This window comes from Pavona decussata, unplaced genomic scaffold (genome assembly GCF_977016875.1).
Source record: "Pavona decussata unplaced genomic scaffold, jaPavDecu1.1 SCAFFOLD_164, whole genome shotgun sequence".
NCBI lineage: Eukaryota > Metazoa > Cnidaria > Anthozoa > Scleractinia > Agariciidae > Pavona > Pavona decussata.
Window position 1 is genome coordinate 858,850 of NW_028145575.1, and position 144,179 is coordinate 1,003,028.

General features: G+C 38.7%; 7 protein-coding genes, 1 long non-coding RNA gene and 1 pseudogene across 18 annotated transcripts in view; 5 read left to right on the top strand and 4 right to left on the bottom strand.

The window, feature by feature from the left end:
* Positions 1-1,653: 1,653 nt before the first annotated feature.
* On the top strand, positions 1,654-5,749 carry LOC146464383 (uncharacterized). Of its 3 annotated transcripts, none has more exons than XR_014868485.1 (3): positions 1,654-1,979; positions 2,260-2,394; positions 3,004-5,749. It is a non-coding gene; the product is annotated as an uncharacterized LOC146464383 (long non-coding RNA). The 3 variants fall into 3 exon arrangements; XR_014868486.1 differs by having other exon boundaries at positions 1,700-1,969; XR_014868487.1 differs by having other exon boundaries at positions 1,701-1,896.
* A 13,649-nt stretch (positions 5,750-19,398) lies between these two features.
* On the top strand, positions 19,399-26,647 carry LOC146464384 (uncharacterized). 4 transcript variants are annotated; one of them, XM_085129794.1, is made up of 3 exons: positions 19,399-19,654; positions 23,398-23,553; positions 24,603-26,647. In XM_085129794.1, exons 1-3 carry the CDS (start codon positions 19,598-19,600, stop codon positions 24,768-24,770), a joined length of 381 nt encoding a protein of 126 aa, XP_084985920.1. In that variant the 5' UTR covers positions 19,399-19,597; the 3' UTR covers positions 24,771-26,647. The 4 variants fall into 4 exon arrangements, 1 of the variants encoding a protein (XP_084985920.1); XR_014868484.1 differs by having other exon boundaries at positions 19,406-19,737; XR_014868482.1 differs by having other exon boundaries at positions 19,422-19,727.
* LOC146464385 (extracellular calcium-sensing receptor-like) lies at positions 26,645-46,925 on the top strand. Of its 3 annotated transcripts, none has more exons than XM_085129790.1 (2): positions 26,645-26,701; positions 43,505-46,925. In XM_085129790.1, the coding sequence occupies exon 2, from the start codon at positions 43,551-43,553 to the stop codon at positions 46,239-46,241; it is 2,691 nt and encodes an 896-aa protein (XP_084985916.1). In that variant the 5' UTR covers positions 26,645-26,701; positions 43,505-43,550; the 3' UTR covers positions 46,242-46,925. The 3 variants fall into 3 exon arrangements, with proteins under 3 accessions (XP_084985916.1, XP_084985915.1, XP_084985914.1); XM_085129789.1 differs by lacking the exon at positions 26,645-26,701 and adding an exon at positions 35,598-35,757; XM_085129788.1 differs by lacking the exon at positions 26,645-26,701 and adding an exon at positions 42,564-43,411.
* LOC146464386 (uncharacterized) lies at positions 29,022-31,169 on the bottom strand. Its single transcript, XM_085129840.1, has one exon. The coding sequence runs from the start codon at positions 30,916-30,918 to the stop codon at positions 29,518-29,520; it is 1,401 nt and encodes a 466-aa protein (XP_084985966.1). The 5' UTR covers positions 30,919-31,169; the 3' UTR covers positions 29,022-29,517.
* A 7,464-nt stretch (positions 46,926-54,389) lies between the features above and the next one.
* On the bottom strand, positions 54,390-106,267 carry LOC146464387 (epithelial sodium channel subunit alpha-like). 2 transcript variants are annotated; one of them, XM_085129793.1, is made up of 13 exons: positions 105,986-106,267; positions 105,528-105,905; positions 104,088-104,133; positions 102,972-103,107; positions 101,148-101,245; positions 100,156-100,319; positions 99,200-99,295; positions 98,330-98,435; positions 97,426-97,498; positions 86,879-86,936; positions 56,151-56,221; positions 55,905-55,980; positions 54,390-54,841 (listed from the first exon to the last, which is right to left on the bottom strand). In XM_085129793.1, exons 1-13 carry the CDS (start codon positions 106,025-106,027, stop codon positions 54,665-54,667), a joined length of 1,521 nt encoding a protein of 506 aa, XP_084985919.1. In that variant the 5' UTR covers positions 106,028-106,267; the 3' UTR covers positions 54,390-54,664. The 2 variants fall into 2 exon arrangements, with proteins under 2 accessions (XP_084985919.1, XP_084985917.1); XM_085129791.1 differs by lacking the exons at positions 54,390-54,841; positions 55,905-55,980; positions 56,151-56,221 and adding exons at positions 83,613-83,973; positions 86,016-86,091; positions 86,258-86,328.
* On the bottom strand, positions 66,141-74,140 carry LOC146464388 (neuronal pentraxin-2-like). Its single transcript, XM_085129858.1, has 5 exons — positions 74,025-74,140; positions 71,246-71,337; positions 70,671-70,799; positions 68,241-68,469; positions 66,141-66,692 (listed from the first exon to the last, which is right to left on the bottom strand). Exons 2-5 carry the CDS (start codon positions 71,328-71,330, stop codon positions 66,296-66,298), a joined length of 840 nt encoding a protein of 279 aa, XP_084985984.1. The 5' UTR covers positions 71,331-71,337; positions 74,025-74,140; the 3' UTR covers positions 66,141-66,295.
* On the top strand, positions 78,513-82,314 carry LOC146464389 (extracellular calcium-sensing receptor-like; annotated as a pseudogene). Its single transcript, XR_014868481.1, has 2 exons — positions 78,513-78,746; positions 78,841-82,314. The product of XR_014868481.1 is annotated as an extracellular calcium-sensing receptor-like (transcript).
* Positions 106,268-112,524: 6,257 nt separating the features above from the next.
* Positions 112,525-128,028, top strand: LOC146464390 (pre-B-cell leukemia transcription factor 1-like). Of its 2 annotated transcripts, XM_085129875.1 has the most exons (12): positions 112,525-112,665; positions 112,904-113,227; positions 113,390-113,463; positions 118,513-118,745; positions 119,488-119,678; positions 119,859-119,994; positions 120,914-121,067; positions 121,872-122,059; positions 122,424-122,546; positions 123,067-123,135; positions 123,255-123,297; positions 125,283-128,028. In XM_085129875.1, the coding sequence occupies exons 2-12, from the start codon at positions 113,049-113,051 to the stop codon at positions 125,462-125,464; spliced, it is 1,572 nt and encodes a 523-aa protein (XP_084986001.1). In that variant the 5' UTR covers positions 112,525-112,665; positions 112,904-113,048; the 3' UTR covers positions 125,465-128,028. The 2 variants fall into 2 exon arrangements, with proteins under 2 accessions (XP_084986001.1, XP_084986000.1); XM_085129874.1 differs by lacking the exon at positions 112,525-112,665 and having other exon boundaries at positions 112,790-113,227.
* A 1,107-nt stretch (positions 128,029-129,135) lies between these two features.
* Positions 129,136-144,179, bottom strand: part of LOC146464391 (GTPase-activating protein and VPS9 domain-containing protein 1-like) — a 16,627-nt gene continuing 1,583 nt past the window's right edge. The window contains exons 2-13 of the mRNA XM_085129809.1: positions 143,471-143,602; positions 141,477-141,938; positions 139,595-140,672; positions 137,877-138,129; positions 137,336-137,476; positions 135,989-136,123; positions 135,060-135,186; positions 134,667-134,733; positions 134,065-134,179; positions 133,383-133,455; positions 132,242-132,307; positions 129,136-131,058 (exon numbers count right to left, since the gene is read on the bottom strand). Of these exons, the coding sequence (XP_084985935.1) occupies positions 130,795-131,058; positions 132,242-132,307; positions 133,383-133,455; positions 134,065-134,179; positions 134,667-134,733; positions 135,060-135,186; positions 135,989-136,123; positions 137,336-137,476; positions 137,877-138,129; positions 139,595-140,672; positions 141,477-141,938; positions 143,471-143,602 (2,913 nt within the window). The 3' untranslated portion in view covers positions 129,136-130,794. The remainder of the gene's footprint in view (positions 131,059-132,241; positions 132,308-133,382; positions 133,456-134,064; positions 134,180-134,666; positions 134,734-135,059; positions 135,187-135,988; positions 136,124-137,335; positions 137,477-137,876; positions 138,130-139,594; positions 140,673-141,476; positions 141,939-143,470; positions 143,603-144,179) is intronic.

Genomic DNA, 144,179 nt, shown 5'->3' on the forward strand with positions numbered 1-144,179 from the left:
TTATTATATATCTATCCCTTGGCTATGCGGACGCCCTCAGTTTTTCCCAGCTCACAAGACTCGCAACGAGGAGGAATCAGTTAATATGCACTAAATAAAATACCATCCAAATCACTTTTTACTACCCAAAAGCAGAGGACACAACCACGGTTACAACCTTGCGTCAGAGACGCCCGGGGCCCCGGGCAGAGACGATCTGTAATACCAAAGCAAGTACAACAGTAACATGTGCCGCACAAAGCGTTCCGGCTCATTTATTACCTTTTATCAAGGGCACAGTGTGCAAATGTAGTTACTTCATACTATAGTAGTGTATGTAATTATAGTATTATTATAGTAGTGTTAACTTTTTAAGCTGGATTTTATCCCTGTAATTCAGTTTTTAACTGCAATGGTGAATAATAAGCGGTCATTATCATTATTATGAAAATCCCAAGTGTAAACTGCGGACGATTTCAATCCGATTTGGTCGTGATTTGTCGTCACGATATCACAGAGGTTTTGAACATGTTCGATCACGCAACTTGGGGGCGATTTGGGCTATAGTCTGACGGATTATGCTCGTAAAATCGAGTATTATGCTTTTCGGCGTCACCTATGAAACCAAGGTAAATATTATGCTCAAAATTACGCTCGTTTGGAGGTATTATGCTCATTATTATATTCCAGTCTATAATTACATTTTTCCCTTTGTACCTATTAAATAAACATTCATACAATATCAGACAAAACAGAATCAGTGCCTGGGAGCCTGGCATAATGAGGTAACCAGGCCTTTGATTATGCCAAAATGCCCTGGGTACGAGTCCCTAAGGGTCATCCTACAGTTCAGATTCAGTTCCTAAAATGCTCGCGCTTTTATCAACCTTATTTTAGATTTCTAGCGGGAGTTGCATCTGATTATGCCCCCCCCCCCCCAAAAGAAATGAGTATTTTATGCCAGCATTATGCCTGATGCTTCAGATATAGTATTATTCTCAAAATCATTTATGCAGGCATAATCCGTCAGACCCTATTTTTTGTAGGTGGGGGGGGGGGGGGGTGGGGGAGGAGGGGATTGAAGCAAATATCGCCCAAATGGCAGTGAAATCCCCGCTGGTTTCCGCTTCCTATTTTCATCGCGAACTCGACCGCGACTGAAGTGCAACAAAAATCTGGTTAAAAATTCGCCTGTGTACAATTGCCCTTTACACGTTCCCAAACAGGAGTCATCATGGTCGTTCCCATCCCAAATGAGAACGAGGGAAGGTGGGGTGGTAGAGAGAAACGTAGATCACCCTTCCTGCCCCCCCCCCTTTCTCACTCTTAAACATATAGTTCGTGACTCCGAAAATCTAAACCAAACAGAGGGTTTTGTGAATGGCAAATATAATTCCATGGCGCTTTATTGTTGACACAAGCAAGCGCTTTGCAGCCCAACGAAGAAATCAAGTGAAAATAATAATATTATGTAGAAACACAAGTAAAACGTTATCCTTTATTCAATTAACTCGTAATAAGAACGTGATTCTTTTATAAAATGTAGCTGACAATTCCTATTGTCTTGAAAGTAATGAATCACGCCTGTTTATTCAAACGTGTAAGACTAAAAAACCTAAATCGCGTTTGACGTCACAAACAAACTTTTTGACTGTTGGGGGCTAGTTAAGATTCATTCTTGTAAAGAACATTTTATTTCTAAGGCTACGGCAAAACAGTAGTCGATATATCTGACGAAAAATAATTGTTATTTCTTCAGTCAGTGTCCTGTTTGTAATGTATCGATAATGATTTGGCCATATCTCTGCCGGTAAAACTCGCCAAAATTTCTAGAGTTAAACTTCCGCGCTTCAAAAGCTGATTTGTTTGGCCGATCAAGAATCAAGACCGAACAATTTGTCACTCAGTTTTACTCAGGTAATCAACTGAAACATTATAGCGAAGTTTGAAAGCTGGATTTTCCGGTTCGTCAGTGCCACCAATAAAACAGGTGATTAAAGGTAACGAACATACAGACTTTTTATATAATAACGTTTATTTTGTTCGTAATAGATGGATAGACAGCTTTATTTCAACAGGGTAACTCTTTCAGCAAGAACTACTATCACTATTAGGCCCTAAATATAATAAACTGACATACTAGCAATGAAAGTACAACTAACAATGTACTATTATAGCAAAACAGAAATATACAGTTTAAAGCTAATAACTAAGACTATTTTCAGTCACCCATAACGAATATCAGCACAGATTTCGAAACTAAACGATCTTACTTTTCAGATAGTCGTTTTGGGCAAACTTCCTTTGAAAATGCATCGGACGTGGAAATGGGTCCTGGTGTTGATCCTGTACTTCTCCTTGCTAATGACACCATCTGGTTGCTGGCGCCGCCGACGTCAACGCTATGTTCGAAGGGTAAGGCAACGAATCATGAAGGCTTCCTACGTGGTGGGCTTTTGATCTCAGACATTTTGATTAATTTGTTTTTTTCAATAAAATTTATTTTAGTCTGTTGTTTCGGAGGACTACAACTGTTTTTTTTTTGAGTATCAAAGAAGACTAACGCGGAAATTTGTAAACCCTGAAATTTTCGACCGCTTAAATGTTCAACTAAACTACCAAAGAAAGGTTGACCTGGCAAAATTAAGGTCCTTAAATGGTCTGCCGGAACAGAAAATGGTATTTTAACAGTGGCTTGTAGATATCTTCCTTCATAGAACCCACATAGAGGCGAAATTTAGCAAGCCATGGCTTAGAATAAAGCTTCCTTTGGAATAAATGTGATAGTATATTTTTTAAGCCGGGTAAATAAATGAGAATGATGTATTATTCAGTCAGTGACCCAATTGAGTTCTCAGTCCAAACAGGAGTCGAACCTTTGACCTTTCGATTACTTCTTCGAATGCTCTACGGCTTTTACGTTCTATTCTTGTGAAAATAGAAAACCAGCCCCTGTGGTTGTTTTCACATTGCTTGATTTCCCTTAATTCAAACTCTAACTTTGCTGTGGTGATTTTATTGCAGTGTACCTGTTCAAAGCCAAGGCCTAATTCATGGTGTAAAATGGAAATGAGGGACGCGTCAGGCACAAAGCATACAGTGTTTGGTAAAGATTGCCGCTCGTACTGCTCACCACACGGCTGTGGTAATAAGCGCTGCCTATATTCCACTACACGAGGCTCGATATCTTATTATAAATGTTATTAAGGGAGGCGGCGTGGCCTTGTGGTTGGGGCGCTGGACATGTAATCTGGAGGCCCCGGGTTCAAGTCCCGCTCTGACCACTTGGATTTGTTTCACGGTAGCCCCGTTTTCAAATCCAAGGCCACGCTTTGAAAATACCTAACTGGTTTGCCCCCCACCAGTTGGAAATTTTAACAAATGTTATGTTCAGTTTGTATATTTATTTCAAGGATTTCATATAGTGTCCCCAGTGCGTTACAGTGCTTAATACTTCGACACTTACATAAAGTCATTTATTTATTTAAAAAGTATAGGAAACCGGTTGCAGATAGCATCACTCCTTAACTCTAATCGTTTAACCTTCAACTTCTTAGGATTGGCATTTAAAAGAATCGGGCCGGACCTTGAAAATTCTACAACTTGCTTGAAAATCAACCGAAAAAAAAAATTGAAATTAAAAAGTAAAGGAAAAACTTATACACATTATCCCTGGAAACCGGAGAGAGAGGGGAGGGGGGGGGGGGGGGGGGGAGTAGGAAGGCAGTGGAAACTCATTATAGAAGTGACAACAATGTTTTTAGTTTCAATTCATTGTTTGGTATCACTTGAATGTCTACTAAAACGACCACCATTAATTATCCCTAAAGGGGCAAGGAAAAGGTATTTTGGACCATCGTGTGCATTTTCGTTAATTACGAGTTCTCATCAAAACGATGCAAAATTCTTTTGTTGATAAAGTAACGGCCACAGAACAAATAAAGACGATTCTGAACATTATAGATCACACTTTAATACAAATTGTGCAAAATTTGAAAAAATTCGGGTCGCCGTTTTGCAAGTTTACCTAACTGCAATCTCTTTTAATCTTTTTTACGTTTGCCCATCCACTCTTCCCTTTTACTTCCCAGTTTTTCTTATGTGTTTTTCCATACCGAGGCTTAAGCGCTTATTTTAATTTTCATTCAATTTTATGGCCAGTTTCTGCAGTTTGACGTGTTTAAATATCCAGAAATTGCTTGACCTAGCCCCTTTAAGGGCTTTGTGGTGGATGTACTTGTGAATCGATACCTCTTACAGATGAAAATGACGGAATTAGAGCCACGCCTTCCCTTTAAGCCTGGTTTATACGTACGACGCAAGCATAAGGATAAGCACAAGCATAGGCACAAGGATGTTTACACGTGCGATAAGCATAAGCATAAGGTGACACACGTAAGTGCAGAAGTATAAAAATGTGGGATAATCGCGCGGCCGGACTGTCTTTTGGCGCGAGATTTGATTCCAACATGGCGGACTAGAATGTACCCTGACAGCTTGTCACTGTTTTTCAGTTTCCTTTCCTTGCGCTTGTGCTTATGCTTGCGTCGTCCCGGTTTACACGTACGACGCAACGACACAAGCACAAGCACAAGAGAATGGAACGATTTCCATTCTCTTGTGCTTGTGCTTATGCTTGCGTCTTACGTGTAAACCAGGCCTAACATCACCAATGATTAACCTATCACTTTTATTCAGTGGGATACCTTTCCCTCTCCTCCCTTCCTTTTCCAGCGAAGACTACAGAAAAACATAAGGATTTCATCCACAGACTCAAAAAGCAGAATCACCTTACATACATGGAAAGCTACAAAGCACAACAGCAAAGTACTTCCAACGGCTTTCGGTAATCATGACATCACGCTGCCGGTAGGATTTCATCTTCTGACCCAAAGCTGGAACTTAGTTGAACGGTGTAAATGACATCGCTATAGGGAAGTAACTACTCTATTTGTTTCCTTTGAATAATTCCACCTTACGATTTCATACACAGAGTAAAAACTTACAACCACCTCGTACAGCACAACAAACAGCAACGCAGGAACGCACTTCTCAATAACGTGTATTTGAATAACAACACTTGAGGATTTTATGCACAGGCGCAAAAACCTAGAACCACCTTGTACAGCATAATAAACAGCGCCACGGGATAGTACCGGTTACTGCAGCTTTCATTTGAATAATCACACTTAAGGATTTCATGCACAGACTCAAAAGTTAGAAAAGAGGTTACCTGACCCAAGATTTGATTCTAAAAGACAAAGGATTTGACGTGGAGTTTGGCGACGTTTGACTTCTGTTATCCGCAGTTGATCTTAGCATTAAGAATCTGCAAACGGCCTCAGGAACAGGTGGTTGTTCAAAGATTGATTACGCTCTTCCCGTATTACCGTCAACTTTGTTCCAGTCTTATAAGTCTGGGCGATAAAAATTTCTGTAAACTCGTCACGATCCCAGCCGCGTATTAACTTCGACTTGCCTCAAAAACTGCTATTAATAACTAAACACCCTCGCAACAACTGAAATAAAAAGATTATTCTTGGATTACAATTAATCGCACTTCGAACAACTGGAGTTGACTATAGAACAGAGGTGATAATTATAAGCAACTTATCAAGACCTGTACATGTGGGATTAAACTTGGAACCAATTAGTTACGTTGAAGCACCTAAACTGGCCGATTATATATTATTAATATTATGTGATAGGGATGATATTGTCTTAATTTAAAAGGCTTATGTAAATGAAATAAAATATAATTAAAATACGACTAGCGTTCCATTCCTTGAGCGGTTTTTAATCGGGGGTCGAAAGTAGTTCGCGTTTCCTTTAGTTTCGCTTTACTACGCTCTGTGTTTGGTTAGCAAAACTTGGATCACTTTTTCAACCAATAAGATTCATAACCAAAACCAATCGTGACTCACTCGCACGCTTTTTCCCGCGCTTGGCGCCAATTACGTGAATTTGCTTCGAATTCTGATTGGCTCATTGTGTCGTTTACTTCTGTTCTGATCGGCCCGACCTTGAATTGCAGTTGACACAACTGAAACCCGTCGACATAAAACTACTACTTCCTGGCGTAGGAAATATCACCCAAATGGCAGTGAAATCTCCGCTGGTTTACATGCACTTCCTATTTTCATCGCGATCTCGAGTGCAACAAAAATCTGGTTAAAAATTCGCCTGTGTAAAACTGCCCTTTACACGTTCCCAAATAGGGGCCATCAGGGCTATTCCCGTCCTGAATGAGAACGTTAAGAGGGTGGGGTGGCAGAGAGTGAAAGTAATTGCGTCGACGAAGGAGACATACAATCCTATCCGATACACAACCTTTTTTCTCGATTACTCGCGCTCAGGAACATGTACAATTGTAGGAACTGGGTACGAAACGCGCTGGGCATGATGGACTGTCCTATTCATAATGCTATTGTGCGGTTGCAAAATGGCACCGACATACAACCTCTTTTCTCGATTTCTCGCGCTAAGGAATGCGCGCGCTGGGCATGATGGACAGCATTGAGACGACTCGATAAGGGAGCGTCTCCTTCGTCGACGCAATTAATGTTTTGAAAAAAAAAAATACAACCACACACACAGACACACACACACGCGTTTCGGGTATATAACCCTTCCTCAGTGTGGAGAAAACCACGTTTCGTACCTAGAACCTACCTCTGTGCACGTGCATGTTTCTAAGCGCGAGAAACCGAGAAAAGAGGTTGTATATCGGATATGATTGATATAAAAATATATATCAAAAAGTGTCAAAAATGGTTTTAAAAAAACACAGACGTTTCTTCAGTGTGGTCATGTCATGCATCTCCGAGGAACTTTTCTTTCACCGTTCATTATAAAAACGTCACAATAGCATCTCACAGTTACAGTTTTTTTTTTTACATTCGATTTAGCTCATCACATTCAATTTGAAGAAGATTTTCAAAAATTGTAATCACGAAGGTCTGATTTGATAAGAGTTGCATAAAACATACAAATAAAGAAACAAATATACACACTTGTATGACTAATAACCTACCCTGGAAAAATAAAGAAGTAACTGGAGCAACACTATCTCCGCTGCATCCTTGGTAGGATGCCTTGTAGACACCTGGGACTGGTTGAATAAAACGTTTTTAAGATAACACGGCTGTTAGCAATTGTTCCCAGACAATAACCTAATGTTTTGCAACTATACTTACAGGTTCCTGTAATCTTAACATGATTTATGCAACCCAGTTAGGTGCCTAAGGGCCTAAGTCGACGCCCCATAATCTTTGATTACTGCTAGTAATATTATGTAGAAACACAACTAAAATATTATCCTTTATTCAATTACCTCGTTAAAAAGGATTTTTTTAAAAAAATGTTGCTGACAATTTCTATTGTCTTGAAAGTAATGAATTACGCCTATTTATTTAAACGTGTAAAAGTAAAAGATCTAAATCACGTTTGACGTCACAAACAAACTTTTTGACTGTTGGGGGCTAGTTGAGATTCATTCTTGTAAAGAACATTTTATTTCTAAGGCTACGGCAAAACAGTATTAATTGTTATTTAATCAGTTAGTGTTCCGTTTGTAATGTATCGCTAATGATTTGGCCATATCTCAGCCGGTAAAAGTCGCCAAAATTTCTAGAGTTAAACTTCCACGCTTCAAAAGCTGATTTCTAGTGGTTCTGTTTGGCCGATCAGGAATCAAGACCGAACAATTTGTCACTTAGTTTTACTCAGGTAATCAACTGAAACATTATAGCGAAGTTTGAAAGCTGGATTTTCCGGTTCGTCAGTGTTGCAAATAAAACAGGTGATTAAAGGTAACGAAAATGCAGAATGTTTATATAATAACGTTTATTTTGTTCGTAATAGGTGGATAGACAGCTCTATTTCAACAGGGTAACTCTTTCAGCAAAAACTACTACCATTAATATAGGCCCTAAATATAATAACCTGACATACTAGCAGTGAATAGAAAGAATAAAATAGAACAGAATAGATACTTTATTCAGACATTGCAGCCATAGGCTAAATTACATCTTGACTAACAATCATAAAAGTGAATAAAATAGAATTAAAAATATATCTCAAGATTAAAAAATTAACTAAAATGTTCATAAGCTGTATGCTTAGCTCCTAACAAAACTCTTCTTTCAACGAACGGTCTTACAAAGGGGGCGAACGAACTTCCTCGAGTTCCTGAGCAAGTAATCGCAATTGTTTGTAGCTGGGAGAAGCTTGTGGAGCCTATGCTGCGGATTTGAGAGGACAACTAATCGACCCGACGATTTTATACGCCTATCGCGGCGAATTTGATCGCCAGCGAAAATCGAATGATTGATGCCGACACACCTGGCAATGGTTTTCGCCGATCGCAGCGATGTGGCAGTTTTGTAAACTCATGTGATAAAATCTTCTAAGCTTATGGGTTGGCTTTACTGGCGATTCGCAGCAATAAACGTAGAAAATCGCGGGAACGGGCACACTTGGCGAATTTAATTTCCGATATCTGACATGCCAGATATCGGGCGATTTTATACCCGGGCGTATAAAATCGCCCATATCTGACACAAGCAAGCGCTTTGCAGCCCAGTGAAGAAATCAAGTGAAAATAATAATATTATATAGAAACACAAGTAAAACGTTATCCTTCATCCAATTAACTCGTTAAAAAGCGTGATTTTTTTTTTTTAAAAAAATGTCGCTGGCAATTCCTTTTGTCTTGAAAGTAATGAATTACGCCTGTTTATTCACAGGTGTAAAAAGAAAAAACCTAAATCACGTTTGATGTCACAAACAAACTTTTTTGACTGTTGGGAGTAGTTGAGATTAATTCTTGCAAAGAATATTCTATTTCTAAGGCTACGGCGAAACAGTAGTAATTGTTATTTAATCAGTTAGTGTCCTGTTTGTAATGTATCGCTAATGATTTGGCCATATCTCAGCCGGCAATAGTCGCCAAAATTTCTAGAGTTAAACTTCCACGCTTCAAAAGCTGATTTCTAGTGGTTCTGTTAGGCCGATCAGGAATCAAGACCGAACAATTTGTCACTTAGTTTTACTCAGGTAATCAACTGAAAAATTGTAGCGAAGTTTGAAAGCTGGATTTTCCGGTTCGTCAGTGCCAGCAATAAAACAGGTGATTAAAGGTAACGAACATACAGAATGTTTATATAATAACGTTTATTTTGTTCGTAATAGGTGGATAGACAGCTTTATTTCAACAGGGTAACTCTTTCAGCAAAAACTACTAACATTATTTGACCTCAAATATAATAACCTGACATACTAGCAATGAATAGAAAGAATAGAATAGAATAGATACTTTATTCAGACATTGCAGCCATAGGCTGAATTACATCTTGACTAACAATCAAAAAAGTGAAAAAATAGAATTAAAAATAGACCACAAGGTTAAAAAATTAATTAAAATGTTCATAAGCTGTATGCTTAGCTCCTAACAAAACTCTTCTTACAACGAACGGTCTTACAAAGGGGGCGAACGAACCCTCTCGAGTTTCTGAGCGACTAATCGCAATTGTTTGTAGCTGGGAGAAGCTTGTGGAGCCTATGCTGCGGATTTGAGAGGACAACTAATCCACCTGACGATTTTATACGCTTATCGCGGCGAATTTGATCGCCAGCGAAAATCGAATAATTGTTGCCGACACACCTGGCAATGGTTTTCACCGACAGTCGCAGCGATGTGGCAGTTTTGTAAACTCATGTGATAAAATCTCCCAAACTGATGGGTTGGCTTTACTGGCGATTCGCAGCAATAAACGTAGAAAATCGCAGGAACGGGCACACTTGGCGAATGCCGGTGAATTTAATTTCCGATATCTGACATTCCAGGTATCGTCATTGTTGACGCAAGCAAGCGCTTTGCAGCCCATCGGAAAAATCAAGTTAAAAATCATATTTTGTAGAAACACAAGTAAAACGTCATCCTTTATTCAATTAACTCGTTAAAAAGCGTGATTTATTTTAAAAAAAAATGTCACGGACAATTCCTTTTGTCTTGAAATTAATGAATAACGCTTGTTTATTCACAGGTGCAAAAAGAAAAAAGCTAAATCGCGTTTGACGTCACAAACAAACCTTTTAACTGTTGATGGGGGGGGGGGGGTGGGGGTAGTTGAGATTCATTCTTGTAAAGAACATTTTATTTCTAAGGCTACGGCAAAACAGTAATAATTATTATTTCTTCAGTTAGTGTCCTGTTTGTAATGTATCGATAATAATTTGGCCATATCTCTGCCCGTAAAAGTCGCCAAAATTTCTAGAGTTAAACTTCTGCGCTTGAAAAGCTGATTTCTAGTGGATGTGTTTGGCCGATCAAGAATCAAAAACGACAATTTGTCACTTAGTTTTACTCAGGTAATCAACTGAAAAATTGTAGCGAAGTTTGAAAGCTGGATTTTCCGGTTCGTCAGTGCCAGCAATAAAACAGGTGATTAAAGGTAACGAACATACAGAATGTTTATATAATAACGTTTATTTTGTTCGTAATAGGTGGATAGACAGCTTTATTTCAACAGGGTAACTCTTTCAGCAAAAACTACTAACATTATTTGACCTCAAATATAATAACCTGACATACTAGCAATGAATAGAAAGAATAGAATAGAATAGATACTTTATTCAGACATTGCAGCCATAGGCTGAATTACATCTTGACTAACAATCAAAAAAGTGAAAAAATAGAATTAAAAATAGACCACAAGGTTAAAAAATTAATTAAAATGTTCATAAGCTGTATGCTTAGCTCCTAACAAAACTCTTCTTACAACGAACGGTCTTACAAAGGGGGCGAACGAACCCTCTCGAGTTTCTGAGCGACTAATCGCAATTGTTTGTAGCTGGGAGAAGCTTGTGGAGCCTATGCTGCGGATTTGAGAGGACAACTAATCCACCTGACGATTTTATACGCTTATCGCGGCGAATTTGATCGCCAGCGAAAATCGAATAATTGTTGCCGACACACCTGGCAATGGTTTTCACCGACAGTCGCAGCGATGTGGCAGTTTTGTAAACTCATGTGATAAAATCTCCCAAACTGATGGGTTGGCTTTACTGGCGATTCGCAGCAATAAACGTAGAAAATCGCAGGAACGGGCACACTTGGCGAATGCCGGTGAATTTAATTTCCGATATCTGACATTCCAGGTATCGTCATTGTTGACGCAAGCAAGCGCTTTGCAGCCCATCGGAAAAATCAAGTTAAAAATCATATTTTGTAGAAACACAAGTAAAACGTCATCCTTTATTCAATTAACTCGTTAAAAAGCGTGATTTATTTTAAAAAAAAATGTCACGGACAATTCCTTTTGTCTTGAAATTAATGAATAACGCTTGTTTATTCACAGGTGCAAAAAGAAAAAAGCTAAATCGCGTTTGACGTCACAAACAAACCTTTTAACTGTTGATGGGGGGGGGGGGGTGGGGGTAGTTGAGATTCATTCTTGTAAAGAACATTTTATTTCTAAGGCTACGGCAAAACAGTAATAATTATTATTTCTTCAGTTAGTGTCCTGTTTGTAATGTATCGATAATAATTTGGCCATATCTCTGCCCGTAAAAGTCGCCAAAATTTCTAGAGTTAAACTTCTGCGCTTGAAAAGCTGATTTCTAGTGGATGTGTTTGGCCGATCAAGAATCAAAAACGACAATTTGTCACTTAGTTTTACTCAGGTAATCAACTGAAAAATTGTAGCGAAGTTTGAAAGCTGGATTTTCCGGTTCGTCAGTGCCAGCAATAAAACAGGTGATTAAAGGTAACGAACATACAGAATGTTTATATAATAACGTTTATTTTGTTCGTAATAGGTGGATAGACAACTTTATTTCAACAGGGTAACTCTTTCAGCAAAAACTACTAACATTATTTGACCTCAAATATAATAACCTGACATACTAGCAATGAATAGAAAGAATAGAATAGAATAGATACTTTATTCAGACATTGCAGCCATAGGCTGAATTACATCTTGACTAACAATCAAAAAAGTGAAAAAATAGAATTAAAAATAGACCACAAGGTTAAAAAATTAATTAAAATGTTCATAAGCTGTATGCTTAGCTCCTAACAAAACTCTTCTTACAACGAACGGTCTTACAAAGGGGGCGAACGAACCCTCTCGAGTTTCTGAGCGACTAATCGCAATTGTTTGTAGCTGGGAGAAGCTTGTGGAGCCTATGCTGCGGATTTGAGAGGACAACTAATCCACCTGACGATTTTATACGCTTATCGCGGCGAATTTGATCGCCAGCGAAAATCGAATAATTGTTGCCGACACACCTGGCAATGGTTTTCACCGACAGTCGCAGCGATGTGGCAGTTTTGTAAACTCATGTGATAAAATCTCCCAAACTGATGGGTTGGCTTTACTGGCGATTCGCAGCAATAAACGTAGAAAATCGCAGGAACGGGCACACTTGGCGAATGCCGGTGAATTTAATTTCCGATATCTGACATTCCAGGTATCGTCATTGTTGACGCAAGCAAGCGCTTTGCAGCCCATCGGAAAAATCAAGTTAAAAATCATATTTTGTAGAAACACAAGTAAAACGTCATCCTTTATTCAATTAACTCGTTAAAAAGCGTGATTTATTTTTAAAAAAAATGTCACGGACAATTCCTTTTGTCTTGAAATTAATGAATAACGCTTGTTTATTCACAGGTGCAAAAAGAAAAAAGCTAAATCGCGTTTGACGTCACAAACAAACCTTTTAACTGTTGATGGGGGGGGGGGTGGGGGTAGTTGAGATTCATTCTTGTAAAGAACATTTTATTTCTAAGGCTACGGCAAAACAGTAATAATTATTATTTCTTCAGTTAGTGTCCTGTTTGTAATGTATCGATAATAATTTGGCCATATCTCTGCCCGTAAAAGTCGCCAAAATTTCTAGAGTTAAACTTCTGCGCTTGAAAAGCTGATTTCTAGTGGATGTGTTTGGCCGATCAAGAATCAAAAACGACTATTTGTCACTCAGTTTTACTCAGGCAATCAAATGAAACATTATAGCGAAGTTTGAAAGCTGGATTTTCTGGTTCGTCAGTGTCGCAAATAAAACAGGTGATTAAAGGTAACGAACATACAGAATGTTTATATAATAACGTTTATTTTGTTCGTAATAGGTGGATAGAGCTTTATTTCAACAGGGTAACTCTTTCAGCAGAAACTACTACCATTATTAGGCCCTAAATACAATAACCTGAAATACTAGCAATGAATAGAAAGAATAAAATAGAATAGAATAGATACTTTATTCAGACATTGCAGCCATAGGCTGAATTAAATCTTGACTAACAATCATAAAAGTGAATAAAATAGAATTAAAAATATATCTCAAGGTTAAAAAATCAACTAAAATATTCATAACCTTTATGCTTAGCTCCTAACAAAACTCTTCTTACAACGAACGGTCTTACAAAGGGGGCGAACGAACTTCCTCGAGTTCCTGAGCGAGTAATCGCAATTGTTTGTAGCTGGGAGAAGCTTGTGGAGCCTATGCTGCGGATTTGAGAGGACAACTAATCGACCCGACGATTTTATACGCCTATCGCGGCGAATTTGATCGCCAGCGAAAATCGAATGATTGATGCCGACACACCTGGCAATGTTTTTCGCCGATCGCAGCAATGTGGCAGTTTTGGAAACTCATGTGATAAAATGTCCCAAACTGATGGGTTGGCTTTACTGGCGATTCGCAGCAATAAACGTAGAAAATCGCGGGAACGGGCACACTTGGCGAATGCCGGCGAATTTAATTTCCGATATCTGACATGCCAGATATCGGCGATTTTATACGCCGGGCGCATAAAATCGCCGATATCTGACACAAGCAAGTGCTTTGCAGCCCAGTGAAGAAATCAAGTGAAAATAATCATATTATGTAGAAAAACAAGTAAAACGTTATCCTTTATTCAATTAACTCGTAAAAAAGTGTGTGATTAAAAAAAGTGGCGCTGACAATTCCTTTTGTCTTGAAAGTAATGAATTACGCCTGTTTATTCGCAGGTGTAAAAAGAAGAAACCTAAATCGCGTTTGACGTCACAAACAAACTTTTTGACTGTTGGGGGCTAGTTGAGATTCATTCTTGTAAAGAAAGTTTAATTTCTAAGGCTACGGCAAAACAGTAGTAATTATTATTTCTTCAGTTAGTGTCCTGTTTGTAATGTATCGATAATGATTTGGCCATATCTCTGCCCGTAAAAGTCGCCAAAAATTTCTAGAGTTAAACTTCTGCGCTTGAAAAGCTGATTTCTAGTGGATGTATTTGGCCGATCAAGAATCAAAAACAAACAATTTGTCACTCAGTTTTACTTAGGTAATCAACTGAAACATTAAAGCGAAGTTTGAAAGCTGGATTTTCCGGTTCGTCAGTGTCGCAAATAAAACAGGTGATTCAAGGTAACGAAAATACAGAATGTTTATATAACAACGTTTATTTTGTTCGTAATAGGTGGATAGACAGCTTTATTTCAACAGGGTAACTCTTTCAGCAAAAACTACTACCATTATTAGGCCCTAAATACAGTAACTTGACATACTAGCAATGAATACTTTAGAAAGAATAAAATAAAATAGAATAGATACTTTATTGTGACATTGCAGCCATAGGCTAAATTACATCTTGACTAACAATCGTAAAAGTAAATAAAATAAAATTAAAAATATGTCTCAAGGTTAACAAATTAACTAAAATCTTCATAAGCTTTATGCTTAGCTCCTAAAAAAACTCTTCTTACAACAAACGGTCTTACAAAGGGGGCGAACGAATTTCCTCGAGTTCCTGAGCGAGTAATCGCCATTGTTTGTAGCTGGGAGAAGCTTGTGGAGCCTATGCTGCAGATTTGAGAGGACAACTAATCCACCTGACGATTTTATACGCCTATCGCGGCGAATTTGATCGCCAGCGAAAATCAAATGATTGATGCCGACACACCTGGCGATGGTTTTCGCCGATCGCAGCGATGTGGCAGTTTTGTAAACTCATGTGATAAAATCTCCCAAACTGATGGGTTGGCTTCACTGGCAATTCGCAGCAATAAACGTAGAAAATCGCGGGAACAGGCACACTTGTCGAATGCCGGTGAAATTTATTTCCGATATCTGACATGCCAGATATATGCGATTTTATACGCCGGGCGCATAAAATCGCCGATATCTGACACAAGCAAGCGCTTTGCAGCCCAGTGAAGAAATCAAGTGAAAATAATCATATTATGTAGAAACACAAGTAAAACGTTATCCTTTATTCAATTAACTCGTAAAAAACGTGATTAAAAAAAATGTCGCTGACAATTCCTTTTGTCTTGAAAGTAATGAATTACGCCTGTTTATTCACAGGTGTAAAAAGAAAAAACCTAAATCACCTTTGACGTCATAAACAAACTTTTTTTGACTGTTGGGGGGCTAGTTGAGATTCATTCTTGTAAAGAAAGTTTAATTTCTAAGGCTACGGCAAAACAGTAGTAATTGTTATTTAATCAGTTAGTGTGCTGTTTGTAATGTATCGCTAATGATTTGGCCATATCTCAGCCGGTAAAAGTCGCCAAAATTTCTAGAGTTAAACTTCCACGCCACAAAAGCTGATTTCTAGTGGATGTGTTTGGCCGATCAAGAATCAAGAACAAACAATTTGTCACTCTGTTTTACTCAGGTAATCAACTGAAACATATAGCGAAGTTTGAAAGCTGGATTTTCCGGTTCGTCAGTGTCGCAAATAAAATAGGTGATTAAAGGTAACGAAAATACAGAATGTTTATATAATAACGTTTATTTTGTTCGTAATAGGTGGATAGACAGCTTTATTTCAACAGGGTAACTCTTTCAGCAAAAACTGTTATCATTCTTAGGCCCTAAATATAATAACCTGACATACTAGCAGTGAATAGGAAGAATAAAATAGAATAGAATAGACACTTTATTCAGACATTGCAGCCATAGGCTGAATTAAATCTTGACTATAACAATCATAAAAGTGAAAAAATAGAATTAAATATACACCTCAAGGTTAAAAAATTAACTAAAATGTTCATAAGCTGTACTGGTATGCTTTGCTCCTAACAAAACTCTTCTTACAACGAACGGTCTTACAAAGGGGGCGAACGAACTTCCTCGAGTTCCTGAGCGAGTAATCGCAATTGTTTGTAGCTGGGAGAAGCTTGTGGAGCCTATGCTGCGGGTTTGAGAGGACAACTAATGGACCTGACGATTTTATACGCTTATCGCGGCGAATTTGATCGCCAGCGAAAATCGAATGATTGATGCCGACACACCTGGCAATGGTTTTCGCCGATCGCAGGGATGTGGCAGTTTTGAAAACTCATGTGATAAAATCTCCCAAACTGATGGGTTGGCTTTACTGGCGATTCACAGCAATAAACGTAGGAAATCGTGGGAACAGGCACACTTGGCGAATGCTAGTGAAATTAATTTCCGATATCTGACATGCCACTGAGATATCGGCGATTTTATACGCCGGGCGTATAAAATCGCCAATATCTGTCACAAGCAAGCGCTTTGCAGCCCAGTGAGGAAATCAAGTGAAAATAATCATATTATGTAGAAACACAAGTAAAACGTTATCCTTTATTCAATTAACTCGTAAAAAAGCGTGATTAAAAAAAATGTCGCTGACAATTCCTTTTGTCTTGAAAGTAATGAATTACGCCTCTTTATTCAAACGTGTAAGACTAAAAGACCCAAATCGCGTTTGACGTGACAAACAAACTTTTTGACTGTTGGGGGCTAGTTGAGATTCATTCTTGTAAAGAACATTTTATTTCTAAGGCTACGGCAAAACGGTAGTAATTATTGTTTAATCAGTTAGTGTGCTGTTTGTAATGTATCGATAATGATTTGGCCATATCTCAGCCGGTAAAAGTCGCCAAAATTTCTAGAGTTAAACTTCCACGCTACAAAAGCTGATTTCTAGTGGATGTGTTTGGCCGATCAAGAATCAAGAACAAACAATTTGTCACTCTGTTTTACTCAGGTAATCAACTGAAACATATAGCGAAGTTTGAAAGCTGGATTTTCCGGTTCGTCAGTGTCGCAAATAAAATAGGTGATTAAAGGTAACGAAAATACAGAATGTTTATATAATAACGTTTATTTTGTTCGTAATAGGTGGATAGACAGCTTTATTTCAACAGGGTAACTCTTTCAGCAAAAACTGTTATCATTCTTAGGCCCTAAATATAATAACCTGACATACTAGCAGTGAATAGGAAGAATAAAATAGAATAGAATAGACACTTTATTCAGACATTGCAGCCATAGGCTGAATTAAATCTTGACTATAACAATCATAAAAGTGAAAAAATAGAATTAAATATACACCTCAAGGTTAAAAAATTAACTAAAATGTTCATAAGCTGTACTGGTATGCTTTGCTCCTAACAAAACTCTTCTTACAACGAACGGTCTTACAAAGGGGGCGAACGAACTTCCTCGAGTTCCTGAGCGAGTAATCGCAATTGTTTGTAGCTGGGAGAAGCTTGTGGAGCCTATGCTGCGGGTTTGAGAGGACAACTAATGGACCTGACGATTTTATACGCTTATCGCGGCGAATTTGATCGCCAGCGAAAATCGAATGATTGATGCCGACACACCTGGCAATGGTTTTCGCCGATCGCAGGGATGTGGCAGTTTTGAAAACTCATGTGATAAAATGTCCCAACCTGATGGGTTAGCTTTACTGGCGATTCGCAGCAATAAACGTAGGAAATCGTGGGAACAGGCACACTTGGCGAATGCTAGTGAAATTAATTTCCGATATCTGACATGCCACTGAGATATCGGCGATTTTATACGCCGGGCGTATAAAATCGCCAATATCTGTCACAAGCAAGCGCTTTGCAGCCCAGTGAGGAAATCAAGTGAAAATAATCATATTATGTAGAAACACAAGTAAAACGTTATCCTTTATTCAATTAACTCGTAAAAAAGCGTGATTAAAAAAAATGTCGCTGACAATTCCTTTTGTCTTGAAAGTAATGAATTACGCCTCTTTATTCAAACGTGTAAGACTAAAAGACCCAAATCGCGTTTGACGTGACAAACAAACTTTTTGACTGTTGGGGGCTAGTTGAGATTCATTCTTGTAAAGAACATTTTATTTCTAAGGCTACGGCAAAACGGTAGTAATTATTGTTTAATCAGTTAGTGTGCTGTTTGTAATGTATCGATAATGATTTGGCCATATCTCAGCCGGTAAAAGTCGCCAAAATTTCTAGAGTTAAACTTCCACGCTACAAAAGCTGATTTCTAGTGGATGTGTTTGGCCGATCAAGAATCAAGAACAAACAATTTGTCACTCTGTTTTACTCAGGTAATCAACTGAAACATATAGCGAAGTTTGAAAGCTGGATTTTCCGGTTCGTCAGTGTCGCAAATAAAATAGGTGATTAAAGGTAACGAAAATACAGAATGTTTATATAATAACGTTTATTTTGTTCGTAATAGGTGGATAGACAGCTTTATTTCAACAGGGTAACTCTTTCAGCAAAAACTGTTATCATTCTTAGGCCCTAAATATAATAACCTGACATACTAGCAGTGAATAGGAAGAATAAAATAGAATAGAATAGACACTTTATTCAGACATTGCAGCCATAGGCTGAATTAAATCTTGACTATAACAATCATAAAAGTGAAAAAATAGAATTAAATATACACCTCAAGGTTAAAAAATTAACTAAAATGTTCATAAGCTGTACTGGTATGCTTTGCTCCTAACAAAACTCTTCTTACAACGAACGGTCTTACAAAGGGGGCGAACGAACTTCCTCGAGTTCCTGAGCGAGTAATCGCAATTGTTTGTAGCTGGGAGAAGCTTGTGGAGCCTATGCTGCGGGTTTGAGAGGACAACTAATGGACCTGACGATTTTATACGCTTATCGCGGCGAATTTGATCGCCAGCGAAAATCGAATGATTGATGCCGACACACCTGGCAATGGTTTTCGCCGATCGCAGGGATGTGGCAGTTTTGAAAACTCATGTGATAAAATGTCCCAACCTGATGGGTTAGCTTTACTGGCGATTCGCAGCAATAAACGTAGGAAATCGTGGGAACAGGCACACTTGGCGAATGCTAGTGAAATTAATTTCCGATATCTGACATGCCACTGAGATATCGGCGATTTTATACGCCGGGCGTATAAAATCGCCAATATCTGTCACAAGCAAGCGCTTTGCAGCCCAGTGAGGAAATCAAGTGAAAATAATCATATTATGTAGAAACACAAGTAAAACGTTATCCTTTATTCAATTAACTCGTAAAAAAGCGTGATTAAAAAAAATGTCGCTGACAATTCCTTTTGTCTTGAAAGTAATGAATTACGCCTCTTTATTCAAACGTGTAAGACTAAAAGACCCAAATCGCGTTTGACGTGACAAACAAACTTTTTGACTGTTGGGGGCTAGTTGAGATTCATTCTTGTAAAGAACATTTTATTTCTAAGGCTACGGCAAAACGGTAGTAATTATTGTTTAATCAGTTAGTGTGCTGTTTGTAATGTATCGATAATGATTTGGCCATATCTCAGCCGGTAAAAGTCGCCAAAATTTCTAGAGTTAAACTTCCACGCTACAAAAGCTGATTTCTAGTGGATGTGTTTGGCCGATCAAGAATCAAGAACAAACAATTTGTCACTCTGTTTTACTCAGGTAATCAACTGAAACATTAAAGCGAAGTTTGAAAGCTGGATTTTCCGGTTCGTCAGTGTCGCAAATAAAACAGGTGATTAAAGGTAACGAACATACAGAATGTTTATATAACAACGTTTATTTTGTTCGTAATAGGTGGATAGACAGCTTTATTTCAACAGGGTAACTCTTTCAGCAAAAACTGTTATCATTCTTAGGCCCTAAATATAATAACCTGACATACTAGCAGTGAATAGGAAGAATAAAATAGAATAGAACAGATACTTTATTCAGACATTGCAGCCATAGGCTGAATTAAATCTTGACTATAACAATCATAAAAGTGAAAAAGTAGAATTAAAAATACACCTCAAGGTTAAAAAATTAACTAAAATGTTCATAAGCCGTACTGGTATGCTTTGCTCCTAACAAAACTCTTCTTACAACGAACGGTCTTACAAAGGGGGCGAACGAACTTCCTCGAGTTCCTGAGCGAGTAATCGCAATTGTTTGTAGCTGGGAGAAGCTTGTGGAGCCTATGCTGCGGGTTTGAGAGGACAACTAATGCACCTGACGATTTTATACGCCTATCGCGGCCAATTTGATCGCCAGCGAAAATCGAATGATTGATGCCGACACACCTAGCAATGGTTTTCGCCAATCGCAGCAATGTGGCAGTTTTGTAAACTCATGTGATAAAATCTCCCAACCTGATGGGTTGGCTTTACTGGCGATTCGCAGCAATAAACGTAGAAAATCGCGGGAACAGGCACACTTGGCGAATGCCAGTGAAATTGATTTCCGATATCTGACATGCTAGATATCGGCGATTTTATACGCCGGGCGTATAAAATCGCCGATATCTGACACAAGCAAGCGCTTTGCAGCCCAGTGAAGAAATCAAGTGAAAATAATCATATTATGTAGAAACACAAGTAAAACGTTATCCTTTATTCAATTAACTCGTAAAAAAGCGTGATTAAAAAAAATGTCGCTGACAATTCCTTTTGTCTTGAAAGTAATGAATTACGCCTCTTTATTCAAACGTGTAAGACTAAAAGACCCAAATCGCGTTTGACGTGACAAACAAACTTTTTGACTGTTGGGGGCTAGTTGAGATTCATTCTTGTAAAGAACATTTTATTTCTAAGGCTACGGCAAAACAGTAGTAATTGTTGTTTCTCCAGTTAGTGTCCTGTTTGTAATGTATCGCTAATAATTTGGCCATATCTCTGCCCGTAAAAGTCGCCAAAAATTTCTAGAGTTATACTTCAACGATTGAAAAGCTGATTTCTAGTGGATGTGTTTGGCCGATCAAAGAATCAAGACCGAACAAGTTGTCACTCAGTTTTACTCAGGTCAGGATCAACTGAAACATTATAGCGAAGTTTGAAAGCTGGATTTTCCGGTTCGTCAGTGTTGCAAATAAAACAGGTGATTAAAGGTAACGAAAATACAGAATGTTTATATAATAACGTTTATTTTGTTCGTAATAGGTGGATAGACAGCTTTATTTCAACAGGGTAACTCTTTCAGCAAAAACTGTTATCATTCTTAGGCCCTAAATATAATAACCTGACATACTAGCAGTGAATAGGAAGAATAAAATAGAATAGAATAGATACTTTATTCAGACATTGCAGCCATAGGCTGAATTACATCTTGACTAACAATCATAAAAGTGAAAAAATAGAATTAAATATACACCTTAAGGTTAAAAAATTAACTAAAATGTTCATAAACTGTATGCTAAGCTCCTAACAAAACTCTTCTTACAACGAACGGTCTTACAACGGGGGAGAACGATCTTCCTCGAGTTCCTGATCGAGTAATCGCAATTGTTTGTAGTTGGGAGAAGCTTGTGGAGCCTATGCTGCGGGTTTGAGAGGACAACTAATGCACCTGACGATTTTATACGCCTATCGCGGCCAATTTGATCGCCAGCGAAAATCGAATGATTGATGCCGACACACCTGGCAATGGTTTTCGCCGATCGCAGCGATGTGGCAGTTTTGTAAACTCATGTGATAAAATCTTCTAACCTGATGGATTGGCTTTACTGGCGATTTGGAGCAATAAACGTAAAAAATCGCGGGAAGGGGCACGCTTGGCGAATGCCGGCGAATTTAATTTCCGATATCTGATATGCCAGATATCGGGCCGAATAAAATCGACGATATCTGACACAAGCAAGCGCTTTGAAGCCCAGTGACGAAATCAAGTGGACATAATAACATTATGTAGAAACACAAGTAAAACGTTATCCTTTTTTCTTTTTTAAAAAAATTTCGATGACAATTCCTATTGTCTTGAAAGCCATTAATTACGCCTGTTTATTCACAATTGAAAAAGAAAAAACCTAAATCGCGTTTGACGTCACAAACCAATTTTTTGACTGTTGGGGGGTAGTTGAGAATCATTCTTTTAAAGAACATTTTATTTCTAAGGCTACGGCCAAACAGTAGTAATTGTTATTTCTCCAGTTAGTGTGCTGTTTGTAATGTATTGATAAAGATTTGGCCATATCTCTCCCGGTAAAAGTCACGAGCAATCGCAATGTTTTTTAGCTGGGAGAAGCTTGTAGAGCCTATGCTGCGGATTTGAGAGGACAACTAATCCACCTGACGATTTTATACGCTTATCGCGGCGAATTTTATCGCCAGCGAAAATTGCAAGCGATTTTCACCAATGATTGATGCAGACACACCTGGTAATGTTTTTCGCCGATCGCAGCAGTGTGGCAGTTTTGAAAACTTATGTGATAAAATCTCCCAACCTGATGGGTTGGCTTTATTGGTGATTCGCAGCAATAAACGTAGAAAATCGCGGGAACGGGCACGCTTGGTGAATGCCGGCGAATTTAATTTCCGTTATAACCCACTGATTAATTTTCGCGCGATTTAATTGGCTACTTTACGTCACGTGGTGCAAATTCACAGGACGGTTATCACGCAATAACCCCCGCCGGCGTTGATATTTGCCCTCCTATTATTTGCATTGAAAAGAAACAAAGCCAGCGGAAAAAAGCCAGCTCAAGAGTTTCACCTCTTCATCTTTATTATTTTTCATGGAAGAAAAACAAAATCGTTTTGTAGATGTCCAGTCATGTTTACATCAACAATGCTGTTCCAATTCCGGAATGAACAAAAATGTCAACGTCTTTGAAGGTTACGAGTAGACTTTCAGATTTAGTCCTACGCAAACTGATTCAGTTTGTCAAGTTTTGGTCTAATCACAGTGAAAATAAAGTTCCTGTAAACCAATCAAATGTACTTGTTTACGTCAATCGCGCGCATCCGCCATCAGATCAGCACTGGCTGCTTTACGAGCGGTTTTCGCGCGATATAAAAATTAATGTGAGGGTTATAAAATAAATAAACCCCTTTCTGGCTTGCTGGTATGTCGGCTGATAATGTCCTTGGCTGAGAAATTGTCCTCAAAATTTCACATTTGCCCTCGAAGCTTCGCTTCTCGGCCAAATATTCATTTTTCGGACAATCTCTCAGCCGCAGACATTATCAGCCGACATACCAGCCGCCTGAAGGGGTTTATTTACTAAATATCTGACATGCCAGATATCGGCGATTTTATACGCCGATCGCAGCGATAGGCGAAAATCCCAATCGCGGCACACCTGGCGATTTTCGCCCATCGCGGCGATCGGCGTGTAAAATCGCCAAGTGTGTCGCTGGCTTAAGACTAGTTTCAGTCACCCATGATGAATATCAGCACAGATTTCGGAACTAACCGATCTTAATTTTCAGATAGTCGTTTTGGGCAGAAACGATTTTCCAAAGAGCAAACTTCCTTTGAAAATGCATCGGACGTGGAAGTTGGTCCTGGTGTTAATCCTGTACTTCTCCTTGCTAATGCCGCCATCTGGTTGCTGGCGCCGCCGACGTCGTTATGATCAAAGGCCGGTAAGGCAACGAATCATGAAGGCTTTCTGCTTAATGAACTTTTGCCGGCCTCAGATATTTTGATTAATTTCTTTTTCCTTAATGAAATTTATTGTAGTCTGTTGTTTCTGGAGGAATACAACTGGTTTTTTTGGAGTATCAAAGAATACTAACTCGAAAGTTTTAAACCCAGAACTTTCTACCGCCTAAAGGTAAACTAAACTAACAAAGAAAGGTTGACCTAAAATAATTAAGGTCCTTAAATGGTCTGCCGGAACAGAAAATGGTATTTTAACAGTGGCTTATGGATATTATTCTTCATAGAGCCCACATAGAGGCGAAATTTAGCAAGCCATAGTTTAGAATAAAGCTTCCTTTGGAATAAATGTGATAGTATATTTTTTAAGCCTGGTAAATAAATGAGAATGATGTATTACATCACTTGCAAAAAATTTCGGCCGTTAAAATTTCGGACTTTTTTTTTCGGACGTTCAACTTTCAAACGCTTTTTCCCTCATTTCGGACAATTTTCGGACAAAAATAGTGTCCGAAATTTTTACAGTGTAGTATAAAACTTTAAAAGTACTTTCTACGCGACGGCATCACATATTCAAAGCCAATATACATGATATGGCTAGAATTCGGATGAGGCGACTTTGCTCAGTCGTTCTTTTTATCACTGGAAAGGAAAATATTTGTTTCTTTTATTGAAGGTACAGTAAAACTATCATTTTCACAGATTTTATTTCAGTCTAATTCATGTTTTTTAGTCGTAAATTTACGTTAAGCATGTTTCAGCGCAGTGTCCGAAATTTTTGTCCGAAATTAAAATCGTCCGAAATTTTTTGCAAGTAATGTATTCAGTCTGCAGTGACACAACTGAGTTCTCAGTCCCAACAACCTTTGTCCCAACAGGAGTCGAACCTTTGACCTTCCGATTACTACTTCGAATGCTCTACGGCTTTTACATTATGTATTCTTATGAAAAAAGGACAACATCCTTTCCGTTTTCACATTGCTTGATTTTCCTTAATCCAAACTTTAAGTTTGCTGTGCTGATTTTATTTCAGTGTACCTGCTCATGGTGTAAACTAGAATGGAGGGACAAGGAAGGGAAAATTCACACCGCCTTTGCTTCAGATTGCAACTCGTCCTGCTCACCACGCGGCTGTGCTCTTAATAGACGCTGCCTACTTTCCACTACAAAAGGCTCGTTATCTTATTATAAATGCAATTAGGGGAGGCAGCGTGGCCTTGTGGTTAGGGCGCCGCCGAAATGTAATCCGGAGGCCCCCGCTCTGACCGCTTGGATTTAATTGTATAATGGTTGTGTTAGGGAAACTTTGGTCGATATTTATTATACTCATATTCGAATTTATAGGGAATATTTCATATTTATCCAAGTATAGTTTTGTGGTTTAAGGTAGTGTTAATATTGGTTCTATGTCGTATATCGTTCAATTTGTAAAGGGCAATGGTAACCTTAGTTTCCGTTTGAGCTCTTTAGTAATTTGCTGAGCTGTGCAAATGTTCTCGAAAACCTTATCATGCTTGACTTAAGGGAAAATAATTAGAAAAGCCAACAGAAACTATGCTAGGAAATATTTTCAAATTATCTTCGTTGACCTGAATAAGGAAGTTCTAGAAGTGTTTCTTGAAGTAAATTTAGGGTTCCGTTTGAAATGAATAGTCTTGATCATGAATACTCTAGAGTATTCAATGGGAATTAATCAACAACTTGTCAGTTTGACGTTTATCTTTACGCCTCTATGGATCCCGCTCCGCTCTGTGAATAAATAGCTCAACCGTTTAGTTATGAATACTAAGTGAGTTTCTTTGTGAACTGTGATAACGGTAATTACGCGGTACGAGCCCTTCACTGACACTTCGGAAAACTCATTTCCTACGTTTACGTTTACGCGTTATTCAAAATACTGCCACGTCCTCTGTAATTACTTTTCACGTTCACACGTATTGTATTCTGTTAACAATGGATACTTGTGCAAATCATATATATACAACTCTGTATGTAGCGCTAAGTGATTACATGTTTACAACCTTTGCTGTTGGACGAACTTATGTCCGTCCGTCCTGCGAGAATAAACTACTGTTGGAACCAAAAGAGAAGTTGTCGCTGTTAATTCTACATCCAGTTGCGGCTAGATCTTGGTACCTCGAGTGAGTGACGGCCCTTTCTCTCAAGCGATCTCTCCTTGAGTTAATCTTCCCCAAGAATTGTCATGTTTACACGTGCGATAAGCATAAGCATAAGGTGACATACGCAAGCGCAGAAGCACTGATAAAAATGTGGCACAATCGCGCGGCTGGACTGTCTTTTGGCGTGAGATTTGATTCCAACATGGTGGACTAGAATGTATACGATAACAACGTGTCACTGTTTTTCAGTTTCCTTTCCTTGCGCTTGTGCTTATGCTTGCATCGTCCCGGTTTACACGTATGACGCAACGACACAAGCACACGAGAATGGAAATCGCTCCGTTCTCTTGTGCTTGTGCTTATGCTTGCGTCGTAGGTGTGAACCAGGCCTAACATCGTCGATGATTATGATATCCTAGCGGCAGTGTGATGTCATGATGCAACCGAAAGCCGTTGAGAAGTACTTTACCGTTGTGCTTTGTAGCTTTCCATGCATATAAGGTGGTTCTGCTTTTTGAGTCTGTGGATGAAATCCTTATGTTTTTCTGCAGTCTTCGCTGGAAAAGGAAGGGAGGAGAGGGAAAGGTATCCCACTGAATAAAAGTGATAGGTTATGTAAATGAAATAAAATATAAACGAAATACGACTAGCGTTCCAATTTTTGAGCGGTTTTCAATCGGGGGTCGAAAGTAGTTCGCGTTTGTTTTAGTTTCGCTTTCCTACGCTCTGTGATTGGTTAGCAAAACTTGAATCACTTTTTTAACCATTAAGATTCATAACCAAAACCAATCATGACTCACTCGCACGCGTTTTCCCGCGCTTGGCGCCAATTACGTGAATTTGCTTCGAATTCTGATTGGCTCATTGTGTTGTTTACTTCTGTTCTGATTGGCCCGGCCTTGAATTGCAGTTGACGCTACCAAAACGCGTCATATAACCACTACTTCCTTACTAAGCGCTCATAAATCACAGAAGTTACAAAACCACGCTGCCCGAATTCTAAAACTTCCAGGTAAGTATAACACTAATGTTCAAGATTTATTTATGAAACTTGGGTGGAGAAAACTAAGTACTCAACGACAAATGCAGCAAAAAATATTATGGTCTTCAAGTCTTTACATGGTTTTACACCTGTGTATCTAAGCAAGCAATTTATCAATCGCTGTAACGTAACAGAATATCCTCTGAGAGATTTCTTGAACAAACAAACTTGCATTACCTTTCAGAAAAGATCTTCAGCTATAGTGGTGCGGTACTTTGGAACAGCTTGGGCACAAAAGAAAACATTTAAACAAAATATTTAAATACTTAAATGTGGTCTGTTTTGTTCCCGGATCGTTTTTTGTCGCTTTAATGGCATAATTATGAAAGCTAATACAGATTGATCTATCCGGATGCTTGAGCTGCAAATTTTAGTTGCTGCCCCAAGTCACCGTAGCTGTTGTTAGCTTCACGTAAATGCTAGCTAACCTAATTTTTTCGCGTTATTAACAGCATATTTGTCCGTCGAAAATAAAAGAAACTAGGTTTACAGAAAATAAATTTCGAGCTGACATTTTAACGAAGAAAACTGTAGATTTTCATTACAATTAATTTTGAATCTCTTCGGTGTGTGTTCCAAGATCGACTAATTTCAAATTTCTCTCTCAAATCCCTTGTGTTCCCATATCGTTTCCTACCATTCTGAAGACATATATGAAAGCTAATACAGATTGATTTGTTCCGATGCTTTAGCTGAAACATTTTGGTTGCAGAAAGTTTGAGGAAACGGAATTTTATGTCCTGAATTTACCGTAGCTGTTGTTGGCTTTACGAAAATGCTAGCTGACTGGTTTTTTTTGCAACATTAACGACATATTTGACCTTTGAAAATGAAAGGAATTAGTTTTACAGAAAATAAATTTTGAGTTGACATTTTGCCGAAGAAAACTGTAGATTTTATTACGACTAGTTTCGAATCTCTCTCGAATCTTTTGTGTTCCTATACCGACTAATTTATTTCGAATCCCTCTCGAATCCCTTATGTTTCTAGACTAATTTCGAATCTCTTTCGAATCTCTTGTGTTCTCGGATCGTTTTCTACCCTTGTATTAATGAATGAGTTTTTTTTTATATACCGCACATATCACCAAGTCTCATAGCGATTTACAATTCTATGAGGTGAGATCGGACGTCAGAATGTGAAGGCGCCTCTGGCAGCCGCTATCGGTTCATATTAAATCTCACCCACCCACCCACCCACCCACTCAACCCAAGCATAAGTGTGAAAGATAGAAGGCCAGACCACAACACCGGGAACTACGTCCCCCACTCTTGCAAACAGTGTGTGGGTTCTTCAACGTCCCACAAAGTAATCATGAACAAGGGTTGTAAAGACATAGTTGTGAAAAGCAGTTCCGATGCTTCAGTTGAAAATTTTAGTTGCAGAATGTTTTAGGAAACAGAGTTTTAGTCCTAGAATTTACCAGCTGTTTTTGGCTTTACGAAAAAGCTAGCTAACCTTTTTTCGCATTTTTAACGACATATTTGAGCTTCGAAAATGAAAGACCGGAATCAGTTCTCCAGAAAATGAAATTTTTTTAAGCTGTCATTTTGCCGAGGAAAACTGTAGATTTTCTTGACTAATTTCCAATCTCTGAGGCGATTTACGCCATCCGAACAGATATCTACTGAAGAGATTCGTCGAGTGCCCCTGAATCAACAGATGAGTTCCGTGAGAAACTATGCCTCTTTCAGGTTAATGAGATTCATGAACTGTATGGCAGACATCACAAGGTGTCCCCTAACCTTAATTCTCACTAAAACACACTTAATTCTGTCAAATATGAAGTCATATGAAAACGACAAAAGGAAGTATCCAAATTCAGGGTTAGGTGCATTTCTGGACACAAGTGTCTTTCAGCGGTGATTAGTTGCATTCTGAAAGACACGGCAGTCATGAAAACAGTTTTTTCAGATATGTTTTAAAATATTATAGGGTGATTCAACGTTTAGATTTGGGATAGCTATTTGTCAATTTTATTGTGTACTGATGAATTCACCGTGTTTAAAATAAAGTTACACAGTTACATAAAGTTGTGCAGAAAATGATGCTTTTTTAGGTGGAAACTATTTAACAAGAGTTACGCTACCACGAGAAAATGCCGAAAAGTGCGCATGCGCAACCGTCCATCCAAACGATCCCACAATGCCTTACTCGTACCAGTCTTCGCACAGTTTTGGGGAGTTGAGAATTGTTGCCATTGGTGACCATTCTTTTCTTCTCAACAAAACAACCAAAACTGACCACTTGAAAACAGCGTGCTTTTTATATTAAAAAATTGTAAAAATAAATGAGTTTTTTCTTTTATAAATTTTCTTTCTTTCTGTTCGCGAGTGAACATTATCAAGTCACCTGATCAATTAAAACCAGTGTGACTCAGTGCAGATATTATTCTGCTCCTTCTAACTCTACTCTGGAGCAGTGATGGGGGCTCGTTTTGGAAAAAGTATTTTTTATTTTTCTACACTTTCATATCAACAGTTTATGCAACGCATTTTAATGTGTATTTTATCTAGCGAATGATATTCGACACTGTTAATTGGATGTAAATGAATCCTCAAGTCAAATCAAGTCATCTTTATTTAAGTCTGTTTAATGCTCTCAATGAAGGGCTCAATATTAGTGAATATTTCGAAATAGTGTGTGATGTAAGAAAAAGATAAAACAGAAATATCTTGTTTACATACTGCTAGACTAACAGTTAACCGACGATTGCATACGGTGTCGCCCAACTTTTTGCGACTTGAACAAGAGTTGCAAACCTTGTTTGCTTCACTGAGATTCAACTACAATTGGGTGAAAAGACTTGCTGGAGAGCTTTTTTGTAACATTTCTTCAGCGTTTTCGTCGTCTTCTTCTTCTGAATCACTTTCTTCAGCCAATGTTTGAAGCTTAGCCATTAATTTCTCCGGTGTAACAGAAATTCTATGTGCGCCTTCAGAAACCGAACTCGTTCTATTGTTCATACCACTTAAGTCATTTTTCGCTTCAGTTTTCTCTCTGTTCACGTTCAGTACGGCAACCTTTGCAATCTTGCTCATAACGTTCATCGATCCTCTTCGAATTCTCGGCGACGGTGTTAATGTTTGAGAAAGTCTTCGGCCGCCGGCACCGAATGATTGAGAACCTCTTCTTTGAAGCGGTTTGCTTGTTGTGGCTGTGGAGGTAGTTGCTAAGGAAGCGCGCCTGAAAGCCGCATTGGTGTTAAGAGCCAATTTGCTTGCCTTGTTGATACTAAAACGGCGGGTAAGTTGACAAGAAATCGGGGAAACGGCTGGAGATGGGAGCTCGCACAGATCATCTCCGAGTTCAGCATCTTGTGAAGCGCTGTCAGCTAGACTAGCGAGCGATTCGCTGATTACAACTGGTTTTGGTTTGACGCCGCAACGAAACGCGTTCGAAACGTGTCCTTCGTAAATGCGAAAGAGTTCTCTGAGATTTTCACGATGACTTTTCTCGCTTGCTTGACTCAATAGATTGCCTGGAGCGGTGTTTGGTCTTTGAAAATTATTTTGTTTTGAAAGTTGATCATTTAGCGACTCTCGATTTTGAGAGTCTAAAGAAGAGCGAGGCGGAAGCTGCATGACTCGGAAGAGCGGTGATTTCGAGGCTGATCGGAGACTTTCCTTTGTCCTTCCCCATTCTTCGGCGGTTTTGAATTCCACATTATCTCGCGCTCCTTTTGAAGCCTTGCCTTCTGAAACTAGAATTCGCGCGCAAAAGAAATTCCCCGATTTCGACGCAATAATCAAAGGGGTTTCTCCTTTGTTGTTCATTTTGTCGACGTTCAATTTGAATCTTTTTAATTTGTTTAGCAGAAGATTTAACACCACGAAGTTACCCGACATTGCAGCGTAATGTAGCGCTGTATTTCCTTCTTTATCTTGCGCATTTAGATCAAAATCACTTGCTTCTTCCAGCATAATGGAGACTAATTGTTCTTGTCCCCGTTTACAAGCATGTGACAGGGCTGTTAGTCCATTTTTGTCCTTCAAACCGACCTTTGCTCCGCGTGAAAGGAGTATTTTGGTGTATTTTGCCGCTTTGACTTCGTCTTCGAGAAAGCAAAGTTGCATGAGAGCCGTTCTCATCTCAGAATCCCTCTTGTTCACGTCAATTCCAATATCAAGAAGCAGTTTTACTTGTGTAAACCGCTTTTCTCTGATAGCCGCGTTTAGCGCCGCCATTTTCGCTGTTTTAGGTCAAACGCAGCAAAATTATAGTCACTCCTTTTCGGAGCTTAGCAAACACTCTGGCCAACGCAATATCTGCGAGTCTTAGTGTAAAAGCTCTCATGTGGCAGGTGCATTTTTTCTTCGACTTATTTTGCATTTTCTTTTTCCGCTCATATTATTTAACAGCCATTGTCTGTTCTCTCATTATGAACAACATCTTGTCAACAGTTTCCATGCCAACTCCTATAACTACCAAATGAACCCGACAAAGGTGATATTAAATGATTTTCTCTATATAAACACATTTCGGAAGCGTTTTCTGGCGCGTCACACGCCACACGTAAGATAAATCAACAATTATTAGGTTGACCGTACAACGTTGAATCGTAATCAGAATAATTAAGACCAAAAGTGGAGGATGACGCTCATTTCACATGAATATAATAAAATTTAATTTTGCAAAGCAACGAATTAAACCAAGCATTTTTTGCGCGAAATAGTCTACTATTGTTATCACTGAGAGTGGGTTAGGAAATTAACTTTCTGCCGTATAATTGCTCTATTTTAATTTTTTTTTTAATTTTGTTGGTTTAAAAACAGGCTAAATTGAAAGCGTCATAAATAACCTTTTTGGCAAATTTAACACTTTTCTGACAGGTATTAAGCTCCATGTTTATTAAGCTGGATGAGAATATGCAAATTGGCGACAAAATATCTGGTAGAATATTTATCTGCAGTTTGAGTTTCTGTAAACCGATATTATTTCGTTCTTTGTTGTTTCTTTCTTTAAATTCAGTTGCTCGGCTAAGGTTTTCTTTAAATAACACTCTGGGTAATCTTTTGAGGATGATCTAAAAACTCGGGAATATGGAAGTCGTGGGACAGGAAAACAAAATTGCATTGAATAATATTGTCTGGGTCACTGCTTTTGCTAAAAACACTCAACCTTAAAGAAATTGAACCTTTCACGAGCTTTTCAGAGAAGCATGGTGCATGGTAATTCTATCTTTTGAGTCTGTGGACGAAATTCTAAGGTATGACCATTCAAACGAAAGCTACTGAGCAGTACTTTGCCGTGGTGCTGTTAATTATGCCGTACCCCTGAGGTGGTCCTAACGTTTGAGTCTAGGAATAAAAACCTAGTGTGACCATTCAAACCAAAGTAGTTGAGCTGTACTGTGCTATGGCCGGTATTTTGTTATGTTGTACAAGGTGCTTTGTCACGGTTATTTTTTTGAATATATGCGAAGTGCTTTTGCGGATAAACGAATTCAGATTCTAATTCATATTTCTGATTCCCGTTGACTCAGGTGTCGCCGGAATCTTGCACTTTCCTGAGCTGTTACTCAGGTTAGCGAGGAGATTTAACGGCAACGTTTTTACTTGTTTTACCGAAAAGAAAGAAACGCTACATTGTTTAAATCGATTATTTGAAAAATTATAAAACTGGGATTTGCATGTTTATGTACAATGGTTTTTAAAATATGGCGATTTTCAATTGAGTAGCGTCGAGCGCATTTTCCATTCACGCTTCGATTTCTGATTGGTCCATTATGTTGGTTACCTTCATTGTGACTGGCTACAGCACCCGAACCTCTTATCTTTAATTAAGATAAGCTGTTGTTAATTTTTCGCGAAAAGATAAATATATTTTTAAGAAGACATTATGCCCAGTTGTTCAAGTAAATGTTTCTTTACAATAAAATCTTGTGGTCAAGATGCATGCATCAAAATGGCCTAAGCGGCCTGCCGTTAACCCGCTTTATGTAGAATGTAAACCAACTGGGAATATTATTACTTCCCACTGGATGGAAGGTCACCTTTTTAATTTATTAGATTTCTCCAACTGTTCCGTCACCGGTTCACGTTTATACGTCTGTCTAGCCAGAGAAATTTTATTGTCTACGAAAACAACATGGCAATACGGAGACCAGCCTTACCTCGATCGAACTACCATAGTTCTTATTTTTCGATAGCGAGTCGAATTGAAAGTCCAACGTGCCAACCGCTAGCCCATGGAGAGAGATTTAGAATCGCGTTTACGGAAAACGGAAATCATGAGCCTGATTCGCGTTTACGTTTTCTTGAAAAGAATGAGCGCATAGATGAGAATAGTGCAAAATAATTCTGGCCTTTGATGCCGACGTAAAACTGCGCAATTTTACTGAGAAACTGAAAACAGGAACCGGCAAATGTGGGATAAAAATGGTCTTAAACATAATTCTAATTATAAATCTCTCTACTATAACAACGCGCTTACGCCTATCAAGGAAGATCGAAGATAGCTATTAAAAACGTTAACTGTTCGTCTTTTTATAACAGAGGATGACTACTTCACTCCCGGCTGGGAAGTTTTACACAGCTACTCGCCACCGAACCCGAGATGGTCGCGCTCTGTCGGCGAAACCATTAGTTTTGGTTCAGTTCACTTAACAGTGATAAACGTGAGGTTAACATCGAGTTCAAAACTCTAAATTAGCAAAACCACAGCGACAAATCGTTGAGAAATGTCGGATAGTTTACATCTTAAATCAGATTATCGTAGACGGCAATGTTCCGATTCTTATTACAGTAAAAGGGAGAAGAAGAAGAAGAAAAAAAAAACCTTTGTTCGAGACCAAAAGGAACCTGTTCCTCCCTGACTCATTCCAATAATATTTTTTTATTGGCTCAGTATAATTTTTTCAGTAAAACGTAAGCCAAAACAGCTATTTATTGTCTGTTGTTTGCTGCTATTTTCTTTCGCCAGTAATAATAAAGTCAAGTACAAATCATGGTATGTTTTGCTATCGGTCCATTCCTTCGGAGAATGGGCTTCCTGTGATAGCAGCTCGGATCACAGCTCATTCCTATTATAGGAGCTTCTTGCTCATTAATTTACTTTTCTGGTAGTTTCTAAGACGTCTATGCTGCATAGAACCGCGGTAAGGATATGGAAATGAATTCGTTACTTAGTTAGCCCATACTGTAAGAGTTCATATGCTCTTCGTGCATAAGAAATAAACGAAAATGATTCAGTTGCAGTTGGGAAAAGACTGTTTTGGTCACTGACTATGGGAAACGTTTGTAGAAACTTAAAAACGTCGTTTGGCCAATCAATTTCGGCCATCATCGTTTAAAATATAAAAAGAAAGCAAACTGCTTTTTACTTTCTTCAAAGGAATGGCACAGTGGTCGTTAGTTGAGAGAATAATTAAGAAAAATACTTGTAAATTCTAGGAACGTCTGTTCAGTAAATGAACAAAAAACGTTTTTCATTATAATATTAAACTTCAAATGAGGTCTTAAGCTACTGTTCAAATAAAATCTTATGGTTGGTAACAAAAATCTGTTATCAGAACATTTTGGTAAGGAGATAACTGAACATATTTCATTCGCTTGTGCTGAAAATTTATTTTCATAAAGTTTTACTTTTTGAGGCAATTTTGATGTGAAGCGCTTGTGGACGTTTTAGGAATAAGCGCTGTAGAAGTAAATTATTATTATTATTATTATTATTATTATTATTATTATTATTATTATTATTATTATTATTATTATTATTATCATCATCCTAGGTATTGTTTCTTAACAATACGGCTATTGTTATTCCAAGAATAGGTTTCTGTACTCTCCTTCGCGCGCAGCCGTCGTTTGGTCTCGTCACGCAACGCGCTCCCTCCCCCACCTTGCGTGACGAGGCCAAACGGCTAAGGTTTTTGTTGTTACAGAAACAGTGCTAAAGAAACATCTTAATTAAGGAGGCCTTCGTTAATCGGTCCCCAGAGTTCCCGATAAAACGAAGTGTTGTGTGATTGAATTCTGTTTTCTTTTTTTTGTTGTCATATTGGACATTTCAGGTAATTTATTTACTAAAAAAATGCAAATCCGACCTACGCGACACATTCATAACAACGTGTCGTTGTTTAATATATCCATTAAGGCTCAGTGAATCACCTTTTAATAAACAACTGCTGGGTTTTGTTGTCGTTCCAGCTTTTGTATACAAAAACAAATTCAAAATTTCCCCAAATATTCGACAGAAAGACAGGTCCGATGAGGAGGCCTATGAAGGCCCTTCCGTATAAGCCTTATGAAACGCAAAATTCGAAATGATTAGCCCTAAAAGTGCTATGAACAGGCGTAAGTCCAGAGCTTGGATAAGGATTTTATTATGATTTTAATACGAAACAAAAAAAAAGTAAAAAAGGATCACTTGCGTAATTTTGACATCAACGAGAGGCTTATTGCAAAGGGTGTTTCGAAATATTAAAAAGTTGAAAATATTTTGAGTAATAAATGCAAAACACATTTACCTTACCAAAACTTATTACCTTGGCAATAATCTTCTCTTTTGTTTTTTTTTCAGTAGGTGGGTTACTCGTTCGTGACTAATGATGATAGTTTTACGATCGTTTTAAAGAGCACTTGAGTTGCTAAAACGTTTGAGTAGGAAATCTATCAAGAAAGTCATAACAAGCACTTTTTGTCATATTTAATAAGCTTGAGGTAAATAAGATGACCGCTAGAGTTGTAGCATCATCTTTTATAACCTCCAGAGGCGCCACTCAGCTCCATGTCTCAGTTGTTAATTTCAAGAAGTCGCGTAAAATATTTCATAACACCACATAAATTAGCTATTTTAATATGCAATATCACACGATGAAAGTCTTTTGGACAAAATGCCGACATGGTAATAATTAATTGCGTTTATCAACCAATAAAATGTGGGATATTTTATGATGTTAGCCAAATTGGCACAAAAGAAACAGCTGCCACCGACTCTAGCAGGTTCGTAGGCTGTTGGACGTTTTTCAACCTTTAATCAATTGTTTAGCCATGACCAATGCTGGAGGCAGGATCGATGTAAAGGTAAGTTATTTAGTCAACCGAATACGTACTTTTGAAACAACAAAAACAATGAAAGACTTTGATAGTTCCAAAGTGGACTTGAATCATACGTGATAACACATAACTTGCTAAAAATGCAAAGCCTTCTGGGGTTAAGTCTAACGCACTGATAATGGATTCGGGAAATAAAAACACTACAGGTCGTACAACCGGTCACAGCTACGAACAGCGTCGAAATAGTTAAGATGTGTTTAGGGCAAAACCCAAACATTCTTTTGTAGCCGGCCCGCACTATACTGGACAACAAAAACACTATTTTTACGCTATATTTCAACGTGTTATTGTACACTAAGCTACGAAATTGAATGATGACGCGCAACATTTTCCGAGTAATATTTTGTAGACGTATTACTGAAATACGGACTGGCATGCTGAAACATTTTATCGAACAATTCTGGATCGTGTATATCTGGGACTTGAACTTTTACTATACACTGTTACATCAAGCCGCTTCGGTTATACTGGTCTTTTGGACTTAAGCAATAAATACAACATCGCACGGTACTCCCTGTCAGATCCGTTTGTCCAACGGGCTTTAGTAGAGCAAAGGTTGGCTGATGCTGTACCTCCATCTGAGTATTAACTGATTTAAGTTGCCTAGAAAGAGACTTACCTTAACCAATTCGTGTTATTTACTTGCAAGAAATACGATATTAATTAAATATTTCAGCACAAATAACTGAAATGGAATGTGTGCTGTACGAGGCAGTTGAACAGTCCTTGATAAATGTGAAAAAAAAAGAAAGAAAAAAATTGTTGAAGTGAACGGGATAAGAAAGCTGGCATCAGAAGTTTGGAAGAGAAAGTTTTCAAAGCCTGTAATTGTTATACGCAGCTTCACTCCATTAAAGGGCAAGCAGCATAAATTTTAGCTCGAATAACAAAGTCGTTATGAAACACCTGCCAAATCATTATGCTTGTACTGAATAATTATTATAGTTAGGTGTCTGATCTCAGTAAGGTAACTCAACAGACTTTATGGGTGCAAAAACAAGAACAAGAACAACATCAATACTTTATTTCACCCCATTATTATTACAAAAGAAAATATAAATATATACATACAATAGACGATAGGTTTGTTAAATACACACAAAAATAAAGTTAAAGAGAGTTAAGTAAAGTACCAGTATATTAAAATGACCATAATTCTTACGTTGCAAAACAGTATTATTTCTTATCTTAGAATTGCAAAATCGAAATCGAAGTACAGATGTCTAGTAATCTTTGATTAAGTGTTGTTTCATTTTCTTTTTAAATAAAGACAAAGAAGATGATTTAATATCTTCATCAATGGAATTCCACACTGATGGACCTTGAAATCTAATATTGAATATTCCATAATTAGTTCTTGCTTTTGGGAGATAATAAGACTGTTTTGCAGCAAGCCTTTTATTATAGCTATGAATCTGTGTTATTTTAGTGAAAAAAGAAATAAAAACAGGTGGTAATAGTTGATTGTGATATTTCTACATAAAGATGGCTAAATAAAAAGTTACTAGGTCCAAAAATTTTATAATTTCAAGAGACTTAAACAAAGGACTAGGGTGTTCATCAATGCGATGGCGATCAGTGCGATGGCGTAATACGAATAAAAGAATGTAATAATAATAATAATAATAATAATAATAATAATAATAATAATAATAATAATAATAATAATAATAATAATAATAATAATAATAATAATATTAAAGGATACGAGGTACACCAGTATAATATTATCATGGATGTGCTAGGCGGCTCGTCGAAAGAGACAGAGATTAGTGTGCGATCACTGGTTGGGCGAAAGACTACTCAAGTCTTAGAGAGAATGCAGAAGGCAGTTTTATCGGCGACGCTGAACATTGCAAGAACTTTCAAAGTAGTAACATGATAATGTTATATTATACTAAGATTGATAGATCAGCCATGAATAGTTATTTGTATGAGTTTTAGACTTTCAGACATCTAGACTGTGACTTTTATATATGTATATATATTTTATTGATTTATTCACGTGCTTTTTTAAGTTTCGCTTGGCTCACAGGTTACGCTGTGCGCCCTGTGTTGCTTTCTGATACTGTGCATACAGATAGTTTTACTGCGCATGATAATAATAATAATAATAATAATAATCATCATCATCATCATCATCATCATCATTATCATCATCATCGTCTTCATCATTATACTCTCTCCGTGAGGGGCCTCTTAGGGTTTATGAAACGAAAAAAAAAAATATAACGCTGATATTGCAAATGAAACATGACGACTCAATAATCTCAGTTGGCCGTCAGCATACCAGTCGCCAGTTGGCTATTTTACAAGCGTAAAGGAGTTGAACTTGGGTTTTCTGCATATGTGAAACGACTTGAACGCCAAGGACCTGTAGATTTGATGTCCGGCTCCCTAACCACTCGACTATGCTAGGGCCTCTACAGATGATCTCAAAAGGTCTTTACGAGTGGTGTTTTTGTTTACCTATCCGCTTTGATAGTAATAGCCCGTTTTCTTTTAAGTCTAGATTGAATAAGACAACTTGCAAACAAAGAAAGCGACTGAAGAATCGCGCCTTTTTCATCTCGTATTTTTTTAATACAGAGTTGAAATTTCCAGTGTGGTGTAACGGATTTATATGAAGAGGCCCTAAAAGGAAGAAGAGGGTAATTCATATCTCACGTGATCACGGGCATTAACTTAATTGATATGGACAGGAGCCAAGCTTTTGAGCAGTATTGTTCTGTCCTAGTGTTAATTGCTTTGTCCAAAGCAGTTCTAATTATAAGTGGATTTATTCATCAGTCAAAGCCTTTGAGCACTTCGTGCCTTCCTGTGGTGCTATTTCAGGTGCTTTGTGAAGTGGTTCCATCTTAAAAGTCTGTGGATAAATGACAGTTTTCCCACGTTTTCGGTTCATTATTTTATTATGTAATCCTCAAGTCAGAAACCATTCATATGACGGCTATTGAGCGGTAAGTTTTTGTGGCAGTCGCTTAAATATGTCGCTTTTGTTGTACTGACATTTTAATGTTCCCAGCCTAAAGCTTGTTCATTCAGTTCAAACTGAGCTACTAAGCAATACTTTCCTGTGGATAGGTTTATTATCCTGGGGTAGGTAGCTTCAACTTTTGCGTCCGTGATCAAAATCTTTAACCTTTCCAATGAAAGTTGCTTGCTGAGAACGATGTATTGTACTTTCCTGTGCTGTGGCCGGTTTTGCTTCCAGTATGCTACAACAAACAATCTTTTTATCACTGAATGTGAGGTAGAAAGTTCAAAACTTCCCTCAATTCACATTATTTTCTATCAAACGTTAATTTGTATTGAACCAGTATGAGGTATAATTTGCATGTAAATTAAGTCTTCTTAGTTTTTCGCGCCCGGTGTGCCAAGAACACATCCACACATCCACCTGCCTGGAGAATCGAAAATATTACCATCCTCGAAAAACAATTCACATAAAGTCTAGCAGATTACGTTAATGACTTGTTCCTGTGTGTGATCTACGCTGAAATCATTTAAAACCCTTTTGTACAAAGGGACAGGTGTCTTGTAATTAGGCGGTATTGACAACCGGTTTCAAATACCTGCCTGCTTGTTTTGCCCAGTAGGCAACAGCAACGTTTGTCAAGAGTTTAGAGAGTGTTGCCGGTCGGAGGTAATGGTACATACAGTTGAATATGGTCACAGAGATAGCTAGCTTTCTAGTATAACAATCATAAAGTCTTCAGCCTTGGGTGTATCGGCTGTCGCTACTTACTGAGTCGATTGTGGGGCCTGCAAACCATGCAGACGATACCGGATTATAACGGGTAACTACCATTAACGTTCTTGAGTAAATATCGTAAGATATCCTTGAATCAATTCACTCAGTTCTAGCGGTTGCAATCGGTGGCCGGTGTTTATGCGTGCTAGTAGGGTATTAATGAGTTTTTCGGTTTCGATTCATTCTTGTTTTAATTTGGTCCATCCAATTGTCTGTAGAGCTCTCCCCGACCCGTGTGGTAAACTGGCCCTTGGGTTCTAGTGTTAATCATTCGTTAAAAAGCTGAAACGCACAAATAGTCATTTCCAGTTTTTTTAACTAAGATATCACGATCAGTTTTCTTTTCTCGATGGTCGTCTAATTCATCAGTTCCGCACTATCTTTAAACCCCGACGAGAAGTAACAATTTTAATTCAGTTTTGTCCAGTCCTCTCCAGTATCTAATTCACAAGCGTAGCTAGCTAGAAGCTGAACAATTTAGCTGAAAGTGGGTTGAGAAAATTGTGAGTTACGGACCGCCAACGATGTACCCGGATATCAAAAACGGCTTCAAGTTGTGAGCTGACGACGCCGTATCGCAATAAAGAAGTTTGAAATGTGTTTATACTACGTGCTATAGAAATCAGCTTATTGTGAGAATGGACAACCCAAATTGTGAAAAATATGCGCTGGCACTGGTTTCAAAATTTTCTTTTTTTTTTGTTTGTTTATTGTCTGTCGTTGGTTCTGAGTATTAAAACAGCAAACCAGTTTTCACTGCGTAATTTTGTTCCCAAAATGATTTCACTAAGCTTTTGCTACGTTTTAATGTATTCTAACCAAATTAGTGAAAAGAGGTTTCTTTCACAATCTTTGCATTCATTATCTGAGGATAAGTATACAATTTCAAGGGCAAGGGTTAATTGCATCGTGATTGTAGGCGCTTCCTAATGAAAATGTTTCTCGTGGCTTCGCTTTTATCGCAACTGAGCGTTTTGTTGAAATTAGTCAACTCTTGTAAGAAGCCAGGAAGTTAAGTTTTTGTTTGACATATGGTAGCTCAATTATTAAAAAAATACATTTTCTTTATTCTAAAGTGTTTATGAAATAATCTTAGTGAGGGCTCAAGTGATTGGTTGAAAGCTGTTTTCATTTGTCATTCTAAGATAAAAAAAGGCACGTCGTTCGCACTCTTATTGAATGAAAAGTATATTTCCTTAATTCTATAGAATTGTCTATAGACTTAAATGGGCGCTGATCGTATTCATTGCAAACGTGAAGGCAACAGGTCACCATGCCGACTGTGATTTTTTCACCGTTTTCCATGCTTACCGTCTGCCGTTTACTTGTTCATCACAAGAAAAGCGTTTGAATCATCCTGTTACCATCACCAGCATGCGTGAATGCCCTTTCGTTTAGTATTTTATGTAAAAAAAAAACTGATTACCTGCCAGTTTATGCTCAAATAGGAAGAAAAGACTACGAGAAACGGGGTTTGTCATCCGTTCCGACATAAAAACTTGTGGTTAGCTGCCGACTTCTTTTATGCCGGAAAATGGCTGTCATATACGTGAGTCACTGAAAAAAAAAAACCATCCCAGCCGCTTCGAAAGGTAACTGTCACTTTAGTTGACACTAAGAACAGTGCTGCTTGCACCTTATCTTCTGATTAAATTTATGTGACGCTTATGAACACTAAAAACTGTTTGGCTAGCTACTTACTCAGCAAAACGGCAAATGGTAGAGATCTTTTTTATGATAGCATACTTCCTCTGTGTTTTCATGAAAGACTAAAAGAATCAATCATGAACAGTTGTTGAAACACAAACCTTTTGGTAGGTTTTGTTTATTTACTTTAGCTCACTGCTGTTTTGCATATTTGTTCATCATGACACATGCCACCAAGACGAGTTAGTGAATATGGGTAAAACTGAAATGTGAATTTCAAATGGTATAGTTACCCAGACGTTCCTTTCTCCGTAGTATTTTATCCAATTTTTTTGTGCAATACAGCTATTTCAATTAACGAAAGTCTACGCGACAAGACAGCAAGATGCTATGGATAATTTATTAATAAATTTGACAAACCCGGCTAGTAAATAAATTACAGAGGCAAATATTTATGATATTTTTGCCCATCTTATGTCCCTGAGAACCGTGAAATTACGGCTGAATAACACTGAGACATTTACAGCAACCCTCACTTACCTTATACGATCTTATACCTTTTGGTATTGTCGCGTAATTCGAGGCCCTACGCCGAAAACGAAAATTGACATAGCTGTCTCTACATAGGTGAAGTTTTTTCAAAACCAGTTATAAGACGAGCAAGGGAATACAAAGAAAAAGATAGACCCCATTATTTCATGTGCTTTTTATACCAAAGGTGGGCTACCACGAGACCTTAGATTTCAAACTTTGTGACTGAGTTAGTTTATCAAATAGAAAAAAGATCCTCGCAGTTAGTATGCAACTTAAGCAGTTGCGAAACGAAAGCCTGAAAAAAAAAATCAGGCTTGAACGGGACTCGAACCCATGACCTCTGCGATGCCGGTGCAGTGCTCTACCAATTGAGCTATCAAGCAAACTGGGAGCTAGTCATATTGTGAGTTCGTGATATACAGTGTGTAGTTCGTAATATATGAGTTAGTTTAGCTGGCTTTTTTAAATGTACTCCAGACCGTATATATTTTGAGACCAACTGGATTATTCTCACTGTTTGCCATGTCTTACTCATTTATGGTGTATAGAAGTTCATTTGAGATTTCACCGAATCCACAAGCACTTGAAAACAGTCGAGATATGTTAAAATCACCAGCTGAAGGCGTCAGGGCTTTCTACGTTTCTCCAGCAATCTGAGCACATAATACATACTTGGTTTGGTATTGTTATATGCTTTAGGACAATAGATTTGAACTGAAATTAAAACTAAGGCGAAGCTTCTGTCTTAATAGATCCTTAGATGGTTAACAGAAAATTTCTAGAACGATATGAGTCAAAGATTTTATTTTCATCACGACAGAAGCACTAAGAACTTTAAGCAAAAACGCTGACACTTTGCTGCGTTTATACCGTGGTCATGAATTTCTAACGAATCATCTCCCACGCAGCTTCTAATTTATACCGTAAAAAATTAACACAAAACAAACCAAACTGCAGCCAACTGTGCCACAGACCTAAGGCCAAGTTTTGTGTTTTGAAACACCAAGCCGGTGAGCAGCATTTGTATTTTTCCGCCTGTACTCGATCACTTTCATCCCTCTCTGGACTCTCTGAAGGCATGGACGTAACAAAAATTGCCGGGAGATTATCGATTACTCGTCTCCTATTAGGATACAAGACAGCGCATCTTTTTCTATGAGTTGAATGAGCGCAACAATAGAACACATCTGCGGTCTAAAGCAAACATACAAAACGCGGAGAGTGGAGTGGGCGTTTGAAGCTTGAAGCTACAGTACAGTCGGGGCTTGGGTCCTCCCGAATCAAGCTTGAGAAGGTCAAACTGGTCCATGTGTAGATGTGCTTGTGCACGAATACATGCAAATTTCTCGTTTTGATGCCATCTTTTTCGACGTCTGTTTCCTTCACGTCGTGTTGATATTGACTGACGGCAAAACTGTTTCCTTTGATCTTGTCAATTTCTATTTGCTTTAAACGCAAAAGCCCTCCAAATCCATTTATGAGTGAACAATTTAGGCACGTTCTGTTCGACTGTGTTTGCCTACATCAGCCACCTTTAAAGATCTTTACATATGATTTTCGTGCGGTATACCGTACAAAAAAACTATTTTTGTGTACCCATCCTTTATAAATTTCGTAGTTTCACGTATAACCTTCGTCAGCGTTTAGAAAACAAAACAACTCAAAAGAAAATCGTTTCAATTCCTGGTAAGCTCGCAAATCAAAGAAAACACTAATTTGTGTTAGTTTTAGTGTTTGTCGAGAACCTAACCGTCTAAATATTTTTGTCTTCCTCCACAGCTCAAGAAAGTGACGTGAAGAGAAAACCATCAATTTTGAGGACTAAATGGCGATGTCTTCGAGTCTCCAGTTTACCGTTTTTGTTATGTTCCTGTATTGCCAAGTAAACCATATCTCCAACGGTTTTCATGCACCGAGGATTGCTTATAAAAATGGCAATATCATGTTAGGAGGACTTTTTGACCTTCACAAGAGTGTCGGCGTCAACGGCAGTTGCGGAGATCTTCTAGCTGCCAACCTGGGTTCCATAGAAGCAATGATATTTGCAATTGAGAGCATAAACCAGAACCATTCGCTTCTGCCAAACGTCATCCTGGGATATGACATACGCGACTACTGCCTCCGTCCCGCAAAAGCCGTGGAAACAGCATACGAACTCGTTGTGAAAAGCGACAGTCGCTTTTCACTCCAAAACTGCACGAGATCCGACGGGTATATCGCACCAGACATGTTAAAGGAAATAACAGGGGTTGTTGGACCAATGGATTCCGCTAGCGCCGTAATGGTGTCCAGCTTGTTCGATGTCGCACATATTCCATCTGTCAGTCCTCTGGCTACAAGCGTCGAGTTGAGCTCTAACTTATATGCTCACTTTTATCGCACGATTGCCCCTGACAACTGGCGAGCAAGTCTCCTGGCTGATATGGCACACTTCTTCAACTGGACATATGTTGCTGCTGTAGCACTTGATGACTCGTTTGGCCGTTATGGAATCTGGGGATTAGAGAGGGAAGCATTCGATAGAAGCAATTTTTGCATTGCATTCACAAGATTTGTGCCACGGGTTGACCATTTTAACCAGTTGCAAAGAATCGTGCACGACATAAAGAAAAACGAAAAAGTCAAGGTCATTTTCATCTGGCTTTATGGAGAATATGCACAGGATTTCGTTAAAGAAGCCGTCAAACAGAATCTCAAGGGAAAAACATGGATCTTTACTGATGGAACAACTCCTAATGATCCCTTCTTCGAAGATCCCCGTTTCGCTGACATCTTGAACGGATCGTTTGGCATTTTCCCTAAAGCACAATCCAGTGAAGCATTCAAAAAATACTTGACTAATCTTGCAGAAAGGAATTTTAGCGGCAGTACCCGTCCGTGGTGGGAGGAGTACTGGAAGTACTTGCGTTTGACACCCAAATCCTTTCTCAGCAAAAGTTTGGAATTGGCACGAAGCCCGTATATCGGATACACCATTGATGCCGTGTACGTCTTCGCCCATGCCTTGCACAACATGTTTCAATGCAACGAGTCACAGGGTCTTCTAAAGGGAGGAACATGCCCAGTAATTCAACACTCCAAGATAAAAGATGATGACCTAGATTTCTACATAAGGAATATCAGTTTTCAGGGATTGACTGGAAGAGTAGAATTTGACAAATACGGTGATCCGATTGAGGCATCATACGACGTTATAAACTTCAAAAGTATTAGAAGAGGCTTTCAGAACGTACATGTAGGCTGGTGGGCTAAAAACACAGCTAAAGGTCTCAGACTAAAAATTAATGTGTCCATTATAACCTGGAAAAGCGAGAATGGGCACGAAGGAGTACCTGTGTCTGTATGCTCCACAGACTGCCCACCTGGTGAACGAAAGGTAACGAAGTCTCCTTGCTGCTGGGAGTGCGTTAAGTGTCCCCCGGGAACAATAAGCACTTATGGCATTTCTTCTAACTGCACTGAATGCCCCGAAAGACAAAAGCCTAATGAGAACAGGACAAAATGCGTCGATCTTCCACTGAACAACCTACAGTGGAAAAGTGGTTTGGCTATAGCCGTTGGTTGCACAGCAGCTGTTGGGATGCTTTTGACTGTTTTCTGCATTGCTGTGTTTATTAAGCATCGGAATTCACCGATTGTAAAGGCCTCAAACAAGGAACTGAGCTTTATTTTACTAATCGCAGTGGCAATGTTTTTCGTTCTGGCCTTTCTAAATCTCGTAACACCAACAGACATTCTCTGCTGCATTTTGAACATCTGGCGGTACATGGTGTACACTCTATGCGTGTCCATACTTCTCCTAAAATCAAGGAAGATTTTTAAAGCTTTTCGGCCTGGTTCATTTCCTGTAGATGCACGTGCAAGGTCTCGACCAAACAAGAAACGATTTGGCTTCCTTTTCAAAGGTGAAAGATCTCGGTTGCTTTTCTTTTTGTCCATCCAAGTGATACTGACCGTAAACTGGATCATTTTCGATCCACCCACCAAAGCTGTAGTAGTCCGTCAGCTTCATTACATATTCGTGGTTTGCAAACCTTTCAGTTCTGGCGTGGGGCAATCGCTGTTCATTTTGATTGCAGTCCATCTCCTTGTCCTATCATTTGCATGCATCTATTACGCTTTCAAAGGGCGTAAAATACCCGAGAATTTCAACGAGGCAAGGTACATTGGTTTTTCTATGTACATCGTGTTGCTGTGCTCGATTGCTTATTACCCGGTGGAGTTTGGCGTTGAGGGATGGTACGTGGGTGTGATTGGTGGGGTCACAACACTAGTGAGTTCATTTGCGCTGCTTGCCTGTATGTTCGGACCCAAGATTTATGTCATTTATTTCAGCCCTGAGCAGAACACACGCGAGGCAATAAGCAAAGAAATTGCAAAGTATTCAATGTCCACTTCAGCTTCAGTGGCAAACAAGGGGCGTATAGCCCCAACATTAAAACTGGACGAGACTCCCAGATCTTCACAAGATCTAGATCTCCAACGACGTTCAAGTTCCGTTCAAGAACACGTGTAAGGTTTTCCTCGACTCTTACCCTTGAACAAAAAAATAAGATTAAAGCAAACTATTCTGGTAATAAACAAATAAATAAATAAATAAATACGGCAATTATTTCTAAAGATATCGTCATCTTCAAAGCGGTCATGCTTAGTCTCGTAGGGTGTACGCTAGCGCTTGAAATGAAATTGTAGCCTATGAACATGCTCCCAAGGGGGGTATATAGAGGGAAAAGAGAAAAATCGGCCAGCAGAGCGAGCCGAGTCCGCTTGCAAATTTTGCCGGATATCACTGCAGGTTTTGAAATGTGGAAATGGAAGATCTGGTTACGAGATTATTTGAGTTTTAAGCGTGTTTTCACATGACGTCACGGCGGCCATGTTGGTGTCCCAAAACAAAGAAATGGCGGTGATGTTGGTATCCCAAACTAAACCTCTGGGAATTGATCTTTTTTTGTTTCAGTAAACCAATATGGTCGGTAGTCACGTGAATGAAAACGCTCTTTAAAGCCTGCAGACCGTCGCTCCAGTGATACTTAAATCAGTAGTTGTTTATGTCATTTCTTTTTATCCATGTTGATTAAGTATTTTAGATATATTTGAAGATGTACTTATTGTATCGCTTCGGATATACGGCTTTCATGTAAAGAAGTTATAACTTTTTGAACTACTGATAGTACGATAAAAGTCATTCATTCATTCATTTATTCATTCATTCATTCATTCATTCATTCATTCATTCATCCATCCATCCATCCATCCATCCATCCATCCATCCATCCATCCATCCACTCACCCACCCACCCATCCATCCATCCATCCATCCATCCATCCATCCATCCATCCATCCATCCATCCATCCATCCATCCATCCATCCATCCATCCATCCATCCATCCATCCATCCATCCATCCATCCATCCATCCACCCATGCACCCATCCATCCATCCATCCATCCATCCATCCATCCATCCATCCATCCATCCATCCATCCATCCATCCATCCATCCATCCAACCATGCACCCATCCATCCATCCATCCATCCATCCATCCATCCATCCATCCATCCTTAGATTCTTCGTGGTTACTTTTCGTAACCTATTTTCAGAGTTAGCCATATTTATTTTGCGATAAGTTTTTAAAACCAAAGTTAAAGGAATGGGTCCATATCAATGAGTTTTTTCGGCTGTAAAGAAAGCTTTAAATGACATCATAATCGAGCGATGTAATATTTTGGCAAAGTCAAAAATGTTACGAAAAGGAACACTCTTCAGGTTTCTAAAGGGGAAAATGGTATAAATCCGAAAATAACGCGAAACACGCGGATATATTGCCTTAACTAAGGTGCACATTGGCCAGAGAACTTCCTGAAACGTTTTAATTTGTGTTAAAACCTCAAAGCTTTAAAATGGAGTGTAAGTATATGCTTTTCATCGTCGACTGAAGCTTGATCGAGTTTTCAAAAGTCCGTGTGTTTTGGTTTCAATTGGAAAAAGTGAATTATTTGTTGAAATACGCAATGGAAGGCACTCTAAGTTATAGGACATGGAGATTAATAGCTTACAACATTGTATAAGGTGTTTGGAAATATGTTACCTTTTTAAAAAGAAATTACACGTCTTTTTCGCTGGAAATTGATGTTCTCTGAAAACTCAATAGCCGCTAAAATTTTGCTTAATCTATTCCATCCATGGGAAGTGATTTTTTAGCCTCTTAAAACCATGGCTATCACAAATTTTTAATGATTCATATAGCCTGTCTTTCGGAGGTTGTGGTGTAAAAGTACTGACACGATAGTGCCATTTAAAGCGGAGTTTTCAACTTTTTCCCGTGTGTACTCGAAATGCGCTAATGTTACGAAAAGGAACATTTGGAGGGTGTGTGATAGGGTACAACAAAAAAATGTATAAGGTAGTTTGCAGATGACAATTTTCTTTTATTTTCTGCTTGGATAATGTTTAGTTAGTATGGGGAACATAAGCATTTCCACCACAACCTCGTATCTTTTTTTTAATTTGTGAAAACTGCAAGTTACAAAAAGGAACGTGCCGTAAGTTGGGTCTTCTACAGGGTAAGGGCCTCTAATACTAATCTTCATGTTGTCGAACAAAATATTACAAGCGCTGTAAAAAAAAAACGTTAATTGCCCCTCAGCCTACATACCTCAGTCAACATATACCATTTTTACAACAAATACTCTTTATTAAAAGCAATTTTTAATGAAATAACAGTAAGAGAAAGCGTAAAATGTTTCTTTACGGGGTAAGACCATCTCATAATTATCTTCATGTTGTTGATGATAATATTGCAAGCGCTGGTAAATAAAGTTGATAGCGACTGAGAGAATAAAACATATACCCTTTTAACAACAAATGCTCTATACTAAAAGCAATTTTAACTAAATAACAGTAGGAGTTCTTAACCTGAAAATGGCCTTTCTTAATTTAATTGACAGTAACAATAATTTGGCAACAAAACGTTTTTTGCCCCTTAACAATTGTAAATGTTCATTCTAACTACAGTGGCTCAGTGTCTTTTTGAGTCCTTCAATGTTTAAATCTAAATGCACAGAACTACTCTGACGAATAATACGGCTGTGTTTAACTCATAACATGGTAGGTTTTTAGCTTTGCATACTGGTCTAGTGTGCTTATCGGTAACGACCTACTTTTTTCTTAGCTTGAGCACGCGCAATCTTCCTGCGCTCTGTCCGAATCTTATCCAATTAACAGTAACAATAATTAGGCAACAAAATGTTTTTTCCCCTTAACAGTTGTAAATGCTCATTCTAACTACAGTGGCTCAGTGTCTTTTTGAGTCCTTCAATGTTCAAATCTGAATGCACAGACCTATTCTGAGGAAAAATACGGATGTGTTTAACTCATAACACGGTAGGTTTTTAGCTTTGCATACTGGTCTAGTGTGCTTATCGGTAACGACCTACTTTTTTCTTAGCTTGAACACGCGCAATCTTCCTGCGCTCTGTCCGAATCTTATCCAGTTAACAGTAACAATAATTAGGCAACAAAATGTTTTTTCCCTTAACAGTTGTAAATGCTCGTTCTAACCACGTAGTGGCTCATTGTCTTTTTGAGTCCTTCAATGTTCAAATCTAAATGCACAGAACTACTCTGACAAATAATACGGCTGTGTTTAACTCATAACATGGTAGGTTTTTAGCTTTGCATACTGGTCTAGTGTGCTTATCGGTAACGACCTACTTTTTTCTTATCTTGAGCACGCGCAATCTTCCTGCGCTCTGTCCGAATCTTATCCACAAGCTGCTGAGGCGTAAAACCAACAATTACCTTTCTTGCTTCCTCATCCTCTTCTATCTTGGTCTTTACGTAATACTGAGTGATTCTCTCATTGCTCACTATGAGATCCCTGAACAACCTCCAGTAAATCTCTGTCCGATCATCCGAGAAAGTCATTCCTCCTTTACGGCTGACTACTGAAGACAACTCTGCAGATTTCTCATCTGGGAAAAAGCGAAGATGTTTTTCCTGTTGTGTCTCGGTTTCAGTCGGAAGAACTTGCTCACTTTCCTGTGACTCTGCTTCTTTTATGAAAGATCTCACTTTGTCAAATACTTTGCTCGCGTCGATTTTACTGATTTTTTTTGTGCCCTTGAATAATGTCTTTCACCGTTTATTTGTATATTAATGGATTTCTCCTTGATGGCCGTCTCAAATGCTGATTTTACGGATTCATTCTCCTCATCTGTCCAGCGATGCCGACCACTCTCCAACTTCCCATCACTTTGATCTTCTCGGCCACTCATCTGTTGGGACTGGCAATTGTTCTTCAGTCTTCTTTATCAGCGTCTTTCTGGTCGGTTCTATACATGATGTTGCGCAATGCCTCAGATGTTTTGGCGGCAGTTTTCTCTTTTTGGCGGATAAGATAGAACTTTTCTGCGGTCTTCTGATTGTGTCCCATCAGGTCTGCTAGATCCTTCTTCAGGTGTCCATGTTCTTCATGAATAGCGGAGACTGCTGCCTTTCTAAACGACGCTGCATTCACCCTGACCAGCACCTTGCCTGTGGCTTTCTGCCAAAACGAGTTCCGCTGCGCCGAAACCTCGTTCTTGCAACAAAATAAAGCTATTGAAATGTGCTATGAGATGCAATGAGATATTATTATGCGCGTTTGCCTTTTATTGAAAAATATTCGCATAAACTGTCGTTTCCGGTTTTCTTTACAAGTATACGATTCACGCTGCGCACTTGTACTTTTTACTGATTTCACCTTGAAACTGTGCAACTCTTATGTTGTTATTGCTGTAAATGTACTTTCATTAAATTTAAAAACCTCATATATTGTAGTTTCAATATTCTATAAAAGACTGTTCATAAGAACTTCATTTTCAATTGAAAAATGGAAGCAAGTTTTTATCATGTGGAGCGCGTATGAAATTATGCGTCACTCATTAACGTGTAACCCGACAAAACGGTTTGAAAAGTCGTATCTCTCGACATATTCAACAAATAAAAAAAATATAACCATGCTTTTAAACCTCATTTATTACATCGTCGAGCTTGGGTAAGTGTAGGAGATTGCCTTTGGGGGTTCTAGTATTCTTGCACATCTTGGTTTATAAACCAAAATACGCTCATCAATTCGAAGACTTGCAATGTTACTGAACACAAACAAAACTTACCCGATAGCTTTCATGTCGGCCACAAGTGCCTCCCTATGATGCTTCATTGGCGCTTGCGTGTCGGTTTATCTTCTTTTCTTTTCGTTTCTTTTTTGTTAAACGTTTTCTCCCATAGGTAATACCGAAAACGTGCTTGCAGAAGCTAACTGGGAAAAACATGACTGAAAAACTTTAACTTTCCCGCGAAGCACCATTTTGCTTCCTGTGAACGTCAAGGGTTCTACTATGTTATTGGCTGGCGGTTCACAGTGTGAGCCCGGTGTTGACATAATTCTCCGAGAAGGCGTGACATGCTTCTAAATCTTTAGAAGGCGAAAACTCGCAATACGATTTCTGCAAGACGCCTCCTCTTCAAATGAATTAATAGGGTATGTAGAATTGACGGAATTTCGTGAAATTTGGCCCGAAAGTTAACTGAACAACGAGAAACAAAAGGGTGTCGGCATTTTTTTTTTTTTGAATCAAATAATTCCCTCCTGGCGGTCTCGGAACGCAACACGTTTGCAAATTCTTTTTTACTGGAACTTGACAGATATATTAAAAGAAAAACAAATAGGAATACTGGGAAATGCTCACACCCTTTGAGAGATTGATGATTTTTGATTAACACTGTGCAGTTACATTTCGTCAGAGCCCACGTTTGATTACCGATTAATTCGACGGAATGGCGCTCTGTCATTTTACTGTTTACCGGCTTCCTTCGCCTTAGTAGAGGAATAACCAAAATAGCTTATAATTTTATCGAATTTTGCATTAAATAAGCTTTTTATCAATATATAGATTGTGGTGGTTTCCTTAAAAATAACGCACGTACGACTTTTTTTCGGGAAGGCACCCGCGAAGGTTTGGAGTAACCTTAAACAGTCTTATCTTTAGTCTACAACACTTGTTCCTTTTTGTTACCTACCAAAGTTACCAAAAGGAATACTTGTCCCTTTTCGTAACTTAATGAGGTTACAAAAAGGAACAAGTGTTCCTTTTGGTAACTTTGGTAGGTTACAAAAAGGAACACTTGTTCCTTTTTGTAACCTTAGGTTACGAAAAGGAACACCTGTTCCTTTTCGTAACCAAACAAAAGTTACGAAAAGGAACACAAGTTACAAAAAGGAACAAAACACGTTACAAAAAGGAACATGAATCTACCCATCCATCCATCCATCCATCCATCCATCCATCCATCCATCCATCCATCCATCCATCCATCCATCATTCGTTCGTTCGTTCGTTCGTTCGTTCATTCATCCATCCATGCGTTCGTTTGTTCGTTCGTTCGTTCATTCGTTTGTTCGTTCGTTCGTTCGTTCATTCATTAATTCATCCATCCATGCATTCATTCGCTTGTTCGTTCGTTCATTCATTCATTCATTCATTCATTCATTCATACCCGCTTGAGGCACATGGTTTTTTTTCCGGCATTTGTTCTGTTTCTCGTGCACAGCTTATTCAAATTATAGAGGCTAATAACTTCGAAGATTAAAAAAATGTATATATTACTATTTTGCAAAAGCCAGTTGCATTATTATACGATCTGGCAACGTTCGCATGTATGTGAGTAATTTCAGTTTAGCTAGGCTCAATTGCTCGCGCGCCTTCCTCAGCTTAGTCTTATATTGTAAATAACCAACATGGTGTATTTCATCGAGAATACTTTAGGACAGGATATCTGTTGTTTTGATCACCGCTCACATTCGTAACAGGGACAAAATAAACTTGGTACGTTTATGAGTTTGAAATTTCCCAACGAGTTTTTGTTTTCTTTATTTCCGACCTAACTGCATGCTTGGAGTACTAGATGCAGGAAATCGAGGTGCCGAATCTATTACAAACTTTCCTCGGGAAAGCTCATTTCTTTCGTTTAACACAATTATTTTATTAACTTGGGAAATCAGGTTGTGTTAATAAATGAGAGGATTTACGACATAATAATTACTATTGTTTTCTTCAGAGTAGATAAAACAGCGCTTTATAGAGTAAGAAAAATGTAGTAATTTACATGAGACAAAGAAAACTTTGACAACGTCGGCGGGACTCGAACCGCACAGGTGTGAAGAACAATTTATTTTAACGGTAGAAGTTTACGAAATCCTAGGTAATGTTACGAAGGTACTACCTCCGTCTTAGGCTGCTTTACGCCAAAGACGACGATCGTGCGCCAGTGCGCCGAGCGATTTCGAAACCGACGCCAAAGATCTTCGGCGTAACCTGCCGGCATAAAACGTAGCCTGGGTGCAAAGTTTTATGGGTTCGACTGGGTTCGACTCAGATCGGAGCCCGCTCAATAACCTTCATGCTCCTTATATGCGTTATTGACCAAGCGTGAGGTCAAGATGGCTGGATATTGGCCAAGTTCTTTTTTTGCGTTTTTATGGACCGAGACGAAGTCGAGGTCCATAAAAACGCAAAAAAAAGAACGAGGCCAATATCCAGCCATCTTGACCGAACAAGCTTGGTCAATAAAGGATTTATTATATGGCTTTACCATCAAGTTAAAACTACAATAACAAAACAAAACACAACATGAAACTGCTCAACTCGGAAAGAAATTCTTCATAGCCGGCCGGTGCAAGATTTATTTTCAGTGCACCTTTGGATTAGAATGTAATCGTGGAAAACAAGGAATCCTAAATTATCTTAGGGCTCTAACTTTATAATGGCTTAAAGGAAGTGTACAATTATCGAGAACGAAAAATTTAGATTTTCGCAAGAGCGGGAAGATTTGAATAGAATCCGGCAAACTCGCCATTTTCACGCGATCGCGCGGTGGCGTGAATAATAAATTTTTTTACACAGTTTTCGGCTTCCAATCATTAATTCTTGAATGAAACAATAGATTTTGAGATTATATGCAAACATAAGCCGAAAAAAAGAGCAGGTAAATCAGAAAACGGGGCGAAACTTTGACAAGATTTTGTTGTTTACAACAAGCAAGACGCGGCTGAATTAAAAACGTGAGCTTCTTCGGCGAACTTAAAAAAAATACTTTTCTGAACTGCTCTAAACACTAACCGCAACTTCCACTACGCTATGATTTAAATACAGTCATTGCAAACCTAGAGAACTTATCAATTTGGCACTCGACTTGAGACAATAAGTTTTTCAAAATCAATTCTATATCTAAAATACTACACGCAGAGCAACTCACCGGTTCAACTCACATTCATTGTAGCTGAAACGAAGTTTTCACTACACCAGGACGATTCCATTCTCTTTCCTTTCCTTTAGGTAAATGTTGAGAGTTTACCGAACTTTTTAGTGAGCGTTTTCCCCCAAAACAACGAGAAAATCGAAGAAAACCCGCATTGTTGTTGGGATTAAACTTTCGATGCCAAGCGGACGGGCAACGGGTAATCCCGAGCGGGCAAGATAGCTCCATCTTGCCCGCTCGGGTAGCCAATCACAGCGCAGAATTTGACTCATCTTGCCCGCTCGCAGAGCCAGCCATATAATAAATTTCATTACCGAGCTAATCGTTTACTAGCTTTCTTGAAGATCCCTGTTTGGACGTGACAGGTGGGTTGATAAGTTACCACTGTGTCACAATGCATTTTCCTCAAACTTATAACCGTCAATAAACAAGCAGTCTGTGTTTTTGTCGTTTATTCAGGATCTACGTATAATATCTATATTCAGTTCGTTGTTTAATTTAACTTTTAAAGTTGCCTGAATGGTGTATCACATGCAGGAGAAGCACTTTTTTAACTCAGTTTTTTGCCTAAGTTCGTCGAGGCTATGTCACATTCTAAGAACCACCGTACAGCCCGCTTTGATTACTGAGCATTCATGAATTAAAGACCTTTTCTCTGACTTCCTTTCCCGTTGTGGCTGGCTTAACAATAGACGGTTGTTTTCTGCAGAAGTAACCCATCAAGTCGAACAGCAGCTTAAAAAACTCCCTCAGAGTCAACAGCGAGACTCCAGTGAAAAGACCCCCCATGCTGCCGAGAAGATCTTCGGACTGTGGATAGAATTAAGCAAGCTTAGGACGGTGCCTGCTATTGTTAGTGCGCATACGTTCTGCGCATCTCGAGCTGATCCGAGAAACTCGGGTTTCTTCTATAAGCTGTCTTCGTATACAGAGATATTTTTACGCGGTTTGTGACTATGCAGGACAGGTAGGACATGGCAGGGGCTATTGGAATCCAAAAGAAAATTGGTATAGTAATGGCGAATTTTTCAAAGATAGTTTTAAAGCTTCAATTTGAAAAAAAACCTCATACAATGTGACGTATTTTATTTACACCTGCTTAAAATTATTTTAGAACGTATACACAGCAAACAATAGGAGGCACCGTCCTTAAAACGGCTAGAAAAAAAGGCCGTTTCGACGGTGCGTTGTCTGTGACGTCAATAATTCGTGCCAAAAACCTTAAAAGTACTCGTCAGTTAGCGGGAAGGGGACGCCTGGGTACTAGAAAATATTAAAATTACCCTTCCTCGAGGATAACTCAGGTCACCCTATAGTTTTTTAAGCTGTCTGCTCTTTCTTTTTCTTGCGGCAGTTAATTAGAACAAGGCCTCGAAGGATTATACAAAACATTGGTCTTTCTCCATCGTAATAAATCAATACAACGTTATCTACAAACATGTCTCAGAACTGTGGCTTGTCTTTCTTTCTGGACAGTATCATTTCCGTGATGCTACATTATCGTGGAGAAATAAATGGAAACGTGGCTTACGAGACACAATCCATGGTTTTCGTTTTCACGCCTCCACATTCCTTTCTCCCTAATTCCTGTTCTTTGTGTTTAATTAATATGTGGAAATACAGAAACTTGAAACTTGAACTTTAATCCATTTCCACTAAAGTTCATAACATTTGAGTTACCAAATCCAAGGTAACGGGACAATTTCTTGAAAAAAAAAAAATTTTTTTTTGGAGAAATCATACAGGTGCCTTAGATTCCGAAAACATGTATCGTAACTTAGTAGGGCTTGGTGAATCTGAATCTGGACCCAAGATTGTAGCAAATTAGACAGAACCTATATTGAATGCTCAGCAAGTGACACCTTATACTTACCCAGATTCTTTGTTCTTGTTGGATTAGCTCCACTGTCATGCTTTTGTAGTACACATTTACATGCGCCAAATTTTTCCTGTTGAACAAAACAGATAAATAAACAAAACAAAAACAGAATCGAAACAAACAAGAAAAAACCCAACCTTTTGCAAATAAGCAAATAAAGATCGAGGTTAGTTCAACGTTTGGAATCAGGGAAAGAGTAAAGTTATCGGCCACTAAGGGAAACAGTTGAGCCTAACTAACCTTGCTTCAAATATGCCACTTGTTACCTTTGGGGCTCTTTCTGTCAAGTTACTGGTGTTTCGCAGACGCAACTGGTTTTTCAAAAGTAAATAAAACATTAGGTGCGATATCATTAATTTATACGCCGGAAAAACAGACACACACACGAACAGAAAACAAACAAAACAGAACTGTTTATAAAACAAAAAAATAAAAAAACAAACAAGAACAAATAAATAAATAAATAAATAAATAAAACAAACAGTAACAACACAAAGAAATCCCCGTTGCAAAATCAAATGAATTTCGTAATTCTATTCCGGAGGAATGTTTCATGAAGCACTGTGGCGGGCGCGGATGAGGTGATCTCCCTTAACTACTGTGTTCAATCTGTGTACATTTCGTATCTTTGTCGTTCCAAGTAATGTTGAGTTAAACCATGATGTCTTGCGCACAATAATTTCAAAGAATAGTTTTAAACAAACCGATCAAAGCCTAGGGATTCCAACATTCTCCTGCAGCGCTCTTAACATAATGTTTAAACTGAAAACTCGAGCGAGACGAAACAGACGGCTTCGTTTGCGTGCTACACCTGGGCCCAGTTGCTCGAAGCATGGTTGGCGCTAACCCGGGTTAAATGCCATGACAACCTATAGGTTTTAATACCTCTTAACCAATGGTTAGCGCTAACCATGCTTCGAGCAACTCAGCCCTGGAGTCTGGAACGCTACGAAACCTCGCGCGCTATTGAAGAGAGTAATCTTGAAAAATGAAACTCACCAAATATGCTTCTGTTGGCCATATTGCAGAAGATGTAGTGGCAGGATACTCAAACAACCTAAAAAATAGAACGATGAAACACTTGTAAACTACTAAGTACACTGGAGCTGTCCATAGAGATGAAATTCTCAATCAAATTCTCAAATTCAAATTCTCATTCATTTATTTTTAGATAGGTGTGCTCACTTAGTGGGAAGCCGCTATATTATATTGATACAGAAATAATTTTATTGTTATTATTATTATCATCATTATTATTATTATTATTATTATTATTAGTAGTAGTAGTACTAGTAGTAGTAGTAGTAGTAGTAGTAGTAGTATATACCACACAAACTTTACGCGCGCGCTGATTGGCTAGCTCGGAGGTGATTAGCCAAGTACTATTCACCTCCGAGTAGTCGAAGAGAAACAAGATGGCTTCCCGATTCGCCACGGTTACTTAAGAGGTAATTTCTTCGATAAACGAGGTGGCTGTTGAAAAAAATTCATTAATGGCAGCAAGGTTTGGTTTGACGAAATTAAATGGTAAGTTATTTAAACTTTTCAACCTCATATTCTAAGAATTATCCCTTGTTTACGAAAACTGCCGAGCACTAAAATTATAATGAAAACAGTGAAACTAACATCTAATATTTTTAGCATGGTTTCAACAACAAGACGAATTTCAAAGAAAAATTGAAGAAATGACACTGTAGAAACTAAACAAGTGTCTCCAAAAGTTTTATTCGTCTGCAAGAAAGCGAGAATAAGAAATCGCTTACCGCGTGACGCGCGAAATTTTAAAATTTCATACCATTTGTCAGTATATTGTCAGAAATAAAATAGTTTTTTCGTCCGCTAGTTATTCAGCTTGTGTGGTATATACTAAAACAATTATTCACCTCAGTGTCGGTTAAAGAAATAATTTTATTGTTATTATTATTATTATTATTATTATTATTATTATTATTATTATTATTATTATTATTATTATCATACAAATGCTTCATTTGGCACTAGAATTTACTGCGTCCTGTGATACCTCCTTTCCACCTTTTTTTTTGTTTCGTAAGTGGCAAAAATCTCAGCATTTTAGACTATGCTAATCGATGCTGAACTGAAACACGCAGCAATGTAAAGATATTTCCTTACACAATGGTTATTCATGATTTCGTGATGGGTAAACTGCATCAAAAATTTATTCACACATGCGCAACTAAACTGAATTGGGTTTTTGAAATTTTTAACGGCCATTTCGTTCGCTGTTCTACGAACTGAAAGAACTTAAATTTGGAACGAAAATTGGCTTCTGAAAACTTAGTCCGCGTACAAGTTTGCCAAGAGTTTGCCGGACTTTGCCAGGATTTTAAACGGACAGTTTTGAAGATTTATGGAAGTGATAGTGAGTGTTTTGTGTAAGTTCAAGAGTTGTACAACTGACACTGGCCTGAGATCGTGGCAGTTTCGACTATCTTACGAGGAGAAAGGCTCCGATTTAGCTAGGACTTGTTAAGCCGATGAAACGGGTAAGTGATGCTCAATTAAACAGTTGAATTGCAATGTTAAACAATCCCAATTGAGGAACTCATGATCCTATTCAAAGCTCGTTTTGCCATCATGCTCTTGAGCATTGAATTTGATTTGCCCTGCTGTAGCTGTAGCTGTTGCTATAGCTGTGGCTGTGGCTAACTGCGAGCAGTGCTTATCTTCTCTTTGTATATGTTTAAATCTTTTAATGAACTTAATAAACTTAAACTTAACTTAATATATCAGTTGCGCAGTAACATTCACCGAATAGCTTTAAGGTAGAATAAAAAGAGATTAATACAGGTAGTCGGTCATTTTTAAATGGATTTGCACTTGTTCATAGATAATAAATAAGTTCTAAAAATCCCGATTACAGAGGGAAAGTTTTTAAAATTAACTACACTCACTTGAGTTCACCGTCCATTATCTGTATTACCTTGCTATTTGGCAATTATCTTGATTTAATTCCGAGGCTTACATAAAGTTTGAGTTGGTAGTCCGCACGAAGAAATGATATTCGTTTAAGTGGAACTATAAAAGAGATTATTTTTGCATATTTCCTATTGTTCTTTGTTTACTCTTTGCTTTAGATAATATCCTGCTGTAAATAGACTCAAAAATATGTAGAAATTGATGATTGAGAAGAGAATTGAGCGATGTGGAAATGTAAGTATTTTAAACATTATTTATTTATTTACTCACTTTATTAACCCATTTTAAAAACATTGGTGATCCTTGCAGTCTGATTGGCTCTTGTCAGTGCAATTTATTCACAAATCGAATTACTTTTTGCTTGTGATTTTAGGCCAAAATTGCACGACACGAAGTTCAATTACCACTCTATTACACCCATTTTGAAAGGTTGCGATTTGGAGCAAAAAGTAATGCGATTTGTGAATAAATTGCACCGTTAAGAGCCAATCAGATTGCAAGGATCACCAATGTTTCATACCAAATTGTACTCCACTTAGTTCAAATACCATTATGAATAAGCCTTCTACTCTTATTGAAAGTAGTTTATTAGTAATTACGTAATCGCTTATGATTGGCTATCCGACACCAATTCGCCGGAAAGTCGTATATAAAAGATAACCCCTTCTTTCACAGATCCGGTATCTCTTAATTTGAGTTGTTTGATCATCAGTTTTTTCCAAAGAAAATTTCTTCTTTGCCTATCTCGGGTAACTTTTTGATTCCAGTTATTCACTAACACTATTTAATCCATTCACTCCTGGCCTGTGCCGTCCCTAACCGCTCATGAAAGGCCAGAGAGCAGATTTACGAAGCCAACACACAACAACAGACTTTTGTCAAGAAACAAAAGAGCCTCGTAAATATGACCCCAGCTTTCTTTTGTTTTTTCTGACATTATCATTTTTAACTACATGACCAATTTTAACAAATGTCATTTTGATAATCAGCCGATGTAGTGGGATAAGATCTTACAAACCATTCCTAGATGAGAAGGATTTGTTGGATCAGACCAGAATACAAAAATGCAAAGAATTTTTCCTGCAAAATTAGAAGAACAATTGAATCCCTCCACGGACCGCTTGCTCTTGTCAAAACGATTCCTTTTCCTTAGACCCCATTCAACTGAATCTCGCATTCGGAAAAAGTAATTGACTACGAGCCAGAAATTGTCTCACGAGTGTCGTCCAATTTTCAGGAGTAGTTCTGAAAAGACTGATCAATAAGGGTGCAAATGCTGACCTGCTATTTTGAAATTGGGACTAAGCGATAAACTTTAATTACTTATTTACTTCGTTTTTCTTCAGCTTTATAGAAATGCAGAACTATATATCCAGTCAAAAAGAACAAAGCATTCCAGGTCCAAACTATCTTGACAGACATGAAGAAATGGATATACAAATCAGTAAGTTCTTTTTCCTTTCTTTCTTCTTTCTTTGCTAGACTGTTTATTGTCAGTTTTCATCCACTGTCTAAACCAGGGATAAAGCCTCGACACAAATGCCTATATTAATTAGCATACTACGTCATCATCATCAACAACTCAGTTGAATACCACCACCATCATCATCATCATCATCATCATCATCATCATCATCATCATCATCATCATCAATATCATCATCACAATATCACAATCGTTGTCGTCGTCATCACTATCTATATATTTATTAATTTTTTGGCTTTTGGTAGGTACTGGAGTATTCCTGCAGGAGAAACGAACTTGTGACGCACAGCATAAGAGGAAACATCAGGAATCTAAATGGTTGAGCTAGAAACCGGATTTTAAAACAGGTATCACGGCTTTCTTATCTCTGCGCTGCCTTCAACAATCAATCCCAAGATCTTTATTAACCAATATTTTAAATCTCTCCATGTAGCTGATTTGACTTCCCGAGAGAGGCCTACTTTCTACATCAATTGCAAGGTAGATATCAACATTAAGTTATATGAAAGGTATTAGCGCTTAAAAGCCACAAGAGAACAACCTGAAAATTACCACATCGAAGAACGAAATATCCCATTGATTTCCTTTTAATTTCTTTGTAGAGGAAGAAGTAACCAGGGGCTGTCTTCTTAAAAAAAAAAAACCGGCATAGCTGACGGCGCGAATGCTCACACTTAGCACCGCAGTACCCAATCCCTGTTTTCATATTCAAAAACGTATCTTTAAGGCTGCAACATCTCTTTCAACGGAACGAAACTCTAAACTATGAATAACAGACAGTATCGATTTCGGAAAGGTGGCCAATAGTTGCCAGTCACTTGACCCCAAGCTGGGTGGAGGGTTTCGCGCGCTCCACTTGGTGCTTGTCTTACTTTCGCGCTTCCCGAGGCCCGTATAGTCGTGGCAGTCAACCTATCCCGGTCTGCCGGGGAATGCACTCAACAGGCATTGCACACAGGTACAGTAGTCAACGCAGTTGAATACAGGCCGAGTTATACCGGCAGCTAACTGTAACGTGACCTGTTAGGGTGACAGGCAATATACTGGGTCGCTGTGTGAAGTTCATGGCTGGTGCCGGAGGACCGTCTGTATTCAAGCGGGGGTCACACGTTGTTTCAATTTTCTCGGATAATAAATTCCCAAATACTTTTTTAAAATTCAGTTTGAAGTTTCTGAGAAGGGGATGTCGCTTTGAAATAATATATACCAGTCTGATAAACTAGAAGAAAGACCCTCGCAGTTATTTATGCAACTTAAGCAGTTGCGAAAAGCCGAATGCCTGAAAAATGTTCAGGTTTGAACGGGATTCGAGCCCATGACCTCTGCAATGCCGGTGCAGTGCTCTACCAACTGAGCTATCAAGCCAACTGGGAGCTGGTCATATTGCGAGTTCGCAATATACCCGTGAAGGATGAATAAATGAATATGAATATATGACACAAACACTGATTTGAACTGTGGGTGCAAGATTAAATAGAGGAAAGACCTTAGTAGTTATTTACAAAACATTAACGGGATATATACTAAAAAAAGAAGCAAAATTATGAAAGAAAGAAAATTAAATGAATGCCATTGATCTAAAGAAGATTGTGATGCAATTCTAGTAGCTTCACTCAGAGCCACGAAAAAAAGTTAAACCAGATTTACAGAAAAATGCGATGCACTCGTGAGTTTCGTATATTGCTGCTGTAAAAGCTCTTCTCGACTGGGCTATCAAGGCCTATCTCTTACTAACAAACTCTGTGTTCAGATTGTAGGGTGTAGGCTGTAAAAGCTGTTCTCGACTGGGCTATCAAGACCTACTGTCTCTTACTAACAAACTCTGTGTTCAGATTGTAGAGTTATATTTAACGCTTACAAACAGGTAGGTGTGTATGTGGAACGGAATTACTCTAACTCGCTGCGGTAAGTTCTAAATGTGGCCCTTGTGTCGTTGGGTTTTGAGGAGAGTAATATAGCAACTTTAGATAATAAAAATAAGACTGGAACAAGACAGAGATTTCAGTGCATGTGGCGCTTTTTTCTGACTTAGTGGAAGGTCTGAAATAGTTCACAGCTTGAGCAGAACAATACTCACTCCTGGTGCCCGAGTAATCCATGTTTGTTGGTCGGTTGGTTGACTGGTTTGTTTATGTTAAATAGATGAGCATGAAGCAGAGAATAGTCAGTCAACTGAAAATCAACTGAAGAAGTTATAATTTACACTCTATATCGGGTTCAAGAATCTCTAGTAGTGACTTCATTTTTTCTAGCCAGTGATAGCTAAGGGGGGGGGGGGGGGGGGGAAGCCGGAAGAAGGAACTTTCTTGATCATCTTACGCTGAAACAATCTAAGCATCAGCGCCTTTATCAATGTATTTTAATATTATCAGATAACATTTGTTTATTATTAGTCTTGATAAATTACGTTTTTGTTTCTTTTTTTATTAGGGCGTTTTCTCTGGATGAAAAGCTTCACGAAGTTCTTAAGCTGGAGTTTAATTGAGATAAATTGATCAACAAGACTATTCAAGCCTTCACTCTAAACATTGATTAAGAATCAGTACCCGGTTTTTTTAAATCTCAGGAACAACATGGAAAAGCAATTTTGATATTTCATGATCACATGCTCCTCACTCTCAAATAACAATGCGTGAAGATTGCTGAGGAGCATGTCTCAATTGATCATACCTAAGTAGGGATTGCGACTGCTATGACTATTTTGGATGTGTTTGGCCGTAGCAAAAGTGAGTAAAAATCGATGAAGGGTTTGTTTTTCCACTTTGAAAATGAAACAAATTTAGTTATTTTATGATACAGTAGATTTACAGATGAAACTTTCGGTTGTAGTTAACGCCACGTAAATGGTCTGAGAAGAGTTTGTGCCTCGATCATTCGGTGAACCGTGAGTTCACCGCCGAATTCGCATCAAAATTTCATATAGCCTGTTGCAGGCTCCAGGAGTACCGCGGGAGACGCGAAAGTACACCGAGAGCCTTGAACAGGCTAAATTGGGCACTTGTAAAGGTGTTATTTCTGGACTCCAATTTTTCTCTTTCTTATAGAACCGATGTAGGATTTAAAGTTAACCCAGGTTTTACAATAGTTTCTGTATCCATGTGCATTTTCATCACTAAATTTCTTCAGGTCTCAAGCTACCGAGAGGTTAAAAGGATTGAGATGATTCACTGCAAAATATGAAGGGCAAGAAAACGTTTACAGGAATCCTCGTTATTTAAGTTAAACTGAATTTTAAAGGGTTAAAAATATTAAATAAACACCAAACTAAAACTAAAAATGAAAACTAAAATAAAATTATTATAAAAACAATAATTTAAAACAATTTAAAACTAAAATTTATCTCACCACAAAAAGTCCTTCTCAGGACTACACTCACCCGGATTGTCATAAGTTACCTACTTATTAGAGTTTATTAACGTGGATTCCCGTAAAATGAGGTTGTCCTGCGCCTTGCTGATTTTGCCAACTTGTTCAATACTGTATCAGTTTAAAAGGAAAACAGAGACTTTGGTTAACTTGCAAACTATATCAAAAGTGCTGAACGATTCTCAAAGAATTATATAGTCAATTCGTAAGGGCGTCGATTTTTATGATTATACTTAAAAGATTTTCGATTTTTGTCCCTCAAGATAAATTATCTAGAGTAATACAGCTAGAAACGGAATTATCTACTTTTTGACTTTCGTGAAATTATTTAGTGTAACGTAGATATGTAGCATGTTTTAAGACAATGATTGCAAAAATAAATAAAATGTTTTTGTCCACTGTGACTTGAGTAGCAGTCATTTCCGGGAGCAGACAGACATAATAAAATACGCGATTCCCTATCACAAAACTTGCAGCTATTATAGGCAACACTTCCTGGAGTAACGCATTTTCCTGTGGCAATATTTAGGATTCTTCTTATGCCAGTTGAATACTCCATACGCCCTTATTTCTGCTCGCTTTTCGTGCTCTCTGAAATGACTGCTATACAGGTTACATCAGCCTCGTCTTATGTTGTTCAGTCTATTATTTAACAAGAAACTGCAAGTCTGTTTAAGGAGAAGGCTTTTGGAACATTTCGGCATCTTTCATTGTAAAAACTCGGCTGCAAAGAATTAAAATCCGCACAGAAAACGGATCTCAACGTCCGAATGCAACATCCGGAAGCTAGTGATGTTCAAGAATCCATGGGTCTTGAACAAATTCTAAAGATTGGGTGCAACGGGAACACAAATGAAGAGACGTGGAGTTTGATCTGAGCCCTCGTGCGTTCCAGTCGAGCTAAATTTGCCTCTGAGTCAATCAGGTAGGAGCTCCCAACGATAACCGATAACCGTTAGGGCCTGGTGTTGGTAGTTGCGACGTTAATTTCCATGACAACCTCAACGGCTTCATTGTTTTTGGTCAGCGATTTAATGCAGTTTGCCGCCATTTTGTAGTTTTGATAGGCAAAGATGTGATATTTAATCGTCGAATTCTTTGAAGCAGCGTTCGCTTTGGTTTTTTGAATTCTAAAGATTGGGTGCAACGGGAACACAAATGAAGAGACGTGGAGTTTGATCTGAGCCCTCGTGCGTTCCAGTCGAGCTAAATTTGCCTCTGAGTCAATCAGGTAGGAGCTCCCAACGATAACCGATAACCGTTAGGGCCTGGTGTTGGTAGTTGCGACGTTAATTTCCATGACAACCTCAACGGCTTCATTGTTTTTGGTCAGCGATTTAATGCAGTTTGCCGCCATTTTGTAGTTTTGATAGGCAAAGATGTGATATTTAATCGTCGAATTCTTTGAAGCAGCGTTCGCTTTGGTTTTTTGAAACGTATGAAGTGATGTTCCGTAGAACATAGGAGAGTGAAAATCGCCGAATTAAGAATTCATTTTGTCTCATGCAACGTTGTTCGTTGTGGTGGAATCTTGATCGGAAGCTTTGAACAGAAGAGCGCGGAGAAGAGCTTCTGACACATATGGAAATGCGTATTGATCGTCCAAAAGCCAGAAGATATTAAGACACTTACCTTGTCTCAGAGTACTAGTGCCCATAGATCATTGCATTTAGCCAGTGAACTGATCAAACTTGATCACCAGTAGCTTAAAATACTTACTTTGAACAAGTGTAGCGAGGACTTTTGTCCTCTTCAGGTATTCTGCCCTATTCTGCGCGTATGTGTTTAGCAAAAGCACGTATGACACTACTGTATCCTTATCTAGCGCTCCAACGTGCATGAACCCGATAAGGTACAGGGAGGGGGAGGACTAGTTCCCCCAGTCTTTTTGCTGTGCTTTTAGCCTATTAAATCGGCTACGAGTCAATGGTTATGGCGCGAGTCGCGGCGATGGGTTGGGACGGCAGTAGTTGTCTGTGACCTTTGGCTACAATTTGGTATCAATTGTCATTGTTCGTGTAATCTGGGGTCAGGTCTGATCTGGGGTGATACTTTTGACGAGCATCTTTTTCGAACCTGTTTTCGATGAAAAATTGTGCACCCTATTATGCCACTATTTCTGGTTAAAACTAATTCTGAGTCAATTTTAAAGAAATACCACTAAGAATAACAAATTCAGGAAATTCCGAAGAAGCCAAATCTAAATGAATTATTACAGTCCTCTATCCTTTTTTGGCGTTTCGGAAGAGATTTGCATCAGGTTAAAGGTAATTTCTCTTTCAGTTCTTGTATTCGTCTCTTTAATCGTCAATGTTAATCTATTTCAGCAACTCCTGTAAGACGGAACCCGCTACGTTCACTTGCCTGGCTGAATCTCCAAGTGTCCTAATGCCGCCCCTGTCTATGACACATTCATTGAGGGAACTTGACACACTCGATGCTCTTTCGCTTTTATTTCAATCATTAGACCTGCGTTCTTGGTAGGATTACATTTATCTTAATAAGCTAACCTACAATTTGTAATGTTTATTCATAGTTCGGACTGGCCATCAACTTTGAACACAGTTTGCTCGTTACAAATCGCTCACGCGTGCTATGGAACACAGGGAGATGGGACGACAACCTCTGTATCTCCTTTAAGGTTGTGCTTGAAGTCGGACCACTTAACAACGTCCCCTTCCTCACTAGAGCATGTCTGCGACATTTCCTGGATTGTTTCTGCTGGGAGGACGCTGGACCAAAGGTTGAGGTTGGTCATGTACCCCTGGAAGGACTGATTGTAATCAAATTTGCCACATCGCTTGTTCTCAAAGTCTTGCTCTTGCCCAACAATCACTTTTCCGTTCCCTTTGATGGTGTATCCCGTTTTGAGGCCTGTGTATTTGTAACTCAGATCTCCATCTTTGTATAACTGCCAAGACCCATCGCTGTTTCTCCAAGAAAGACAGATATGATGCCAGTTTCCGTCATTTGCTGCCACATCTGTGTCCCTGTCGTAGTTAAAGTAAAAAAGAAAGCAAACAAACAGAACAAAAACAACAACAAAAAACCTAGTTGGTCTGTTAACAAAAGCTCATATCTTTGCAAATAACTGTATTTTAAAATGCAACCACGAAACGTGAATTACTGCTAGAATGCTTACTCGTGCTGGGAAATAAGACGCAAGTTGAAACAGTGAGACTTTTTAGGGCTTGAGTTTTTGTCCTTGGAGATTGATTCCAGAAATAATTTTGTTTACAACGTAGGGGTAGGACTGGGGGAAGGGGGCGGCGCACTGCAGCCCTCCAGTGGCCTGTTATGCGGGCAGCAAATTTTCCTTAAAATATGTAGCTGCTGTTATATTGCTGTCAATGATAAGAACAATTAACTATACGCTGTATGAAAAATGATCCAATAATCACTTATTTGCTGATGAAAATAGCCTCAGTTTAGGAGTTTATAATTTTCGATCCATCCAACGAGGGAATAATTCTCTTCTTGTGGAGTGATCCTGAGTTTTCCGGTATTTGGGTAGCTGACGAGATCTAGTCTTGAACGGTCAAACTCAACTTCAGCTTCGGGAAAGCAATGTCGGAAAAAAAAGGGCATAGACTGGCTAAACCTACATGCGTTAGTGCGCTACGTGTAGACAGAACTGCTAATATAATGACACCATACTTCGAAAAGGGTTTTATAGATAGGCTGTTCTCAGGGCGGATTGTAGAGAGCGAAGGAAGGATCAAGTGCACGCCTTATCGTTTTCTATCTCCCCTCTATCTGGATGCCTGGAATAGGCTACAAGATACAAGTCTGAACAGACTGGTCAACCCATCACTAACAATAAAAATCACAGAGAAACCAATTCAGATTTTGTGCGTTCCAGAAAGCAGCGAATTCTTGCAAAATAACTGAGCCTGATAAATTTAAAAAAGAAAGACCCCTAAAATTAGTTCAGAGACTACCCGCCTAGATAAGCAAATGCTATTTGCGGGTCCTGTGTTATTGTAATATTTAACTACGTATACAAAGATTAATAAAGTTGAAACTTGAGGGATTCTCGCCGAGTGATCTTCCTTTACAAAAGATGCATCGTCATAAGAGTTGCCTGTTAAGCTCAGGAATTTTTTTCTCTGGGAGCACGAGCGAGAGCTAGCAGCAGTAGAACCTCTACCTCAGTGCGGGAAGCTAAATGACCAGAAATAAAAATGAAGGAGTTTGGAAAAAAACCCATTTGTAGCTCCTGTTCAATACCTTTAGTTATTTTATCCATTTCTTCTACGTACTGCACGTAATTAGGGGGCTTAGGTCTAACTTTTAGTTTTTGCATTTCCTGACAGTAACTGCTCGGTGTCCCTGTACTTTATGTAGTTCCTATATTTTGTGTTCGGCGTGAGGCTCTTTTAGCTCGTACAGCTGCTATGTAAACATTGAAACACTTTCTAAATCACCACTTATATTGTCACAGGATTAGTTTTTCTGTTATGCCGCGATTGTTGATAAATGTTTTTGTAGCATCTTTAATCTATTTCGGTTCTATATAATTATTTATGCTAGCCCACCTTTCGTCGTTGTCGATGCTTAGCAGTAAGGACCCATAGTTAGTAATAACAAGTTCATTTCCATGGGGCGCACTCGGGTGACAGTAGCTGAACGGCGTTCCCGAGCCTTTATCAGCTGACTTCATCCAAAAACATAAGGTGAACGCAGTCAGGGAGGGTACGTTCTTAGCCAAGAAGGCGTAATTTGTTGTCCCTTTCTTCGGGAAGTGCAAGGCGTAACTTTCGTATTCTGCGCAGTAAGAAAACAAGGAGAACAACAAAACATCGTTACTTGAACTGGGTATTGAGTGTGCTTGATTTTCAACGCCGGAATTCATTTTAACTTTTGACTAGCCGGTGATTTGGCTCCGTAAAGCTGAGTTAGCCACTCGGCTTTGGAAGTCTGGCTCAAATGACAGATCGTGCGATTGTTTATGGAAAGGAAAGGCAGAGACATGCTATCAAATAGGGGTATGTATATATATTTTTTTCATTTAAAACTTAGCAGGAGATATACTCGTACAAATCTGTTGAATGTCTCCTCAGTGTCCAGCGCCTTATTAAGGAAAAATAAAGGCAAACTGGTATATGAGGTTTAAATGTATGCTCTTGCTAATGACATATCATCGACGGTTTCCTTCCATTCGGACTCCTTCAATTCATAGCTAGCATAGATGTATTTTTTCCGTTTGTGGTAGCCTGGAAACGATCGAGGAAAGTTAATAACGAGCCGTAAAGCCTGGAGGAGAAAGAACCGAACTCTATTCCAATAGCTGACTACTGATCATCATTCCTTGAGTCTATCATTTCCTACCAACGAGGGCTATTACTAACCATACAGCTTCGCGTTAATGATCTTCGTTTCTTCGACCACTTGCTTAACGTTAATTATTCGTGTACGCATGGTAGTTCATTTTATTTTAATTTTCTAATGGAAAACCATAAGTATGGAATTTTAAAGTGTTTAATTACACATCGGGTTTTCAATTGGCAATTGGCTCCCCACATTGCATTTTTTTTCCGGGTCGCACGACTTTTTTGTGCCCCTTGCTTCACTTCCGCTTGTGTGACCCTCTAGTTCTTCCTTAAACCCACCACATGTACGTATTTGATTGGGTATCCTAACACCCTTTATTGCTCAGTTTCTGGTATTTTGGGGCTGTTTCGCTTTTGGTTATTAACCGTTCTCATATTTATTTATGAATTTCTATCATTTGTGTCCTTTCTATATTTAAATTTCCTCAGAACTTAGTCTCCTCAGGGATTGTTTTAAATGGGTCTTGTGCGGCGTTCAAAAGTGTGGTTAGAAAGGGGAAAAGCATTGTGTTGCAGGCATGATTTCCACTTATACTAGTCTGTTAGAATTCAGTCATTGCCACAACTAACACCTTTTATTGCTTGTCGAGTCTGTACCGTGACATGGATTACAATCCAGTCTATGTTGCAGATTCTGTGATAATCAAGTCAGTAAGAAGTAAAGATACAGTCTGTGCGACAACTCTGGCTTTGTGGACATTTCGTAGAGAACTTCAAGTAAGCACGTGCCTTCGTAATGTCTTCAAGGCAGGGAAAAAGGTGGCTTGCAGTGGACTTGTAATTTTACAGATTCCGCATGGACCCGTCTTCATACACGATTTTTTTTCTTTTCTTGTATTCATTCAATTTATTTGCCATTAACAAAAAAATACAGTCTGTGCGACTGTGTTTTGTTTTGTTTTTGGTTGGTACGTTTTGGCTTTTTGAGATTTTGGGAGAAATCCTTTTTTCTTGTTTCACCTCGTTCTTGGAGCGATAAATATAGTTGATGTCTACTTTACCTTTTGGAGACTAGTCGTGCTAGGACATACTTTTTCATAACTTTAGTCGCTAAGAATTTATATACATAAGAATATGGAAAAACTTGAACCGGTTTTGATCCTTGCTTTCGCAATCTTTTCTACCGACTATTGCAACACAGAGGCGTGTGAGATGAGGTTTAGCAATAATTTGCAGCGCTCTCGTTTATTACAGCCGAACTTTCGTTTTCTGCGACCAAACATTGTTCCCTTCCGAACAAATTTCGTGTAAGGCAAACGAATGTTCGCGCGCAATTCCGTGCAGAAGGTTCTGCGAACTTTCATATCACCTTTTTCACACACCTTAATACAACTACGAACTATCCGTTTAAGGAGACAGTTCCCCAATTTTTCGTCTCAATTAGCCGATTGTGCTGAAAACATCTTTGCGTATGGACATTTGGGAGGTATGACATCCGGTGACAATACTAGTTTCGAAATACGCATTTCAATCTAAAGGGATCTATAACTTCAAGCATTTTTTGGCTTTTCTATAGACTCCCTCATCACTATTTTATTTAGTATTGTATGGTTATCATGAACAACAATGTATTAGTGATGGAAGCAATAAAATTGAAATTGAAATTGATTGCACTCCCTTCAGTTCTCTAACCACCTGAACAAGGGGTCCGTTCAATTTCTGCGGCTATTCTATCCAGTAAGTTCTTAACGCGTTCCTGTTCTTTCTTGACTTCTTCGTTTTGTTTGGTGATCGCATCAATGACTTTCTTCCTCTCAGGGGAATCTGCAAACAATTTGTTTAGTAACTGGATGTAAGTGAAATATCAAAACCCAGAATTATTATCATTTCGTTAGTTAACAAAACTTCGAGAACTCTTATTGAAATTTTAATAATCGAAATCATCACAAAATTTGCCTGTTATTGAAGGTGACCTTGCACTATGCATTTGAGAAACACAAGTTGAATACCTACTACTGGTAGCTCATGTGATACTGTCAATATATAATATTATTACTATTGGTATTGTAAAAGGGAGAATAATCTAAGCAGTGATTATGTAAAAAACGTTTTCCTCATAGATAACAAATTTCCTTTTTTTCGTTCTTTCGATAGAAAAGTTCCGTACCCTCAACTGTCTTGCACAAATAAAATTAACGGTTTACCTTTTATTGACGGTAATTAGCTGCCGACATCTTTCTCTGTCTTTTTTCAATTATATCAATGTTTACCTTCAGGTTTTTCGGATTGCTTTGCAATCATCACCACTGGATACATGATAGCCAGGAGAAAGATCGTTGTTTCCTTAACAGCCATCTTGTCGCTAAAAGAAATGGTAAGTTTTAAATACCACTGATAGGGCTATAAAACGTGACAAGTCTCTGTGACTCTCTTGCGTGAGTTTTAGTTTTTTATAACCTCGCTCGTGCGAGTATGTAGCAGTCGTTGTTGTTTCAGAACTTAGACGCTAGGTGTTCATTAGCACTGCTTTTACATTATAATCCCTACTTAGGACAACCTTTTTTTTCGTTTTCTGGGGTTATAAAAGCTATGAAAATGACACTAAGAGTATAAATCGTACGTCCAAAATTGTTTCCTTTGAGGTCACAAAGAGGAGTGTTGGCGTCACATTAATTACGTCATGATTTCCAAATGGCGACCTCCCTGATCCACCATGTTGGATTTCTTGTTTTCCGGAAAGCTACTGGAAAACGCAAGGTCACGAAAACAAGCAACGAAAAGTAATCAAATCCATGAAAACAACACTTATATGAGCTAAAAACAAAAACAAAAAAATAGTCTAAGAAAAGTGATTTTTCTTCATTTCAAAAAGGCATTTTCTTTCCTCTGAAAAGTGTCCTGTCAAACCGTTGGTTGCCATGGTAACATCAAAGTCATAGAACACAAACCGAGCACACAAATTGTTTCCAGATAAAGTTTAGAAAAATTCATTTAAGTATCTTGACATTTGATGCAAGTAGTAAAGAAAAAAGGTATTGAGGTTCAAAGTCGCCGCAGGCAGAATCGACCCCAGCCCCGATCTAGATAGGGTTAATCAATGCAGGATGATATTTCGTTAGAAAAGGAAAGATTTTCTTGAGTTCTGTTTGCTTTTGTTTAGGGGTCATTGATCCTCTGTGCAACCTCCTCTAAAGTGTGATTTGAAGGTTTTTTATGTTCTCTTCAAATAATATCTCAGAAAAGTTAGTTAGTTAGTTAGTTTTATGAGCCTTCCTTTTGATTTCCCTTTGTTCCTCGCGAAGCGAGGTTAATAAATTTGTCGGGCCCGAGCGGAGCTAAGCCGCGCGAATTCGAGCGAAAAATATAGTTATATATATATCTTTGAAGGTGTCCGCAATGTTGCCTGGCAACGGTGCAAACAAAGTATGAATGACGTCAGACAAAGGGAAGGTTGCTAGGCAGCAACAGGTGTCAGTCTGGCGATAGACGTTGGAGCAAAATTTGCATACATCGGGAAAGTTTTTGCGTTCAGTGCCGGATCAAATTTCAACTGCAATGTTCATCAATATTCACTGGATGGAAATGTCTCTGCAGAATCGTTTCCCTTTCTTCCAGAAATCTTTTTTGCGAAAGATTGCATTGAAGAAAGTACACGTCTTGTGGCCGTGGTAAAATAATTTTCCGTGGGAAATACATTCATCGAACATGCACGACAGCGCCGCACGCCCGTTGTACATTTCGTCGTGTCAGAAATAGATGTCAACCGCAAACTCGCCAGTGGAACTACGAAAAGACCATGCTCATCAAAATAGTTGCTATGTTCAGAAACCTTTTATTCTCCTCATTTGATATTCAATATGAATATTAAAAGAGGGCTTTCCACCCAGCCCTAGCTTCGCGAGGTTTTGCGAGTAACGTATTTCTAGTTTACTCATGTATAGAAGTTAGTGGACTGAAAGGTCTCAGTAGCTTTTAAAAAATGGCTGCGTACATCGAGTACCTATTAATTATATTGATTGTTTATTCTCAATAAAGATGTGTACTAATGAGGGAGGGACTTTGAAGGGCAAAACATCACGAGACAAAGCCAGTGTGATCATTCCAGGTGTTCACGCAATGCTTAAACTGCTGTCAGTATTCTAAAAGTTAGTCAATAAAATTCCACACTAGTGAGGAGGGGAACTGTGAGGATAAAAATGTGACAAGACAAAGCCACTGTGCTCATTCCAGCTGTCCACACGATGCTTAAACCCAAAGCGCAAAAACCTGTATTCTCTGCGTCGATCACTATTTACTCACCATTTACAAATTAATATATGGTTTAGATCGCCGAACACTTAACAACAACAACAACTTTATTCTACACCTACAGAGCACTACAGCCGAGCTGAAATGACATAAAACGTACATTGAAATAGAAAAAGGGGTATTGGCTTCCTAAATAACTTGTGAGTTAAAGAACAAGGAAGCCAATTTACATGAAATAAATTACAATATTGTGGCCGGAAAACACAGAGAAAAGAGACAACAAACACAACAGAGACAAAAACACGCGCACCAGTATCTACCTAACAAAAAAAATAAATCAAGCCTAAATCAGCAAATAAATCATGAAATAAAAATGAAATTGATAAGATCAGAATAAGAACCAACATAAATATTTGCTTAAAAGTTCCCATTTTATATTTTCTTTAAATTTTCTACTGACAGGAGGTTGACTTCACATTTTTACGATTTTTGTTATAAAGTCGGTCAACGCTTCCACTCCAACTGAGATCCTATTCCTCTATTTCTTCTTGCGTCTTGATTATTGCTTTGATCATGTCTGGTTTTAGCCTAAATTAACCGCACTTCGCAATTGCGAAGGATATGACGGCCGTATATGCCACGTAGGCTTCATTTTAACTAAAGTATATATGAGGTTATCCGTAATATACAGCTCGGGTAAAAGGGAGCATTACCATTAGCAGCGTACAGACCACTAAAGAAATTATGACCATTATAATAACTAAAAGAATGAGCAAAACGAGGAAATATGGCATCACCTACCTGCACGTTTCCAAATGTTCTAGTTTGATCGGATGCGTTTCCTTTAAACTCGGATTGTGGAACTTTAAACTCCCAGTGTTTATTCTATTATCTGGTAGGTAAGGAATAATGAGATCTTGTTTGATAACCACCTCCAAAAATTAATTGTCTTGTAGAAATTGCGGTACTTTAATTTAAACATAAACTAGAAATACAGTAATAGACTGCGTATAAGGACCTGGGTTTTAAGAACCTGTCAGGCTAAAATTTTCATTTTAAGCCCCCTCCACATAAGAACCTATTTAGGCTAAAATTTTAAGTTAGGTTCTTATCAGTGGGGTTGCTGTGAAAGTGTATAGGTAGAAACTGCTGAATTAATATCATCCTCTATTTAAAAGTAACTTGACATAACTATTTTTTCTTTCAAGCTTAAGTACCATGTTGTATGTCTATTGTGTTTGCCATTATACTGTATTGTGAGATGATATTTATAATATATATAGTATATTCATATGAAATTCATATGAAAATAAAAGAACCAATTTTAAGAACCTTGGTAGCCTAAATTTGCTTTACTGAAGTACCATTTATATAAGAACCTATTTAGGCTAAATTGGAAAATTCAGGTTCTTATACGTGGGCTATTACTGTACGTGACTCGCAAAACCTCGCGAAGCTAGGGCTAAATGGAAACCCCTCTTTTAATACTCGTATTGAATATCAAATGAGGAGAATAAAAGGTTTCTGAACATAGCAGCTATTTTGATGAGCATGGCCTTTTCGTAGTTCCACTGGCGAGTTTGCAGTTGAAATCTATTTCTGACACGACGAATGTACAAAGGGCGTGCGGCGCTGTCGTGTTCGATGAATTTATTTCCCACGGAAAATTTTTTAACCGCGGCCACAAGACGTGTACTTTCTTCAATGCAATCTTTCACGAAAAAGATTTCTGGAAGAAAGGAAAACAATTCTGCAGAGATATTTTCATCCAGTGAATATTGATGAACATTGCAGTTGAAATTTTATCCGCCACTGAACGCAAAAACTTTCTCAATGTATGCAAATTTTGCTCCAACGTCTGACGCCTGTTGCTGCCTAGCAACCTTCCCTTTGTCTGACGTCATTCATACTTTGTTTGCACCGTTGCCAGGCAACATTGCGGACACCTTCAAAGATATATATAACTATATTTTTCGCTCGATAGCACCGCTCGGGCCTTCGGCCAAGCCCGACAAATTTATTAACCTCGCCTCGCGAGGAATAAGCCGTTTTGTTTTAAGCACAGCTTGTGTGCTTAAGAGATTGTTAAAAGGGCGAACAAAGCCGAAAGTGAGTGGCGGCAAGAGACAAATATTGTGAGGAAAAGGAAGCCAGAGGCCCTACCTTTTATTTGCTGCTTCTTATCTGAACACCTGCAACTGGTTAACACACATTTGCATGATTATAAGGTTCAACCACTCATCATCACTGATTTGAATCTAGTATAATGAATGATCCCGCCTAGAATCCAAAACTGATTGGTCATCAACATAACCAAAAACCACCCTAAATAAATCATTGCCAACAAAACACCCTATATAAATCCATCAGGAGTCCATTGAACTCGCCGTTTTTTTAAAGGACTCTTAAATCCGGAGTTTTTACGGATTCTCATAAACGGTCAAACGGCGTTATTAAGCAGTATTAAAAGCGTTGTATTTAATCAGCGTTTAAAGCGGTGCATTTAAGAAATGTTAAAAGCGACGCATTTAAGGGGCCTCAGAAGCGGTGGTGGGCACAGACTCCTTCATAAGATACAAAAATGGTTATAATTATAACCAAAAACCATCCACCCGTTTGCATCTTTTAAGATTCCTCAAATCCACTGCATTTAAAGCTCCTGAAATGCACGGCTTTTAATACTCTTTCAATGCACCGATTCTAAAGTTCCTTAAATGCTCCGCTTTTAACACTCCTTTTAACGCAGCTCTCTCAAGGCTCCTTAAATGCACCGCTTTTAAAACTCTTAAAGTACGGCTTTTAAGAATCCTTAGATGCACCGCTTTTAAGAATATTTTAATGCACCACTTTTAAGAATCCTTAAATGCACCGCTTTTAAGACTCCTTAGACCGCCAGCTGTCAAGGCTCCTTAAGTGCACCGCTTTTGAAACTCCTTTTAAGACTCCTTAAATGCATCGCTTAGACTTTGCTGACGATATAGTTTTGTTGAGTCAGAAGATCACCCACATGAGCTGCTGCCAGGGTCGGTCTCAAGATTAACGCGTCCAAAACCAAGGAGATGAGGTTTTGTTTCCCAGCAAATACTGGTAACATCAATCGTGTTGGAGACGTCCTGGAGCACGTATCGGCCTTCACATACCTCGGAAGCCTTATCACCACCTCTGGTGGCACTGAGGAAGATGTTGAAGCCAGGTGCAGGAAGGCACAGGTTGCATTCTCCATTTTAAGACTCACATGGAGATCAAAGTTCATCTCACTGTGGACAAAGATACGAATCTTTAATTCCAACGTGAAGTCGGTCCTCCTGTACGGTTCCAAGACTTGGAGATTGACAAAGAAGATCATCACCCAGCTCCAGACCTTTACCAACCGCAGACTCCGCTACATCTTGGGAACGTGGTGGCCCAAGATGATCTCAAACGAGGGGCTGTGGCAGTGGGCGAACCAAGAGAAGATCAAAGCCACCATCCGGAGAAGGAAATGGCGATGGATGGCCACACTTTGAGGAAGCCTGCCACTAACATCACCGCCTGTTCCTTGAGTGGAACCCTCAAGGGGTCAGGCGGAGAGGCAGACCGAAGAAAGTCTTGGAGAAGGACAATCCACCAACAATATGAGGACTTGGGGATGTCATGGGATAAAGTGAAAGGGACAGCAAAAACCTGGGTCCGATGGAAGGCTGCTAAGGAAGCATGACACTATGGCCATGGAAATTTCCATGTCATTTTTTGACAAGTACAAAATGACCATGGAAATTTCCATGTCATTTTTTGATAAGCATAAAATGGCCATGGAAATTTCCATGTCATTCTTTGGCAAGCACAAAATGACCATGAAAATTTCCATGTCATTTTTTGGCAAGCATAAAATGGCCATGGAAATTTCCATGGCCATTTTTTTACAAACACAAATTCCAAGGGCAATGTTTACAAACGTCGTGGCGGGGGATGGGGGGATAGAAATTAACCATGGCCATTTCTGTGTTCTGTGTTATATATTTCTTCGGCTTGGCACGTCCTGGAGTGTAATGGATCGCGGATTTGTCTACTCTTTGAACGAATTATAAATAACTGGACTTTGCCTGTTATTTATTTCGGATCCTCGATCTCATCCTTTCGTATTTTTAAGGGACTGATTTATCCGATCGTGGGAACTTACATGCGGCGTGCTGGGACCCAGAAGTCATTGAAATTTCTACCATAATAGTTCATGAAATTCTCGCACGAGAGGATCAACCACAGCTCATCACCACATGTCAGAGCATCCCAAGTTGATGCAGATGAGAAACTCGTAATATACAACACTCAGAAACCAGGTGTTCTCAGTTGTGGCCGTACAACGGCAATAATCTAGTAGCAGAAATTGTAAAGCTGTTTTGTGTAAACTGAACCGACTCACTGTGCAGCTACGAAAAAAAGGTTGAATTCAGCTAAGGTCACGATCACTCTTAGCGAACGCCTAACTAAGAGCTGCCTGTACCCGGGCTGTACCAAGCGCTCAGATTTTGCACAAAGGTGAAGAAAGAAGTCATCCACTCATGCTTTACAGTTCCTCGAATGGACCGGAGCATTTCAAGTTCTCCACGCACAATCATGTCGGAAAATAGTGAATCAAACATTTAAATGTGATTAGACTGGAAACATTTATCGCTAAAAGAAACGTCAGACCTAAAATTACAACAATCTTTCCTCTTACTTTAGTATTTAGCTTCCTAAACTCGGATCCCGCTGAAAAAACTAATGATCTGTACTTGTACATGTGTCTCTGACTCCCATGGCTCAGACAGTTGCCATAGAGATGTTCAAGAATCCATGGGTCTTGAACAAATTGCAAAGATTGTATACAACGGGAAACAGAAATGAAGAGAAGTTGAGTTTGATACGAGTACTAGTGCATTCCAGTCGAGCTAAATTTCTCTTTGTCAATCAAGCAGGAGCTTCCAACGATAACATCTAAGCAAAATACTTAAAATGTGAGAGAGATGTACTATTTAGTAAGTGACACAGGAATACTTGGAAAATAATCCGAGTACTCCTATCAGGAGTCGAACCTAAGACCCTCCGATTAATAGTTCGGATGCTCTACCACTGAACTACAGGAGACTCGTGGGAGTTAAGGCAGTTAAAGGCCTCTATTTCAAATGTTGTCTTCTGTGTTCCTACATCGTTTTCTGCTATTTTACAGACATATTTGTGTCAGCTAATTCAGACTGATCTGTTAACCGAAAATTCAAGAGCGGCTTTCTACAAATACATTTCGTTCATATTTTGCACATAGGTAGTGCCTAGTTAGAAACAAACTGAGCTTTAGTTAGTTTTTCTAAATACCGCTTCCTTTCGCGTAAATATGCGAAAAACGATTTTGTCTCAGTTGAGCTCAAAGTTCGCTTCCGCTTTTTTTTTTTAGTAAAAAAAAAAACTATTTTTGTGTACTCATCCTTTATAAATTTCGTAGTTTCACGTATACCTTTCATCAGTGTTTAGAAAACAAAACAACTCAAAGGAAAATCGTTTCAATTCCTGGTAAGCTCGCAAATCAAAGAAAACACTTATTTGTGTCAGTGTTAGTGTTTGTCAAGAACCTTACGTCTAAATACTTTTATGTCTTCCTCCACAGCTCAAGACAGTGACGTGGAGAGAAAACCATCAATTTTGAGGAATAAATGGCGATATCTTCGAGTCTCCAGTTTACCGTTTTTGTTATGTTCCTGTATTGCCAAGAAAACTCTCTCTCCAACGGTTTTCATGCACCGAGGATTGCTTATAAAGATGGCAATATCATGTTAGGAGGACTTTTTGACCTTCACGAGAGTGTCGGCGTCAACGGCAGTTGCGGAGATCTTCTAGCTGCCAACCTGTGTTCCATAGAAGCAATGATATTTGCAATTGAGAGCATAAACCAGAACCATTCGCTTCTGCCAAACGTCACCCTGACATACGCAACTACTGCCTCCGTCCCGCAAAAGCCGTGGAAACAGCATACGAACTCGTTGTGAAAAGCGACAGTCGCTTTTCACTCCAAAACTGCACGAGATCCGACGGGTATATCGCACCAGACATGTTAAAGGAAATAACAGGAGTTGTTGGACCAATGGATTCCGCTAGCGCCGTAATGGTGTCCAGCTTGTTCGATGTCGCACATATTCCATCTGTCAGTCCTCTGGCTACAAGTGTCGAGTTGAGCTCTAACTTATATGCTCACTTTTATCGCACAATTGCCCCTGATAACTGGCGAGCAAGTCTCCTGGCTGATATGGCACACTTCTTCAACTGGACATATGTTGCTGCTGTAGCACTTGATGACTCGTTTGGCCGTTATGGAATCTGGGGATTAGAGAGGGAAGCATTCGAACGAAGCAATTTTTGCATTGCACTCACAAGATTTGTGCCACGGGTTGACCATTTTAACCAGTTGCAAAGAATCATGCACGACATAAAGAAAAACGAAAAAGTCAAGGTCATTTTCATCTGGCTTTACGGAGAGTATGCGCAGGATTTCATTAACGAAGCCGTCAAACAGAATCTCAAGGGAAGAACATGGATCTTTACTGATGGAACAACTCCTAATGATCCCTTCTTCGAAGATCCCCGTTTCGCTGACATCTTGAACGGATCGTTTGGCATTTTCCCTAAAGCACAATCCAGTGAAGCATTCAAAAAATACTTGACTAATCTTGCAGAAAGGAATTTTAGCGGCAGTACCCATCCGTGGTGAGAGGAGTACTGGAAGTACTTGCGTTTGACACCCAAATCCTTTCTCAGCAAAAGTTTGGAATTGGCACGAAGCCCGTATATCGGATACACCATTGATGCCGTGTACGTCTTCGCCCATGCCTTGCACAACATTTTTCAATGCAACGAATCACAGGGTCTTCTAAGGGGAGGAACATGCCCAGTAATTCAACACTCCAAGATAAAAGATGATGACCTAGATTTCTACATAAGGAATATCAGTTTTCAGGGATTGACTGGAAGAGTAGAATTTGACAAATACGGTGATCCGATTGAGGCATCATACGACGTTATAAACTTCAAAAGTATTAGAAGAGGCTTTCAGAACGTACATGTAGGCTGGTGGGCTAAAAACACAGCTAAAGGTCTCAGACTAAAAATTAATGTGTCCATTATAACCTGGAAAAGCGAGAATGGGCACGAAGGAGTACCTGTATCTGTATGCTCCACAGACTGCCCACCTGGTGAACGAAAGGTAACGAAGTCTCCTTGCTGCTTGGAGTGCGTTAAGTGTCCCCCGGGAACAATAAGCACTTATGGCATTTCTTCTAATTGCACTGAATGCCCCGAAAGACAAAAGCCTAACGAGAACAGGACATGATGCGTTGATCTTCCACTGAACAATCTACAGTGGAAAAGTGGTTTGGCTATAGCCGTTGGTTGTACAGCAGCTGTTGGGATGCTTTTGACCGTTTTCTGCATTGCTGTGTTTATTAAGCATCGGAATTCACCGATTGTAAAGGCCTCAAACAAGGAACTGAGCTTTCTTTTACTAATCGCAGTGGTAATGTTCTTCGTTTTGGCCTTTCTTAATCTCGTAACACCAACAGACATTCTCTGCTGCATTTTGAACGTCTGGCGGTACACGGTGTACACTCTATGCGTGTCCATACTCCTCCTTAAATCAAGGAAGATTTTTAAAGCTTTTCGGCCTGGTTCATTTCCTGTAGATGCACGTGCAAGGTCTCGACCAAACAAGAAACGATTTGCCTTCCTTTTCAAAGGTGGAAGATCTCGGTTGCTTTTCTTTTTGTCCATCCAAGTGATACTGACCGTAAACTGGATCATTTTCGATCCACCCACCAAAGCTGTAGTAGTCCGTCAGCTTCATTACATATTCGTGGTTTGCAAACCTTTCAGTTCTGGCGTGGGGCAATCGCTGTTCATTTTGATTGCAGTCCATCTCCTTGTCCTATCATTTGCATGCATCTATTACGCTTTCAAAGGGCGCAAAATACCCGAGAATTTCAACGAGGCAAGGTACATTGGTTTTTCTATGTACATCGTGTTGCTGTGCTCCATTGCTTATTACCCGGTGGAGTTTGGCCTTGAGGGATGGTACGTGGGTGTGATTGGTGGGGTCACAACACTAGTGAGTTCATTTGCGCTGCTTGCCTGCATGTTCGGACCCAAGATTTATGTCATTTGTTTCAGCCCTGAGCAGAACACACGCGAAGCAATAAGCAAAGAAATTGCAAAGTATTCAATGTCCACTTCAGCTTCAGTGGCAAACAAGGGGCGTATAGCCCCAACATTAAAACTGGACGAGACTCCCAGATCTTCACAAGATCTAGATCTCCAACGACGTTCAAGTTCCGTTCAAGAACACGTGTAAGGTTTTCCTCGACTCTAACCCTTGAACAAAAAAATAAGATTAAAGCAAACTATTCTGGTAATAAACAAACAAACAAATAAATAAATAAATAAATAAATACGGCAATTGTTTCTAAAGATATCGTCATCTTCAAAGCGGTTATGCTTAGTCTCGTAGGGTGTACGCCAGCGCTTGAAATGAAATCGTAGCCTATGAACATGCTCCCAAGGGGGGTATATAGAGGGAAAAGAGAAAAATCGGCCAGCAGAGCGAGCCGAGTCCGCTTGCAAATTTTGCCGCATGTTCGTCCTATACCCCACTTGTGAGGTGTTCCAAGGCTAATGAAATTGGGATGTTGTGGGTTCGATACCTAATCTCGTTCCCAGATATCACTGCAGGTTTTGAAATGTGGAAATGGAAGATCTGGTTACGAGATTATTCGAGTTTTAAGAGTGTTTTCACATGATGTCACGGCGGCCATGTTGGTGTCCGAAAACAAAGAAATGGCGGTCATGTTGGTATCCCAAACTAAACCTCTGGGAAGTGATCTTTTTTTGTTTCAGTAAACCAATATGGTCGGTAGTCACGTGAATGAAAACGCTCTATAGACGCCTTCAGATCGTCGCCTCAGTAATACTGAAATCAGTAGTTGTTTAAGTCATTTCTTTTTATCCATGTCAATTAAGTATTTTAGATATATTTGAAGATGTACTTATTGTATCGCTTCGGATAAACGGCTTTCATGTAAAGAAGTTATCACTTTTTGAACTACCGATAGTACAATAAAAGTCATTCATTCATTCATTCATTCATTCATTCATTCATTCATCCATCCATCCATCCATCCATCCATCCATCCATCCATCCATCCATCCATCCATCCATCCATCCATCCATCCATCCATCCATCCATCCATCATTCGTTCGTTCGTTCATTCATCCATCCATGCATTCGTTCGTTCGTTTGTTCGTTCGTTCATTCATTCATTCATTCATACCCGCTCGAGGCACGTGGTTTTTTCCGGCACTTGTTCTGTTTCTCGTGCACAGCTTATTGAAATAATAGAGGCTAATAACTTCGAAGATTAAAAAAATGTATATATTACTATTTTGCAAAAGCCAGTTGCATTATTATGCGATCTGGCAACGTTCGCATGTATGTGAGTAATTTCAGTTTAGCTAGGCTCAATTGCTCGCGCGTCTTCCTCAGCTTAGTCTGATATTGTAAATAACCAACATGGTGTATTTCATCGAGAATACTTTAGGACAGGATATCTGTTGTTTTGATCACCGCTCACATTCGTAACAGGGACAAAATGAACTTGGTACGTTTATGAGTTTGAAATTTCCCAACGAGTTTTTGTTTTCTTTATTTCCGACCTAACTGCATGCTTGGAGTACTAGATGCAGGAAATCGAGGTGCCGAATCTATTACAAACTTTCCTCGGGAAAGCTCATTTCTTTCGTTTAACACAATTATTTTATTAACTTGGGAAATCAGGTTGTGTTAATAAATGAGAGGATTTACGACATAATAATTACTATTGTTTTCTTCAGAGTAGATAAAACAGCGCTTTATAGAGTAAGAAAAATGTAGTAATTTACATGAGACAAAGAAAACTTTGACAACGTCGGCGGGACTCGAACCGCACAGGTGTGAAGAACAATTTATTTGAACGGTAGAAGTTTGCGAAATCCTAGGAAATGTTACGAAGGTACTACCTCCGTCTTAGGCTGCTTTACGCCAAAGACGACGATCGTGCGCCAGTGCGCCGAGCGATTTCGAAACCGACGCCAAAGATCTTCGGCCTAACCTGCCGGCATAAAACGTAGCCTGGGTGCAAAGTTTTATGGGTTCGACCGGGTTCGACTCATATCGGAGCCCGCTCAATAACCTTCACGCTCCTTATTTCATTACCGAGCTAATCGTTTACTAGCTTTCTTGAAGATCCCTGTTTGGACGTGACAGGCGGGTTGATAAGTTACCACTGTGTCACAATGCATTTTCCTCAAACTTATAACCGTCAATAAACAAGCAGTCTGTGTTTTTGCCGTTTATTCAGGATCTGCGTATAATATCTGTATTCAGTTTGTTGTTTAATTCAACTTTTAAAGTTGCCTGAATGGTGTATCACATGCAGAAGAGGCACTCTTTTTAAACTCAATTTTTTCCTAAGTTCGTCGAGGCTATGTCACATTCTAAGAACTCCCGTACAGCCTGCTTTGATTAGTGAGCGTTCATGAATTAAAGACCTTTTCTCTGACTTCCTTTCCCGTTGTGGCTGGCTTAACAACAGACGGTTGTTTTCTGCAGAAATAACCCATCAAGTCGAACAGCAGCTTAAAAAACTCCATCAGAGTCAACAGCGAAACTCCAGTGAAAAGACCCAGTGAACCCCCTATGCTGCCGAGAAGGTCTTCGGGCTGTGGATAGAATTAAGCACACTAAGGACGGTGCATACTATTGTTAGTGCGCATACGTTCTGTGCATCTCGAGCTGATTTGAGAAACTCGGGTTTCTTCTATAAGCTGTCTTCGTATACAGAGATATTTTTACGCAGTTTGTGATTATGCGGGACAGGTAGAACATAGCAAGGGCTATTGGAATCCAAAAAGAAAATTGGTAGTAATGGCGTATTTTTCAAAGATAGTTCTAGCTTCAATTTGAAAGAAATCATACAATGTGACGTATTTTATTTAAATCTGCTTAAAATTATTTTAAAACGTATACACAGCAAACAAAAGGAGGCACCGTCCTTAAAACGGCTGAAAAAAAGGCCGTTTTGACGGTGCGTTGTCTGTGACGTCAATAATTCGTGTCAAAAACCTTAAAAGTACTCGTCAATTAGCGGGAAGGGAACGCCTGGGTACTAGAAAATATTAAAATTACTCTTCCTCGAGAAAAATTAAGGTCATCCTATAGTTTCTTAAGCTGTCTGCTCTTTCCTTTTCTTGCAACAGTTAAGGCCTGGAAGGATTATACAAACCATTGGTCTTTTCTATCGTCAAATCAATATAACGTTATCTACAAACATGTCTCAGAATGGCTGCTTGTCTTTCTTTTTGGACAGTATCATTTCCGTGATACTACATTATCGTGGAGTAAAAAATGGAGACGTGGCTCACGAGACACAATCCAGTCGATTTAAATGTTCTTACATCATAGCCAGTCTTATATTAATGTCTTATTGATGCTGACAGTTTCGATGACTGTCAGCCAACTTTATCAAAACTTGAAAAACATGAAAAGTGTCAGAAGCCTTAAATAGGCTTCTGAAGGTGTTAATTATTGCGATAAATGCGCAAAATCACTCTGTAGACGCCCCCTCCCCCCTGGTTTTGGGGTGGAGATCACTTGTGTCCATATGGGAGAAAGCTGATAGGCTCCCTCGTGCCTGTTCATAATAGGAGTGTTCGATCTAATACATATGCTTTCCTTAATCCATCGCTTAAACTTGTCGCTTTCCTACTCAACTATTTCACTTGCTTCCCAATCGCAATAATTAACACCTTCAGCACTTTTCATGTTTTTCAAGTTTTGATAAAGATGGCTGACAGTCATCGAAACTGTCAGCATTAATAAGACGTTAATATAAGACTGGCTATGATGTAAGAACATTTAAATCGACTGTTTATCTTGTACTAGCCTGATGAATTTCTTCAAGAGACACAATCCATTTCTTCCAAAGTTCATAATATCTAAGTAACCAAATCCAAGGTAACGAGACAATTTCTAGAAAAAAAATATATTTTTAAAGAAATTATAAGGTGCCTTAGATTTGGGAAACATGTTTACTATGAGTCACTTATTAAATTATTCAATGTTTGATATTTCACGGAGGGGGAGGGGGGGGAGGTAAAAACGGAAAATATATCTATAACGGCCCCATTTAAGTCAATGTCCTTAATGTTTTGTTCAGAGGTCAAATTCATGAAGCCTCCTACGTTAAGATGTATCCTAATTATTGTCTCTTGAGTGAGTTGTATTGTTGGACTAACGTATATCGTGTGTTACATCATGCTTTTTTTCACGTTCACTTACTTTGTCCCTTTTATATAACAGATCATTGCAGTGATCCTGATGTAAAAATGTGGCTTATCACTGACGACGAATATTTCTTACTGTCTGTTTCTTGTTAAGAAACGAAACTGAAAAAAATAACTTAAGGACGGTGCCTACTATTGTTACTGCGCATACGTTCTGCCCATTCGAGATACTTGGGATTCCTATGAGTAGTGCTCACTAATACGGGGATATTTTTGCGCGGTTTAAAACTATGCGGAGAAAGGAGAACTTAGCAAGTGCTCTTGGTATCCAAAAAGAAAATTTGGGGTAACCATGCATTTTTCAGAGATAATTAAGCTTGGATTTACATTGCTTTATATTTGGGCGCTTTTTGGAAATATTGTTGCAAATTAGACAGAACCTCTATTGACACAGCAGGCGACAACTCAGTTATACTTACCCAGATTCTTTGTTCTTGTTGGATTATCTCCACCGTCATGCTTTTGTAGTACACATTTACATGCGCCAAAGTTTTCCTGTTGAACAAAACAGATAAATAAACAAATCAAAAATAGAATCGAAACAAAAAAAAAAACAACCTTTTGCAAATAAGCAAATAAAAATCAAGGTTAGTTCAACGTTCGGAATCAGGGAAAGAGTAAAGTTATCGGCCACAAAGGGAAACAGTTGAGACTTACTAACCTTGCTTCAACTATGCCACTTGTTACCTTTGGGGCTCTTCCCGTCAAGTTACCGATGTTTCGCAGACGCAACTGGTTTTTCAAAAGTAAATAAAACATTAGGTGCGATATCTTAAATTTATACACCGGAAAAACAGACACACACACGAACAGAAAACAAACAAAACAGAACTGTTTATAAAGCAAAAAAATAAAAAATAAAAAACAAACAAGAACAAATTAAATAAATAAATAGAACAAACAGCAACAACACAAAGAAATCCCCGTTGCAAAATCAAATGAATTTCGTAATTCTATTCCGGAGGTATGTTTCATGAAGCACTGTGGCGGGCGCGGATGAGGTGATCTCCTTTCACTACTGTGTTCAATCTGTGTACATTTGTATCTTTGTCGTTCCAAGTAATGTTGAGTTAAAACATGATGTCTTGCGCACAATAATTTTCAAACTGATCAAAGCCTAGTGATTCCAACATTCTCCTGCAGCGCTCTTAACATGATGCTGAAACTGAAAACTCGAGCGAGACGAAACAGACGGCTTCGTTTGCGTGCTACACCTGGAGTCTGGAACGCTACGAAACCTCGCGCGCTATTGAAAAGAGTAATCTTGAAAAATGAAACTCACCAAATATGCTTCTGTTGGCCATATTGCAGAAGATATAGTGGCAGGATACTCAAACAACCTAAAAAATAAAACGATTAAACACTTGTAAACTACTAAGTACACTGGAGCTGTCCATAGAGATGAAATTCTCAATCAAATTATCAAATTGATATTCTCATTCATTTATTTTTAGATAGGTGTGCTTACTTAGCGGGAAACCGCTATATTATATTGATACAGAAATAACTTTATTGTTATTATTATTATCATTATTATTATTATTATTATTATTATTATTATTATTATTATTAGTAGTAGTAGTAGTAGTAGTAGTAGTAGTAGTAGTAGTAGTAGTAGTAGTAGTAGTATATACCACACAAACTTTACGCGCGCGCTGATTGGCTAGCTCGGAGGTGATTAGCCAAGTACTATTCACCTCCGAGCAGTCGAAGAGAACCAAGATGGCTTCCCGATTCGCCACAGTTACTTAAGAAGTAATTTCTTCGATAAACGAGGTGGCTGTTAAAAAAATTCATTAATGGCAGCAAGGTTTGGTTTGACGGAATTAAATGGTTAGTTATTTAAACTTTTCAACCTCATATTCTAAGAATTATCCCTTGTTTACGAAAACTGCCGAGCACTAAAATTACAATGAAAACAATGAAACTAACATCTAATATTTTTAGCATGGTTTCAACAACAAGACGAATTTCACAGAAAATTGAAGAAATGACACTGTAGGAACTTAACAAGTGTCTCCAAAAGTTTTATTTGTCTGCAAGAAAGCGAGAATAAGAAATCGCTTACCGCGTGACGCGCGAAATTTTAAAATTTCATACCATTTGTCGGTATATTGTCAGAAATAAAACAATTTTTTCGTCCGCTAGTTATTCAGCTTGTTTGGTATATACTAAAACAATTATTCACCTCAGTGTCGGTGAAAGTGATGGATATTTACCTCGCCACGAAATATCCATCACTATTCACCTTCACTTCGGTGAATAATTGCTAATTATTATTATTATTATTATTATTATTATTATTATTATTATTATTATTATTATTATTATTATTTTTATTATTATTATTATTATTATTATTGTTATTATTATTATTATTATTTATTATCATACAAATGCTTCATTTGGCACTAGAATTCACTGCGTCCTGTGATATCTCCTTTCCATCTTTTCTTTTGTTTCGTAAGTGGCAAAAATCTCAGCATTTTATAGATTATGCTAATCGATGCTGAACTGAAACACGCACCAATGTAGAGATATTTCCTTACACAATGGTTATTAATGATTTCGTGATAGATAAACTGCATCAAAAATTTATACTCACATGCGCAACTAAACTGAATTGCGTTCAGTTTCGAAATTCTTAACGGCTATTTCTTTCGCTGTTCTACGAACTGAAAGAACTTAAATTTGGAACGAAAATTGGCTTCTGAAAACTCAGTCCGCGCACAAGTTTGCCAAGAGTTTGCCGGACTTTGTCAGGATTTTAAACGGACGGATCTGAAGATTTATGGAAATGATTGTGAGTGTTTCGTGTAAGTTCAAGAGTTGTACAACTGACACTGGCCTGAGATCGTGGCAGTTTCGACTATCTAACGAGGAAAAAGGCTCCGATTTGGCTAGGACTTGTTAAGCCGATGAAACGGGTAAGTGTTGTTCAATTAAACAGTTGAATTGCAATGTTAAACAATCCTAATTGAGAAACTCATGATCCTATCCAAAGCTCCTTTTGCCATAATGCTCTTAAGCCATTGAATTTGATTTGCCCGGCTAATATATCAGTTGTGCAGTATCAACATTCACCGAGTAGCTTTAAGATAAAATAAAAAGAGATGAACACAGATAGTCGGCCATTTTTAAACAACGGATTTAGCACTTCTCATAGATATTTATTAAGTTCTAAAAACCCCGATTACCAAGGGAAAGATTAATTAACTACACTCACTTGAGTTCACCGCCCATTATCTGTATTACCTTGCTATTTGGCAATTATTTTGATTTAATTCCGAGGCTTATATAAAGTTAGAGTTGGTAGTCCGCACGAAGAAATGATATTCGTTTAAGTGGAACTATAAAAAGGATTATTTCTGCATGTTTCTCATCGTTGTTGTTTGTTTACTCTTTGCTTTAGATAATATGCTGCTGTAAATAGACACAAAAATATGTAGAAATAGCTGAAGAGAATTGAGCGATGTGAAAATGTAAGTATTTTAAGCATTATTTATTTATTTATTTATTTACTCACTTTATTACACCCATTTAGAAAACATTGGTTATCCTTTCAATCTGATTGGCTATTAACGGTGCAATTTATTCACAAATCGCATTACTTTTTGCTTGTGATTTTAGACCAAAATTGTACGACACGAAGTTCAATTACTACTTTATTACACCCGTTTTCATAGGATGCGATTTGGAGCAAAACGTAATGCGATTTGTGAATAAATTGCCGAAAGAAAATTGTTGGTATCCTAAGCACAGAGATCAAGCACATTAAAGAGCGCTATCCTCACTTTGAACTGGAAATTGAGCACGACGCAACTCGCACACCGGTGTTAATTAAGCAAGAACGCAAATAAATTGATTGATTGTAGTGTACATCTGTTTCTAGTTTGTGTGGTTTTCAGGGAAGGGGGCGTTTATTAGACAGGGGGCGTTTGTTAGAGAGGGGCGTTTAATACAAACTTGTCAGCTTAGGGGGTGTTAATTAGATAGGAGGCGTTCATAAGAGAGGGGGCGTTTATTAGATCATTTACGGTATTTAATCCATTCACTCCTGGCCTGTGCCGTCCCTAGCTGCTCATGAAAGACCAGAGAGCAGATTCACAAGCCCTCCTGGGTTCAACAATAGACTTTTGTCAAGAAACAAAAGAGCTTCGTGAATATAACCCCAGCTTTCTTTTGTTTTTTCTGACATTATCATTTTGAACTACATGACCAATTGTAAGAAACGTTCTCTTGATAATCAGCCGAACTAGTGGGATGAGATCTTACAAACCATTCCTAGATGAGAAGGATTGGATGGATCAGACCAGAATACGAAAATGCAAAGAATTTTTCCTGCAAAATTAGAAGAACAATTGAACCCCTCAACGGACCGCTTGCTCTTATCAAAACGATTCCCTTTCCTTTAGAATATTTACACGTTTCCCGTGGACCCCATTCAACTGAATCTCTCACACGGAAAAAGTAATTGACTACGAGCCAGAAATTGTCTCACGAGTGTCGTCCAATTTTCAGGAGTAGTTCTGAAAAGACTGATCAATAAGGGTGCACATGCTGACCTGCTATTTTGAAATTGGGACCAAGCGATAAACTTTAATTACTAATTCACTTCGTTTTTCTTCAGCTTTATAGAAATGCAGAACTATATATCCAGTCAAAAAGAACAAAGCATTCCAGATCCAAACTATCTTGACAGACATGAAGAAATGGATATACAAATGTAAGTTCTTTTTCCTTTCTTTCTTCTTTCTTCGCTAGACTGTTTATTGTTAGTTTTCATCCACTGTCTAAACCAGGGGTAAAGCCTCGACACAAATGCCTATATTAATTAACATACTGCGTCATCATCATCATCATCATCATCATCATCATCATCGTCATCATCATCAATATCATCATCACAATATCACAATCGTCGTCGTCGTCATCACTATCTATATATTTATTAATTTTTTTGCTTTTGGTAGGTACTGGAGTATTCCTGCAGGAGAAACGAACTTGTAACGCACAGCATAAGAGGAAACATCAGGAATCCAAATGGTTGAGCTAGAAACCGGATTTCAAAACAGGTATCACGGCTTTCTTATCTCTGCGCTGCCTTCAACAGTCAATCCCAAGATCTTTATTAACCAATATTTTAAATCTCTCCATGTAGTTGATTTGACTTCCCGAGAGAGGCCTACTTTCTACATCAATTGCAAGGTAGATATCAACATTAAGTTATATGAAAAGTATTAGCGCTTAAAAGCCACAAGAGAACAACCTGAAAATTACCACATCGAAGAACGAAATATCCCATTGATTTCCTTTTAATTTCTTTGTAGAGGAAGAAGTAACCAGGGGCTGTCTTCTTAAAAAAAAAACCGGCATGGCTGACGGCGCGAATGCTCACACTTAGCACGGCAGTGCCCAATCCCTGTTTTCATATTCAACAACGTATCTTTAAGGCTGCAACATCTCTTTCAACGGAACCAAGCTCTAAACTATGAATAACAGACAGTATCGATTTCGGAAAGGTGGCCAATAGTTGCCAGTCACTTGACCCCAAGCTGGGTGGAGGGTTTCGCGCGCTCCACTTGGTGCTTGTCTTACTTTCGCGCTTCCCGAGGCCCGTGTAGTCGTGGCAGTCAACCTATCCCGGTCTGCCGGGGAATGCACTCAACAGGCATTGCACACAGGTACAGCAGTCAACGCAGTTGAATACAGGCCGGGTTATACCGGCAACTAACTGTAACGTGACCTGTTAGGGTGACAGGCAATATACTGGGTCGCTGTGTGAAGTTCATGGCTGGTGCCGGAGGACCGTCTGTATTCAAGCGGGGGTCACACGTTGTTTCAATTTTCTCAGATCAGAAATTCCCAAATACTTTTCTTAAATTCAGTTTGAAGTTCCTGAGAAGGGGTTGTTGCTTTGCAATAATACACACTCTGAATAACTAGAAGAAAGACCCACGCAGTTATTTACGCAACTTCAGCAGTTGCGAAAAGAAAGCCTGAAAAAATTCAGGTGTGAACGGAATTCGAAGCCATGACCTCTGCAATGCCGGTGCAGTGCTCTACCAACTGAGCTATCAAGCCAACTGGTAGCTGGTCATATTGTGAGTTCGTAATATACCCGTGAAAGATTAATATATAAATATGAATATATGAAACATATACTGATTTGAACTGCGGGTGAAAGATTAACCTTCGTAGTTATCTAAAAAACATTAACGAAATAGATACTGAAAAAAGAAGCAATAATTTTGGAAAAAAAGAATATTAAATGAATTCCATTGATCTAAAGAAGACTGTGATGCAATTCTAGTAGCTTCACTTAGAGCCACGAAAAAAAGTTAAACCAGATTTACAGAAAAATACGATGCACTCGTGAGTTTTGTATGTTACTGCTGTAAAAGCTGCTCTCGACTGGGCTATCAAGACCTATTGTCTCTTACTAACAAACTCTGTGTTCAGATTGTAGAGTGATATTTAACGCGTACAAACAGGTAGGTGTGTATGTGGACCGGAATTACTCTAACTCGTTGCGGTAAGTTCTAAATGTGGCCCTTGTGTCGTTGGGTTTTGAGGAGAGTAATATAGCAACTTTAGATAATAATAATAATAATAATAATAATAATAATAATAATAATAATAATAATAATAATAATAATAATAATAATAATAATAATAATAATAAGACTGGAACAAGACCGAGATTTCAGTGTATGTGGCGCCTTTTTCTGACTAAGTGGAAGGTCTGAAATAGTTCACAGCTTGAGCAGGACAATACTCACTCCTGGTGCCCGAGTAATCCATGTTTGTTGGTCGGTTGGTTGACTGGTTTGTTTATGATATATATATATATAAGCGTGGAGTAGAGAAAAGTCAGCCAACTGAAAATTATCTTAAGAAGCTATAATTGACACTCTATATCGGGTTTAAGAATCCCTAATAGTGACTTCATTTTATCTGGCAAGTGATAGCTAAAGGGGGGGGGGGGGGGGGGGGGGAAGCCGGGCGAAGAAATACCCTCGATTGGCCTATGCTGAAGCAATCCAGGCTTAAATTAAACATCAGCGCCTTTGTCAATGTATTTTAATATTATTAATTAACATTTATTTATTCGGTATCAGGCTTGATACATTACGCTTTTGTTTCTTTTTTTTATTATTAGGGCGTCTTCCTTGGATGAAGAGCCTCACGAAGTTCTGAAGCTGGAGCTTAATTGAGATAAATTGATCAGCAAGATTATTAAGGCCTTCACTCTAAACATTGATTGAGATTTTTTTAAATCTCAGGAACAAAATTGAGAATTCAACTTTGATATTTCATTATCACATGCTCGTCACGCTCAAATAACAATACGTGAAGATTGCTGAGGAGAATTCCTCAATTGATTTCACACTTAAGTGGGGATTGAGACTGCCATGACTATTTTGGAGGTGTTTGGCTATAGCAAAAGTGAGTTAAAACGAATGAAGCCATTTTTTTTCCACTTTGAAAATGAAACAAATTTAGTTACTTTATGATACAGTACATTCATAGATGAAGTTTCGGTTGTAGTTAACGCCGCCCAAGTGGCCTGAGAACAGTTTGTGCCTCGATCATTCGGTGAACCGTGAATTCACGGACGAATTCGCGTCAAATTTCATATAGCCTGTTCCAGGCCCCAGGTGTACCGCAGGAGACGTGAAGGAGCGTCTCCAGCTGTACACCGAGAGCCTGGAACAGGTTAAATTTCATTCGGCGCGAGGGAAGGCCTTTGGGCCCTTTCATTAGGTGTAATTTCAGGGGCTCAAGTTTTCTCCAATGAAGGATTTAAAGTTAACCAAGGTTTTACAATAGTTTCTGTATCCATGTGCATTTTCACCACTAAATTTCATCAGCAGGTCTTCAGCTACCAAGAGGTTAAAAGGATTGAGAGGATTCACTGCAAAATTTGAAGGACAAGAAAACGTTTACAGGAATCCTCGTTATTTGAGTTAAACTGAATTTAAAAGGGTTAAATATTTAATAAACACCAAACTAAAATTAAAAATGAAAAGTAAAATTATAAAACAATCATTTAAAACAATATAAAACTAAAATTTATCCCACCACAAACAGTCCTTCTCAGGACTACACTCACCCGAACATGGTCATAATTTACCTACTTATCAGAGTTTATTAACGTGGATTCCCGTAAAATAAGGTTGTCCTGCGTCTTGCTGATTTTGCCAACTTGTTAGATACTGTATCAGTTTAAGAGGAAAACAGAGACCTTGCTTTACTTGCAAACTATAGCAAAAGCACTGAACGATTCTCAAAGAATTATATAGTCAATTCGTAAAGGCATCGATTTTTATGATTATACTTAAAAGATTTTCGATTTTTGTTACTCAAGATAAATTATCTAGAGTTATACAGCTAGAAACGGAATTATGCACTTTTTGACTTTCCTGAAATTATTCAGTGTAACGGAGATGTGTAACATATTTAAAAGGAATGATTGCAAAATAAATAAAAAAGGTTTTTGTCCACTGTGACTTGAGTAGCAGTCATTTCAAGGAGCAGACAGACATAATAAAATACGCGATTTCCTATCTAAAAACTTGCAGCTATTATAGGCAACATTTCCTGGAGAAACGCATTTTCCTGTGGCAATATTTTAGGCAATAACATTAGGATTCTTCTTATGCCAGTTAAATACTCCATATGCCCTTATTTCTGCTCGTTTTTCGTGCTCTCTGAAATGACTGCTATGCAGGTTGCATCAGCCTCGTCTTATGTTGTTCAGTCTATTATTTAACAAGAAACTGCAAGTCTGTTTAAAGAAGCGGCTTTTGGAACATTTTGGCGCGTGTTATTGTAAAAAGGCTGCAAGGAATTGAAATCCGCACAGAAACTGACGGATCTCAGGCTTTTCGTTAATATTATTAAAGAGTGCAACGTCCGAAGCTAGAGATGTTCAAGAATCCATGGGTCTTGAACAAATTGTAAAGATTGGGTGCAACGGGAAAAGGAATGAAGAGAAGTTGAGTTTGATCTGAGCCCCCGATGCGTTTCAGTTGAGCTAAATTTACCTCTGAGTCAATCAAGCAGGAGCTCCCAACGATAACACCTAAGCAAAATATATAAAATGCTTTCTTCTGTATTCCTACATCATTTTCTGCCATTTACCAGACGTATTTGTGTTAGCTAATACAGCCTGATCTGTTAACTGAAAAATTAAGTTGAAGGAAATTTTTACTCCTCGAATTTTCCAGCTGTTGTTGTTTTTACGAAAATGCAAGCTGACCTTTTTTTGGGAACACATTTGCCCTTTCGAAACGAAAAGGAATAAGATTTTTAGTCTTACGAAGTGTGTAGCTGACATTTTGTAGAAGAAAACTATAGATTTCTTTTCCTACGAAAGCTGAGGAGGCCTTCCGACTTCGGACTTCGGACTTCGGACTTCGGACTTCCGACTTCGGACTTCTGATTTCCGACTTCCGCCTTCCGACCTCCGACTTCCGACGTCCGACCTCCGACTTCTGACTTCTGACTTCTGACTTCCGACTTCCGACTTCCGACTTCTGACTTCCGAGTTCCGACTTCGGACCTTTGACTTTCGACTTCCGACTCCAACTTCCAACTTCGTACATCTGACCTCTGACTTCCGACTCTCGACTTTCGATTTTCTACTTCGGACTTTCCGACTTCCGACTCCCAACTTCGGACTTTCGACTTCCGACTTTAAATGTCTGCTGGATGCGAGTTTGACCACAAAAGAACGAACACCATATCTATTGAAGCCACAAAGCAAGAGAGCTGAAAACAACTGAAGCTATAGCTCTTGATACTGAGAGACAATAATGAACAACTTTGCAAAGACGTGCGTTATTGGCCAAGCGTGAGGTTAAATCCAGCCATCTTGACCGAACAAGTTTGGTCAATAAACGATTTATTATATGACTTTACCTTTAAGCTTAAGTTAAAACTAGGAAAACAAAACAAAACATGAAACTATTCTGCTCGGACAGAAATTCTTCACAGCCGGCCGTGAGATATATTTTCAGTGCATTTTTGGATTAGCTTGTAATCTTGGAAAACTGGGAATCCTAAGTTATCTTAATGCTCTAACTTTATAATGCCTTAAAGGGAGTATATAGTTATTAAGTACGAAAATATTCAGATTTTCGCAAGTGCGGGAAGAATCCGGCAAACTCGCCATTTTCAGCCGATCGCGCGGTGGCGTAAATAATAAACATATTTACACAGTTTTCGGCCTCCAATCAATAATTCTTGAATGAAACAATACATTTTGAAAAACAAATGCAAACATAAGTTGAAAAATAGAGCGGTTAAATTAGAAAACTTCGCGAAACTTTGATAAGATTTTGTTGTTTACAACAAGCAAGACGCGGCCAGACCAAAAAAGTGAGCTTCTTCTGCGAACTGAAGAAAAACACTTTTCTGACCTGCTCTAAACACTTAACGCAACTTTCACTACGCTATGATTTAAATACAGTCATTGCAGATCTATAGAACTAATCAATTTAGTACTCGAATTGAGACAATTAGTTCAATTTACAAAATTAATCTATCTAAGATACTACACACAGAGCAACTCACCGAGCCAACGCCACATTCATCAGAGCTGAAACAAAATTTTCACTACACCAGGATGATTCTATTCGTTTTCTTTCCTTTAGGCAAATGTTGAGAGTTTACCGAATATTTTAGTGAGCGTTTCCCTCCAGAACAACGAGAAAAGATTTAGTTGCAATTGTTGCTGGTATAAAATATAAACTTTCGATGCCAAGCGGGCGGGCAACGGGTAATCCCGAGCTATCTTGCCCTCTCAAGTGGCTAATCACAGCGCAGGATTTGACTCATCTAGCCAGCCATATAATAAGCGGATTTCATATCCGTGGCAAACAAACATCTGCAACCTTACTGTGCAGATTAACTGTATAAACATGAAATCACGAGTATATAAATCTACAGATCCTATGTCTTTAAAACAGATAACATATCTATTTAATGCTATATGAAATCTTGTAGCGAATCTGAACCGTTAAAATAAAACTAGTGTACACAACGGCATAAAGTAACTCACGACCTGCGGTCGAGTTGGATATACTTCGATTTTAGCGATCGCTAACGTCCACGAATCTAGAGTTTATTCTAGACTGCGGCTTTGTGGGTTTACTGCAATTAAAAAATATGTTGGAGCATGGAATTTGCAGACGTGCATTAAACACTACGCACAGATTTATGTTTCTGCGCTGCACACCAGAAAATGCTACGCTACAAATTTAAACTGCACCAATTTATCGTAAATTTTATAAGAAGGTGAAATATCTTCGACCTCTTTTCGCGTCAAATGGCCGTCTAAAATCTTCAAAGGGGGCACTTCAAAACCAATTTAGAACAAACCGACCAGCAAGTCTCGTAACCCTTCATCTCTTCTCATGTGGTGAATAAATTTTTCACGTGGGAAGGTTTTTTTTATTATTCTATTTTTATATTCTTTTCAGCTATTTGACTCATGATTTCTTTTGAGAACTACTTTTAAGTAGAAGCATATATGATATTTAAACTAGACGAAGGAGCTGGACTCTTAAGTCGAAGGAGGGGCGAAGGGAATGGAACTAAGACAAGAGATTAAGTTTGAACTCTCAATATTTTTCAGGCTTTCTTTTCGCAACTGCTTTAGTTCCGTATATGACTGCCATGGCGATGATCATTCACTTATCGGTCCTTTCTTCCGCAGTTCATAAGTATGAATTTTCATATATTCACTTTCATCCCTCTATTCTTGTTGCTTTTAGCGACACCAATGCCCATGTCAATCTTAAAAGGTATTTGACAACTTACTTGCAATCTTCTGAGCATTTACACTTGATCTGTGCCAGTCTTATCTGGTAACTTACATTCTTGACGCAATGGACTGAACAAAGCAATTAAAAACAGGCCCATGTATTACTGCATGATATCTAGATTTGAGGCTTGTCAGATGAAGTCACTAGTGTAAGTCATCTTTTCAATATCATTAACAGTCATTTAGGAACCTTAACATGAAGCAATTTTTTCTGCAACTTGCAGCGTAAGGAACGCACTGTAGTACAGTAATTTGTTTTGGTGTTAGTGAAAAAAATAAAACTGAATTTAATTGAGTTGAACATTCACCGCTTGTCTAGCAGCGAAAAAGTACCTTGCGAGTTACAGGACAGGACAATTTTTCTTTCCTTTTTTCAAGGCAGCAAAAAAAGTTGCAGGGTGTAAAAAGTATTCTATAACTTTTCTCTCATTATTTTCGGCATCGTTGAGTTGCAAATTCAAGGAAAGGGTCCTTACAAAAACACGACGACAACGACAACGCTACGACGCGAAAGGTTTAATGAGCAAAAACAATCGCTCTGCACTCGCGTTTTTAAGTTTTGGTACATTTCTTTGCCGTCCTCTGCAAAACAACAACGTGAAATGACGAAATTCAAGGTTTTGTGGAAAACGTGAACACACGACGGTGAATTTTTCATTCACTTTCTTAACTTGAACGCCACTCCTACCAATTTGGTTCCTGAGTAGTTTGTCGTTTGTGTAGAAGTTGAACGAGTTAAAATAATCGCGAAGTAGCACAAATGAATTAAAGTTATATTTTCAAGTGAAGTTTCGTTGGCGTTGCCTTTGCATTCTAAGGTCTCTATTGACTCGGAGGACAACATCAGTTATCTTATCGTTATTATGATTATTATTAAGCGCTTCACCTACAGCTGCTTACCTTGAGTTGAATTAAATGGATCGCAGTTGGGTTTGACAGGGTAAGCTACTTCAGCGCACCCGCATTGTGCAAGCTGATTCTTAGCCACACAAGTCTTTCTACAAGCCTGAAAGTCGATCGATCAAATCAGTAAATACAGAAGGTATACATTTAACAAAAAAAAAAAAAAAGAAAAATGGATAGCATCGCTTCAAACTTTAACCGATAAAGGGAGCTGATGGTAAATCCAGATGAATCTAGGGGCGCGTTCTTTTGGGACTATTCCGGAATAGGAATACTCGGAATAGACGGTATTTGTGTTCTTTTTGGAGCTATTCCGTTTTTGGAATGAACGAAATATCATTCTGTTCATTCTACTTCTGATGGCAGGATAAACAGAATGGAAGGAATACGGTTTACTCCGAATAGACAGAATACGCGTTCTTCTGGGAAATTTTTGACGGGAAATCCAACGTGGCCGCTCGTATCCGCCCTGGTAGCTCTCAGGTCACCTCCGCCATGGGTATTCCGTTTCCAGATGTTAGGAGCTGAAATTCCGTGTGTCCTGTTATTCCTGAACCGGAATAAGAATTGCTAGAATAGCCCCAAACGAAATGCAACCTAGGTTGTGAACTTGTGAAAAGGTGGAAAAGGGATTTATAAAGCGTGCGAGGGAAGGGAATCTTTGTATAGATTGAGGCCTTAAACATTCTATTCTAATTACTTTCACATTTGTGTCATGGACACTCCGCTGATTGCTTTAGCAGGGCAGGGGCTCGTCCCTGGGGCTTTTTTCTTTTCACCTTTGAAGGACGATAATAATACGAACTTAGCTCGCAATTAAACTGTCCGATTAACTGGAGTACGCGTACTTTTTGTTTTGTAACATACCGTTTCTGAGTAGGTTCTGTTGATGTAGATAAGTTCTTGACCGTGGCCCCCGCACTCTGTTCCTTCATACGGCATGCCAAGGCGTTTGATAAGTCTCTGTGCATAATGGTGCAATTAAGTACTATTAAAATGGTAAATAAAAAGTTACGCTCTTGAACAGAAAAGTTTATCAGAATTGCAGAGTAGTAATCTTCGTAGAAACTGAACATAAAAACCTACCAGAATAACATTTCATTCGTTAGGCATTAATCTAAGTAGAATAGTCATCTAGGGTAGAATCATAAACAGGAAAACAGGAAATCTTTCACTATTTAGGACATTTTTGCTTATCTTAACCAACATTTGTTGGTTAAAATAAGTTTGAATGTTAGCCTGCCGCAATGTTAACCTTTAGTTTTTGGCGTTTTCGTGGCGGTACCCACAAATGGAGAAATACCGTGTTAGCCAGCCAACGCAGTTGTCTTTGCTAAAGATACAGCACAAAGGCAAATATCAGTTTCCTCTTTAGTAACCGGCCAAGCTTTCGCAAATTCCGTTTCATCGATCATGGAGAACTCCAGGAATTGTCATATAAATATGCATTTGAGCCAGGTCATTTTATAAAATGCCTTGTTGATTTACATAAAAATACCACTGTCATTTCTCGCCGATGTGAGTTTAGTTTACAGTTGCGTTATATGCTTCTGTAATATTGCGTGTATTCATAGTCATGAAAAATAAAAATACCTGTTGTTTTTGCTGTCGCTGTTTTAGCATGTGGCACACCTGTCCGCAAAGTGAAGAAGCTACACAAAATTATGGAGCGACATTTGGAATCGTTTCATCGGTGCGAGTCCCATTTAAGCTTAACTTTTATAGTTTCTATTTGGAACAGATTACTGAGGTCCTTACAAAACAGCGAAGATACTTCTCTTTCCATTTAAAATTCTCTAAATAAACTTGTAACGCTAACTTACTTTTGTGAAACCAATATTTGTGACTTGTCCTGGAGCCACTAGGTAGCCATTTTCCTCTGGAAAGTGCATTTCTTTTGAACTCGTCACGTCGACTATAGCACCATACGATTCAGAGAAATCAGCCAAGTATTCATCGGCCTCAATGTTCAAGGTCAACGACAAACCTGATAAAGTGGAAAGAATGTTTTATGCAAGAAGTCGCAAATGGCACGCGTGCTTTGACATAGCTTACGCAGACACAATCAGTAAATGGGGCTCTAATTGGAAACAATAAATAACACAAGGGAAAAAGTATGGTAGATCTACCTTATTATAGGAAATTAACAATGCACGTTATTAACGCGATTTTACAAAATTTGCGTTAATTTAATGCATCTTAATTAATGTCGATGTAAATTTAATGCACGCTATTTTACAACATTGTTGTTTAAAGCACCTTTATTTCATTACCAAACCTTATTAGTTCATGACTCCTCTATTGGCTCTTCAGAGTCACTATCTTCGGAATTGATAGGGTCTAGTTAGGCTTCAAAACCAAATTTTCCGCTTCAAAAAAAAAAAAACTGAGAAACATCCGTGTACTTGTCTTGGACGGTTTTATTGACGTTAGTCAAAACGCAGTTTGGGATTCAGAAATGGAAAGTGCGAGTCTGCAGAATTATGATAATCGCAGTAAATAAAGCAAGATGCTTATCGAAAAATTCGCGTTAATTTAATGCAAGTAAACCTAACTTTTGAAAAGTTCGCGTTGATTTAGTGTAACGTAAATTTTCTTCGCGTTGTCAACGTGCATTGTTAATTTCCTATAATAAGGTAGATAACAAACTACTATTAAAAGGAAGAGAAACAGTTTAAGTTTAAGAGTATACAGCAGTAATCTATCCCGGTGCCTGAAGCTGTATCTGATACTGTTTCAAAGACATAAGTTTGTAGAAGAAGGATTTGTAACATCACTAGAACAAATACACTAACGACTAAAATGTAAAACTCACCATTTTCACTTCCAGGCTCAGTGATATATTTTGTGTTATTCTTCTCACTAAACACGTAACAGTTGCCATACACAAAGTTGTACAAGAAAGTGAAGTTCCTGGACAGGAGGAAAGAAAGAAGACACTTATTGTATTGGCACATTGTGGACGTATAACTGTATTTCACTGAAACCGCCATTATCGAACAAACGTAATGGGTCAGTTATTAAAAGACAGTTTATATGGTGTTTAACAAAACTACGTTCTAAGCCATTTTAAATTTTGGCAACAATCATATCTATACGTTGTGTACTGCCGACGTTAACAAGAAGGCCCCAGACTAGAAAACTATTTATCTACTTAAAATAAACCACTTATAAACAGATTTGGATGCCCACGAATTGTTTTAAGCCGAAACCTAAGTTTGACTCTGTTCAAATAACTGGCCCATTCAGTTTGTCTGCCTAGTTTGTGACTTGTAGATCAGTAGCTTAGGCATTGAAAAACGCCACAATCATGGCAATACCTTCATTTATTCCCTTCGTACAGGCCGGCAGCGTAGGTCCTGATTGCAGTGGACCAGACTGAACTTTGGACGGTAGGGTATGGACCTCGGGCCAGTTTTTTGCAAGCCCGGATAACTTAGTGGGACCGATGAGTATTTTTATCAGTAAAAACGTTTTTATTTATTGGTTTGAGTATTTGTACAAACTTGTCAGTGTGATAAAAAAATGTTAAACACAGTTAAAATTGAACTTTGAAAATCACTAAAGATTAAATCCCTATGGAGCCCGGTAAGTTATTTGGACCCGAGGGGCGTGTCCGTTTTATCGAGTTTTTCCCATTTTATTTATATATACCAGGAACCAGGATTTTGCCAGCAGTAAGAGAACGTTGTCGGACATGAAGAAGTCGGTCTCTAACAACATATTCCACATTGCGAAAGTAAATGTTTAGGACAATACATAGACTTTTTTAAAACCATCAATTAACTTCATTTGTTTCGTCGTACTTCGAATTGAGAGATAAACTTCTCTCCGGAGTGGTTTCTTCTCTTGTATGAATAGTTTAAAATAAATGAAGACTTCAGTTACTTTATTATTATTATTATTATTATTATTATTATTATTATTATTATTATTATTTTATTTTATTTTATTTTAAGTTATCTTAAGAATTAGTTATGAATAGCTTTTGCAATACTGTATTTGTTATAGTCATGTAAATAAAGCTTGTTGTTGTTGTTGTTGTTGTTGGTTAGATGCGTGAATTTATGAGTGGATTTACTTATTATGGATGTGGTGGATCTCAAGGGTAATTCATAAGTGAACTGACTACATGGTGTTCGGGAACCGGGTGGATTTCATGGGGGTGGGGGAGGGGGCCTCATTAGAAGTACGTGGTGATTCATATTTTATAATAGAGTCAACCTTATTGTACGTAGACTGTTCACAGTCCTCCTATTTTTCCGTGGGATTCTCGAGACCGGTAGGCTTCGATGGAGCTGCCGCCATCTTGGTTTGTAAAAGCAAGCGCGATCTGGGGAGAGTGTCTAAACTACCCAGGGGAGGGGAGCGGAGTTGGGAGGCGACGGGAAAAATAGGGAGACTGTAACAACTTCTCACTGTCTCCTATTTTTTCGCTTCCTCTCCCCCACTATACTAACACCCACTCCCGCTCCCCTCGGTAGTTTAGACACTCTCCCCAGATCGCGCTCGCTTTTACAAACCAAGATGGCGGCGATTCTATCGCAGCGTACCGGTCTCGAGAATCCCACGGAAATATAGGGGGACTGTGAACAGTCTACATTGTACGTTTTACTGGATATATCTAGTAGCTACTTACTTTGGTCCGCAAACTTCTCCTTTCCAGCGACATCCTACGATGAAATCCTCCGCTTGATGTCCGATAAACTTTTTAGTGTTTGCGTCTAGTGACGCTAACATGGCATCTTTCCAAAAAGACATAACTGTCCGATTATCTGAAAAACACATGTACAGCCACAAGCGTCTCCAGTAAAGTTTGATTGCGACCCAGAAGCTCGAATACAGACTTAACATGACCATTTTATGATCACGCAATGGTTCAGTCATTTCTAAGGGTGCCAGCCCCATCTCTGGGCATTTGTCATTTTCTTTTCGGAAAACTGCAAAATGCCCTATGGGGGGATCAGCCGATATAAAAAAGCCTCGCGATATCTTTAGAAAAGCGTTCAAATCTCCCACCCAAGGGACAAGACCAAAATTAAATTTCCTATTGACAACAAGCTAAAATTCTCAAATCTAAGCTGCCGAAAAGAGTAATTGCACTGGTACGGTATTAAAGTATTGGTGTCGGACTTGGCAAGACAACGAACCATTGTAGATACCCTGTGCTCTCAGTGTAGCAGAGAACAAAAAAAAATGATATATTGAATTTAACAACACCTCTGGGTTTTCACTTTAAACTAGTTTAAACAGTTTTCAGTTTAAACTATTTTTTAGATCGGTTTTCTAGTTTTTGATCTTGAAATTTGCAGTTTTCCAGTTTTGATATCCAAAGCGGTTTTCATGGAATTGTAGTGACCAGCTCCAATCTAGTGGAATATTTTTGCAGGTACCGCTTAGGCGATGGAAATCTTGGATTACCAAGGTCCCAGTCATCCCCTGACCTATTAAAGTATAATCAAGAAACATTTGACAGAAAACGTAACCGAGTTGTTGTAACAGTTGCTGGCACCTCTTTGAGCCGGAACTGATTTGAAACCACGCCGAAAAAACGTATACGTTTTCGACTGGGCACTCCCCCTCCCCGTCCGGCTTGTATATGTGCGTCTTTCGTAACCCCGTCGGGAATGAGGCAAGGAGATTGGTGAGTTGCTCATGCCAGCCTTAAACCATGCTGTTTAGTCCATTGGGCTATTGGAAAACTCGTCGCTATTCAAAAGATATCGTCAGTTTAGTTAAAAAAAATTACTCTTACATTTTCCGCCGAGGCTTTCCAACATATCCATCCAATCTTTGTCCGGCTGTCGAATAATCACAAAAGACTTAGTTAATAATTGATCATGCAGTTGATAATCAACGTCATCGTCAGTATGTAGCCATTAAAAATCAACTGTAGTGCGGGAAGGTACAAAAGAAATAAAAAGGAAAGAACGAAAATAATACAACAACAACAAACAAACAAAAGAACAAAAAGGCTTAGTTAATAATTGATCATGCAATTCAAGACCAACTTCAGTATTTAGCCATTAAAAACAACTGAATTTCGGGAAGGTAAAAAAGAAAAAAGAAAAGAAAAACAACAACAAAAACAAACAAACAAAACAACAAAGGTAGTGAATTATATGATTAAGTCAACAGTGCATGAAAAGTCACTTCAAAAACTGAATCCACTGCTATAGAGCCCTAAAGAGATGGTTTTCTTGGTAGCAGTTGTGATACTTGTCTTGATTCTTTATTTGTGACACTATATGTCAACAATAATTTGTCTTCCGTGTTCGCTACAGTGTAGAACATTAAGTTATAATTTCTAACCGAAACACTCTGGGTACTTTTTGAACTGGAGTAGACATTTAATTTCAGATGGTTTGCGACTCACTGACAAGGAATCTGTGTAGTCAGTGGTTGTCTACCCAACCATTGAAGGTTTGGCAAATACTTCACCAACAATTAATCAAGAAAGGGCGAAGATGTCACAAAAATACCAAATATCTGTTCTAGAAGCATACAGATGCGAGGTTTGCGTACGAAAAATTAGGGCAAAGCAATTTGATAGCTACAGAATATCTGATATACTGAATATAAGCGTTAAACTAATTAGGAAAGAATCCTGAAAGTATAAGTGATTAAGTTAAAAGGAAAATCCGCCGCACATCACGAGTACATGGGCTCCTGGCCGATATCCATTATCCGAATAACTGAAGATTTGCTAAAATTTTTCGTCTATCCAAAGGGTTGAGTGGATATGTTCGCGGTTTCGTTCAACCTTCAGTACAGAATAGCTAAAAAGTATTCACATTCACGGAGGTTAAATTTCTTCCAAAATTTTTGGAGCACAACGGAATTCATTCAGACAGTTTAATGCAGTGTTTTGAATATGTTTGAAGCGTTTGAGAGAGAAAGCTATTGGGTACACCTGACAATGCAGCCAAACTGAAACTTAATCAATTCAGCTATGAAAAGCAAACTTAGAGATGATGTTTTCTAAAGGCGAAGATAAATTAATTAAAAGTATGTGCTTTGAGGTTGTTGCTATCAAATAGTATTTTCGTTGTATTTACAGGCCTTCGGAGTATTGTTTCGTACGATCAAATTATTTTAAACTCTTCTGCGCTCGTGTAAAAAGGTAACATTGAAAAATAATTGAGTTATATCATCATGACTTCCAGCTGCAGCTGCAAGTCAAAAAAATACTAACCATCATTCCCTGTTCGATGGCTTTCTTTCGAGCCGATTTTTTCACCATGTTCATGTTACAAACCACAACAGCGGGAAAATCAAGCTTTTCGTGATACTTCAGTTCGACCTTGACATCCACTGGGTATGACAAGTAGTCCGACACGAGAATTATTCCCTGGTAGGTCATATATCCTAACGCCGTGAGTAAGCAAGCGGACCAAATAATTTTTTCCAATGTAGAAGTTGAAGAGGCTAGTCTTCCAAATCCATGGGCTGTAGTTTCCGAGCAAAACTCTCGAAGCTTCCCAACCGCCTTGCTGCTAGTATCTTGTGTCCTACATTCGATGGCTTCATTCATTTCTTGGTCCATCAATTCAGCTTTTTGACTTTGCAGGTTCTGTGTTAAAGGGAAAACGATGCATTGCAAGGATGTAAAGGAAAAACAAAAATTGAAAATAAAATTTATAATCTAAGTACATTATACTCATCCGTAAACTGATCATTCTTTACCGACTTCATTAAGCAATGGTTAAGAAACCTGACAAACTTCTTTATTATATCGTGTTTTTTTTTGCCTTTTGGGCTTTGACCCGCTGCACAAACAACAATAGAATTTGGAATGTATTGGTGCAACTGACCAATCGAAACGTTGTCGTTAAGATATTAAACTGTGGTGAGAACGTTAAAACAAAGGATTGTACACGGTCGCGGCCCTTCCAACATAAGTCGCAGCACCACTGTTTTCATGGCAAGATTTCCTAACCAGCCCCTCAAGTAACTATGATCAGGCGGGGCCCGGCTCTCTCGGGTGAGTGAACGTTATTTACATGTACATAAATTTTTATTTCCCCTATAGATAAAGTTCATTAAATATGCTGAATATTGGACGTCTGCCTGATGATGTCTGCAACCCTTTTGTTCTTCTTGAAAGGAGATTTGCCAAAAGATAAACACTCCCTTAATTTTTGCATGCTATGACTCATTTGGTTTCGTTCAAATATACACAGCTTAACATCCACGAACGCAGTAGTCATATTTATCGTGCGATTTATCACTCGGAGACCAAACTATCCAACTCTGTCATCCCGGCCGTAACATCGCAAGCTTTAAAATTCAATCAAGGTGATTGAACACTAAGCTGCTGTCTGTACTCTATAAATTAAAGGGGAAGTATCATGGGTTTTTTGATATCTTTTGTGAAAAATGATGAAATAAGACCTTCAACCAGCTGCCAAATAATTCTAGAAGGATGAGAGGAAAGAAATCAACTCAATTATTGAAAGAACCAAGTTTACATCGCAAGATTTAAAATTCAATCAAGGTGATTGAACACTAAGCTGCTGGTTGTACTCCTTAAAGGGGAAGTATCATGGTGAAATAATTAAGATCTTCAACCAGCTGCCAAATAATTAAAGAATAAGGAGAGGAAAAAAATCAACTCAATTCTTGAAAGCCGAAACCACTCGTGATCTGTTATAGCGCATTTTGGAAACAAAACTGAGAGAACTTGAAAAACATTAGCCTAACATTTTTCAAGTTTCAATCCGTACCGACCTACACTGTCTCCGGCCAGAGGCACTAATCGACAGTTTTATTGCACTGGGGTGATAATTTATAACAAACTTGACAATTATTTCGTTGTTTCTCCTGACAGACAATCATTTTTGGCTTTTGAAATGACAGCAAATTTGCGTGATACTTCCCCTTTTTTAAAACATGGTGTTGTCAAAAGAGAAATGACAAAACAAAACATACAAATAAAATTAATTGAAAGCAATAGAGAGAACGCACATGCAAAGGCAGCATTGTCTTTAGTTTTTGCAACCCTCAGTTCGCTTCTCGTTGAACGCTCTATCAATTTTTTTTGAGGGCAAATAAGTCTATTTCGCATTTCTAGCCGTGAATCGGGGGGAGAAGAGAGGTATTTGAAACTTTACTATTTTTCCCAAAAAGTAATTTTTAATTTCAATAAGATTTCTGAGTCAAAGACATTGAAAAGGAACAAAAGAAAAAAGAAATTATGTTTTAACAAACTCATCGCAAAGATTTTTTAATTACATAAACAGTAGGGGTCATGGACCCCGAGCAAACAGGTGCCTCCCCCTTTTTTTACAGTGGAAAACCCCTTCCCCGCCACCCATCCCTCAACGAAAGTTAGAGGTCAATCTTTTCTGAAAATAGTCAATATAAAATGCGAAGACAAAAATAATGAAAAGTGAAAAGTCACCTTCTCTCTTCGAGAAGCTTAAAGGGCGATTTACACGGTACGACTTTGTCGCATGCGACAAGCTTACGACAGGCCTACGACACGAATTGTTTCGTGTATATCAAACCTACAACTCGCTTACGACTGTCATTTACGTTACAAAATTCAGTTTTAAAATCCTACGACAATCGTTCCGACAATAATGAATAATGAACGGTGAACGGAAAGTTCTTTGGAGATGCGTGGCACTTGAAAATGTTTTCGGATAGGATTGATATAAAAAAATTATCTAAAAGTGTCAAATAAATATAAATGTAAAATTTGTGGACAAAGGTCCCTGCTGGGATAACGGAAATGCATTTGAATCAAGATACTGAATGACTGCTATATTCTCTTGTGTGAATGTAATATCTGTGCATCTTAACTTGGGAGGGTTTGGTGGATCTGGCTCAAGGCCTTTAGGTAACTGGCGCGCGGGCCCGCTATCAAAATCTCGACTTGCTTTTCTTTGTGAAAGGAACTAATCTCAGCGCCTTGGCCCTCGTGTTTTGCCTAACAAAAAACAGGGGTGAAGGGTGAAGGGGGCAGGGGGGGGGGGGGGGGTGGTGGAGAAGGTCTCCGATACTCTTCCTACACTGAATATCCAGTTAATTTTATCCTTTGATTGCTTAACTTTGCAGCCCCAAAAACCATGACGCAATTTGACGCCTGGAAACCTCTTGGTTTTTTTTTGTTTATTGATAAGTGGCGCATTTTGTTTTTCCTCTGGGACAGGTAGCTATAGTTTAACACCTAACTTTGTGAGCAATGCAGTCATTTTCTGACTTATCATATGTATAATGGTATGCTGTAGTGGGTAAACCTTAGTCTACTTCGATTTTAAGGGAAAACTTATTTTAATGTACATCGCTTTTTCTGTATAACTTTGACAACTTGATCAGTCTTTTTTATTCATTTATTTCGCTTTGTTCGCCAAAAAAAAATATCTTGCACAGTTGAAAACAAATGACGCCTCGAACATTGGACTCGCCTGTCAGCATTCCATGGTCAAATGCTTATTCGCTTGAAAACAAACAGTTTTTTTACAAGAAATACTGGCGCTTTTTTTTTTTGCTTGTTCAGTTGTAGTTGCCTCCTTTGGAGGGGGACTGGGGTGGGAGACCATCGATCATAGTTTTATCTTGGTGTGAATTGACCTTTTCTGGGTGAAACAAGAGACGGAAAATAAAGGCGTCTACTCTGGCAGAACTAGCCGAGATGATATTTTTTATGATTGATTTCTTTTCGACGGATAAGTCAGGATTCCCTCATACTTCCGCTGTGCAACAAACAAACAAAAACGTTACAGAGGACCTTTCTTGCTCAATTACTTCGAACCAAGTTTATCGCTCTGCGCATGTCATCAGTAAATGTGGGAAGGTCTTGGAGGTCTCTTATCATCACAATAAGGTACCGTACGCGCTAGGTTGACAAAATTTGTTTGGCTCTGCCAAAAATCTCGACAAATTTTGTCCACCAAATTTCAGTTGAATTTGGTAATCGCGTACGCACTTAAAAACACCAAAACATTTGATAACCTCAAAGTGTCAATCACGTTGAAATCGAACACCTTCCTTTAGGTTCCGTTCACGATTTCGTTTTGATCGGCAGCGGTACTTTACCTACTCGGGCAGTTTGTATAAAGTGCAGATCCATGATTACTTGTACTTGAACGGTGCAACTGGAACAAAGATCTGCGAGCCATATAGTAATTGTATGGAGTCGCATTCAACATCTCCAGATAAGAATAGTAGTCCTTATCTTCGCCGTTCTCCATCTTTACAGTTCGATTGCCGCAAAAATAAAAAATATTTTGGCGGGCTTCTGCCTGAATAGACTCTTTGAAAGGAAGATCAAATTTACTTGATTGACATTTTCATGGAGATTAACGCCTGCAAATTGTAAAATCTGGCAGTTTTCACCCTTGACAAAAATTTGTCCAGCTCCGAAGCAGGACGACGGCACCTTTAAAGTTTCGTACGACTTGACAAAATTTTGGTGGAAAAGAAAACACCGTGCGCACGTGTAGAACGATAATGATGACAAATATTTTTGCAAAATAAACAAAAATTCGCCTAGTGCGTCCGGGCCCTAAGATAGGATCATTGGATAGTGCAGGATGGGGGATAGGAACTCGGGGAGAGGGGGAGGGGAGGGGGGACGAGGGCGCGAGGTTTACCGGGAGCGGTAGAAGGGGGGGTGAGAAGCCGGATTTTGACAATGGCGACAACGATGAGATATTGAAAAAATTTGCAAATTGGGCAGGAAGGGATTAATCTCGTACCCCGATCTCAGTCGTCGGTTCGGGAATGTCGAAATGTGAGTGGGAGATCTGGGTACGAGATTAGGAAGGGATAAGATAGGATATTGTAGGAAAGGATGTGATATTGCCTATATAGCAGAATAAAGGAAATTACTATCATATATTATCTACCAGACGGTCGAGCGTTTGTATCATGAGAAGTCCTCCTTGTCGAATTATGCCAAACTTATGCCAAAGTTACCAAATTATGCTCGTATATTGCAAAATTATGCACACAAAATGACAAAGTTTCTGTGTATATAACAGCAAAAAGATAACAATGTTTAGCAGGTTTTTTGTGAATATAGCACTTTTTTAAAATTTTAAAAACTGCAAAAGCCGTGAACGAAGATCCTGCTTGCTTGTACGTTGGATCTCACAGGAGATCTAATCAGCCAAACTTGAAAAATAGACGATGAGAAGTCCAAAGACTACTGCAAAGCTGACACAACGTAATATATTTTAAAACAATATTTCGGCTGGCCAAACCAGCCTTCTTCAGGTTTAGATGTTACTAAATTATATAAATGAAATTACAATATTATAATAGTGGAGGATGTTGCAATACATGGGAGCGGCGGAAATGACGTTAAAGTTTATTGGTTTACTGGCCTATTCAGCAATTACAATAGCTTTAGCTTAAAGTCCTTTTACCTGTTCCAAACGTCGTGCTTCTGCCGTGCCAAACTTAAATCAATTTAACCCGGCAGCGGCACGGCAGTGGTTTCAAATGTCGAGTTTAATTCAGTCGCGCCAAATTCTAAAATATAGAAATGCGTAGAACGAGCAAATTAACCCAAAATACATTAAAATAATTTATGAATTTAGTTCGTCGTCGAGCTACTGCCGTGCGGCACGATAGGGCCTGCCGTGCTACTGCCGTGCTAAATAGCCGTGCCGAACTTAATTCAGCCTGCCGAACTAAATGGTTTCAAACGTCGTGCTACTGCCAGTACTGCCGTGTTTAAGTCGAATAAAAGTCTTGAATTTAGTACGGCAGGGCAGTAGCGCGACGTTTGAAACAGGCCTAGGGATCCTTAAATGACACCTTTATAGAAACTTGCATAAAGTCAGCAAGAATAGATAAGTGGTATAAATAGCAGACTGGGACTCAAAGCATCAAGAAAACGGAGCGACTCCCTCTACAGTTCTGTCTGTTTCTGTCTTTCTTTCAGCCAGTAGGTATATGTATAGAGTGGTTTTCTATTGAGAGTCGAACTTCAGTTCGCGTTTGCTTTGGTTTTGCTTTACTAGACGCAAAGTTCGCGCCATTTTCTCAACCAACGGGAAGACAAACCAAAACCAATCATTGGTCGCACGCGTTTTCCCGCGCTTGACGCAGGTTACATGTATTTGCTTCGAGTTCTGATTGGCTGATTGTGATGTTTACATCTGTTGTGATTGGCCAGAGAAATTACTTAATTGAAAACCGTTCTATACAATATGCTAGAGCAGCAACATCAACAATTCATCGTTACAGCTTCCTTGAGCAACGCTTATTGAATCCTAACATCACGCTTGTTTGCACCAGATACTTCCGTTAGTTCCAACATCTACTGAATAAGTAATGACAACTCGCATATTCTAATTCCGTGTTGCACTGAAAGGCACTAAAAAAAATGCAAAAATGGAGCTATCTTGGAAGGGGGGGGGGGGGGGGGTTAATACTTCGAAAAGTGCGAAATCATTTTTTTTTGTAATTATGCTCGATTACACGTAGTGCTTTTTTTGAAAAATAATGCTCGTTTGCTCCAATTATATATGCCAAAAATTATGAAACCTTTGGATACAGGGGACCACCCGACGCAATATAAACTGTTCTGAATACTGCTAATAATACTAAAATTCTAATTTGATTTCAAGGCTTTAGGAAATGGGACACAAGAAATTAATTATTCACCTCTAACCCTCAGTGTTTTTTCAGTTGCTTTATTCCCCTAAGCCACGTCGTAACCGACTACGAATATATCGAAATTAGCCCAGAGTTTCCGATCCTTTCGATATAAACCTAAATGGTCAGCTTAAAATCCGCCGTCGCGTTTTTGTTTTAAAAAATTCGTTATGGGTGAGACACACGAACACGTCAAACTAGTAATTCTAAAAAATCTTACAAGTAATGTTTACTTAGTTCTTGCCTTTCAGTGACCTTTCTTCGTGAAACGCGAAATGTCCACTTCATTATTTTCATGAAAATGTGATCAAGGTCCCCACCCCACCGTAACATCCTGTGAAGGGGCATTTTGTATGGTGTAAAAATTTTACTGTTTTTTCATCACACAAGGCATTATTCAACGGGGATATCTTGTAATTTCTTCTCGTGGGATGTTTTCAAAATAAAACCGTGAGTGTACAATGTCTTTTTCTTTTCTTGTATGAGGTTATTGTTCCTTTGTTTTGCTTCAATTCAAATGTTCCTTTGTTCCCCGCTCAAAACAACACCTGCAGTCTGCTGCCATAGCAACGGTAATGAATATTGACATTCTGTCTTCACTCATCCGCCATCTTGGAAAGTTTGGGCGTCCCTTTGTTTGCGCTGCAGCAGAATTCTTCCACCGAGGAAAGCCATTGTCAACGTTCTTGTTTAGGCAGGGAATCTTCAGCTGTCGAAAGGTGAGTTTTGAATACGGAACAGGATGCTATATAACTCTGTAGTTATGAATTTTACATGAAGGTTTTTATGCTAATCCAGCGGTGTCAATCATCCGCGCTGTTCTCACGCACCAAAAGATATTGACACGTTCAAGCTAGAACAGATAGTTGAGTGGCAGATTGGGAGCACGACCGCCAACCGAGCGTAACACTCTGTGAAATATAACAGCTATCATACAAAGTGTTGTTGCTTTCAAAGGAAATCCGAGGCACGGTCGTAAAGTGACAGGAAAGGAGCTTGCAGTGTACCGGTAGAGGACATTCCAAATTCGTCAGAGCCTCGGGTGCGCGGACATCTTGGATCGTGGAGGTTTATTTGCCGACAGCGATTTCTTCACCGCGCTATGGAAGGAAACGTGATGAATTCAGTGCCAGTTCCAGGCATGATGACGGGTCAGCAAGCAGCTATGGAGCAGATGAAGGCGGCTGAGGAAGGGCCGGACGGTCGCAAGCAGGACATCGGCGACATTTTACAGCAAATCATGAACATTACAGATCAGTCGCTGGACGAAGCACAGGCCAGGTAAGCTGAAATCGAATACGTTGTAAATTTCGCGTCCATTTCATGCGACATTTCGCGCTTGAGCTTGTGCATTTCACTTGTGTATACTTTCAACTGTCGGATTTTTGACTGCACGCGTTATATGATTTGCATTTGTTTTCTTATCACACGTCTTGTTCATAGGAAGCACGCTTTAAACTGCCATCGTATGAAGCCCGCCCTTTTCAACGTCCTGTGCGAAATCAAGGAGAAAACAGGTAGGCAGTGACAGTTTTGCTTTAATACACGTGTTTTATTTCTTTACAGAGAGCCTTTCGGCAGTGCAATCACTTCGATTATTCAATGAATTCCTCAATTTTTTGTTTGCACGTTTCTCGATAGAACGATTCGCCATCTTATCGAACGGCATTTATTACGCATGCAGACGTCGAATCGTTCCATCGAATGCCCTCCAATCTTTGATTTTCCCATGTTTTTGTGTCACATCGTTAAATGCATACATCTAGATGTCAGTTATTTTTTCATCGAAATAATTCGCTCTGTGGTGATAATCTTTATTGGAGCAGTTTTAATCTCACAACCGCCACCAGAAATGCTCTAAAGTTTGTATCACACGATCAACAATTAAACTATTATTTATCTGTAGAATTGATGACGCGTTACCCACTCGTTGTAACGTGTTTAATTTCCACAAGGAGTCCTCTATCAGCGTATTGTTTTGTCTTGATTGCACTGATAAATTTCTTCGGTACTTTTCTGGGCCCGGTGTTGTCGTAGTTTTCACTCCATTGCTCTTAAGCCAGTGATTTTAAGCCAATGTGGTAATTGCGCATAATGATCCTAAGCTGTTATTTTGGTGTTAACATAATAGGTTATTGCTGAATGTTTATTGTTTGTCTTCACCATTCCTCGTGACAAACAATAGGCTTCCCAGCTACTCGAACAAAATACCTTTGTTTTTATTCGCTTTTGAGTCATTGATCAATACTGTACCGTCTGAGGATAGAATAGTAACAATATATAGCTAGCCTTTTATTCTTCTTGTAGAATTGTTGTGAAGGAAATTAAATCAGCTATGTTTAATTTCAAAACCGTACCAAAATGATTCTATTTTCAATTCTGCTCGGCCAAAGTGCAAACTTGTTTAACAATATGAACTCTTATTACTGTGTAATAGATTTGTATGCGTTTTTGAGGTCAAATAAATTTGCCAGATATTAAAATATGAAATTTATGTTTAAAACAAATAATTTACACAGTGATTTGTTCTTATTTCAATGTCGAAAATAGATTTGCTCCAATTTAGGTTGAAACAGTTTTTACTTGTTAAGGTGTTCAAATCATCTTCTCTTGTTGCTGAGCAAGAACAAGGAATGCCCTGACAGTTTCTGCATGTTTTTTTTATCAGTCATTCAATACAACCGATATGTTTTTAATTGTGGAAAGCAACTTTACTGCAATATGTTTTATTAACATCACACTGTGTCCTTCAGTTGCTGTTTTGATGAAACATTTTTAATAGTAATCTGTTTTTGGCTCTCTGTTTTGGAGCTTTAAACTTCCTGGAGACAGTAGATTTTCTGAAAAACTTCCTATGTTCAGATTCTAGAACAAGGAAGTTTAAAAGCTTTAAATTTTTTTCCTCTGGCTTGCGTAACCATGTTAATGCCATTGACTTCCTAAATTAAAAATTATGGCCATGCCAATAAAAAGTCCTTTGTTCAATACTAGCTGTCATTTCGATTTTTTAGGCTTCCTACAATGGAACGATCTAATATAAAGTCAAAATACTAGAAAACAGTATAGAAGATTTTAAAGATTTGATAATAAGGCACAAAGAAGACATTGTGGGATGGTTGAAATGCGGGATTATTGAAAAAAGTTATGAACAGTGGAATCACGGAGGGTGACCCTACAATCAAACCGCAATGTCCTCAAGTCAGAAACCCCTTGCTTTTAAGGTGATGAACGAAATCCTGATAGTGTGACCAATGAAATAAAAGCTTTCTGAGCAGCACTGTCCAGTGGTGCTGGTCATTTTTTTATTTTCTTTGGCAAGTCAAATATTAGAAATTTTCAAAGAATTTCACATTAATTTCTAGCTGCTATTAAAGTGGTCTACTCAGAGTCTGTGCGGTACACAGGATGTTGAAATATTTTCCAACATCACAGCCGAGTCGCTATTTTAGCTTTGGCCATAAAAAGACCAGACAGATTGCCTTTAAATTCCATGGATGACAGTTGTGAAGAGAAGCTCTTGTTATATATGTCATTTGCACTGCACTTTTTTTGTCATTTTCGTACTATCAATATGCAGATCCACATTGCATCTATGGTATAGATTGAAGCCCTTTGTGGACCTGTACAATCTGTACAAATGTAAACAACAAAATACATGAAAGGCTTATTTTCATTGCTGGCTGTTGCTGTCAAGGACAAAGGTTCATTAAAATCATGTCCACTACAGCCATAGAGAAGTTGGGGTAATTACAAAATGTCACATCCAAGCATAGGCATTCTGAGAGAGGGGGCTTAAAAGAGAGGGTTTTTTTTGGGGGGGGGGGGAGGGGGGCTTTTACATTGTATGGTATATTTTTCATGGGAAAGTTGTATACGATCCAGGGTTTCTTCTAAAATAATGTTAATGTAGTAAGTTGGTAATGATTTGTCGTGGATGCTGGGAACGTTGTGTCTTGCCTGTTTCATATTCCAAAAATGGCTGTGTGGTTCTGTAGTGTTCCCTCCTTATTTTGCTGTTTATTTGTGGAGATGGGAGAAAAGTGGGTGTTGAAAATGAGTACTAAAGACATCAGAAATAGAAATAGGACCTGAACACTTTACATTAATTGAATTAATTACTGAAAAGCCTCTTTGAAGAAGTATGCCTGTAATGCAATTATGTTCTTGCTGTGGGTCTTTGTACTTGAGTGTGTCTTTGTTTTCAACAGGATTTTTGTTTTTTTGTGTCTTTTGTCAACTTAAATTTGTGATATTTTTAGCAAGAACTTAGAAAACGTAGTTTGGTAGGCTTTCAGTTTCAACCAAAACCTTCATTTTCATTGTCTTTGTTATTGTACTATTCACCTCAAGCTTGTTCAGGTTACTTGTTTTGTTTTCGTACAACGACTTGTATTCTATTTTGTATTGTCCAATCTCTTTCTTCCCCTCCACTTCCCTTTTGATGTTAGGTTTCAGAAATCAAGTGTTTCATGAATTTGCTGCAATTAAATTTCAAATTTACAAGTGCTCCTCTTGATCTTTGGCATAAACTTAGACAATATCATTTTATCATCACATTTGTGGCCCACACAAACCAGCTGTATTGAAAGTGAAACACTAGTGATGATCAATACATGTATGAGTACGTCAGAAGATCATGAAATATTTTTGTAAAAATATCAATCTGCTCACTTTCAAGAACGTCAAAGCTAAAAATAATGCAAATGGAATCCCAGGAAAAAACTTACATACATGTACAGTTGTACCTTGCTAATATCATTTTGAAGTCTTCTTTACAGTGGCGTCAAAATAATAAATATTCTTCTGTTCTATTTTTAAACAAATATGTGTAGAGCCTATTTTTACACTTTTTGTAGACTGTTTGCCTAGCTCACAAATTTTTATCAATGGTAATTAGTCTATTTGTTACAATGCTGCACCTCACAAGAAAATTATCTGGGAGTGCATAATTCAGTGATTTACCAAAATAATTAATCCCAAATGAAGATTCCAGATAGCTTCCAGTTGAGTGCACAATACTGCATTTATGTAAGCTGGTGCATCACTGTGGCCAACAAGCATATGAAAATTGATGTGACATTGGCTTTTATTAAAATCTTGTTGTTTTGTTATTGCAAACCTGGGAGAACGCTTTAAGTCAGTGAATACTGTATCATTCTTGTCTTTTTCCTCCAATACTTGGTATCGCAAAAATGTTCGGTTGATTATGATTCCAAGGGAAAATAAGTGTTCAAAAGCTTTAAATTTGCAAAATGTTGCCTTTGTTTTCATTTTAATTTTCTTCTTGAAAACCAACACACCATATGGTATTTGTGAAAAGGCAGTGTTACTCATGATCACAGTAATGTTGGAATCTAGGTTTTTCTTGTTATTGTTTAAGAGAGGAAGATGCAATGAGAGGAGGGAAATGCATACTTATACAACTCTTCATCCTTCCATTCCTTTGTAAGCCCCGATATTACAACATCAATCTTCTCCAAGGCAGTTGTCTTACAGGAGCCCAGTAACCTGGGGCGACGAGCAAATTGTTTTGTACGCCTAAAGTTTTTACATGTACTGTGGCACGTAATATTTCACACATTGGGCTCCTAACTTCTCAGCTTTTAGCCTTGTGGGCTGCTTCAAGATTTCCATAGGCAGCAGCCTTGATCTTCTCCCCACTCTTTTTCTTATTTTTCTTGTAGTACTAATCACAAGAATTTATTCCATTGTGTATATGCCACATATTGACATTCCAATCCTAGCAGTATGCAGGATGTTTGTCTCATGAACCTGTAATGGCCTTAGCTCCCACAAGTCTCCTGTAGCTCAGTGGTAGGGCATCTGAACTAGTAATTGGAAGGTCTAAGGTTCAACTCCTGCTAGTAGCACTCAGATTTTCTTTTTTCCAAGTATGCCCGTGTCACGCAAGTTTTTGAATAATAATTCAATCTCAGGAATTTGTTTAGACATCAAAACATTTTATACATTTGATGATTATTCTGTATTTTCTCAATAAACAGTATGTTTGATCAAGCAGTGATATCATAAGGAGAAATTAAGGGGTATACGGAATAAGGCCCTAAGGGACGTTTCATGCAAGGTCAAATTCTCATTTTGTTTCAAAAGCAAATGCAAGGCAATTTGGAAGGAGAATCTAGCAATTTGTCACAAGTCACTTAGCGCTTTTTTCCTGGCACCCCTTCAGTTAGATGTTGGTCACCACTGGGTTTAAAGGATTAAAAGAGTTGGGAGAGTCCTTGAAGCAGCTTGAAAAATCATGTTCACTGATTGGCAGTTTGTGTTAAGATATGATAATTTATGCTGTACAATGGACTGTTATAATTGGTTTAGCTGACATGAAGTAATGAGTTTGTTGTTATCTTCGCATCGCCACGTGCGTTAAGTTGTTCTGTTCTGAGTTTCGCTACGTTACTGTTGTTTATTAAATGTGTCCTAAAACCATCGGCCTTGTTGTTATTTGAACAGATCCTTTTATTAGTTTGCTTAGTACCTACATGTAGCTTCTTAGAAAACAAAACCTCTGCTATGCAATGGTTAATGATTGAGTCTTTGTTGATCCACAGTTCTCAGCATTCGTGGATCTCAAGAGGATGAACCTCCAGACCCGCAGCTCATGAGGCTGGACAACATGCTTCTTGCAGAAGGTGTAGCTGGTCCTGAGAAGGGAGGGGGGTCTGCCGCCGCAGCGGCTGCTGCAGCAGGGGTGCACGAGAACCAGGCAGAACATTCAGAATACAGAGCCAAGTTAAACCAGATCAGACAGATATATCACACAGAACTGGAAAAATATGAACAGGTATAGACATGCTAATTTTAATTAATGGTCAGCATTATTAACAATCTTAATACATGGATTTATTTCAAGTACAGTCAACTCCCGATAACTCGAACCTTCAAGGGAAATTGAAAAAGGTTCGAGTTATCGAGCGTAAAATTGTATAGAAAATGACCTGAAAGGAAAGGAAAATTGGTTTGAGTTAGCGCGAGTTAGCGAGGGTTTGAGTTATCAGAAGTTGACTGTATTTAGTTATATTGTAATCTCCAGGTGTTCATTATGGGGCAAGCAAGGGGTGTTTACATGTAACTGAGAACTAGCTAGTAGAACCAGTGTTTATGTACTGTATGCTAAATATTTTTAGTAAACATGGAATAACACTGAGTGTGTTCATTATACTTGTACATAATGTAGACAACACAAATACTTCTTGAGTTACATTTTGGTGTAATGTATATCATATTTTGACTCGAAAGTGATATACAATGATTGCAGATGACAAATATAATAGTGTCAATGCTCCTACTTGTTATCTTAGACAATTTGCAGTCATGTCCCAAAAGACTGTTAATTGGTCCCATTTACATTTGACTTAGGTCCGATTTAATTGCAGTTGTAAATGCTTGACTGGCCTCCTTGGCCTATCAATAGAGCTTATATAATTTGTTTGTCAAGTTGTTCTGCTGCGACATGCATGTTAACATAATTATGTGCATAGAACATTTAGCAATATTTTAAAATTATATTTTGGTTTTGTTTCAAGGCATGTAATGAATTTACCACTCATGTGATGAATCTGCTGAGGGAACAATCAAGAACACGGCCCATCTCCCCAAAGGAAATAGAGCGTATGGTGAACATTATCCACCGCAAGTTCAGTGCAATTCAGATGCAGCTTAAGCAGAGTACATGTGAAGCTGTTATGATTTTAAGATCAAGGTTCTTGGATGCAAGGTACAGAATATTAGAATTTCAAGCTCTTAGTTTACTGTTAATGTTGTTACTTTTGAAGTAAATTTTACTTTTTGTAAGTCTTCAATATTACATTATGTCTTGCCTATACAGACCTCCAAGCAAAGTGATAGTTATTTTGTGTAATGGTAACTGAGTAACTGTTTAATTTTTTTCTACTAGGAGAAAGCGAAGAAACTTTAGTAAGCAGGCCACGGAAATCTTGAATGAATATTTCTACTCCCATCTGAGCAATCCTTATCCAAGCGAAGAAGCTAAAGAGGAACTGGCAAGGAAGTGTGGAATAAGTGTGGCACAGGTATGGCAGCTCTAACTGCTTGTAAATACAGCAGTCACATTGCCAACATTACTGAGAAAGTAAATTATTCACACTGCACTACTCAAGAGTTTAATATTATTGGTAATCATAGCTTTCAAGTTCAGATGAAGAAACAAAGCACTAGCTTCATTGTTTTGTGTTCTTGTTTGATGATGTCAGGTCATAGTTACTATATAGAAAATAATTCAGAAATGTACCAAGATGTATAACACATTGTACAATGAAGAGTGCATGATTGTTTTGGTCAATTGAACCTTTTTAGAGTAGTTAGTGCTAAAGACATGATCATTGAATGATGCAATTCGAGAGTTTTGATGGGCTTAGCATTCATGGTCTATCAGCCATGCATTATATCATGTCTGAGAAATAGCGACCATAAATTGTTTTCTGGTCATTCTTGCAAAGCGAAAATCTAGCAATATTTCTTGGATGTTTCTAATAGAACAATTCCACTCACACTTGTTGGATGTGGTATGGTTATAGCCATTGAGGCATGTGTCACCGAGTTGGCTGTTGATCATCTCATTTCGTTTCTTCATGTGCTCATGGAATAATTGTTAAGTAGTTGGCTGCAGGTTAGCCTACCTACCTGTAAAATAATTTTTTGTGAAAGATACAATTATTGTATCTTTCACCTATCTTAGTTGCAGTGGTTAGTTGAAGTTTCAGGCCAAAAATGTCATCCACACCAAAAATGTGTAAATGGATAATTTCATGCGGCGTAAAATTTTCTCAGTAGCACTGCAATGCAATAGAATGCGGTGCAATATTACAGTGCTTAATAAATACTAAGAATTTGTACATCACAATTTGGCTTGATGCATAGCCAATAAGGGCGTGCTTTTGAAATTGAATTTTATTGATATTGCACTCCTTGTTCTCACTCCTTACTCTTTAGATATCAAACTGGTTTGGCAACAAGAGAATCAGATACAAGAAAAATATTGGGAAAGCTCAAGAAGAAGCCAACATGTATGCTGCTAAAGCCGCGGCAGGTGGGGGACCACCAGGCCAAGTTCAGGGACAGCAAGGAGTTCCTGCCTCTGGTCAAGGTACGGCATGTGGTGACGACAGAAATTTACCAGATCTCCTCTTACCAATAATTGCATTCAACGTAGAAAGAATGCCCTCCTTATTGCGTTTGGAATGGAGATTGTATATATGGGACAATGAATGAATGGATCTTGGGATGCATATCTGGCATCCTCCACAGATTTTGCAGGGACAGATGACATCATCACCAACTTGGCAAAGGAGAGAGAGCCTGGGATCGAGATTATCAAATGCACTCCCTAATCTTTGGTTATTGCTAGTATTTAGAGAAAGTTTTCAAAGTTTTCACTCTGTCAAAAATTAATGAAACATATCCACCATCACAGGTCATTCAGGGATAAGCAGTTTAGTCTAACTCACTAGATGGTTATTGTTTTAATAAGTCACCTTTTATTAACAAACTGATGACACTTTTCTATGGTTTGTACATGTACTCCTATAGACCATTAATTTTTTGTTTCAGAAAGCATCAGACTGAATGCCGTCTCCCCCCTCCCTCCACACAATGATGATTTTTTCAGTGTTTACAGTCTGCATGATTCCAGTGACTACTTATGTTGGTTGGGGGAGGGGAGGGGGTTCAAACGATTTTGCTGTAACAGTTCTGAGTTCTGACAGTCTTAAGGAGACTGTTTGTGGATACAGTTTACAAATGGGTACTTTGTGCCTTATTTTGTCAGTTGTCAAAACTAATTTTGTCCAGGATTGTACCTGCCAGCTACTGATGACAGCCCTGGAGAGATTCAAGTGTGTTGCATGATAAACAATCATTAACATTTTGGCTGTTTTCTTGCTTGTTTTAGGCCAATACCCTACTGTGGCAGTAGCAGGCAGTCCAACAGGTGTGCCCCCATCATCCCAACATCAGATGCCAATCACCAGTCAGCCACAGCCTGAAATGTACATGTCAGGAGTGCAGATGAATGGGGGCGGCATGGGAGCTGCTGAGTACCAGACAGGCTCTAATGTTGGTGCTAATGTCCAGTCACAGGTGAGTGAAGGACATTTACTTGCATCACAGTATAAAATGGTCTTCTAAATAATTATTTTAATATCACTTTAAAAAAATAATAAATAAATAAATAAGCATTCAATCCTTGATCATTGAACAAAATAATATTAGTGATGAGTGTAGCCTGCAATGCAGGCTTTTTCGTGGGGGGCTTGCGAGTTCCAGAATCTTGGTTAATTGTAGCCACCATGTTGGATTTGCAAAATCTTGGGGAACTACAATAGCTAGGGAAAGTGAATGGGGAGGGGCCCACCCCCTTAGTTGCAAGATGGTGGCTGTAGAGTTTGCTCGCCAAAAAAGTATGCCTGCATTGCAGACCATAATGAGCGTCATTCCTTTCCAGGTTCCTGGTTTACGACATGTTATTTCCCAGGCTGCTACAGGTTATATTGATCCTGCTACAGGACACATGCAGCCTCACGGACAAGGGCAGGTGTACCATGAGCCACACCATCTTCACCATCAAGTAAGTTACTCTGCTTTTAGAATGTGTTATCATTTGATGGGGATAAGCTACTAACTTAGACTACAGGCCTTGATGACCAGGGTGTCACTCCGTTTGTCCTTCCCCTTCAACTTGTCCAGCATGAAAGTTATGCAGCGTTCTATTTCCGAGACCCCAGACATATAAATGCTTGGGGTCATTGTCACATGCAAGGCAACTTACATGTAATACCACAGGGTGCTACTAATAAGACGAGGTCAGTGTTGGATGAGACTGAGAGAGAGAAAAAAAAGATAAAGTTAACTTAAGTTCTGTCAGTTAAGCAAGAACTAATTTCGGATTTGATTAGCACTCATTCTGTGCCATTTAAATATCCTTTCTTTCACACAACTTTCATTTAGTGAAAATCATACAATTACATGCTATCCTTGTGGGGTTCTTGTGTACACAAACCATGTTGATAACTTTTGAGGAAAGAATATTAGGTTTTACTGATCTATTTTCACAGACTAACTGGAATATTATATTGTTGTTTTTAAAGGCAGGAGGATTTAATGAACTGTTTGACTCCATAAATGTTTGGGCCAGAAAAACAGGAGCAGCATCTAAGGTAGATTCATTTGTGTCTTGTGGCATCTTTACTCTTTGTAGTTAATACACATACATGCGCTGTGCCTTCTCTGGTGACATAAGAATGTTGAATGATTTGCTTCATATGATTTTTGTCAGGGTGATGACCAGCAGAGAAAGCGAGGGCAAAATGGCAAAGGAGGTAAATTAATATTTAGCACTGTGAAGGGAACTGTGTGACTGTGTAAAAACTGTTTTGAAGCCTTTCAGAACCAGATTAGTGACGTGTTTATTTTTTTATTGCACATTATCTGCCAGAAAATATGTAGTGATGCTGTGGTGATTAGCTAGCCCATGAATGTTCTCAAAGCAAGGCTCCCTGCCTAGCATTTTTTTATATACGTACGTCAAGAGCTCATCTTGAGATCTCTTGAGCAATCAAGTGCTGTTTCTTCCCCTGACCCACTCATTTTACATGGCCTTTTAGCAGTATATCCATGTTATAAGTGGTTGATCATACAGAGTCAACATACCGTATGAAATAATACTTGTTTGTGCCTAAGTATTGTTGTTTTGAATACCAAGGCCTTTCTTTCCATCTTAGAACTATTAGTGCATGACTTTACCTTAGTGCAAAAACATCGAAAACTCCCTCGAGTAGAGAAGACGTATCATGGGGTTTTTGACCACTTTTGTTAAAAATAGTGAAATTAGACGTTCGCTTAGCTACAAAATAATTCTTGAACAACGAGAGGAAAGAAATCAACTCAATTCTTGAAAGGAACAACTCGTGATCTGTTCTAGCGCATTTTGGAAACAAGAATGCGAGAACTTGAAAAACATTAACCCTAACATTTTTCAAGTTTCAACCTATTCCGACCCTATTCTGTCTCTGGCCAGAGGATATAATCAACAGTTTTATTGCACTGGGGTGATAATTTATAACAAAACTAGACAATTTCTTTTTCGTTTCTGTTGACAGACAAACATTTTGGGTTTTGAAATGACATCAAATTCGCGTGATACTTCCCCTTTTAAATAATCGATAATTTCACAGGCCTCTCATGAAACTCAATGTAAGAGCCTGTTTTCAAATGTATACTAGCAGTACCCAGACTTCCTTATCAAAATCCGTTATTGAGGGGTGACAGTATAGGGAAATAAACTACTGCAGTATACTGGAAAGGCAGTGAATGCTGCCGTGGGGAGGGGGGTGAGTTACAGTGTAAGAACTGTTGCGTTGAGAATTGGAACGGAAGGTTGTAAGGGCATATACTGCATGGTAAGGTAAGGGTGAGTTGAAAGTGACGCATTAGTTGGGTTCACACTAAAGACTCAAGTACACTTAGGTTTTTACCAAAAACAAGGGGTTCACACTAGGCATTTCAAGTGCGCTTGCGACTTATTAAAATATCGGCAGCATTCGAGCTGAGAGGTTGAAAGGAATAAAGTGAATGGCAAAAGATTGGTATGCTGTCGGCAAAGGAGTATTTCTTTGAGGAATCCACAGCGTATCACCAGCGTCAAAACGAAAGGATGTCGTTGCACTCTCAAGTGTCAGTTTTTATCGATGTTGTTTCTATTCAACGAAAAGAAAATCTTGTTATTGGTGGTCGCGTTAGCGAAATGGTCGTTTTCCAAAGAACTCAAATATTGTTGTTTGTTTCATTTCTCCAACACTGAAAATGTTGCACTGGTTGCCAGTCAAGTATCGTATTGACTTCAAGATATTGTTAATTACGTATAATGCTATCCATGGACTCGCTCCAGCGTATCTTAGCGAACTTATCACCCTAAAGACAGTATCTAGATATAGTCTTAGGTCGTCCGGCGAAGTCCTCCTTCAACCGCCCAGAATCAAGACTCTGCGTACGCTGGGTGATCGTAGCTTTACCGTAGCCGCACCAGCGCTCTGGAACAATTTACCGAACGCAGTTCGCTGCGCACAAAGTGTTCAATCTTTTAAGGACAGGTTGAAAACTCATTTATTTCGACAAGCCTTTGACCTTTATTGAGAATTGTATTTTAGCCATTGACCTTGCCATTGTAATTTTAAATTATATTCATTTAGGATATCTTTATTGTAAAGCGCGCGAGAGCATCTGTTTATGATTCGCGCGCTATGTAAATAATAAATTATTATTAATTATTAAATTATTAAAGGTAGGCATGTTAATTCTTCTTCAGGAAGCCGTAGTAATACCCCTTCAGACTCAATACCAGGCTCCCAGCAGGACAAGGATGAACAGGGGGGCCCGGAATTCTCCAGTCTGCAGGGGCTGAGTGACATGGCGAATGCAGACTTTGACTCGAGAGGAAATCCCGACCGGTCTCGGGACGAACCACCGTCAAAACGGACAAAGATGTAACAAGTGAGAAGGCTGACAAATAGAAGGAGGCCGAAATGAGAGCGCCTTTCGTGGGTTCGGCAGGCTGTGATTTGTGTGTTAATGAAGGGGAGACAATCCCTCAGTGAATAGCATCGAACACGTAGCTTATTGTTTAACAGAGTGTGTTTAGGTAAGATGTATGCTGAAGGGAGTTCATGGACGTACCTCCTTTGTCCTTTGAAAATGGTTCTCATTGGACTGGTCAAAATACGAGTTAAAGTTGATTTACACCAGAATATTCTAAATAGACAGAGCTTATGACTCCAAATGTTAAAAGGTCTTTTTTTTAATAATAGTAACTGCAACCTTGACATCCCAAGGTATTGAAGGAAGTTGAATATAGCAGGGTCATTGTTGTTAGTATCGCTATTGTGCGAATAACAACCTTGAAGTCCACGATTGCTGGTGATCCAGTAAGGATGGCCAGTTAAACGCTGCAGTCATCTAAGAGTGTGACGGTATTATGAACAAAATTTATTCGACATCTCTAGCCCACACAGAGTTAGTCATTGTGCCCCATCTACGCCAGAACAATGTGAAATAAGTTCTGCGATACTCGGTTTTAATTGTTATACGAAACGGGACGTTATTCGAAGATTGTTACTGTCTCTTTGAACCGTTTAACACATTTTTACTTGGCCACCAACGGCGAGTCAAAACCTGGTTGTTTTGATGGGGAAACTTATTACTTATTGACGTTTTAATTGTTTGGGCCAGATCAGTTGTCGTTTATAAGTTAAAAAAAATACAGGTTGTATAATTCTTGCTTTTAGGCCCTGTTTACACGGAAGGAGGAAGATCCTAGCACTAGGAAGATCCCAGAACGCAAAACAATTTTTTGTTTGGCTTATATGTAGGAATTTTGGTCGGGGTTGTTACCAAGTGGAGACGGAGAAAAAGAAAAATTGTCGGCCTTTAGTAGCTGAACGCCCGGCCGCCGCCATGCTTGGTTTTAGTCCCTAGTACTAGGACCTTCCTAGCGAAGGTAGTTTACATGGTGCAAGGATCTCTCAGCTAGGGAAATACTATCGCTAGAAAGATCCTTGTGCTAAGGCCAAGTACAACCTTTTGAATGTAAACTGAATACAGAAAACATATGGCGCTAAGATGATACGCCTTTTAGGATCTTCCTAGTGCTAGGATCTTCCTCCTTCCAAGTAAACAGCTCCTTAGTAGTGCTGTTTTTAGATAAAAACATTTTTTTTTAACTAGATGTCGTTGTTTGTAAAACTTGATAGTATGGTCGGTCAAGTTAGTTCTACTTTCTTTGCCTTTATGTTTTGAAACTACATTTGATGATCTCCTTTAAAACAAATGGTCAACTTTTTAGTTTCATTTGTAAGAAAAGAGTGTTGTGAATAAATCACGTAAAGAACCGAGGAGGCCAAAAAATAGATTAAAATTCCGGTCAGTGTTTCTGGTGGTGAGATTAGAGCGCGAAGGCGAGATTGATTACAAGTAAGAAGTTTGAATTTTTGTAAAAAACCAGACAGCGACCCGTTTCTCGAAAGTCTCAATAACTTAACAGATTGGGAAACATTTTATCGCACAAAGTTCGTCAGAGGAGATGCATTACACATCGTCAAAATTTTATGGAAAACAAAGTACCTCCCTACTGCGAACAAACAAACTGCAAGTATTTCATGGTAAGGTACCATATAGTCACCCACATAACGCTAACCCTAACCCTCCATATAGTCACCCAACCCTCTATGTAGTCACCCTTACCTTGCCATGAATTAAATGCCAACAAAAAGGGTATTTCTCGTTCCCAGGGTCTCTCCTCTTCCCGCTTGGTAAGTTATCGGAACTTTCATAAAATTGGTTTCCATTCGCTGACCAATAGGAAAAAGCCTCAAGGTTCGAGACGCACGTGATAATTTAACTCAACAAAGAGTGTTCTTAAAGTAACATAATTGCGATGAACAAAACCCTTTGTCCAGAAGAGTCAATTTTTTTGGGACGCCGGGGAAGATAATAGGAAAATTTACGAAGGTCGGTAGTCTTGTGCAATCGTTGTAGTCGAAGAAAACAGACGGGGTTTTTTTGCGACCCACCTCGTTCGTCCGCAAAACGTCCGTTTTTGTAGACTGTGTATAATCTAGTTTCCTGCGGAGCCGTTATTAGAGTCGTCACGTTAAGAGTGGGCGGAAGCGTTGCGTGACATCCCGTTATCAGTAGGGAGAAGCTTTGCGTTGACGTCACGTTATTAGTGGGGACAAGCGTTGCATGACGACCCTAATGAAGGCAGCGTGGGGGACTAAGTATAATCGAGAGGTATATAAAATAACGACTAAAAGAAAAACGCCATTACGACGAATAGTTATAGTTGTAATAATTATGGAGATAAATATTGTATTAAGGATGTGAAGTTTTTGTGCTTTTTGCCAAGAAACGTTGAACTGTAATCTACCTTTGCTTCGTTACTGTATCGAGCTGAGGAACTTCTGGCTTACCGGATTATTATTTTATCATAGTATTCCTAGAGTCTGGTTTTGATAACGTCGGTTATTTGATGATTAAACGTCAACCGTGAAATTCTGGAGAGTTGTTTGTCGTTGAGTGTTTGCCAACCGGGTTCTCCTCTTTCCTCTACTGGGTTTAGAAGGCCGCTAGAATACTGATGAAGAATAAAAGGTACCGTAGGCAAGCACTGTTCTGTGGCTTTCGTTCGCATTATCATATTTTTACAAAGCTGAATATCCAACCTCGTTCCCAGGGTCCTCTCCTACTCGGCCCCCGTGTTCCTCTCTCTCTTTCTGGGGGAAGTCAGATACTGAGGACTCAAAAAGTTCTAATTGTGAAAAGCATTATGAACTAGTTGGAAAGCCTGCTCAAAAGCTTTCATTAATTTGAACTGCCGCGGTTCAGGATTTCACCCCGTGGAAGGAAAGTAACATAGCATTCATCCAAAGATTTCAACAAACGGTGAAAGGGAAAGTACTGGGCAACAGCTTTCACTTGGTAGGTCACACTCTAGGAGTTCACCTACAACCACAAAGTCGTACAGAAGTACTGCTGAATGACTCGTGTTCAGTCGACTCTATTATTAATCGTTCCATGACAAAGTAGTGTAAGAGAGACGAGTGACTGGTGAGCCGATTCAGAAATGTTTCCTTTTTCTTTTTCAACTTCTCTAGAGTCGTTGATCAAATTGACGAAATTGGTCTTGCTTTATCATGCTACGTGATTGGTTAAAAAACTCGCACCGTTTTCCGGATGAACCAATGAGAAGCCGTGAAAACCCCAACCAATCGTAATAATTTACCTGCATGTGTATCGAATTCTAATTGGTTGAATCTGTTGTTTGCGTCTGTTGTGAATGATTACGGTTCCGCATAAAATCCGCTCCCCCTTCCCCCGCAATAAATTATAAAACCCTTCCGATGAAAGCCTCTTCCCCCTTCACGGAATGTAAGCTGACGACCAGCTTCAATCAAGCCCAACCAATTACAGTGTACCATCAAGCCACCCAATCCTCAAACGCAAAATTCCCTCCAAAAATAATATAAATTCCTCCCCCACCCCACCCAACACACACAAAAAGAAAACTGAAAAAGTAATTTGCCCAAGGTCTCGATTAGGAATTTTACGGTTTGTATTAACATCACGGGGCCGGAAATTAAATACAGTAACATCATTTCACAAACTGGGCATCACTTATTGTCTTTATTGACCTATTCCATTCCATTACTTCAACCTGAGCGCATGCCCCACTAACTAGGCCGCAAAAAGGAATAACGAAACGTTCAAATTTCCTTCTCGATGTACCAAACACCGCCAGCAGTCTCTTTCTCGGTCAATCGCTTGATTTGCTTGTCCTCTCGACTCTGAAGAAAGGAACTGTTGGCAATCAATGAGAATTTTTACAATCAATCTGTTTTTCTCCTATCTCATTCCAAGAATTTTTATTACAGTTACTCGTTATTCCTGACCCTGAATACTTTTAAATTAGAATTCTGCAACGAAGCCAGTTCATCATGCTTTGGCGGGAATTTACAAGGTGACACCAAGGTCCAACTAAAATTTAACATCTTATTAGAAAATCAAAACCTCTCCTAGAATATCAAAATATACCGCTGAAATTATCATGGTCAAATGCAACAAAAATACATTGAATGTATCAAAAGACAAAAATATATATTTGAGCTGAAAAAAAAAAAATGGAGAAAAAGAAATCATGCCTTTCAAGCTATCGCCTCAATCCTTGAAAAATAGCTCCAAATTTAAAACAAATGGCTGGTCAACCTCTTTATGCCACAGTAAAAATGGTAGTGAACATCTTATTAAGTCTACTATTAAGCGACAACTATTGTTTGTTTTTTGTTTACCTGGTTATGACAATGGTAGTTTTGTACCAGGTTACCCACCCCACCCCTCCCCGGTATGTCTCGTTACATGTGATAAGGGCACTAAGTGAAAATTTGGCTTCATTCTCAATTTGGGTTGAGATAAATTTGACCAAAAACGATTCATTTTCCTATCATACTCTAGCTCTACAATTCTAAATAACATGATTTGATTCTACTAAAAGGCCAGCCCCCAAAACCATTCCCCCCTCCCCTCCCCGCTCCAAAAGTAATTGACTAATATCGTCAGGAGATGCTGCTTCGTAAAAGCTTGTTTTAGCTTCTCGCATCATTCCTGAATCATAGCATAGCCTTTGAAGACTAACTTGTCCTCAAAACAAAAATCAAAAACCACAAGAAACAGACAATCAAAAAAACAAAACAAAACAAAAACGCTGAGTGCAAAGCGTAAAATAGGTTGTTTAGAACTCCACTCTTTAAAAGCTGTTTTAACGCGCACCAAACAACTTTCCACTATTCATGTCAACGATAATAAAAGCGCATATAAAATCTTCTCTTTCTAACAGTGTGTCTGTAACCGGCTTTTTTACAAAGCCCACGGTTCGAAGAAAAGTATTCTGAACTTCTCTAACTTGCAAAAATCGTATCACCAAGAGCAAATAAAATTATCCGTAAATAAGCCTACAATTTATGTCATGATTGTCACCTGCGAAGCACAGTTCATCTTAAAATGCATTCTTATGCGTCTATTAGCAGTAACGCAAGAACTAATCAGTCTCTCTCACTTGTCTATGAATACCACAGGCATTACATTTATCTCCGTATTGTCTCCATCTTATTGGCGTCTAAAACGCGCTACATCTTTTTTTGGGTTCGATTTTTGAAGTCTCCCCTCGAAGACTAGTCCATTTGCTCGCCTTGTAAGACTTCAAGAGAGCGACTGCTTTCGAGTCGTTGCGTTCTTTTCAAACACCTATCAGGCAACTTGCCAGCTGGAATTCATCTTAGGGTTTTGATGAAAGCAATGGCCGCACAGAACTGCATCCAATAATACGCCTCCTCGCCACTCAGTCGCTGGTCATAGAAGTTAGTGATGTACTGCACGGTGGAGAGTAGACCCGGTGGATTGGCGTGTATCACTACATACACCAGAGCCGGCACAAACTCATCCGCCCCAGGCACGCTCGTCTCACTGGCCATACACAACAGGTTCATGATCGTGGCGCAACAACGCTTGACACACTTCAGTTTGTCTGTGGGCGTCTACAGGAATAAATTCAAAAATGCCTTAGATGTACATTCTCACATCACCTGAGATCAGCGGCTGCTGGTAACTTTTACTTGAAGCGCTTCAGACTAGTAATACAAAGATTTTCATTCTCTAGATTCGGAGCAAAAGTTCTGATAGGCTTAGCGGCCATGGAATACAGCTATCTACCATGCCCTTCTTGTCATTTGAAAAATGAAATCAGCACGATGTAACCGCATTTTTTTCTATTCTTCCGGCAATTATCCCACTCAGGTTCTCACTTGTTGGATAAGAGATGATTATAGCCAACTCGGCACTACGCCCCTTATTAACTATCCATCGTCTCATGTCCAACGCGCGCTCGTGGAATAATTGTTGAACATAATAACAAAAGTTGAAGTTGGAGTTGAACTTGATAGAGTTGTTAGGTCAACAAACTGGCTAGTTAGGAAGGGACCATTATGATTAGCTAGAAAAATGGTTGATTTTCCTAACATCAAAAAGCAATGGAATCCAGTGACTTTGAAGGTTGATGTTTCAAGCTCTTGTAACTCAACCAACTAGAAGTTAAACGAAAACCAATAGTGACTTGCTTGCACACGTCTTCCCGCGCTTTTGACCACTGACTTGCATTTGCTGCGTGTTCTGATTGGTTCAATGCCCTGTTTACGCCTGTTGTGATTGGCTAGAGTAATCACTTTGTTTTTGGTTTTACGACACTCAATTGAAAAACCGGTCTACCATGACAGTCATTAAGAAGACGCTGTACATGTTAAGTTAATAGGGAGCTTAAACAACGACGACGGCAACGGCAACGAAAACGTCACCTGAAAATATACTTTATTTCATTTGTCCTACTTCGCGATTATTTCAACTCGCATAAACTTTTACAAAAATGGCGAACTATCCAGGAACCAAATTGGTAGGAGGAACGTACAAGTTAAGAAAGAAAATGAAAAATTCACCGTCGTGCGTTCACGTTCTCCACAAAACCTTAAATGTGGTCATTTCACGTTGTTGTTTTGCAGAGGACGGAAAAGAAATGTACCAAAATGTAAAACGCACGTGCAGAGCAATTGTTTTTGCTCATTAAACCTATTGTTTTGCGGCGTTGTCGTTGACGTTGCCGTCGTCGTTGCTTAAGCTCCCTAATTTTCAGACAACAAAACCCTAGAGAAGCCATATGTTAGTGATCACCTTGTACGCATTGATCTTGAGTAATTCCTTCTGAGCCGATTCCCAGGGTGCCTCTTTACGGTACGTCTAACAACAGGACATACAAAATGAGAAATTACGGACGGTGCCTAGTAATAAAGAAGTATCTTTGCTTGGTTTATGACTATACCGGAAAAAAGTAGATCGCAGTAAGGGCTATTGAAATCCAAAAAGAAAATTGGGGTAACCACGCATTTTTTAGAGATAATTAAGCAACAATTATTCCAAAAAACAGTAAAATACAAAGCAATGCATGGCGTTTTTTTTTTTTTTTTTTTTTTTCAAATTCAAGCTTTATCATTTTTGAAAGATGCATGGTTACCACCAATTTTCTTTTTGGATACCAAGAGCAATTGCTAAGTTCTGCATTCTCCGCATAGTTTTAAACCGCGCAAAAATATCCCTATATTAGTAGGCACCACCCATAGGAAACCCGAGTACTCGAGATGCGCAGGACGTATGCGCAGTAACAAAAGTAGGCACCGTCCTTAAGTGACATACAGCACACGCTACAAGCACAGGAAACTGAATTTCTCACATTAATTTATGTTTGGTGTTCCTGTTTGAAACTCCGAGTCTGGTTGTTCGAAAGCCAGTTAATGCTAATCCACGATTAAAAGTTAACCGAGGTTTTCAACTCGCTCGAGATCAAAACATGAATCAAAGTTCAAGTTAACCCGGGATTAGCTTAATCGAATACAATAAAATCTGCAATTCCACAGCGACAAACCGATGAGTGGTGCCGGATCACTTGTAGACCTGGATCAGCAAATTATTTCAAATACAAAATATTAACGGCAGACTGATCCCAACGGCGGAGATGACGAGCTTGATAGAACAAACAACAAAAGCTAGAATAACTGAAATAAATTTGTTTTTTAAATCGGTCTTGGAACAACTGGGACCAGTTATGTAACGCTATGAGATGCAATACAATTAAAAATTCTTATGCCAGTTTCATCACATTTTTTAGTGTTAACTAGTTAGAGTGACACCTAGGTGGCTTTACTGACTGAACAACGTAAACGTCTGGGTCGTCACGTCACGCAATTGAGGGGATTGCGTGACGTGACGATCCCAACAACGCCTGCGTAGGATGATTAATTGATTAGACCACACCTACCTTTGCCACCCGAACAGCTTTGTGGTTTGGATGAATCACCTTCTGCAGATTGGTAACGTGTTCGTAAAATGTTCTGCAATTTGCATTTTATAAAACGAGTAAGAAAAGGCAGAAATATACAAGAAAAATAACACATTTCATTCTTCTATTTGATGTTTTTTCCCCCCTCAGTACTAAGGAACAGGCAAGCCTACGTAGAAGGTGTTTCTGTTGGGATTTGGTACGTTTTTCGCTTTTTGCGCGCGGATATTTGGACGCCAGCGAAAGAAATAGAGGATGGGGGAGGACAGAGAAGAGAGAGGAAACTCTCTCATCCCCCTTCCTCCGTTTTTTTTTTTTTTTTTCACTCTCGTCCCGATTTCCGCGCGTTCAAACAGCGAAAAACGCACAAGGCCTTTGCGCAGGCTAGGACTGAGAACAGGCAATCGGATATACCACAGCATGACATACCCTTATAGGGGGGGGGGGGGAGCAGGTTCAAAACTTAGAGTAAAAAAAGAACAGCTTAAGGGACCAGGAACAGCGAGAAAATAGCTCTTTTTACATTGCCAGAGGAAGAAGGAATAGCGGCTGAAAATGGCATGTTACTAAGTTTGTGAAGACAAAAGTTCAGAACTTCTTGAAAGAGTTCACTTCTTGAACCATCAATCCGACAGTCTTGAAAAAATGCAGAATTCCTCACTTGTCTATTTCCATGTCAACCGGACCATTGGGGTAAAATGCAAATTTGAAGATACTGCTCATGATAGCGCGTTCTGTTGCTATAAAGGTGTCTTGTAACTGCTCTTCACTGGCACCTGTCAATAAAATTCAAAATGCCACTTAATTGGGCTTACATGTACACACATGATAGATATGACTCATGCTAATAGCTTCAAATTTTTTGATGTTTATCAACTGCAATTTTGTAAACCATACTTTGTGAAAATTACAACCGTCCAAAAATTGAAGGTCCCAGAGCACAACTGTCTTATGTTAAATTTTAGACCAATAACAAATTATTTGTTTTTGTTTTGCTGAAGTGTGTCTGAATTTTTGCATAATAAATGGACTTCAATTTTGTCGGAGAACATGCCCTGTCTTATTTAAATTCCTGCCGCTAAAATACTGAGTCAGTGAAAGAAAAGCAAAGAGAAAAGTGGAGTGAAAAATACAGAGTGATGTTCCTTTGGATTTCTAAAGCCGAAATTAGCACTTACGCTCTTTTTTCCAACAAGTTCATCAGCTGAGCTAATGAGATATGAAACAAACCACATACAAGCCAGAAGAAAAACAGACATGTACCTGACCAAATTGGATGCCTTTCCATCTCGTCAGCTAGAGTCTGCAGGAAATTCTCCAACAAATCACACTGTGAAAAGACGACAACATACCGGCATGTAAAAAAATAAAACAAAAAAATTCAGATTAAAATTCAGATTACTCAATTGAACACAAACCCAGTGATGATCTTTTCACACTGACACTCATAAAGCTATTAAACTGTACTTTACTGTGACTCAGTTTGTCTTTTGATTTCGTAGAAAGTGATTTTTACTTATTTTGAAATTGATGGCTAAGTGTGTGAAAGGGTTGAGAGTCAAACAATGAAGTCTGACTTCGCACCAATTTTAGCTTACAGACCAGGCCTACATATGAAGTTTGTAAAGTTCAATAGTTATTTTATTTGTTTCAAACCTTCTCATCTGGAGTGGGCAAAGATTGGAATTCATGGCTGAAAGCATTGATCTCTCCTTTCTCCTTGGACTCCAGAAACAGCTTCACACAAGTCATGATGAAAAAATTCCGGCAAATGATTTTGTCTCTGTTGGGGAAAATAAACCTGCTTAATAGATAGAATTTTCAACAAAATCATACCTAATAAAATATACATAGGAATTCACGGTAGTAAAGGATGGCTCTACATGTATCACTGTGCCCTGCCCAAAGTTGCATTGAGATTTCAGCCGATGACTTTTGATGGCCAAACCCACATGAAAAGTATGGGCTATGCTTTTCAAAAGAAAATTAATGTTGGCCTTATACTGAAAATAAACAAAACACTATACAGAGCTAAGGTAGTTTGTAACCGCGGCCCTTATAATAAATTATTGTATCTACTTATGAAGTACTGTAAACTGCTGCTTAAAAGTTCTGGGCTTATACAACGTTGTAAACTAAGGGTTTCTCAGTTAGATGGGCTTATAAATGGAAGGGCTTATATCCGAGGGGGCTTATAACCAGAATAAAAAAAAAAACAAAAAACGTTACATGTATAGCAGTGTTGATCGAAATAAGTTTTTCATTTACTGGTTGTTATTTATGATAAATCAAATTCATTTCAATATTTGAACAAAATTAAATAGTGTTGTACAGCAATACTACAGTAAAGCATTGAAAAGTTGCTTTAATGAAAATTTACAATAAAGTTACACGGTAAAGCTAGAGGGGGGGGGGCTTATAATCAGATATATTTTCTGGTTGAGAGGAAGATGGGCCTGTAATCTTGTAACTTTTAAAAGAGTTCATGTTCTTCATCAGCATTGCAACTGGAATTTGTTGAAAAAAACATATTGAGTTAATTATAAGGAGAAGTAAGATTATTGATTTGGCGGTTGGTAGTGTACCTCTCCACTCTTTCCACTAATCGCTCCAAGTGTGAATGAGTTGCCAATAATCCTTGATGTGCATTGACTAAGTATGCCAAGTATGGAGAACGTGCTTTGTAGTCCCCTTCCAGAGAATCAATCAGTTTGGAGCAACTGTGAAAAGAAACAAAAGTTCATTGAAGCTTTGGGATTGTACTGTGAGCAGGGGTGTCTTTAGCGTCCCTCTCTGAAGAAGAACAACTAGCATGATCATAATTATTTTTACCAAATAAGCTTTCATTTTTAATAGAGTATTACTTGTGCACAGGTCCATTTGTTTGGGTAAATGGAACCAACTGGCAAGCACTTTGTGTAAGAAAGATTATGTTCCTGGCATGGCATCATCTGCACAAGTAACAACTACTGCACACACAAAAACATCACACAAATATTAGCCAGTTCTCACAGCATGCCTTGAACTTGAATTGGTTGCCTGTGATGAGAAAATAGTTGAATGTACATGTACAGCTTGAGTGGGTGCTGATAACCTTGTGGTGTGTTGAGGGTCGAAACCCCTCTTCTCCAAACCACTTGTCCTAAACAGCTTAACTCTTCCAGAGTTATGCATTCAATTGATGACCATTCACAATTACATAATTATTAAGGGAATTATTAGTTTCAATTTTATTAATATACAATTTAATGTACAAGATTGACTTTTCAAGATCTCACAAAATTGTGCAAGGAGAAGGCAAACATCTCAGTAACCATTAGCTGTGTATTTCCTCAAAACTGAATTTACATGTTTGTGAGTGGTACATGGCTGATTCTAAGTTTATAGTGTTGTCCAAAATAAATTGAAAAAAAAAAAGTGTTTACAATAACTGTCTGACAAAATTGCTGTGCACTGATTGGCTTGCTGCTATTGTCTATAAGAGCACAGACAATTTTTATTGACATCAAGGTGTAACGCATGCACTTTCTCAATGAAAAATAAAGCCAATTCCCCTCACACTTTTTCCATGTTATTGTAAAAAACAAATCAATGGCAGTTTTCTATGGTCTATACTCTTATAGACAATTAAGTGATGCCATAAAATGTTCAAAACTTGGCAGTGAAACCACCAGCCATTCCACTTGAGTTTTGAACATTTTATGGTCTATAAGAGTATAGACAGCCATAGAAAACTGCTGTCAATTTGTTAAATGGACAAGGATGTTGCCTAAGAAAACTTTCAAGGAGCTCAAAAGGCCAACAGCTGAGAAGTTAGGAGCCCAACATGTGAAGTGTTGGGTGCTGGTGCAAAAAAGATTTAGGCACCCCAGGCTACCGCACTCCATTAGGCAGCAGTCTTTATGGAATGACGGAATAAACTAGATATGTACCTATGTGGTGGGAGCTCTCTGATGCTTCGTATTGTCTCATGTAGCTGTGCAGACAAAGATCTGTCTTGAAGGTTGATTGCTTCAGCCAGTTGCACATGGAGGAAGGTCATGAGCTCCTGACCAGATCTTTTACCATGTGTCCTTGAAAGGATAATGCCACCATTAGTTTTTTTGACACGTAATTGAATGTAAATATAATAATACAGTGGTAGACATATATGTGCTGTATACTAATTAACTAAGTACTAAATAATTAACTATAAATAACTAAATATAGAAACATTAATAAGTAACTTTACAATATTCACTAAAATGAAAACTCGTGTGAAAACAAAGGGAAATTACACTTTCAACACCGAGTGAAAGGAACAGTATAACAGTGTGATTCTAATAAAAGGGTGTGTGTGTGTGTGTATGTGTGCAAGGGGGGAGGTGTGGGGGTTACATCAGGTCAAAGAGTATTTTGTTTGAAATTTACCATTTTGTATTGTCTTTTCTATTTCCTATTGTTGTATTTTGCGTATTGGCCGTACAAGCTTACTTTATTTCAGGTACTCCGTTATCAGGATGAAGCAAAGGAAGATTTTGAAAGTCTGCTCGACACAGCACCAGCCTGAGTTTCCTCTTAGCATTTTCAAACATCTCTTCTCCATCAAGGTAGTCATCCTCTTCCTCACCAACATCATCATTGTCGTCATCATCATCATTACCATCTACACTGGCTAATCCTGTGGCTGATTGTCCTGGTCTGCTGGTTGCTTTTGCATTATACTTCTCTAGTATCTGTTCAACATCTGTTATCGAAAAAAGAAAGCCAGGTGATTAAAAATGAGCGCAATTATTAAAGCCTGGTTCAAACTGGTGACTCAACAATATAAACAAAGAATAGTTATTTCCTTACGTTGTTATACATGTCGTGTTTGTTCACATTGATCACATACATGTAAAGTCCACATACAGCTTTAACATTCTTTTTGCATTTGCATGTCCTTCGTTGTTATTCGGACAGTGTAAACAAGACTAGGGGTGGCGAATGGTAAATGCGAGACTTTGCGAGACGGCAAGACTAGCGTTTTTCTTTGCGATTCCGAGACATTTTGAATTTTTAGATTGCGAGACCGAGACTTCAAAGTATTTTGAGTGCGAGCGTGAGACGTTCAGACTCTTAAAATTTGAGCCCCAGATTTCGTTGAGATGCAATGAGAATGAGCTAGAATGAGCTTGTACAGTTTTGTAGCTTTTTGTGGAATTCAGACAATTTAGGAGAAGTTAGGATTGACTTTTTCTCGGAAATTGAAAGTTGCTTTTAATTAATGAATTTCAAAATCAAGTGACGAGAAAACGTCCTTTAAAAGAAAACAAAAAAACCAAAACGAGACTTCGAGATCCTTAGCCTTGCAAAAAATCGAGACTCCGAGACACCTTCGTATAAAAATCGAGACTGCAAGACGCACATAACTGCTAGAAAAACGAGACGGCGAGACCCGTGAAATTCAACTAAAATTTTGCGAGACCCAGAATTTTTCAAGGACCATTCGCCACCCCTGAGACTTTATTGAGCTTATTTTAGGAAATAACAACCCAACTTAGGCCCAGTGAATTGGGCTGAGAATTCGAAGTCACTGAAGTCCAATGAAATGGCTTGGAAATCAGCCAGTTTCACACAACATTTAAAAAACAAAGTGTTTGTGTTAGTGTATTTTCTGTTATACTCGTATGATAAAAGTTCGATTAATCTCCCCATTTGAAGGTCAGATTAGAAAACCCCTCCCCTTCTGTGTTAGAAAGACAAGAAAGAAATGGACAAAACATCAGTAAGTTTGTCTGTGGGAAAACTTGATCTTAAAATGTGTAGAAGACAGTATTATTGTGCAAAGATAAGAATAACGTTTTGGTACACGATTAGTTACAGCTGAAAGGTTCAGTGGCTGTGTGGCATGTGGGCAAATTTTCCAGAGAATGAATTCTTTGGCCTTGTTCAGTAGATTTCTGTTATATGATTTGCGGGACATGCCAGACCAATAACTGCTATGTTTAAGTCAGCTGAGAGGAAACATACTGGAAAAGGAAAGTTATGTTTGCCCAAAACTCATCCTCTTCTCTATTAAGCCCCCCCCCCCCCCCCCCTTCTTCTAAGCCCAGGGGCTTAATAATTTTTTTTTTACGGTATATGGCAACTTCCTTTACCACCCTCTCATTTGTTCAATGACATTAGAATAGAAAACATTGTTGTTCAATCAGAGAAGGCTATCTACAAACCTTTCGTTGTTTTCACCTCAACTTCTGGGTGTGGTAACCTGTTGGCAATATCAAAACGGTCCAGTGTTTTCTCTGCCAGTTGCACATAAACTCTTTCTCCACTTGTCTTTGATGGTTTTTCTCTTGAGCGGCCTTTCCTCATCTTTGTGAAAAATCCTTTGTCTTTCTTTTTGCTATGCTCATTGACATCATCTTCGCCACGAAAGGAATCCTTATCTTTTGTCTTTCTCCTTCCTTTTAGACGCCACTTCAAAGATCCAGTACGGGAGGCTTTTTTCTCCGGTTGAGGGACATCCCTTTCATCATCAGCTGTACTGGAAGAACCACTTCGTGGTGGGAAGTCCATTCCATCAAAACTCATGAAGCTCACCTGGCTGTCACGGTTGGATCCATCACCCTGGGCACCTGTGATCGTTCCGCTACTGGTGCTTCCACGATGGCTAATTGTACTACGTCTTTTCTCCTCGTCTGTGATCATGCTAGTACGCTTACGGAAACCTGCATCAGGTGTATCTAGTTGTTCTAAGCCAGTGAGATCAAAGCCTGAATCTGCTTCTGCGATATCACCACAGTCTCGACTTCTACGGGGGATTTCCCTTGCAAATTCTGCTCCACTGCTTCGACTGCTACTAAAGGAGCTCACACGAACACTACTGCTGGTGCTTATGGCACTGTCGCGGTTTCCCTCACCATGGTCACTACTGAAATCAATCAAATCAACACCCTCAGAATGTTCTTGTGGCACCACTTTTGCGGTTACCAAGACATCTGGTGCCATCTGTGCCCTTGACCCTGTGTGAGTATCAGCTGTGGTATTTGGTAACAAATCAAAAAGTCCAGTCCCCATTGTTGCCATCACTGGGTCGTCAGGACCTGGTAAGTTACCATCTGCATTTGCTCCACCGGAGGCAGGTATGGCAACATCAACAGCATCATCACCACTACCTTCATCTGAGTGATCTTCACTCTCTTTCTTGATGACTTGTTGTATTTTACTGTAGAACTTGGTTGAACTGCTTCTTGTTCTGAATGAAGTACTAGTCTCCGCCTCATTCTTAGGCTTTTTGATACCAAGGACCTGTGGAAAAAAGGTTCTCTATTAGAGTCCACTTGTAAGCTGTAGTTGTTGAGCATTGAAAGGTAAAGTTGAATGTGGACTTCAGATGACCCACTCACTAATTGTAAATATGTTAGGAAAAAGGCAAATAAACGTCAATAGTCAATAGTCACCCTGGACTACTATAACATGTCATGCAACAATAGTAGTCAATATAATATTATAATAAAACCCCATGATCTAGGATGATCGGGTGCTTGGCTTCCCAGGGTAGTTCTGCCTGTTGTTTTTTGCTGACATTAACATTTCTGTCTTTTTACTCTTTATTGTTGTATTTTTCATGTTAGCCGCCCGTGCTCTTAGCTTTGTGCCACGTGAGGACTGGACACTAATTAATTTAAGTCACGCGTTCCGCATGCAAGATGGCGTGGAGAGTGGCATAGACAGTTTTGGAGTTTTTTTGCTTGGCACGTGCCTGGGCCCATTCGGCTAAACCACTGACATCCTCAGACACCTGTTCGTGCTCAATTTGTTGCACCCATTCATCCTTCTCCCTTGCCGTCAACTTGCGAAAATTATATTACGATCATCTGGGTGGGTGTAGTCCTGAGGACTGTTTGAAGTGACGCTGACTGACGTTTTGACAATGTCATCTCAAACAGTCCTTCTAAGGACTACACTCACCCAGATGATCATAATTTATGTACGTATGACATGACTACTAGGTTCAAACCATTTACAGAAATAAATCCCTTGTTGTTCACATAAATTTAACTTCTCCCAAACCCTTCAAGTGGTAATTATAAATAAAATAATTATTAATACCTTTTCTTCAGAGAGCATGCCAGGACACTCAATAGATGAATAACCAAGCGACAACACCAGAACCTCCTCATCTTCCTGGAACATCAGTGATAATCTGTGAAGAAACTCTTTCTTGAACCCTTCAGATCTGTTCACAACAGCAAGGGGATTGAACTGCGGAACTGCTCTGGCCTCGGTTTTCGAGATGACTTCTGCTGCCTGAGATTCTCCGAGACTTGGCTTGCGGGGATGTTTGTCCTTTGTTTTAAAAGGCCCTTTTCGCTTAGGTGGCTTAGGACTTTGCTCTGATGGAGACTCGTTATTGAGTAAAAGATTTGCCACATCTCTAGGCACCTCTTTCGCTCCTGATGGTTCAGGTGGGTCTGGAGGGGGAGGTAAGTTATCCAGCAGGACTTTTAACTCCTCATGATTGACAATGTCTCTGTGGTCGTCACTGTGCTCAATCATCCTTAGAAAGCTCGTCTTAGGGAAACAAACAGACCAGAAATTAATTAATATGTATTTTTATGAACACCTAATGACAATAATTATAACCATGTGTACCAATGATACTTTCTTGAATAATAGCCAGGAGAAATGAGTTATAAAACAATAATATAGTCAGAAGGGGTGCCTGGAAAAAAGCCCCAAAGCTCCAAATTGCCTTGTATTTGCTTGTGAAATAAAACAAGAATTTGACCTTAATATCAAAAGTCACTTAGGGCCTTATTGACCTCGAACCCCTTCACCTGCTTTAAAACATGTGGTTGGAAAGTCTCCCCAAAAACAGACATAAATAGAGCATTGTTATTTCACAAATGAATGCTAATATAAATCACAACTTTCCTGAGACCAGGGGCCCGTTTCTCGAAAGTCCCGGTAACTTATCGGGCCCGGTAAGTGTCTTCGGTGATAAATGATTCTTAACAGAAGTCAATTTTTGTAAGCTTTGAGTACTAAATTTTAAAATCTTGTAATTCTATGAAAACATTGGCCAAGTATTATGTTTGTAATCGCTGTGTAATTGGCGAAAAAAAAAAACATTCAAAAATATACTTATCGGGCCCGGTAAGTTACCGGGACTTTCATAGCATGTCAATCCAAACGTGGTTTGTGGTTTATAATTTTTCTGGACATCAGCATGTTAAGGTGCTACTGGCTGCTGCTATGAATCTATATTTTGATCTCACCCACCCACCCTCCCACCCAACCCACACATGAATGTGAAAGACAGATGAAGTCAGAGATAGAGATAGACCACCACACCAGGAACTACACCCTACCCTTTTTGAATAGTATGTGGGTTCTCTAACATCTCACAACTTGGTGGCCTAAAATCAATATTTTAACACATATGGTCCGAACCTATTACAATATTAATTTTTACTGTTACCGGTATTGGCTTTGATAGCAGATTAAATTTGTACCATAGCATTATTTTTCAAGTGTGTGTGCTAGGTGTGACACACTGTTCTTCAGAAAATAAATTGTTTCCTGATCCTGTCATCTGTTCTTGTTTTTGACTCAGGATCAGTTTTAATTTGTGGTGAACCCACAAATTCCATAAATGATAATCTAGAACAAACTGTAATGGTTGGTAGTAAGCCTGGGGGATTTTGGGGGTGGGGGGGCCCTGCCCCAAGATCCACTGAACCCTACCTTTTTTTATACTATATTTGACAGCACAGGTAACCCTTTTAATATATAACTTCCATAGGAAATTGTACCCCTTTCACATACCAACAATAGAAACACACTTATCTTTTATGGTTGGGTCTGATCACCATATTTTGAAAGGCCCTTTTACATAATTATCCAAATGATAGTTTTCCCTACCTTTTTCTAAACTTTAGCTCGTGAAATCCCTACCCTTTTAATATATACCTCCATCCTGAAAAAGGTACCCCTGCTGTGAAAAGCCTCCCCCGTTACAGGGAGTACCCCTCTGCCCCCCCCCCCCCCCCCAGGTAGTGAGGTACTCTGTACATATAATAAAGCTTTATTCTAACACTTACCAAGGCATGTAGTTCATTCTCTGTTATAAGAACAGAGTTGCGGCATAGTCCAGGAAGTGTCTTTTTAACTGGGAGATCAGAGATTTCTTTTCTGCCTTTTAAAACAGCATCCAAAAATGATGTGATACAAGCCTGCAAAAGAGTCAAATACATCATTTTAACACACTTGTGTAAAGCTAAAAATTAAAGAAAGCTGTATAGCACTGGTCTGACAAGTCTCTATTGTCCAATAACACTTTAAAGAAACTTGTCCATAATAGTGGCATTTCACAAGGAATCCCTGTGTGAAAGCAGGCTGCAGAGAGTCAGCACGTTGGGCAACTACTAGACGTAATCCTGTAAAAAAAGGATGAAGAACCTTAGACACAAACCAAACTCTGTCTTTTACTGAATAAAGGTTGAAAAATCTCCAAGGAAGGTATCCTCACAGAAGGAAATAATGTGAAAAAGGAAAATACTGAAGGAGCTATACATAAAAAACACTCCAAGACTAGTATCTGTTACTGAGGAGTGAGGGTGTGTTCTAGATGAGTCCACCCTAAACACCCATTACCACCGTTTAATTTACCAAAAGGAACTTGATACATGAACCTAACTTCCGCCAGGATAGGAGGAAAACTAAGCTCATTTGTTAATCATTAATTAATAACTTGTCAACAGCGAGTATTTATAAATTATTTTTAAATACATTACCGCTTTCAAGTGTAAA

Bases quoted from the DNA above. Each gene is read 5' to 3' on its own strand.
- LOC146464384 (XM_085129794.1), top strand. From the start codon at position 19,598: ATGTGTTTGGCCGATCAAGAATCAAGAACAAACAATTTGTCACTCTGT. The intron at 19,655-23,397 runs GTAATCAACTGA...CTTAATTTTCAG, and splicing joins TGTCACTCTGTTTTACTCAG to ATAGTCGTTTTGGGCAGAAA. The intron at 23,554-24,602 runs GTAAGGCAACGA...ATTTTATTTCAG, and splicing joins GTCGTTATGATCAAAGGCCG to TGTACCTGCTCATGGTGTAA.
- LOC146464388 (XM_085129858.1), bottom strand. From the start codon at position 71,330: ATGGCTGTTAAGGAAACAACGATCTTTCTCCTGGCTATCATGTATCCA. The intron at 70,800-71,245 runs GTAAACATTGAT...AATTGTTTGCAG, and splicing joins GCAATCCGAAAAACCTGAAG to ATTCCCCTGAGAGGAAGAAA. The intron at 66,693-68,240 runs GTGGGCTAGCAT...TAACTACGACAG, and splicing joins AGCATCGACAACGACGAAAG to GGACACAGATGTGGCAGCAA.
- LOC146464387 (XM_085129791.1), bottom strand. From the start codon at position 106,027: ATGAAGTCGGTAAAGAATGATCAGTTTACGGATGAGTATAAT. The intron at 105,906-105,985 runs GTACTTAGATTA...CCTTTAACACAG, and splicing joins AGTTTACGGATGAGTATAAT to AACCTGCAAAGTCAAAAAGC. The intron at 98,436-99,199 runs GTATGTTACAAA...ATCGACTTTCAG, and splicing joins ACAGAACCTACTCAGAAACG to GCTTGTAGAAAGACTTGTGT.
- LOC146464386 (XM_085129840.1), bottom strand. From the start codon at position 30,918: ATGGCGGCGCTAAACGCGGCTATCAGAGAAAAGCGGTTTACACAAGTA.
- LOC146464385 (XM_085129790.1), top strand. From the start codon at position 43,551: ATGGCGATGTCTTCGAGTCTCCAGTTTACCGTTTTTGTTATGTTCCTG.
- LOC146464390 (XM_085129875.1), top strand. From the start codon at position 113,049: ATGGAAGGAAACGTGATGAATTCAGTGCCAGTTCCAGGCATGATGACG. The intron at 119,679-119,858 runs GTACAGAATATT...TTTTTCTACTAG, and splicing joins TCAAGGTTCTTGGATGCAAG to GAGAAAGCGAAGAAACTTTA. The intron at 122,060-122,423 runs GTGAGTGAAGGA...ATTCCTTTCCAG, and splicing joins GTGCTAATGTCCAGTCACAG to GTTCCTGGTTTACGACATGT.